General features: G+C 38.4%; 1 protein-coding gene across 1 annotated transcript; it reads right to left on the bottom strand.

The window, feature by feature from the left end:
• Positions 1-5765: 5765 nt before the first annotated feature.
• lingo2 (leucine rich repeat and Ig domain containing 2) lies at positions 5766-88686 on the bottom strand. Its single transcript, XM_040118979.1, has 2 exons — positions 88642-88686; positions 5766-8541 (listed from the first exon to the last, which is right to left on the bottom strand). The coding sequence occupies exon 2, from the start codon at positions 8527-8529 to the stop codon at positions 6688-6690; it is 1842 nt and encodes a 613-aa protein (XP_039974913.1). The 5' UTR covers positions 8530-8541; positions 88642-88686; the 3' UTR covers positions 5766-6687.
• Between the last annotated feature and the right edge of the window lie 36426 nt (positions 88687-125112).

Here is a 125112-nt window from a genome sequence, read left to right as displayed (position 1 = left end):
ACAACACTCCAAAACGTCGGAGTGTCCTGCTGTAAGAAAGCAGCAGACAAAAATAGAACAAATGTAGCCGTAGGGGAGTGGATTGACACGATGTTAGATGCTAAAAAAAACTTCTTGCTGAAGCAAAGAAGAAGAAGAGTTAGACAGAAGGTGGTCAAGGGGATGTGGCAGTCATGCAGATACTAGAACAGAGAATATCATCCCATAGAGCAGGTGACAGCTACCAATACACAATACAAGTGCTGATTTGCTAACAGTGTGATGACATTAACACATTTTATCTCTATATCAGTATCATTAGCTTTTTCATTTTTTTTTTTTCATTAGCGTCTTTTTTTTTTTTTTAGTCCCCCCAATTCAATTTACTTGGTTTCTGAGACTTCAGAATACGAGCCTATGTGACATGGTGAAACACGAACACAGACGTTTTTAAGGCCACTTTTTAATTACCCTGGTTCCTCAGAGAGTGTCTGGCTGAATCAATGTTCTAATTAGATCACTGTGCAGGTATTCAAAGCATGAAATGCTTCTTCCTGGACCGGCCGTACCATAAGAACTAAAGCAAGGCCAATTATCTATATTGTACCTTCCTCTGAAAACCTCAGTAGATAAACGCTCATGTGACATTTAGAAGGACAAATGTGAGAGACAGTTTCTTGAGGGCTGAACCCCGAAAGAGTTCAATTCACACCTGAGAGATGACTGCCCACACCTCCAAATATGATCTCATCTATTCTACTTTAGCTTTCAGCCATGACTTTAAGGAATTCACATTGTTTAATAAATCATAAAAATACACTGCTGGTAATAAAAAGCTTTATATAAGTCTCTATACTTGGGGACAATGGTGCCACCTCAACAGAATAAATAATTATTTTATTTCACCGAACAGAAATATTGCTTTCACTTCTGGAGGGGATGAATGTAAAACTTTCCGTCTCTTTGCTCCAATTTATGGGTCCATTCATCATTAAACAATTACATAGGCAAAGAATTCAATTTCCGTCCTCTCATTTCTTCTTTCATGGCCGTGTTTCCCAGAAAGGGCAAAAACATAATTACAGAATGCAGCAACACACTAACAAAGAAATATCGACTGTTGGTTTACAGGAGAACGTTCAGTGTGAATTGTGAAGGGGTTTTTGTTGCTAATAATGTTTTCCCCTCCATTATCCTGCAGACGTTTTTCACTGCCGCCTTGCAGTGTGGGAGAGGTTCTTATTTAAAAAGAAGGGAATAAGTCTTTTTCGATCCCATAAGTCTACCTTTCTTTTGTGAGCAAAGACAAAAGCAGCTGCCTTAACTTGCAGATCAACAAGGATGCGATATGCAGGACACATTGTGTGTGGCTGCTTTTTAACATGTGCCAAATAATTTGAGCATTGTGTGTCGTCTTTCACTAGAAGCATTCGTTTTATTCCATGTCAGTGAATGATTTAATGTGCGTATAAAATGCATAGTAGCACATGCATGTCTTCCTCTTTTGCATCCAGCCACAGTTTTTGGACGCCGGGCTGGAACTGGAGTCGGCTCACATGGGAGCTCATTTGGCAGCCCAGCCTGTCACCGGGGAGTGTATGAAAGCTAAACCTAATGAAGGCACGCACAGCCAAAACCTGCCGGCTAACATCTGCCCCAGACTTCAGCTACAACCAGCTCCATTCTCTCGTCAAAGTAAAACCACACATCTCCCGTTTTTTCAGGCTCTCTTTTTCTCACTTGAGTTGCAGGTCTATATGATCTTTTATGTGTTGCATGAGCTCCACGGCCTGTGGGGCTTGGAAATCTATCAAAAATGCAGTGTGTAATTTCAAAACTGCAGGGATTTCCGTGAACAAATGTGGATTTTTTTTTTTTTCTCTATTCCTAGGAGTTGTTTTGCAGATGTGTCTATTTACGCAGAGTACAGAGATAAACATAAGCCCCCCTCATCCATAGCTGACAGTCCTTTCATGAGAATCAGCTTATTCATTCATTCACAGCCAATCTACCATATTCATGTGATTCTGTAGTGGAGAAGTGGGTGTGTGTTTGTAGGGGTGCGCTCTTCATTTTATATCCTTGATTCTTGCGATGCACTACAGTAGATGATGCTTCTGTCAGTATTCACGAAACTTCTACACCTACTACTGTTGTAGGAATACTGTGTTTGCAAGTTTTCGGTTTTTAGCCACGCTAGCGGCCTGGCTCTACAAATGCAAGGTGTTTGGTTGGTCCAGCACTGAAACAACAAACAATTATGGGAATAACTGGCATGAAATTTTTAGATATTCAAGGTCCTTGAGGTACCAGAGGGTGAATCCTAAATCTCTGACAATGCCCTGACTAGCTCCATCATGAGGTTGACATTTTGTTTGTGGCATTTCGTTAAGAATCACAATAAATACCAGTGATTCCCAAACTGCGAGGAAGTTCGTTCATCATGTTTGTTAGACCTCAAGGATACACACAGTGTGATTTGGTGAGAACGTAAATATAACTTTTGTTTGTTTACAAGAAAACTCCACAGGGGTCCTTTTATCAATCACTTCCACTTTCTGAGCCGGATCACAATGATCATGATGTATCTCTTTAGTTACTAGATGACAGAAATAACAATTACCTCATTAAATACAGGCCCTTTGCTTTGTGCTGTAGGGCCTTTGCTCTTAATGTTTAATACAAATAGAATTGTTTTTTCTAATGTTAGTAGGGATGGTTTTCATCTTAGGTGAAGCACCCACTGCGGGGAGCCCTGAAAAGGTTTCAAGATTATTGTGGAGTAACAACGGCTGGTTTCTAGGAAGAAATGGAAAAAAATACATGACCAGAAGACCCTTTTTTACTTGTATGTACTGAGACTTGGTTATTCATGGAATTTAAAAACGTTTTGAAGCGTCTGACCTTACAGAAACTGTATGTCATTTTCAATTTTAATGACTGAAGTAACTAGTCTATTTGATTGATTGAGAATGGTTATACAGCTAGCCAGTCTTTGAGATCTTTCCTGTACAGTGTGAGCCAACAACTGATCTATTTTAATACAAACTCCGTTAGGCATTTTAGGCTGAGAGACTCCCATCTGTTTTGCAAAATTATCCTCACTAATTACTCTGAAAAGAAGAGTGGTCAGATCAGTCAATAACTGATAAGAGGGGGACAAACAGCCACACGGCGGCAACAGCTTTTCAGAAGCAATCAAAATGCAGTCAACTGGTATAAAGAGGCCGGTATAACATGAAAGGATTATTCTGCATATCACCGTGGAAATGCCAAATTCAATAGTTTTGTACATACCTTGGTATCCAGGATAATGTCAGTCTATTCAAGCTGTCAGATTTCTTTTGAAACATGTCTGGGTTACTGTAGAAACATGTTGTTGATATAACCATCACTGGAAATTATTACTTGGCCTTGGTAAGTGTGCATGTAAACACAATCATTATATTTTTCTATTAATATTGATGCCAATTTTATAACTCTTTCCCATCATATAAAATGAAAGGCTGATATTTTTATCTCTTAAGAAGAAAACTTACCACATGGTGGGCAGAATATTTCTTTGAGTGCTATGTAGGACATACAATATAGAAAGGAGGTTGTACTTTAGAGGCCTCGTATGTACAGGAATGCAAAATTGTGCTTACCGGTTCGGCAAGGAAAACGCATTTTCATGTAATTTGACTAAATGAACACTCATCACTGGGCATCACTGTCCTACAAAGTTAACCTTGTTTCTTTTGTATTTTTGGAGGAGCTGTAGCATTTGGTGCTCTGATTTCTGCAGCAGCCCCAGGGACCTCGGGCTCAGAAAGCAAACATAGTCTGTGACTCTTAATGAGACGGCACAAATGAGGAGCAGCACAGAAGATACATGCTTTGGAAAAAAAGAAAAAAAAAAGTGACAGAGAAACCAATAATTTCTTTTGTGTCATACAAGTAGATTCAGTAGTTAATGTAAGAAGAAAGTAATTATTTGTATATTCTCACTACAGTCCTTTAGCAAGTATGTCTTAATGTAAAACACTATATCTTTGGATCGTAACATGTTGAACGGCAGTTGAAGCAGAGCACTGACATACACTGCAGTTTAAATACATTTCGATTCAGCTGGAGCACAGTTCATTTTTTCATTTGAATATCTTTAACAAAAAGATATTTTCTTAAAAATGTGTTTTTTCTTAGTGGTAGTCGCTCACAGAAAATCTCCATAAACTTCAGAGAATTATACTTTAAAAAATTTCCCATTCACTTTCCAAAAACTGGCATATGTGAAAATTTGCTCATTGAGTAACCTGAGAATGGACTGTTGAATGAAGTGCTCATTTCCAAGGTATCATCGGGTTTCTTTATGAAAAGCTTAATGATCAAACACGAAATATTGTTTTAAAGGTGAATGAGTCTTCGCCCACTAGCCAACACAAAGCTCAAATTGGTGCCTCGCCGGTAAAGACAACTGCCACCGCTGCCTCTTCTTACTCTGGAGTGAATGGAGTTGAGTGGTTTGATGCGGTTGCTTTGTCAGTCATGTTTTTGTTTTTTTTGTTGGGGAAGAAGTCCTCAAAAATCAGAATTCATGGCAAATTAGTCCAACATTCAAAAATGACTCAGCTTTGTACAGTAGACACATTTAGACATCGCCCGAAGTCTGACGTTTAGTTCAATCTAATCCCTAGGCACTATCTTTGCATATAAGACATAAACTATAATGTTCAAAAGCATTAAGGATAAAGTTAAAAGTTGCTCCAAGTACAGGTTTAGCTTTCTCTGTTGTTTCAAACAATATTTTAGAGAACATACAGTACTGTTTATGCATAACTAAACTGGGCCAAACTAAACTGTAATAACACTAAACAGAAGTAACTTTCTACTATAAAGTTTTTGTGTGTGTGTGTGCGTAACAGAAATTAGTAATGACAAAAGGAAAGAGACTGAAGGGTGTCTGGCAGTGGGTTGTTTGAGGCCTACCTCGAGTCGGCATCTGTCAAAATGCTTTTTATCGTAGAAGTTTTTGTCCAATTTGTTGTTGGTCCAGGAGGAAACAATCTGGAAGTAGTCGCCTTACAGTTTTCAGCACAAGACACGGAGGAGAAATTGGTGTAGGCTCTCATTCAAACAGCAACTAAACAAAGTCAAGACTCAATGCAGCTACGCATAAACACTTAATACACCTGGATCTCTAAATCAATTGTTAAGGCCTGCCAACTACCAGCCAGCCAAAAAGAAAGAAGCAAAGTGATAATGTGAGCCTGATAACATGAGCCTACAACTCAGCCTAAAAATTAGGAAAGGATATAATATTTTTACAGTCACTTACATTCAACTGGCCATCGAGAAATTAATATCAGCATATAAAAATCTGATCTGTATCAATGTACCCACTGTGTAAGTTGGTATGGGTGGTGGTTTCGCAGAGTTTGTGTGAGGTCATTACTGATTTAATTGTCAAAACTTACAATTTCTCTGATAACTAATACATTCCCACTTGGGAAATATGCAGTTTTAATGGGGCTGTAACCTAGGCTTCGTATATTCATGGTAACTGAAGTGAAATGTAATAACAGGGATAATAAATCATAAGAAGACTGTGATGTGATCAGTGAGGCTGAAGAGAAACATTTTTCATTATGTAATAACCACTTATGTCTGACTCATTGGTACAAATACATCTTCATTTATTTCACATACATTTTTTTTACTTTTACTTTTGAAGTTTTCACAATCTAAATGATTCAACAACAAAATGAGGAACTACCACAACAAAGTCCAAATTACCTACTGGGGAAAATGATGCAAATGTCACTGTAGTAAACTTGACACATGTAGTTTGCCAACCTGCAAAGGTACAGTTAAAGGAATAAAAAGACAAAAATAGGAACAAAAGGTGGTTCATGTAGGTACTTTTTACCAATACCGGGTCATATTTATGATGATCCAAGTATTATGTTGGATCCTGAACAGTGTTTGAGGACTTATTTTTGTAAAATGTTCAAGATTTTTAATAAATATTTTTTAGGAGTCAATTAGGGAGCAGACACAGATAATCACCCATAGAAGCCCTTCCTGAATCCATGGAAACTTTAAAAGTCCGAAGAGTGTTCTTGCTGAACAAGTGGAGTTATATCAATTTTGGCTAATGCATATTGCTATGAATATTTCTTTTGAATGAATATGTACATACATGTACATAATGAATAATTAGGTACACATATGCAAAATACTGAACATAGGAAATTATGGTCTGTTTCATTGATTTGTTCAGTGAATAAGCATGGCGCAAGACTAAACAAAGTAGGTTAATAGCTTAGATACAAATTTGTACTGTACATGGTTCAGCAGAGTCTGTAGATCCAACCCAAAACCCGCTTTTTGGGCATATAAATTTCAAAAAGCTGATAAATGACACCTGTTCCCTTCCCGTCCCCTTGGCGGCAACAGTTTTCATTCCTCATCCATGTCGAAGAAGTTGCCCGTTGGCAATTATGTAAGAGGATGTCCTTCTAAGCTTTTCGGTATTTGAAACACAGTATCCAAGCATTTTGTCAAGATCCAATGATTTAAGATACTGCTCATTTTGTTATGATGCACCAAAACCTTTTCGCTACCACTCTCCTGGCAGCATTGGGAAGTTCAGTAGTCCTGTTTGCAAAAAAATACATTGTACTTTGGGCATTTCCACAATCCAGAATCTTGGATCTATAAAAGAAGTCACATCATTTTCATGTTAAAACGACGAGGACCAGCTTGTCCCTCTGCCGAGTCAATGTTAGTGCCATTAGACTTTGACCGAGGCACATATTCAACATCTATGTTGTTTTTATGTTTTCCTTTCCCTCTGCTCCAAACAAAAAGGAGAAGGAAACAAAACAAGACCACTCCCAGGAACGTAAAACAACCCATAGCAGTTGACACTAGAATAGTCTTTAGGTCCAAACCGAGGGTCACACCGGCCGTCCCATTGGCAGTGGTATTGCTGGGATCTGTGTAGTACTGGGTCCTGTTAGCATACAGCGATCCCAGACTTTTCACAGCCAATGAAGTCATCAGGGTGTCATTCCCAGCAGTGTTTGATGCAAGGCACAGGTACACTCCGCTGTCTTGTACCTCTGCTGACTTGATCTCCAGTGTACCATTGTTGTGGACGGTCACTCTACCATGGCTCCTACTTGTCAGAACTCGTCGGCGTGGGGACAACCAGGACACAATGGGTCTTGGTGTCCCCTCAGCACTGCAGCGCAACATTGCCTGCTGGCCTTCATCCACAGTGATTGTTTGTGTTTTGTTCTCACGAATTTTTGGTTTGGTGCAGGTCACGTAATAAGACAGAAGAGTCTCCTTAAACTCCTTAAAAGGCCTGCCTCGGATACCCTCAGGTGTGCTGCACTCCGGCTGCGAATCTCCAAAGAAGATGGAATGCCTTTTCTGTAGGATCCACATGAGACGACAGTCGCACACTAAGGGGTTGTTGTCAATCAGAAGAACCTCCAGATTTTCAGGGGACTGGAAAACACCCTTCTCCAGTGTATCCAGTCGGTTGTGAGAGACATTGAGGACTTTAAGCCCCCGCAGGCCCTGGAAAGCATACGGTTCAATGGTGGTTAACTGAGCACCAACCAGATGGAGCTCTTGCAGCCTAACCAGCTCCATTAGCATCCCCCCTTCAATGTGCCTGATGCGGTTGTAGGACAGGTTGAGATGTGTCAGGTAGGTCAGATGCTTCAGGGCTTGATAAGGGAAGGAGGACAAGTTGGTATTGGTTATAAATAGCATCGTCAGGTTGAGGCCATGCAGGGTATTGGCTGGCACATGGTCTAGCAAAGGCCAATTATCAATTTCTAATAGCCGCAGCCGGAACAGCTTTTTGAATGAGTAAGGATGCAAAGTGTTGATGCTGAGGTATCGTAGATGGAGGCTGACAAGGTTATGCAGGTGGGAAAGGGCCTCAGCGGGCACAATTGTAAGGTTACATCTTTCTAGGGTTAGTATCTCCAGGCTCAAAAGTCCACTGAATGCACGGTGAGAAATGTAAACAAGATCGTTGTCACCCACTTCCAAAAACTTTAGATTGTGCAAGTCCTGAAACATATAATCCAGGAGAATGACAATCTTATTGTCACTTATATCCAGTCGGGTAAGATTTGTTAAACCTGCAAAGACGCCAAGAGGAATTAGCTTGATACGATTGCTCTTGAGACTGAGCGAGTGCATGTTAAACAGGGCGTTGAAAGCTCCGGGCTCCACATAACTGATAATATTTCCACTGAGGTCAAGTTCCTCAAGCCCAGGAAAGGCAACAAAGTCATCAGGGTTGATCATTGTCAGCTTGTTCTTACTCAGGTCCAGGATCCTGGTCTCTGTTGGGATGCCGTCCGGGATGCCGGGCATTCGCTTGCGGTGACAGACAACTGCCTTGCTCTGCGCTGAGCACTCGCAGCGCGAGGGACATCCCAGGGTAGAACCAACAAAGACAGCCACAAGGGCCAGTCCCAGGAATGGTTGCCAGCATGAGACGACCGTGTGCAGCATGACTTTGCTCATACAGTCGACCATTCTGTCACGGTTCTGGAGGAAAAAGCGAGAACAAAGACAAAGAAAGAGGTTAGTTAAACACTCAGGATAATGTGTTCATGTAGAATTAGTTAATATTATAAATTACACGGCAGGACTCAGTGTGTTGTGGAGAAAAATGGCTGCACATGCCTTTACTAGCATCTGACAACAGATTGGATGGATTATGCTGCACACAGATGTCTCTGAATTTTGGATGGGCATCTCCTAGTGTTTGAATTAAATCACTGCTTTCTGTCTTGCTTTTTCTAGCACCAGTTGAATCTGTCTGCTGTCTTTGTTTTCCTTTCATCCATGGGATTCTGATCAAGGCACAACAGTGCTGGTTAAAATTCTTGCCTGGTGAGCACTGTAGGTTATTTTGATTTTTACCAACAACAAATTAACTCTTAAATGAACATAGCGTAACCTTTGTAGCACTTTGAATCACTGAAAGAGCTCTGATAGTGTTTACTGCAAATCTGAGCCTGCAACAAACCTGTTGCATCGGTACTAGGCTATTTGTATTTTTTTTTTCACACATATTCTCCTTCTCTTTCTGATTCTTGTAAATAATAATATTCAAAATATATCATCCACCTTATCAATTGGAAGACACAACTCCAAATAGGTTACAGAGGCAGAATGAAAAAAATCAGTCATGAAAAAATGCTTGGTGGTGGTTTACGCAGTTCATGGACAAGTGCAATTACAGGAAGGCATCTTTTTATGTTGAGAGAACATTAGGATTTAGATTATAAGCATTACCATAAAGGTGGCCTTTGTGGTACTGGTTTATTGGCTTTTTTGGCAATAGCCACAAAAACTTGTCTAAAAACTTGTCTGTCTTACTATCTTTGTTCAGGGCTGACGCACTACACAGTGCGAACCATAACCTCGCTACCCATTTATGTGTTAAAAAATAGGTTAGCAAACACCACTATACAGCAAAAAAGGAGTAAAAGGGGAGTTCTTATTTCTGCTCCCTGTACTTCTGTGGTCAAAACGATTGTGACTAACCCACTTCACTTTTAAGTGAACTTCTTTGATGTGTAAATACATAAATAACATGACAGAAATGTCATGCAGCCTCTGCAAAAAGTTAAAACACAACCTGATTCATTTTTAATCTATTTATGTATGCTGGTTTTTCATCCATAGGCCTATTCATATACCGTATATCACATAAGCACATAGAGATGAACATATATGAGCATATATATGAACTGAATGCACTGCTTGCCACAAACAGACTAGGTGACAGGTTGCAAAGACTGCAAACCACCCCTGCCTCATTTGGTGTGTCATGGGCTGTGCTAAATGTAAACGGTGAGAGGAATAATCTGAATTTCTCTCCAGGCCCTTAATATGCCAGCAGATAAGATAATGTGATGGCATAACCATAATGGCATAAAAAAAAAAAAAAAATCACAGTAGTAGTTACATGTATGCATCAAGTTAGAGTATCAAAATTTAAGAATTCACAAACATTCAAACAGTGGAACACTGTGCACAGTAAAAGTATTCATTTTCACATATTTACAGTTCAAAATTTGAAACTGTTTTTTACCATAGTGCCACCACATTGATCTTATTTGATCTTATTAAACCAAACGTAGCCAATGGAAGTGGCTTAAACACGTAACTGGTTATTTACAATTATTCCTATCTCTGTTATACATAATGTAGATGATAGGTTATGCACATATTTTCTCCACGATTTATGTGTCATTGGCTTACATTTAAAAAAAATGAAATCTGTAAATATTTGTACATACTTTGTACAGAATATTTGTAAGTACAAAGAGAATATGTGTGGAAAAAAAAACACAAATAGCCTAGTACCGATGCAACAGGTTTGCTCAGAACACAAGAAATCACTCTGATCTCTGTTGCAGGCTCAGATTTGCAGTAAACACTATCAGAGCTCTTTCAGTGATTCAAAGTGCTACAAAGGTTACGCTATGTTCATTTAAGAGTTAATTTGTTGTTGGTAAAAATCAAAATAACCTACAGTGCTCACCAGGCAAGAATTTTAACCAGCACTGTTGTGCCTTGATCTGAATCCCAATGGATGAAAGGAAAACAAACACAGCAGACAGATGGAGCATTTATATTCACCAGTTATAGATTTTCGTTGATTTTCCTGATTTTGTGTCTTTATCTTCGCTTTTCACCAGTTTGCTATAAAGCTTTACTGCTATAGTAAGTGGGCACCATATGGTTGGCTCTCCATTGCTGCCTACTTGTAAAACATTGCCAAATGTGGATGGGGTTGTTTACGCGTTCAGCACTTTTCTAATACATTTTATTTGGAATGTAACGCTAAATGCTCAACATTTGTGCTAACACGCTAATCGCCTGAGCCTGACTTCATGAAGCACCTGTGCTATTGCATCCATCATACTTGGCTATTTGCGTTGCATGTTGTGAAGCAATATGTGAAGCAATATGAGAAGCAATGGGCACATTATTGGAATTTTTCGCTTTGTTTTTTCGGGATCGTTCTGCTTTATACTCAGAAGGGCTTGGCCAATATATTTTCAGTTGACACAGAAGTCTTGGTCTGTTTCTTAGATACTGTTCTATTGGCTGATTGATGATTTTGTTTTTTTATTTAGGCACTATGTCTCCTATACAACTGTTAGTGTTAAGCCATAATTTAACATGCTTATGCTCAGCATGGTCAGAAATTGAAAAAATATTGCTTCTGATAAGGATGCGATCTGATATGGCATCAAATCTGAAAAATGTAAACAATACCTAATCCTTTGTAGTTCCTTGTACAACAGTCAATAAATTAAGATGATAAGTTAGTTTATTTAACGCAGGGTTTCAATAAAACATTCCTAGATACACATGGCTAATGTGATCGTGACACACATACAGCCTGCACACACATCTCAGTACAGAGGATTTTTTTCCTGTCCCTGCGTTTCTGCAGATTCTTCCCACATAATAACCGCCTTATGTGCACACATGCTTTCCACATGAATTGCAGCACCATTTGATTCGTTGGATTACTGAGAGGGTGTCTAATCAGGATAATGATTGGATGTCTTTGTAACAGTGTGTAATCAGAGTAAGAGTGAGCCTGTGATGTGACCCCCTCACCTGGGCACTGCTGAATGAGAGAGCCATAATGCAAGTGAATCATCTGTAGCAAAAGCTGAAGTGCGTCCTGTGCAGTAGCAAATGCTGCATAGAATTAGGCAGATGCCCTGGGGCAGCATCCGCAAATAAAATCCCAGCTATCTGCTCATGTAGAGTGGATTTCTGTGTGTGTATGTTTATCTCGCTGCTGGGTGCACTGCTTATTTTTCTCATTTCCTTATAATTTCCCAGATAATTTAATGCTGAACAACACTTTATTAATGTGCCCTATGTTTTATGACTGTGTGCTGCTTGAGCCGCTCAAGGAGTTTTTCTGAAGAAAAAATATAGGACGGTAAGTTTTGGGACCTATAATATTCCATACTTACAGAAAAAAAAACACATTTGAATTTCACCTTCGTTTTTTTGCAGCCGTGAAAGAAAAATCTATCCCAACAATCTTAGAAAGTAGTTTTTTTCTGACTGACCCATGATTTCAAGCTTTTTGCAGTTTGCCCATCGTTGTCTCTCCCCCTGTCGGGCAGAGTGGATGCCCACCGCCCATTTTTGATTTCAAATTATTTACCAACTAATTAGCCCTACAGCTCCAATATGAAGTGAATACAATTATGCAAAATTATACTATATTAAACCACTCATCGGTACCCCTCAGTGTATAGGAGGCCGACGTGTTAGACAGCAACGTGATCTTGGCAAGGGAGAGTTTAAAGTCTGACGGTGACGAGTCTCATCCGATGCAAACATATTGAGTGTATCTTGTTTTAGCAGTGTAGCCTGCATTTCTGATTAATATGGAAAATTGGTACTATGTTAATGTGACATCAAGATAATAGTTCTTCACTGGCTTTTTTCTAGATTCACCATTTTTTCTGTGTGATTACACCAGCCACTTAACCGAGGCAAAAACAACCAATATCTCCACAAAAAGAGATGCTGGTACAGTGGTGTACAGTATTTTGTACAATTTTGAGTTGCTTCCATTTCTCTATTTTCCTACTTTATACTACTACTCCACTGTTGTGCTTTTTGAAAATACTGTCCAATATATTTTATTCCACCAAATTTATCTGACAGTCGTAGCTACTAGTTACTTTGGAGATTAAGATTTTTCATGAAAAAAAAAAACCATACAATAACCTTATAAAATACAACAAAATTGTTAAAGATTAAAACAGTGGTTCCCAACCCCTGGCTATCAGTTCCACCAAAGAATGATTTCGGTTCTAGCTTCTTTGATGGTTTGTTTAAATAATTGTTTGAGGCGCAAAAAATGATCCAACATTTAACATAAAAAGCAAAGAGCATAGAAAAGTCCAAAATATCAATATAAAAATTTGTGGATTGGAACGTTTTTTTATGTTTCCTACCCCATTAATCATGTCGTGACACTAAAAATGCTGCTTACCAATTGATGCATCAGTAACAATTTAATAATGTAACATAATAATATATCAGTCAAAGGGGCCATTTTTCTGCAAAACCAATACTTTTACTTTTGATCCTTGAGGTCCATTTTGCTGATAATACTTCTGTTAATACTTCTTAAGTGGGGTCTTTTATATTGGACTTGAAGTATTTTCAGATTGTTGTATTCCTTTTTTTTTTTTTTCAAGAATCTAAGTACTTGTTCCACCACTGTCTTAGTGCACAGTACATTCATTGCAGCCACAACATAAAATGAGAAATCTTTCTACTTCACTACTATTGCTCTCCCTTAACTGAGTAAATATTAACTTTAAACAGTCAAATGCAAGGATTTCTGGGCTTTGTTAAAACAGTCTTTGGATTACAATAACAATAAGGAATTAATCCGAGGGTATTTTAGGGTAAATTTTATTTTTTATTCCGTTTTTTCCCAACATTTCCATTTTATCTCAATATTCTTGAAATTTCCAGTGACATTCAGTAACAGTCCTGTAACGGCAGAAATCCAGCAATGCACAGTGAGATAAGACGGCACAGTGAAGGTGTTTGTATAATGTGGCCCCTGACCCACATTAGCGCAGGGTTGAATCCTGAGAGGGGGATGATAACAGCTAATGGTATCTGACTCAGCATAAGTCAGTGAACAGCCATTTTGCAGGGGTGCTGAGGTCGCCTGTGCAGTGCCATCATCGTGAGCATACTGTATGTACACAAGTGGCCCAACGAGAAGCTCCAAATTGCGTAATACTTTTCCTGAATTTATGATTTTCTCCTCCACTATGACAAATCCAGTATATGAGAACGCATTTGTCTTAGCCCTTTTTTAATACCCATACCGTTTTCTATTCCCATCACAAATTAATTTCCATATGAATCACTGAAAACATGTGGGGCTCTTCCATCCCATGATGCTGCTCTTTGCTTTTCAACACAGCCCGGGGATAACTAGTAAGGGGATGAGTAGGGATTTGTAGGGGTGAGTGGCAAAAAACACGGTTCTGCACGTGCTGTTAGTCATGATTCCGCTAACATGTCTTCCTCATCTCTCTGAAACGCTTCGCGTGTATAGGAAATGGCTTATGGTTCTTCATCTTCAGCTCCACTATTATATATAATTACACTAAACACAAGCTAATTTGCTACGTCTCCTGTCAGACCGATACAGCTCTGTGTAGCTTTGACTGCTGTGCTCTTGACTTGGTGTGTAGGTGAGTCAACGCTACAGGAGGTTTTATCAGACTGAAATCTAGAAGTGAGAGTGGAGGTACTGTAGACAGGAGATTGCAATCGCTCTGCAGGCAGTCGGGAGACATCTTCCCTGGGTCATTGCCGAATTTCTATCTGTATCTTTCTCTCACTGCGACTCTTTCACTTTTTTTACCCACTCTCTATGTACCTTTTCCATATGCACTATTTTATCACTGTTTATTGATTTTTTTGTGCTACTATTTTGTGTAACACTGTTGCTCAGACTCTATCTATTATAATTATTATTATTAATTTTCTGGTTTGTCGGAGTTTCCAAACTGAAAACACAGACTAAGTGAGTTCTAAAGTACATACACATGGTGGTGATAGTGTGTAACCAACAAATGGATGTGCGTCTTAAAAAGTAAGTCAATGACATTTCAGTTTAAAAGCGGTAAATTACAATGCTTATGGCTACTTAACTGTGTAATGTTTCACTAAAACTATGGGTGTACAAAAAGTACAGAAAGGAAACGATTAATACAGTAAAATAATACAGTAAATACGATGATTGTTAAAAAGTAATTATTTGCAGTGGTCATTTGGTAACAATGGCAATGGCAGTAAGTGTTTAAGATGATGGGATTTTCTTTAAAAAACTACACTACACTAAACTACAGGGTGAACAGACAAATAAATTAACATTTATAGTGTGGTAATTTTCTTGGGTATTCGTATATTTACAGTTATTTTGTCTCATAATGTTGTGAAAATGCAGTCCAGGAAAAATTATATCCTGAAAGAGCCTGCAGTCGGGACATTTAACTTGTTTCATTTGAAGTATGAGGGGATGTTAGAATGAAAGACAGACATTTATGTGTTTAATCATTAATTCTCTTTTAATGGAAAGATCCACAATAAAGATCTCAGGTTTTAGTTTATGTTCTGCTGTGTTATTTTTCTTTACTGCATTGTATTCGTGCATTCATCCACACAAAATAAAGGCAATATAAATAAATATATGTATGCTAATTTAAGATACAGCACACGCAGACTACAGCCGGGTCCTAAGTATATGCCTTCCTGTAAGCTCCTCTGACTCACAAGAGCCAGAGACTCCACAGTAACGTGGTGGTTGATTTTGTTTTAATTGGAGCAAATTGAATCAAGCAATCATGGGTCAGTTTGCTCATCAGTGTCTCTTCCCCTGCCGGGCAGAGTGGACACCCACTACCCACGTTTGATTTCAAATTATTTACCAACTAATTAGCCCTACAGCTCCAATATGAAGTGAATGTAATTATGCAAAATGATAAATTAAATCACTCAATGGTAGACCTCAGCGTATAGGAGGCCGGCATGTTAGACAGCAACGTGATCTTGGCAAAGTCTGACTTAATTAGATCTGATTCAAAAATATTGCGTGTATCTTGAAAAAAACAGTTTAGTTGTACATAACTTCTTTGTATTCCTTAAATACTTGTTAAAAAATCATGTTTTGAATTTTTTTTGGATTTGAATGCAGGCTGTAAGAGCATGGAAACTGTTCATCCGTTAAAGGATTATATAAACCGTCAGTTCAAGTGAAAACATGAAATTCAAAGTTGGCATAATACGGTTTTTCCACACTAGCAATGACACTGTATGTCACTGGTCGACTTTGTGCACACCACATCCTGTTTACACTTGGTCTCTTAAGCCGTAATCCTGGCAAACTATTGGTTGTAAACATTTTGCTTCGGCTTTCATCTGAGTGGTAAGTTTGCACACCCTGAACTCTCACAAGGCACTTCTTATTTTGCCCAAGTAGTTTGAGGATTTAGATAAAAACTTGGCCTCGGTGCAATCAACCAATAAAAAGCCACTTGTGAAATTGGCCTGCCTCTATCTCCTCTGGAAACATTTTCATACTGTGTTTGATGTGGCCCCCAGGCACTGATCATCGACCATAATGTGATTCCCCTTCACACAGAAAAACCTCCCTGCCTTTATGGTGGATGGCGGGAGACAGTTGCTTTCCTTACCCGGAAATTATCAACACCCCTTAAAAAGCATAATCAAAGCATCAAATTTTGATATTTTGACTTGGAAGACTGCTCCGGAGGAAGAGCCACTTTGAAAGGCGGGAAACGGAGGAAAATTAACACTTAGCTGGAGCAAAGAAAAATGAATGGGGCTGTGTGGGGTATAAAGCAATCACAAAGGCAGCATTATGTGTAATCATGCAGGGAGAGAATGTGTTACACACTGGGTGCAGCAGTTTACAGCAAGCTCTTTTGTACATTAGCATCTGACATGGCTGCCCCCACGTCAGTGGATCACACATTACACATCACATTACATTCCTCAAATCCATTGAAGATAGAGATAAAACCATGCCACCACTTTGACATATGCATGGACTACTGCATGGACTAGTGTAAGCACTACGCAGAGTCACCGGTATTCCCGCTGGGTCATTAAAGTTTCTGTGGTCAAGCGATAGTTAATTTTTGCCTTCTGAAAAGAGCAGAGTACATAAAAAAAGCACAGTGTTTGAAGTCTTAATTTCGCAGACAACTAAAAAAATAATAGTACATCCCCACAAGGGTCATTGTAAGGGAAGGTTATTAAATCATTATTTTATTTTAATGAGGCTTATATCTCATAATGATGCTACCTTGAAGGAAAGATGTTATTAACTTGCAGGTATGTTCGTAGTCATAGCTCGCAATTAACCCACATTTTCAAAAAAGAGCATTGGCGAGTAATCAAATTGGATCATAATGAGAGGGAAGAGACTGCAGTGCTCTTTACCCTATCCATTATTGAGAGGATTGTTGTAAAGGGCAGCGAGGCTTTAAGGTTAGCCTGCCAACATGCAAAATTAAGACTGTAGTCCTTTAATAGACCCCCGTCAATCTGACTTCTCGTGTAACAGAATGCCTCCTCAGGATATGACCTGGATCACATCAGATTTTCCAAACACAAATAATTAAGAGGAGAAGACAGCAGCATTTCTAAATGCAGAATGAGTAGAATAAGAAAAACAAAACAACGAGAGTAGCAGCAACCTTGATCCTTCTTAATGCACACAGATGGCAGTGAAAAATCTAAAAACCCTTGTCTGTAATTGTTCCATTTTCTGCAAACTGTATAATTTATTAACACACACACTGCAAGAGCAACATCATCATAGTCACATGACTGTTCTGGGACCTAACAGTAGGATCAACAGCCTTGGGGCAATAATAGGCTTCCATGCACAAAGTGCCCTTCTGCTTGGCTTGCAGAGCAAAGTCAAAGCTCAATTAATCCGTGTTAATTAGAGATAAACTTGGTAGATTGAGTCAGTTGCTCTTTTCTGTGTCTGATAACCCTTGGTTCGGGAAAGAGTCAAAATGACTGCATCAAACAGTCGGATCTTGATTCATCCTGTTGGAAAAGCCTCTCAGAGAAGAGAGATAATCCTATGTTTAATAGCTATTAAAAATTCTCAATTTTGGAGACAGGAATCAGATTGTAAAAGGTAAAAAAACGTGGTAATTAAATGTGTGAGGATAAAAATACAATGGCAACATTATGAGAGGACTTAATACAGGGGCACAGAGCATTGTCATTTCATTTCATTTAAAAAGTGACAAGTGAAAAAGAAAAATCAACCAATTTGTGAGTCCATTAGAGAGCAATGTGTTATGTATTAAGAGTTTTATCGCAGCATATTTTTCTGATTTAAAATGACACCCACTCACCACTCCCATTGGACTCATACAATATAAACAGTAATGCACCTTTATATTGATATTGAGGTGATGTTATCGTGCTTTATAGTACCACAGGTCAGAATGGTCTTTAGAGAAAAGTCTCGGTTCTTTCACTATGGCTAGGACATTCAGGACATTAACAGGGGCAAATACTCTAAATAGGTGCAAATTGCCCAAAGGATATATTGCAGATGTGTTTTCTAAAAGCTGTGGAAAATTGGATTGCTTCTGATTTGAAGACAAAAAAAAAAAAAAAAATCTACAGCCAGATACGTCCAGATGGTGGAAAGGCTGCCACCAACACCTCCCTATTTACTTTTAGTTAATGTAAGGTGTTTTACATTTGTTTTTTTGTTTTTTTCAAAACTGGCAAATATTATTAGATATTTGATTTGTCAAATATTTGGATTGGATTTTTTTTTTGGCGGAAGAAACAGTATCTCCATTTAATCAGTAAATAAATGAAACAAGTTTTTAAAGAAAGTGAAATAAAAAATGCATTTTCCAAATTCTAAGCCTGTGTCCCCGTGTCAATTGTTCAGTTGTATCAAAGATATGTCATTTTTTCGAGTGTTTTTGTTTCAAAATCCTTCTCATTCTTCCTCCTGTAAAATATTACAATATTTCTAATGCCTCATCTTGAACTTGGGGGATAGATATCAATTTATCCTAGCTCACCTTGCTCATTAATTAAAACTGCACCTGACCGTTGGCTTGTTGTTGTCATTTGTTAGGAGGAAGAAGAACCCAAAGGTCCTCTAAAGCTCCGTAGCGCAGTGACTTTCCAGTAACTTTAATAACTCAGTTGAAAGGACTCTTCTCCAAAACAGTTCCTTTATTTAATATTTTTATGTGATGAAATGAATATTGGCCGATAATTATCAGATGTTTTAACTCTTGAGTATTACTATCAGTATTGGCCTCAAAAGTCCAGCGTTGGTCGGGCTCTAAAAACGTTAAAGATTCTACTACCATTGGGGCTGCTGAAGTAAAAATGATATTCAATGTTATAATTTACAACCAATGATATAAACCGTACACATTCACCTGCAACTATCTTGATTGCTTCCACATAGCCACCTCTATTATATGTAACAGGACATGCAGCTGATAAACATCTCTGTTGTTTTATATACCCAGAACCTATTAATATTCCACTTCAGTAAGAAAAGCAAAACCCTACGCTCATTACTCATGAAAAATAGCAACATTTTCAGACAATGAAAACAGATTTTTCACCATCTGCACCCGGATCACCCCTTAGACTGATGATGTATACCACATACGTGCTATGTAACATATACTCCATTGCATGAACAGTAAATCTAGCTCACTAAACTACACTGGCTACACTGAGTGGAAAATCAGTTGCTGCATCAGATACCAGAATCCCTGTCATATAAGCATTATGCAGTCATTTATATGGATGAGTGCAAGTCCATTATTGATTAATTTTAATAACAAACCACCCATGATTGGGAATCAACTAGAATATAAGTATATGATGTCAACACTTTACAAATTAACACAAAACACGACTCTGGTTTGACATTTTTCATTTCACATTTCAGGCAATGCTACTGCGATAAGTCAGGGACGCCTAGAGGGATTTTATTTTTTTCCACCTGGTGCCCCCACAGAGAGATTAGCCCACAACAGCAACACTGAAGCTGTGAGGGATGGTGTGTCTTGCTCATGGGTACAGCTAGAAGTGTGTGTACACGCTCGGCGACAAAGACTTGGACCTGGGAGCAGCAGGTGTTGAAGAACTTCTCCCTCAATCAAGCCTGACTGCTGCCAGTAACAGGTATAGAAAGGATAAGGGTGAATCTTCTCTTTCCTTTAATGACTTAATCATAAACTTGCATAACCAGCAAGACTGCCTGAATTTTTGTCACTGACCTAGACTGTATACTGTACCTATTCAGCCTCACGTCTAAAGATCATTTTCAAAAGGGTAAGCAGAACCTCGGGCGAATTTCTTCCTTCTCTAGCATTGAACCGAAAAGCCTTGTGAGATAAATTGTGTGGAAAGATTAAAATGCATCTGCAGCAGCTGTTAACACATTGTGTGGGCTCCTGAGAGCCCTCGTGGATTTGCTTCTTGCCCCCTCCCCCCCCAACTCTTCCATGTCTCGACAGCCTACATCAGGTCTGAGTCAGGGGGTGTTTCATCGGTGCTATGACTCAACCACAGGTACAGTTAAAGGTGGTTGGCAAACCCCTTTACCCCTCCACCCACATACCTCGCTGTGGCCTATATTTACATCTAGATGCATTCAAAAACTAAATATACCGTACAGCATATACAGCCTGAAACAAAAGACAGAATATACTTCATGGTAAAAAACAAAACAAAAGCAGAACAACTATATCAACAATCAGCGATAATCAAGGAAGACATGTACTGCTGACTCCATAAATGCCTGTAGCAAAAATTCAGAAAACAACAAACAGTATTACTGCAGCATAATGAAAGCATCACGCTTCCCATTGCCAAAAGTGCATCAGCTTAGACCAAGTACTGCGCTGAGAGGATGCTTTTCACCGTGGCAATGAGACACTGCAAACATCTCATTGCCATACTAATGAAAACAAGTCCATATTCATTTAAAGCACGATATTGTAACATTTTGCACAAGCTGTAGGAATTTGTCAAAGCAACCAGTGCTGTCGTTTGTACATTAAGCATCATTCTGCACACATTGTCTACAGCAAAACTATGAGAGATCACCCGGCAAAAAGCATTTTATGCCCAAAGTAACAGACACACAAACACTGGGCTAAAATGTTAAGCATTTTTTTGCAAGGGAAATTATTCATGACATTAGCTACAAGGAACACATGCAGTTCTAACATACCCATGCATCTCCGCGATGTCCCAGCAGTGTTTTGGTATACTTGGCAGGAAATCTTGTATAAATGTCTGCAAGACATCTCTCCATCCCGTCCTCTAAGCCAAAATGGATTCACAACTTCCTGTTTTAAATCTCATTCTCGTGTGCTATTATTTTCTGTGCGTGCAATGCTTGTTCCTCTGTTTCTCTCTCTTTGTCTTCCCCTATCTCCCTCCTCTTTGGTTTTCTCTCTCCTCACTCAATCAAGAGATCTGGCCTCTGACCCTTGCAGCTCAATGCCAGTACACTCCTTTCCATTGTGCAGCTTTTAGCGCCTCAGAAAAGACAATGTAGCCTTATGCAGTCCTTAATATCAGCCCTTGATATCTGCTTGTATGTTTTGCTCTCTCATATAGTGTGAGTCATCTGCTGGTGTGAGGTGTTTGGTGAGAAGGAAAAAAATTGAGGGTTAACAGATACATTTATGATTATGTAGTTTTACAATGGTATTTCAGACAGTCTGGGGAAAGGTAATGGCGTATTGATTGACTGCAATGGATCTATTGTAGTATGTTCAAACCGACAATCCATGCATTTATATTTTTAACCATTTAATTAATTTCAGCACAGTTTTTTATATATTTTGTGCACTTTGTTCACTGTCAATCGGATCTGTTCATTGTGTATATACAATATCTATTACAAGTTGTAGCCATACTGGAAGACAGATCCCTTCTTTGTTGCTCTTCCCGACTTGCTTTGATTTTCTTCATTCAAATCGAGGATCCAAGGATAAGAGGTACTGTACTGTATGTTTTACGTATTGTAAAGCCTGTTGAGGCAAATATGGGCTACACAAATAAAATTTACAGACTTTTGGATTCAAATCTGGAAAACAGTCTTGTATTCAGTCCAGTCTACCGCCTACTCAGTTTAGGGTCATTTCCTAAAATTTACAATAATAAATCAGAATTGTTTATAACGCAGAAAAATTTTATGTGGCAAAACCTAAATGCTACATTACTGCTGATTCAAGTAAAACACTGCATATAGAGAAACATGGGCGGCATTGATTCAAGACCTCACACTATGATCACTTCCCAGGGGAATTCACCCGGGGGGCTAATCTACCTGCAGTTATGGCTGAAGACAGAGGGTTTATAAAGGGTTAATGAACTCTCGGGGGACAAATCAAAGGCGGCGTTTGAGTGATTTGACTGTTTTTATAGCTTGCTGTTATCAGCCATCCAATATGGTTCTCCCATGGGATTACGGTCCATGCAAGGATCACAAAGCGTTATTGGATATTGATCAGGTCACATGATTCAGTTGTTGAAGAAAAACAGCAACAAAATAAAATAAAAGCTACAGCAGGTGGCAAAAGAGAATGTCCAAAATGACCGTCCTGCTGCTTCTTGTCTGGAATGTCTCAGACAATATTGCATTTCTGGCGTTTCATGCTGTTCATTTTCACCTCAAACACTGTGGGAGAGGTTTCCTCAAGCTCTCATCATGTTTAGAATATCAGTGAAATTGTCATTATCACTGCTACTGACCTGATTGTTCCTATTTTTTGTTTTGTCACCTTTTTTGTATTTTGTCTAGTCCACTGTTACATTGTGATTAAAACTGACCAATAAATCTGCAAGGTTGATACTGTCATTGCATAATTTTACCACCAGAAAGTTTAATTTTCAACTCAACTGTCCCCGCAGTACACATCTCTTGGAAAAACAATTTTAAGGGTGTTTATGTAAAAAATGTAAACCAGCCTGTTTACTGTTTGTTTTTTGTTTTTTTAACTACTCATATTGGAATCAATGTCAATACTCCCCTGTTGGTTGGGCTATAAATGTGACTTAGTCTGAGACAAAATTCATAAAAAAATCATACAAAAAAATCAATAAATTTACTATTGTAGTCTACCAAACAGTTGACTTATATGCTGAGGAAGGATTTTGTATATGAGAGAGGGAAAAAAAAGGTTTACATTTGAGCTGAAACATGTAATTAATAAATTTAATCAGCAACAATTTTAATGATCACTTCTTAAATGTGAGGATTTGCTTCTATAGTTCATTGGTAAATTAACTATAGACTTCAGACTTGACCATTGGTTGGACAAAAGAAGAAAACTCACCTTGAATGGTTAATTATAATGGTAATTATTATGGACTTATTTGACTGTTTTCCAAAATCATTAATTGAGTAGGTAATCAGCAGGTTAATCAATAATGAAAAGAATTGTTATTTGTCGAGTTTAGATAGTCGTTTTGTGGTTGGATTTCTGCTGGATCCCAAACCTTCTTGGCAACCCTAGTGCCGTGGTTCCTTTAGTTCAATGTGAACTTGGTTTTGGAAAATTATTACATAATGTGTGGCAGCTTAAACCAACTAAATAGTCCTTTTTTAAGTAATGATTAACAGTAGACACTGTAATCATATATATTCCCAAAACAATAAGAACAACCAGCAAACTATATCTATATCATTATTCATGAAAAGCTTCCATGCTCTGATTTTCTCTTGATTCACATGTTAATCAATCTCTGCAAGCTGCATTCAAGCAGTGACATAAAGTCTGTAGTATGTACAGTATGTCCCATACTAAGTCATGCTCTCTACAGCACAATAACGAATGACGCCGTTTATTTCTCCCTCAGCTCTGACACAAGTTTCATGTATTTGCCTTCAAGAAAAAAGCCAAACATGAGCATCAAAACATACCCTTCATCTATATTTAGTTATATGATAAATTATCCTACCGATACTGATACTTTCCCATCTCATACTTTTAAATAATTAATGAGGAGAGTCCTGGGTGGTCTCCCCGTATCTTTCATCCGCAGCAATGTGGGGAAGGCAAGTAGAGGGAGTAAAATGAAAGAAAACAAGACAAAATCGGGATCTTTGAATTTGAATACTGATGTGCCAGAGCTGCTTGGCATCGTTCAGTCAAATGTGCAAATGTGCATGAACAGGATAGTATTTGCATAGCCCGTGGTGCTCAGGTAATGTCGCTGCTTAAACAACGTTCACTTGTGACAACAGTACAAAACAATGTAGCCGGAATTTAATCAAAATAAACACGTTCAAGTTTAATTAAATTGCTTTCTCCAATGCAGATTGCCTCCAGTACCAACACTGGAATAAGATTTCCAGACAAAGCTCAAGCAACTTTGGAAATATTCAAAGTGGCGAGGTTTGTAAAAGTGCACTACTATAAAAATGTTAGCTGTATTAAATTACTTCTGTTTCAAAGTAGCTAAACTCAAGGCTGACATCGTCATGGCAAACTGAAACACATTTCCTGCTCCACTGGCTCCCTTGGGTGTTGGGGGACTGAGGCAGGGGAACACCCTCAGTACTTATCACTGAACCACACGCACCCCTGTGGGATCTCACGAGTGTTTTTGAGTATAGCGGCCGAAATGACTGAATTTCCAGCAGTTTTTCTTAAATAAAATTTGAAATCTGCGCCATTTTTTTGGTATTGTGCAATAAAAATGTTTAATAATTGCGAATCAGCTGTAAAAAAAAACTTGAGATTGTATTAAGGTGCCAATGATTATCATAACAAGTAATAATCTCAGTGGGAGTAAAATTATCTTCAGTTTTTTAGCACAGCAGGTGCTCTTTAAATAACTACAATAATGTGCAACAAAAACTTAAACAGCTACTTCTACTTCTGCAGTTATGTATAAACAGTCCAAAATGGCCTCTGCTTTCTATCACTCCCTCCTTTCATTCACTTTGTTCTTTTTCATGTCTCCTCGAAGATGCTGGCTTAGTGAAGGAGGAGCAGTGAGGGAGCATTTGGATCCACCCAGGGACTCTGTAACTCACTATACACCAGCAGTTTAGCTAACAATAGCCCTGGGTGATTAGTTTAAGCACTAGGAAAGGGGTGGTGTGGGAAGCTAATATTTTAACAGTAGGTCTACGGTGCATTGTGTTCTAGGTAGCTACAGTGACTGGAATATTTGATGTGTACCTCAAAGCGTCAGTATTTAATTTACTGTAGATCCAATCAACCCATTACAAACATTCAGTAAATATGAATCAAACAGACATAACTTGAACAAGACATGTTGAGAATCAATAGTTGTCATCATTTGATGCAAGGTCAGCCAGAACAATATTCACTTTCTGACACAAAACAAAGAACTGAATTGAATTGAGCCACAGAGTCAGAAAAAACTACTATTTACCCTTGATGTGAAGTCTATAGCTTGTTTACTGTGAGAGACAATTTGACATTTTTTGTTTTCGTTTGGTCTGTAGAACAAGATAAACAAAAAACATGCTTCTTTCTCCATTTTGGTGTAGAATTTATCACGCACCAGAATTTCTTCTACTGAAGGAGCTAGTACACCATGAACTAAAAGTAGAAAATATAGTATATTATATATAGTAAGTGAAACAGCATTACAAATGCATTTTATCTGCCTTTTAATAGAATTACGTTGTTACAAATAAAAGCTACTTAAGTTAAATACCATCAAACCAGTTCTGACGGTACTTGCAGCTTGATATGAGGCGAGCGCTTTGGTGACTTCCCCTCTGTAGCTGCAATGTTTGTAAATCCAGCAGAATCGGGTAGGATGTCACCCTATGTGTTTACAAGAGCTCCATCAAATAATTCTAATAACGGTGTCAAATGCCAGCATCACTGTAAACACACTTGTATTTTACTCTCAGTAACACGCTGGCCTGGAACAGCCTAGCTAAATGACATTATGTGAAAGTTTTATTCTATTAGATCAGATATAAGAGCTTATTGTACTTGAGTGAGGGTACGTTTTTCTGACGTAAAAAATAATTAAACTGTACATTTTTCAAGTTAAGTAGTAACTTCCGAGCAATTTCAGCACTCAATCAACATGACAGGGAATGTGATTTACATCATCCACCAAGGAGCATGTTATTGGTAAAGTCTAAGAAACAGATCTGGACCGATAAATCAACCAATCCTAGCTAATTGTAGAAATCCTTAGTGATTTACTGTGTGTGTGGGCTGATAACTAACAAGAAAATGCGATACAGAAATGCCAAACTAGGTTTGAGGTAATCCTCTGCATTGCATTGTTGTCCAACAGAGAGCACAGACAGGTTTATTTGTCGACTATAAAATGTCTCGCTCAGTGTGTATCTTGGTCACACAATGTAAAAAAAACAAATGTAGGCTGTCTAGGGGGGTTATGTAAAAAAAAAAATAATTTACAATTGACTGATTTTTTGGCAAAGGAAAAAGCTTTGGATTCACACACCTCAGCAGCCCTGTCTTTATACAGTAGTTGCATTGTGGATTTTTTTTTTTTTTTTTTTGGCTTCTCAGAACCAATTCCTCACTTTAAAAGTTTGTTGCCACCTGGAGACCTGGGGCAGGTTACATCAAGGGCCTGTTTATTGAAGATAAGCCCCAAACTGACTCTACCGCAGACAGACCTTCTTGCAGTGAAATCATTAACACGGCCATTTCTCATGGCACTTCACCAATTCTCCCATCGTTTTCAGCATCCTGAACACTGACATTGTCTACTTCACTTAATGACTTTCTCGACTGCTTCCAGGTAAGTGATTGGGAAGTGTATAATCCTTTAAGAGGCTGAAAGGTAACGCTTAGAGGAGGGAACGGCTAATAATGTTTTATTATGAAAACAGATTAAATTAATCTTTGGATTAATCAGTTGCTCTATGGACTGCCCCTTGAAAATCTTATTATACTCCTCGCACAACTCTAAAATATTTCTAAGACACTTTCTCAAACTGCTGTCCACACTGCATTCCCTAAACCACTGCCATTTATTATATTTGTCCAGAATGATTATTCATGTTTAGGTTTGTATGTCATTTACTGTATTTGTGGTTAAGGAATGTTTTAGAAACATTTATGTCAACCACATGGATGCATTGGAAATTAAAGGATGCAGTATTCAAAGTGTAAAGAGCTACTGAGGAGGGATATGGATCCTAAATTCTGAGTTTATCTTCCATGGCAGCTGTTTTATAAGGAAACCACACCTTAGAGCTCTGTCTGGCCAAACCCTTACTAAACCTCACAATCCATCTGCTGGTGTCTGCTGACAATATCAGTGTTCCCCATAGACACACTATTTATTTACGCCTGTTTATTCGCATAACATAATGGATTCAAACAGATTCTGAATAATAGTGACACAGACCGATTTACACTTGAGATATTCTGCCAACCTCTTACACTCTGGCCAAGTTTGCATTGCAAGCAACTTCAAATACTGACCTATGAACAAATCTTGCAGGGGCTCCAAAATGCTCAGGAATATGTCACTGACCAAATATAGAGATGAATGGACTCTGTAATTTCAGGGCCAAGTTCTGAGGGCAAATATTCCTGAGATACAGAAAAATTCCCTCTTAGGCTGTGTATCAAAAGTATATCTTTCCCACAAAATACTGCAGAAAATATTTTACAAATTTCGTCACATTTTTTAACCTCTAGTATCTTAGCTTTTTTTAATAATCTCGATGAACATTGCAAATAAAAAAATTATAAAATATACGCAAGGAATAGACGTAACTGTACTGGGAGTGACTAATTTTTCATTGCTAGATGGCCCAGACCTTAATCATTTAAGATGCCTCGCAGGCCCCATCATGAGGTGAGAACCTGGAATGAACCTATAATCAGCTTGCAAACTCTAAGGCCCCCAGTCTAACTAATGCTAGCAGTAGCTGATACAACAACCACACAACAATAGTGATAATGTAATGACAGGACACAGCATATTTAAAAACAACAGTATAATTGGAATGAGGCAGTAAATTGTGACAAAGTCATGGATGAAACATAAAGACATTAATAAGATAGTATCATTGTGTCCAGTTGTACAGCAACACAGCTCTACCATATAAGTAAAAAACGGCTATTGAGGCAAGTTATTTCATCCGAGTCCCCGCTACAGTGAGAGCTTTGTCACCCTTTGTTTTTAATCTGGATTTTGAGGCAGCAAAATGAACTAAAATGGCAGACCCAACAGGGGTCTAAGGACAGTAGGAAGGTAAAAGGCCACTAATACATTCAGGAGCAAGCATGTAAGTAATAAGTGCTATCATAAAATAAAGTAATGATAATTGGCCACCACTTAAAAAGAAAGCCAGGGTCAGGTTGTTGTGGGAAAACACCTGGGGTGCAGAGTTGTGCACAATTTGAGGCTCATGTAACTGGTATTGTTGGTTTTAAACTAGTAATGTAATGGGACTGGATTTCATGCATACATCGCAGTTTGTGCCTCTTCTTTAACCAGTACACCCAAATCATATACTTCTAGCGACGCATAATTGCATAATCTTGAATGGCAATTGGTGTTATTATTGACCCCTTTTCAACCATTTTCATTAAGGTTTCAGTGCGAGTGGACACAAAAACTGCAGCACTGCAATGCTCTACTTGTTCCAAGGTGCCCCTTAGGGTTACTTCCAAGGATGCTGTGTCATGACGGTGGAAAAGTTCAGGGGAAAAGGTTATTGCTTCCAATCTGGCCGGGGCTGGGGTGTAAATGATGACTCTCAGCTAGAGGGCACTACTGTGGCCTAATTACAGTCCAGATGGTCTGAATAGGTAGGACTTCCAAAAATTAATTACTGAATGTCCATGTGGTACACATGGCCCGCATCCCCCCAAAGGGTGAGCAAACATATCCTCAGTTGTTATTACATGGAATAATTGAGATTGAATGTTTTTGTCCAGAAAATTATGATTAAGATTTTAAAGAGATTATGGTTTATATATGTCAGGGATACCTTGATGTTTACATCTTAAATGCAGCGTCATAGCCTCTGTCACACGTGATTTTGGTTTGCAAAACAAATCCTCTTTAGGGAAATTCCCTGACATTTTATTACTTTGGTCAGAGCAACCGTTTGTCTACCTTTTATCTCAACCCTGTTACAGATGTTTCTGGGATGACATGAAGAAACATAACCTCTTCCATTGACCATGACCACACTGCACCAATGTCAAGGTGCATATGCCTAACTGATTGTGCTCCAGTATTTAGGGGATTTATGTGTTTCAGCGGAGAAAATGAGTGCGTTCAAGGGAAATTTAAAGGTGATTTAGAATGAGGGTTACAGTCAATTTCTGGCACCCTATTTGCAAAAACAAGGTGGTTCAGAAAAGGACAGAAAAAAAACACTCTGCTTTTCCAAACAGACGTCTGACTGGTCAAATGGCAGTGGTTTTATCTTTCACTTCAGACAGTTGGACAAGTTTCTTTCCCAGCAATATGAAGATGATGTGTGGGTTTGTCTTGGCCACTGGACACCATTTTTTCCATGTGACAATTAATTTGATATATATCATGTATGACAAAGCCCATGGGGCCCATTATAGGATCCACGATATCCAAAGGGTCTCATGAAGACACTTCAAACCTATCTTCTTTCGACAGATACAGTACACTCCGTTCTGCTTTAATAGGAGTAGAGAGCTGCCTGTGTCTTTCCATACAGAAGTCTATTTTTACTAGTTGGTTGCATGCTTCACGTTGGTGAATGTTGGGTGCACATTTTAGAAGGGTATGGAGTGCGATGGCGCGAGAGAAAGTGAGGGGGCATTATGGAAATTAGTTGTAATTAAAGAGGACCGAGTCAAAACAGCACAATCACGGAGCTTGTGTGATCATAAAGTCAGAAGTGCGAGATAGGACAACCATCTGTAGATATAACAAAGACGAAAACATAAAGGGATTTTACAGTTCAGTGGTGAGCGTAACTTGCTTTGATGTGGTACATTTTGTGCAGGGGGCGTGTTAGAGTTATGGTAATGCCTCATCAGAAGTACAAAGGACTGTTAAGCAGTGTCTCCTGTTGTTGCAGACCCGTGGAAGACTTGGACATTTGGTCTGGTATAACAGAGGTTGTTTTCATTCCTCAAAAAAAAAGCTTTCAAAGGGATGCATTACATATGTTTAACATCCGTGTTATGGATACTGTGTTAATGCCACTGATGGGCAGAAAAATGTGACATCAGTCTGAGGCGTCAAGTAACCTTGTATACTATACGAGTTAACCGGACAATTTAGCATAAAATATACATGAGTATTTGAATTACTTTTATACCTTGTTAGTCAATAGCTTTACAAACAAAATCTCATCTGTTAGCTTTGCTAAGACAACACATATCAGCAGTAACAATATCAGGTTACCCCTCTATGTGAAGATGATACTTATTAAAATTGCATTTGACGTGAATAAAAGATTAACCCAGAAAAAGACAAAAAAAATTGTGAGCTGTGGCTTCAGATGTGCAATGCAATACCTTGTAAGAGCTGTTATCACAGTTGATGGTAAATGTGAGCCGGGTGTGTATCGCTTTTAGAAACTCAAAAACCATCAATTAACTGCAGGCCCAGGCATTTTTTTTCCCCTCTCATTAATGCATATGAGGGCAATTATGTGAACAAAATTTAGGAATCCTTATGTCTAAAGGTTTAAAGCTTGCTCACACCCCATGGCCTTCACTTTTGTGTTTCCACAGTGATGCTGTGATAATCCAATTTCGCTACAAGAGCTCCTTTTTTGCTCAGTCACTCAAACAAAAGTCTTGACTTGACTCATCAGATTCTCAAGGTGCGGCCGAAAGCAATTACAGAGCCTCTCGGTAGAAGAGCTATAGCCAAGGCCTTTTTCTTCCTCTGCCCCTAATAAAGGCTCGCTTTACAAACAAGATGAATCATGCTCCTCTTTTCCTTAAGTCTCAGCACTTTGGTGAAACCTCTCAGACTAGCACTGTATGCTCATTACATGTACACCTCACTGCTGAAGACAATAATGGCTCAGATTTCCACACCATCTGAGCAGAGGAAGACTAAACCTGAAGTATGGCCCTGTCAGAAGCAATGTGTGTAAGATGCCCCTGCAAAGCTCTTTGTTTTGCTGTGGGGTCAGATTTTTATTTATTTTTTGTTTGTTTCATAAGGCACGTAGCTCCTATCTGTAGCTTTTTCTTTAAGTGCATGAGAGTGAAATGGTAACAAGTGTGAGTTTGACACGATAGTAACACAAGGATTGCAGGTGACAGGTTATGTATTCATGTTATTTTGGGGGATTATGTAGAAATGACACATTCATCACTCAGTTTACCATTCTCCAATGCTGCAACATCCTATTACTCATTTTCTCATGTGGAGCAGATGAGTAATAGGATAATAGGCCAGGCCGTATGCACAAAAGTTCTATTGTAAGATGGATGTAGCGCAGTAAGGCAAGTCAGAAAGATGCAAGCTGTTCTGATTTTCCACAAAGGGCAACTGGCATCACGATAGTTCTGTAAAGTTTCGTGGAGCTGGTGCTGATTTTATGGGATGACATGGATTTACTCCAATCTGTGTCAGAGTCGAAAATAATAATTTGTCTGAAGGCAGAGGCACTCTCGGTGTGACACAGATAAACTATTCCAGGCAGCAAGGGGAGAAAAAAATCCCAAATCCTACTTTAAGTTTTTCAGATTATAAAAGCTATAGAATATATTTCACAAGTTATATGAAAAATATAAACCAGAAATGACACAACCCCAAGCATCTAAATTAGGCCTTCTAAATGTTTGTACCAACTGACTGAATGCAGACATGTGCACACTCATCATACGAAAAATTAAAAAATAAATAAATTGAGTTGACTAAATTAAAGAGGATTACACTGAAATAAATACAGATATGACTCCCTCTGCCTCCCCTTTTCCCTTTTCCAGTTGGAGATTATCAATTCACAAATTAATCCATGCTAGGTATTCTTCTGAGATGAACAATTCCGCAATATGAATATCTAACAAAAATAGTGCTGACATAAATTAACCTTAATAATCCTGACAGATTTGAGACATGTGTTTAATGATCCATTTTCAATACAGATTTCAAGTAAAGGTGTCTTACCAGTCATTCAGAGAGTAGCCTACCGATACTGCTGTGCTGCAGAAAAAGGAGAACCAAGCCAAAAGGCAATCCCTTAAAAAACAGAATCTTCATCTTCATCCTGTGTGTTTGCCTCTATCTCAGACAACAAATCAGAGCAACGCAGCTGCAGGAAACTACAGCGCTACTACCGACTGGCTGGACATTCTTCATGCACAGAGGAAAAATTACTTTTTCTTAGTTTTAGTTTTTTATGCATTTTCAAGGCAAAATCTGTTGAACTTTGTGAAAATTATCTCATACGAGCAGAACACAGACAAAGAAGATTCAATAGGTCTGTTTGTCTGCTAATGCAATCGGAGGCTCCTAGCTAGTTACCTAGTCTGTTTAATTAACCCCCAGAGGTTTGGAGAGAGCAGAGGCTGCAATCTCGATAGGCCTACTGGGCTCAATCAAGACCACAAACTGAACATTGTATATAGCATAAAAGTGTTGTAGTAAACACATTCTCTTCCCTCTGCCAAACCCTGGGGAGCTCTTAATCAAACCACAGCGCACACATGATGGTGCCTCCGCACAAAATGAAGAGAACAGGAATGGAGAGAAAAGACAGAAAACTGTGTGAACTCACAGGCCTGTGGCCTTTAATCTTAGCTCCTCTGTGACATTTTAGCGCTGCTGATCTCTGTGGGGACTGTTTTGCCAAATGATGGGAAGAAATCCCAATATATTGCAGGGAATTATGCTTTGTCTTTAAGTATGTGCGTCACCTTGTATGGTTTTGTTTCTCACAGAGAAGTGAGTTGGCATAATGCAACTAGAGTAATTTCATCGATCTATGTTTTGTCATTCAACACAGAATGTGCTCATTAGCAATCTGTTGTAATGTAAATGTTCTCCCATTTCAATCTAATGTTACAGACATTAGTATAATTTGTTTAAATAGCGATTTTCTTCTCATGTGATGAGCAGGGATGTCACTGTTGTTGCTGAAAAAAAATAGTTTTTTTTCTTTTTTCTTTTTTAATTCAGATTCATGAATGGAAGATTAACTTAGTGTGTGTTCAGAGACCATAGGCAATTGTAGGACAGCTGGGCAATTTAAACCAGGTTAAGTGTTTCAAAAATTCAAAATTAGACTTTATTCCTGAAAGTGTATTTGTTTCAGATTCATGCTTGTACTGCACCTGTTAGGAAAACTTGATTATTCAGGAAGGAGGTCAGACTATGAAACTAAATAATGAAAAAAACCTGTTCTTTAAAAGCCATCTCGATGGCGTCTTGCTCCTGTAATTTGATATGTATCTGCTTCAAAATAGGTTTTGTGGTGAGACATACAGTAACATGGCAGGAGGTTGGGTAATTCAAATTCAAATTCATCTTTAAAATGCATCACCTGTACTGGTGTATAAGGAAGAGAGCACTAAAAATACCCAGAAAGATTTTTTTTTTTTTTTTTTTTTGCGAAACTGGTAACTGGTGGTAAACTAAAAAAGAACAGACAGGTGGAGGAAGACAGTAAAGGTTCCAATCATATCACCAGGACAGAACATTTATCATCCATAGAGGCCTTCTTGTAAATTACCACAAGGTCTTGCACCCAAATTACCCAGGACACAGCCAGAAAATAAATAATTAAAAGCCCATTTTCTGGTGTGAAGATCTGAATGATAAATGATGAGGCTTGGATGGGGAGCGCAAGGAGCCAAGTTCTCATGTCCTTCAATGGAGGTGGTGTGGGTACATGGATTGCAGAATTATACAAGCTAACTGACAAACTGGAAGACAAATGATCTCCAAACAAGTGTAAATAAGTTATGCATTATGTTATATTATGCCATGGTCACATTAAGTTTCTGATTGACACCTAAAACATAGTTCCGGTGTAAAACAGTTGTTACAAATAACTTTAGAAAGTAAACTCAATCTAATCAAGCTATATAAAGTTTGGTTAAATTTGGAGTTAGGGAAACATTGTGAATGGAATTAAAATGACTACTTTAAGGTCAGGGGACTCTTGTTGTCATGATTAAGATAATACACTCGGTTACTGTCAGGAGACAATTGTGCTCATGGTTAAGTGGCTGCATTTATATAGGACATTTATTCAAAGGGTTACAGTTTGCCACTCATTTAAACATTCACTCACACACACACACACACACACACACACACACACACACACACACACACACACACACACACACACACACACACACACACACACACACACACACACACACACACAAAGACAAAGATAACAGTGATCTGCCATGCAACGTGCGGGTCTGACCATTAGGAACAATTTGGGTTTCGGTGTTTTGCCCAAGGAAACTTCAACCTGTGGACAGTAGGAGCTTGGAAACGAACCGCAAACCAACCTGGGATTAGTGGACGACCCGCTGTACCTCCTGAGCCACAGCCACAGTCAACGCTGGTTAAAAAAATCCTCCTTTGCTTCTGACAGACAACAGTCATAATGCCTTCAGATGCTCGAGGGCTTTGTCAATTGAACTTAAACATATGTAGTTTTCAGGTAATTGCTGAGAAGACTGATTCGGTCATTTTTCTTAGGAGAACAGTCGGAAAATATATCTACATTTATGGGTTAGATGTGGCTATACTTGACATTCAATCCCAGGCAATCAAGTGGATGAAAAATCAAAACCCTTTGTTACAGACAAAATCTGTAGCCTAGAAATGAAAAAATGAATTTGAACTTAAAATTTATTTTTTTTTAGAAACAGAACTTACTTGTACTTGATTTATGATTGTATGTTTTTTCCTGAGAGATGTGAACATGTCCAGGCTGTGAAAACAATTTTCCCCCCTGGGACAATAAAAACTTTCTAGTATGTATCTATGCACTACAGTATAATACTAATAGGTATAGTATATTACACCAACAGGACATTATCTACAATACACATGTAACATGTCTGTGACGATTCTCAGTCATCCAGACTTGTTTGAAGTTCTTCAAGAAGATTTGCCTCTCATCCGAAAGGCTTCGTCAGACTATAACCAACACAAGTCTACCAGGTATTCTGTGAGTTGCCTTTTTTTACTGTGCCAAAATCCAGAACAATAACCGATGGAAATGCCTCCCAGAGGATCTGAGAAAAGAAAGCTCAAAATTGATTTTTTTTGGCCTGGCAGTATTTATACTTTCATCATTTATTGTTCAAGTGTTTCTTTTGATTATTATTCATACTTTAAAGTTACTGAACATTTCATTTTCACTCCATTTGTTTATGTGGATATCATTTTCTGCTTTGTATTTCTATATGATGGTGATAGTTCTGCTGTTATTATCTTTTTTTACTTCAGTTCTGAAGAAGCCTTTCGGATGAGAGGCGAAACTTCTTCTAAAACTTCAAGCAAGTCCAGTTGCCTTCGCATAGCACTTACCGAATACAAATATATTTTGTATCTGAAAGCTTCAGCAGACTGTTTATCAGACCATCCCATGTTTTATATCAGATAAGCCTCACTGTGAATCATATCAGATATTAGATTAGTCATCTCTTATTTTGAGGGCAATGGCAGCTATGTCTGGTTTTTATATATCAAGAGCTGGCCCAGAAATTATCCACCTATCTCACATCTAGAAAAAAAAAAAGATAATAACAGCAGAACTATCATCATCATATAGAAATACAAAGCAGAAAATGATATCCACATAAAAGGATGGAGCGAAAATGAAAATGTTAAGTAACTTTAAAGTATGAATAATAATCACAAGAAACACTTGAACAATAAATGATGAAAGTATAAATACTGCCAGGCCAAAAAGATCAATTTTGAGCTTTTCTCAGATCCTCTGGGAGGCATTTCCATCGATTATTGTTCTGGATTTTGGCACAGTAAAAAAAGGCAACTCACAGAATACCTGGTAGACTTATGCTGGTTATAGTCAGTAAACTGTTCTCACAATTTCCACAGAACAATTTCCCTAATTTGCCCACTGGCATTCAGCTAGTGACGTTAGAAGAATCTAAGAACAGATTAGCCACATGAAAAGTTATTCTTCAGTCATGTATTAAGAATTAGACTCCTTTCAGCACCCAGAGAAAACTGAGGAAAGCCTTTATTACAAAGCAAAGGGATGTTCTGTAACTGTTAGTCTAAATATCCAGTGGAGATGGAAAAAAGAGAAGTGACATTTGGTACAGTGGAATCAAAATCACAACACCTTCATAGGGTATTTCAAATCCAAACCCAAAATGTCTTAAATAATGCTGCAGGAAGTTTATATTCTGTGCAGGTGCTCAGTTGACATTTTTCAACTTTGCCACCCCCACTCCTCCCGCGGTTCACTGCAGATTTTATAGACCCCAAAAGTTGTTGTGGAACAACATGTCTTCATCTCCATTACGTGTGACACTCGGAGACTAATATCAGATGCCAATATCACCTTGATATACAATATGGGCTCACATACGCACATACTGACAGACACACAAATGCTGGCATATAAGTGTGCAGCCTAGGCAAAACATGCTTCAGGGCTCAGTCTTCAGCCCCCTCCTATTTTCACTTTGCAATACTGTGCCTTAGTTATCATGTCTCACACGGTCAGTTTCAAGAACGCATCTCTGCATGCCTAACTGACATCTCCAGGTAGATGTTCTCCAACAAGCTAGAGGTGAAAATGACTTCCTTCCTCCCCGTGACTTCCTGTCCTGTATAAGGATGCAACTACAGTAACACCCTTCCAATCTGTGATTTTCAACAACCTACCATCATACAAGATAGTAGCCACTGTCCTGGCCACTTTCCCTAATCAGCTCCTAGTCCATGCTCTTGTCAGCTCCAGGCTAGACCCCTGTTCTCATTATTCGCGTATTTGCGTTGACCTTTTGACCCTTACAGCTCATCCAGAATGCTTCAGTCCACTGACCATCTGTTTTTTTTTTCCTTCCTAGAAACCCCTCAGACTTGATGGTCCCAACACATCCTCCTTCCAGTCAGAAAAGAAAATTCCCTCACAATTTTGTGAAAGCAAGAACAGCAGATTCTTGTGACACATGCCATAACTGACAAAAATCACATCATTCCAAGTCCATCTTGACCCTTAATCTTCTGCCCTTCACCATGCCCCAACTCCTTACCAAATCAGGGTTTATATCGCTCGCAAATACACTGGTGAGCTAATTAAATCCCCTGGTCCCCCTTGGTAAAAGAAATCTTGGGTATTTCTCTATAACCTTAGATATGCGTGACTAAATATGCAACAATCAAAGACAGAATTTGGAAAATAAACACCTTAGGTATCATTTTATGATTTTAACATTTAAAACTCAACTAATCTGCTTCATCAGACCTGTGTGGGTGCAGTTTGATCATTAAGTCATTTTTTTCCCCAACTAAACACTGTCTGCTTCAAATCAGTAATAAAAGCATAGATAAAACACAAAAAATCCCTCATGTGAAATAGGCACAACTGTTGTAATTTTAGCAGAAAATTTGGTTTTCATGGACCCACTGATTATAGCAAATTGGTGAATGAGAAAATAGGTTTTCAGGGCCTTTAATGTCACGCCATTAAACTGCTAAAAGAGGTTTCAGACTGTAGTTTACTCTTTAAAATTATTTTAAAGCACTTTTTCTTTTCATATCACAGAACTCTTTGATTTAAGTGCTAATGCAACCATTGTTAAAAGTGCTTTAGATCTGCTATTTATTAAAAATGTAAAGTATAAGTGTAATGTAAAGAGTTCTTTCTGCATTGGCACATACAAAAATATGCGCCTCACCATTTTTTTTTTTATTGTGCACCTAGACCTTGCACTTTTAAAGACTTTCCAGCACTCTAAACATTAAGCAGTGGATGCAGTGGATCTCGTTTCCCCCTGACAGCTTTGGGATCATAACATATTGTAATATAAACCCAGACAAAATGAGCCTCAATTTGCCTGTCTTAGTGGCCCTGCTGAATGTGATTCCATCAGCTGTGGCAGGGAAAATTGTGCAATATTCACTCCTAGAGATGAGATTAGGTCAGAAGTGAAAGATGTAATCAATATGTCACTGTGACACGGAGGAAACTCAAAAACCTTCAAATGTTAAGGAGTTCTGTTGTGAAAGTTTGTCCCGAAAAGCTTTCTCATCATAGTAGTATAAGAGAATTCTAAGGTAGGGTGTGGTGTTTTTTTCTCCACATTGAGGTGAACTGCATGAAGACTTGATGTCCAGTTAGCCAAGAAATGATGGTTCCGACTGAACTGCAGAATGGTAGGGCTACACATTTTGAGCCTCTGCATGAATTGACAAGAGGGAAAGTTTTTGTCTTCCACTTAAGAGTAAAACAAATATATGCACAGACAAAGATTTCTAAACTAGACTGCCAACTGTAGGATCAATATTACCCACTGTAAGGAGATAAAGGTATGAGCCAAATACTTTACATCAAAATGCAAATGTAGTATGCCATGTGAAATGATCAGTAGTGCTTTATCACAGTCAGTGTAACAGCACCCTGGATAATGTAAATGAGCTAACAGTAAACATTATTTCAGACTTGACAGTGATTGATTGAACTATAGATTGTATGCATAGTTATACGATAATCTATCATAAAGTACCCCCAAAATGCATTTGATTGAGACGTCAATTCCTTGTTAACCTATGCATGAAGCGGCTATAAATGTTTGCATTCCTTGTGTTTCATCTATATAAATTGAAAAGTTACTAAGGGCTGAGACTGAACTGCAGCAGATGCTCTCAGAAGCAACTGTCAGAGGTACGTCCTATTGCACGTTCACTCCTGCTGTAACTAGGGTAAAGAGCCAAACAATTTCGGATCTGTATTATTTTCAGTTTAGTTCCCTGTAGCAATAATGCAATACCGAAAATGACGAATGTTCATAATTGTTGAGTTTCATGAGTTGTCCTCTTGTACTGGAGAGTCAACAGAAAGTTTTTTTTTTTTTTTTCCAAAAGACGAAATTAATTTTATTTAATAAACAAAACGAAAGCAGGCATCTTAAGTCCAGGGCTGACTTTATGATCTAATTTAAATGTTGGATCATATATATTTCATATAATGTAATACTGCACACATGATATATAGATCCATCGTAGAAAAATCACCTTTTCCTTTTAGCGAGCACTGTGCTTTCTCATTAAATCAGCAAGTCTGATTAGGTATTTTATGACCGATTGTAGAAGTACAACAAATCAACAAAATATTACCAACTGAGATTAGAAAATATTATGAAAAAATCATTTTCAGGTGCTGTCGGCACTCGGTGGCATTTATGTGATTAGTAGAGGTTGAAATTATAGGCTCTGGCCACTGCCTGAGAGCCGCGCCCTGCCTTAAAGATCTTTCCCATTCAATTTAACGGGATGTTGCCCTCGTCCTCCTTAACTATTTGCCTGTGCTGTTCCGAGACAGTGCATCACTTCTGCTTTTTCATTGGACAGGACACTCCACAATTCTAGCTGAAGATGGGTGACCATTACCTCCCACCCAACTCTGCCGCTTCACTTGGCTCTGATTTAATTTACTTCAACCAGCCTTACTGCTGGAGTGATGGCTGCAGAGGTCCGCCCATTGGGGGTTTCTGATCAGGCAGTGGACAGGAATACAAACTAGGACTTCAAGTTGAAGAAAAACAGAATCACAAGCTGGCGATTGTGATGCCACAGCTTTTGAAACGCATAGAAAGCAACAGTAGGATTATGTTCTGTGCTATGGGCCAAAGCTTTCACCTCCACACCCCAGCCTTTATTCTGCTTATATCCCTCCCTCCTCCCAGCTCCCTCTCTGATTTTCACCTTGTGCTTAATTAGGCCCTACAGTTAAACAATGCTCTCAACTTCTGAGGGTCTTACTTTACCAGCATTGAGAGAGAGAGCAGGAGAGAAGAGGGGGGAGATTCATATTCAACTCACATAAAACTAAGAAAAAACTCTGCTGACACGCCATAATTCACCCCTGGCACTGTGGCTCCCCTTGTGGGTGGAAACCAGCTAACACACACACACACACACACACACACACACACACACACACGCACTGGGGCTGATAATACATATAATATGTTCTATGTGGTTCAACATAGGTCGTCCGATGCTCTATTTAAAGGCATGTGAGAGTGGCATCTCCATTTAAAATGACTCCGCCTGTCTATTCTGGCCTACGTTCTTCCTGGATACCAAGTGATCCATGAGGACTCCTCCACAACAGTGTCAGCAGTGCTTGACAAATGTGCTAGCCCTGCAAAATGCTTGTACAAGCACAAACATATCTGGACTATTTATCTTCCTGGTGGAAAATGTATCAGAATATGAAAGCATATCAAGCGCATCCATTTTGTTTGGAATTAAATCTGACAATAACAGGCAGACATTGGGCAGATGATAGATGGCAAAATGCAGAAGAAAACAGACAATAGCTATTTTACACCAAAATTATTTCATGTTCAAAATCCAGTTGGTTTCCTTCCAGCTATTCACATTTCAGTTGTGAAGAAGCAATTCTGAAGTTTGATGTGCCTTGAAACAGCTGTGGTTCCGAGATACATCATTGACTAAAATTAAGTATAAAATATTTTGCCCTATGGATCACCTTCTGTTAGACCTCAAATTTATCAGCTGTATCGTGCACACATACCGAAAATTCTCTAATGTTTTTTGTACGGGCAGCTGTAAATGTAGGTGAGTTTCCAGTTTTCCATCCATGAAATGTGAGCTTGTCGGCCTATTTGTGGTTGTTCCGAGGCTGACTTGCCCTTGTCCTGAACTGCTGCCCTGCTTATCCAGTATTTGGTGGGAGATGTCCCTGGTCTTTGTGACTCTGAACAGGTATAAGGAAGTATGGAAAAAATAAATTAATTAATGAGTAAAAGTAGTGAGTGTGCTGTAATCATTTAGTGACAATAAAGGAAAAAATTGTGATGTTTAATCCTAATATTGAAAAATTGTTATTGTTAATATGATTATGAACTGCCATGTGTCATGACATGACTATAAGATATTGTATCTCTGGAGTATCTCTAAACACTTTCTTGCTGAAAGTTAGATGAGAGGATTAATAACACTCACCCTATTGTTTATGAAGTAAATATGAAGATGGGACTAGCAGCCGATAGCTTAGCACAAAGAGCCAGGTTAGCTGTTTCCCATTTTCAGCCTTTGTTCTAAGCTAAGTCAGTAAGTGAAAATGTCAAACTATTCCTTTATGACAAGTATTGATAAGTATTACCCTAGGTTTTGAGAGAACTGCCTTTCACCTTGATAGTTAATACTGTGTTGGAAAGGGTCTAGGTTATGAATGTAGATTTCAGAGCATGCACAAATTCATAATTGTGTCCTTTTGTGACCTACTAATTTACTTGATCACTTGTAACTTCAACTGTTCCCCCTTATTTGAGTAAAAATGTGCAGGTAGCAATTATCCAACTTGATTAATATGTTTCATTACTTCACAGTTCTGCTCATTGTGCTTAATCTCACCTTGGCATCAACTGTGGTACCTCTATTGCCCTTAACACAGAGCTGATGTCTGAATGACAAAAGAAACAGGATTCCTACCGGAGCCGTTCCAACATTTACTGTCACTGTATCACTGTACTGTACTGAGTCAATGGCACATTGTTCACTCTGTCTGCTCTCTGTGAGCAGCTTGAAGCCTTGCTGAGCACATTAATCCTTGGGGATGGGGCCCTTTAGAGTCATTTATTCACAGTCGGGGGTAAAGCGCAGAGGAGTCAAAGGTCAGTACTTGGCCATTCGTATCACCATAACCCTGGGGCTTTTCCACCAATGTACACTCTCTATTTGGGTGAGAGACCACAAAGGTCGGGGCAAACATTGTTGGGAGGGGTACTTTCTGTAATTTTCTGGTCACTGGTATCTCAAGCAATGTTTTTGCAGTTGGATTTGAAAATGCCATCTGGTGCATATTTTCATATATATATATATATATATATTTTTATATTAAAGCTTAATTCAGTTCTTGGATAACTTCATCATATAAAGGTAAGTAAAGTCAATATATGGCAGTCACTTTATACTCCCAATAACTGTAGCAATAGATACAAATAAACACAAAAGACATAACCACACTTTAGGAGGTAAATTTAAAAAAAAAAAGTATATTTAAAAATGGCTCCAATAGCAGGTGTATGAGTCATTCAAGTAAACACCAATGGCCTTCAGCAACAGCCAAAATTCCATAGGCATTCGATCATATTTATTCTACGGGTCAAGCGCTGTGGTACACAATAACTCTAAGGCTAAACTCTCATTGGGTATTCATTGCCAGGAAACGTCCTATTCATAAACAGGAAAACAATAAGAGAATGACACAGTTGCCGGATATTTAAATAGCCTGAAGAATAATTCACATGATTTCACATAATTACAATCCCTGGATGTCTATTCAGCACAGGAGCAATTAACCGGTCTTGACAGAACATCAGAGGGAAATTAAATGTTGAGTTTTTCGTTATATAGACTGGATTTTAGGTGGCACAAATCCATTTTGCACAACCGTAGCTTACTAATATATTGCACCTTTTTCCACCACTCTTTGTAAAGTTTGTAAAGTTGCTGATGTAACATTCTCGCATTATTTATAGATACAAAGAATGCCGTTTTAATTAACATTAGGTCATGCTATTAATTTGTGTCAAATGCTGCAAAGTGATCCAAAGTCGCATCTCTGTAAAACTCCTGAGGGGTCCTGATGGAGAGATTGATAGGGAGAAAGAGAGTTCGGCACAGTGCTTGGAGGACCTAGTTAGGCCCCCTGTCATTCTGTGGTTTCCCATGTAAAAAACTTTCATTGCGAGTTGAAATGCACTCCTCAGCACTCCTGTCAAACCAACAAAGTCAGTGGTCCTTTCGTGAATTCTGTCCTCTTTTCACCCAGCTCTGTGGTGCATCATCACATTGGCAGTTTTGTTTCCACCCATCTTTCATCTTTGGCACTGTTTGTGCTTTCATTACAACAGCTCATCTTCATGTACTCTCAGTAATTTGCCATTTGTGGTCGCCTATAGGGCCATAAAGCAGAAACAATGATGGAAATAGACAATGATAATTATGGCTGGGATTCTATCTTGGTCCACAGCATTGTGCACTGAGGCACATACAAGGATACGTTTATTCCTTAGAGCTATTCTGACTGAAACTGTGCTTAAAAACAAGTGCACGATTCTTATATTTAACTTCATTCCTATTGAGTGGACATAACTAATTTGTTAATGTTTTTTTTCTAAAATTTTCTTTTAAAGTTTCTTTTATGAATATTTGCATTTAGTAAAGGGATGAAAGTAGAAAATGAAAGAGAAACGGAATTTGCATGTGACAAGCATCTTGGGGTGGATTTAAGCTGAGACTGGCTCACTTAATCATCAGGATTCCCAAGTCTTTATGTTCCCTTTAAAGATGGGTCATGAAATCAGAAATTGAAGACCTCAGATACTGCTTAGTGTGGAATACAGGGAGTCCTCAAGGCAGACACAGCCACAGGTGCTTTTCCCACACACATTACCAATCTGGTGGCTGACTGAAACCGAACTGCAAGTTAATCTTCAAGAGGCTGCATAGAAAAAAGAGCTCAGTGCTTGTACCAAACATTGGGACCAAAGCAACATGTACTATAGTGAAGTATATTAACCACCTAATTCATCAGAGCTATAGCGAGAGAGGCAGAAGAAACTACAGTGCACTAAAGGTTGTGATTCTTAAGTGCCATGATGAGCACTGTATTCCCAATGTCTTGACCCCGAGTTACAACATAAAAAGGTCTCTCTGGAGGTGTAATGCACTTGAATTATGTCCTCAAGTGTAGAACTAATGCTTTATAGAACACCCCATCACATCCTCAGAGGTCAGACCTCTGGAGAATGCAGACTTTTTCAGAAAAGTTTTTTTTTTTCTCTGCCATTGCATTACACCTCAGGCAACATCCTCACTCTTGCTCTATCTCATTGTAGTACAAACTTTAAGTGCCGAGCGACTCTTAAGGAAAACCTTAAAAGCACCCATGCTTGCCTTTGTCTCCATGTCACTTGCCTTCTCCCTTTTATATAATCTAAGAACCTTCATAATTCTACTCAAATGAAAAACAAAACAAAAGGAAAAACTGGAATTGTTTTAACTCAATCCACTCAGCATTTCAGTATCATAAAGAATCAAAAGCTAATATTTCTAACACAGTTATTACCATGGTACAACTGAGAGGTCGGTGTGGGTAAGCAAAGATGAATGTACTCATTCAGCACTCCACCCTACCGTTCAATTCAGTGGAAGTGTCCTTGTATGTGTAGCCACTGTTGAAGGATATGCTCGTCTGAGTTCTGAGGCTACGCACTGAAGAAACAGGCAGCCACCAGACAATCACAGAGGAGCTGAGTGCATCCATTAAGGCTGTCAGTTAGCAGAGGCCTTGATTAATTGCACACTGCATAGTGGCAAATTAAGGCAGGTCTCAAGCCCCCCCCCAAAAAATAATTAGGTAAGAATAGATTGCCTGAGAGAGGAGGGTGAATACTGGTTGCCTGGCATCACTCAGTCTGTCTTACATGTAATAAAAGGTCTCACATTGTGTAAGCATGGGCAATAAGTGTGTGTGTGTGTGGATGTATGTGGGTGTTTAGTAAATTTGCATGCATGACTCTGGCTTGTGTGAGTAACTGAGGAAGTAATGATGGTGCTGATGGTGCATACATTTACGTTTGCCCTCACTGGCACTTGCCTGTAAGCTTGTATGTGCACAGTGTAAGGTATGTGCATGGAATGTGTACGACTTACTGTGGAAGACTTTGATTGCTTGTGTATGTGTATGATTTGTACGTAGTATGTTTAAAAGGGGAATGCAAATATAGCAGTGCATCACAGCGGGCAGTTTTCCCATGCACCCCTGCAACCAACAGTGGCTTTTCCTGGGACTTAACCAGCTACCTTTTTATGTAACATCACTGCAACTGCGGTCACACCTGTCTTTTCAATGTGAATTTTATCATCTGATCATGCCGGGATAAATTAACTGACAGCTCTAACTGCTGCCGGGAAGGATTTTTAAATCCAGTGAGCCAAGCCACATCCTGAATTCCACAACACTGGACTCTGGGGAAAGGTGAACACAGTTTAAGCACAATCGAGACATTCTTGTTGTGTCAGCAAAGCTATACCCTACGGTCAGGTCAGTCCAAACAAATTGCAATAATTCCCCAGTGGAGACACAATCCCACCAGCTATGGCCTTGATCTCAGACCCACACTCTCCTTTCGCACTTCAGTGTTACTAAAAAACTGTGGTGCTGTCAACCTATAGTGGACAGGTTGAAAGAATCGCTGCTAGGTTTCACAACAGTTATTTATGCCTAAAAGCTTTTAAAGATAAGATCCGTTACCCTAACTCCCTCTCTACATTTGACACTTTTCCACCACAATTTTTCAGTCCTCTGTCTCCCGTTCATCTGATTGAACTAAGGCAGTTCAGTTTTAATTAATGCAGCTCTCTACACTAGCCACAAAACAACTCACGCTTCACTCACATTTATGCGTGTTAACTCCAACCCAAATCATATTTGTAGGATTTAAGTTTACTCTGTTGTACTCTAAATCACATTCTTAAGCAACTACAGTGCATTGTGTATTGGGCTGTAAGCATTTAAAATGCTGAGTATTGTAGACACTGACAGGCCACTACGGCTGCTGCTGTTTTGCAGCTGACATGTTGTTTTCAGTCCAGACAAGGTGTTAGAGTTGCTGAATAACATTGTATTTTCTTTGCATGTGGCGCTCCGCTGCAAAAACACTAGATAGGTAGGTAGATGTATACAATATATCATATATAACAGTTCTTGTATCTGCTTTTCCTTTGTTCAGTCCTTGCCTGTGATTCTACTTATATGACTTGACTGTAAATACCCATCTCTATATGTGGGTAACCAAACAGAAGTAGAAATCATTATGCCCCAGAAGGATGTTTTGTATGTCAGCATTTTACAGCACACCATGTAGCCACACAAATTACACAGCATGATGGGAAAAAAGGTTGAATACTGTACAGATGTATACAACGTCCAGCACATATGTTAGAACTGGTGAGAGAAACAACACTGCTGCATATTCTATGCTGTCTGGTCAGTGTCATTGGCTGTACATTTTGTTCAACAGTGAAATGGCCCCAGGGAAGATGACTTCTTTTATGTGTTCCACTGTAGGGAAGGACAGTAAAGGCTTAATCTTTTTACAGACAGACCGTGTGGAGTCCATTAAAAATAGTCTCTCTCTTTTCTAACAGGCAATTTCTTAAACTTTAACCACTGACCGCTGATGATTTTTTAAACTGTTGCACAGCTTCTCCAGGTGGGTTTTTTCAGTGTGTTAGAACAATGAAAAAAGACAAAACCAAAAACAGACCATAACAAATATATGAATAAAAAGAATAAGTATATACTGTTCTACAAAATAGCGGAGAACAAGGGCCATGGTGCTCTGTAACCCCTCTATATTGTTTCTGAGTAGGGCTGGCATCTCAGAAGAGCAGTGGTAATTTTCATAATCAAATAAACACCCTCAAATTCGAATTTTTACTCCCTCTCCCTTGTAAAAAAGGGAACTGACTTGTAATCTCAAACAATAAAGAAACAGTGGTTACTTATTGTAACTCAAGCTCAATGAAAATGGACTTAGCACTCCTTGATTCTAATAACCCCATTGCACTAATAAAGCTTTCAGGAGCTATTGAAGCATCAGGAAGCTTGGACTGTATTCAGAGAAGGTTGCTAGAACATTTTCAGAACATTCACACAGTCCTCAGAAGACAGCTCACTTAACGTGCCGACCACCAATATTGAAAAGTCTATCTCACTGACAACTAGGGTAGGAGGAGGAAGAAGTCAATTCTGTATTCTGTAGCCAGGATACAGCAGATGACAAAGTCTAACTATCATTACCCAGCAGCTAGTCTCAGTTCAGTGATTGGTGAGATACGGGGGCAAAGGAGCAGGTCTTAGAAAAGCCACCACCACTGTCCTCTTCCATGACAGGCTCCATAGGAGAAATGCTTTGAAAATACTATGACCTGACACGTCCCAGTGGTAAAAGGGCAAAAGGGGCAGCGTCTGACAGAGTTCTTTGACAAAGCCACTTGTAGTTGTAATATTTGTCTGTGCTCAAGAAAAGTGAGGGGGGGTAACCGCTTGCCTTTTATAGGAACAAACCACTGTGGAGTTGAAGAGCTGATTCTTACTAAGCAAGTCCATGTAAATTTTTAGTGTGAAAAGATGCAAAGAAGATGGGTCTAGCCATGCCGCATTGGAGGGTAAAGCATGGTGATTTTCCCAGAGCTTAAACACAGGGTTAAGTATCAATATTGAGATCTCTTCAGCAAACTCCTTAGATTGTTGATTTGATGTCAAGCAAATTCAGTAATCATGTCCTTATGCAACCTTCTCACAGTGAAGTTGCTTTACATTCAACATCAAATATAATTGAGTTATGTGCCTGGGTCTGAATCTTTTACTTAGAAGGCACATAATATTTTGATGCACTCATTCCTAACGCCTGAAACATGATTCTCTGGGTTGTAGGTAGGCAGAAGACTTTCAGAGGCGTTCATGTAACTGTTTCTTTTACACTTTTACGGATTTTGAGAATAACGTTTATGTTTTTTCTTCTCATTTTCAAGCCCACCTCACAACAGGAATTGGATCAACCTCTCAGTTCTCTGCGTAGGTTCTCCAAGGTGTTAATGACTAACTTCACAGAAGCATAATTCTAGCTTAAGTCGGAATTTGTAGTTAACTGGAAAGCAACAAAATTAATGGAAAAAACAAAATACATAGCTGCAATTTTTGCTTTTTTTAAGACTGGATTTGAAAGTTTCCTATCCTATTTAAGAGATTAGATGACTGGTAAGTGTTATTTGATTTATAAGGCACATTATTTGCTGTATAACATAGGAAATCCACGGGACTGCCCCTGACCAAAAATTTTCCTTGGTTTTGTTTTTCCTGCGACCAACTGACCAATCAAAACTTTGACTCTTCTCACTGACCAACATTACTTTGGTCGACTATTAAGGGGCAGTCCTAGAAATCAATGTGATTACATCAGTAATTATTAAAAAAAAAAAAAAAGAAAAAAAGAACAAGATTTTGAACAAACTTTGTATACAGTAAAATGGGACTCCTAATGATAAATTATATGTTTGTCATATGGTTTGTATCCAAACAGTAAAATGGAGGTCTGATAATTATAGAGATTTGCTACAGCAACGACAAGACAAAGGGAAACTGTAGTGTTTGCAACAAAGCTGGGGAGACTATTTTATAGTAAAAAGGCCTGGCTCTGTATCAAATATTTAGTACAGTGACCACCCTTAAAGAGTTCACTGATAAGAGTCAGACCTGCCACACGTTATGGGTTATTGAAGTGGGCCTGTCTGTGCCACTTTCCCATCTGTCTTTTATTTTCTCATAAAACAAAAAGCTATTTACTACGCAGCCAGAGTGTAAACATCATTGTCAACAGATCTCAGCGTGTGTCTTTCAAACACTTACCGAATGGGTTTTGAAATGTGGATTCCCTAGGAAGTGCCCATTGTTTTTTGTTATCCAATTTAAGCAGTGGGTGTAATATACCTCAGCATAAAACTGGAATTATCAATGTCACCAGGAAAAAAAAAACAAATCTCATATTGTGCTATAGATACAGTGTTTGATGGAGAATAGGCTGAAAGTGATGTAGTGTGACAGAACAAATACAGAAGATATGCCACAAGGGAGCACTATAATAAAAGAACTGCTAAGGGGGAGAATATGGTTTAGCCTGAGCATACTACAGTAAGATGGCTGTGTGTAAGAGTGTGTGTGTGTGTGTGTTACTATGTTTCATGCTTGCCTGGGTGAGCCCAGTGTGTGCACTCACATGTGTTGTGTGCTGCTTACAAGGCCTGAGCCAACGAAGATGCAGCTTTATATGTTGTTGCTCGATCAAAGTCCCTGGAGTAATCTCTCATAAGAACAGAGCAGGGAAAAGAAGGAGGATGCCCATTTCATTCTGAAGTGTATTAAACCCCTACACTCACAAACCAGTATACCCCAGCGTGACAATGTAATTTTGGAAGGGATGTGGGCACAAGTGAAAAAGAAGAAAAAAAAAAAAAAGTATTCATAAGGCTGGTGTTGACATTAAACCAAGATTGGAATGAAGAATCAAGGCTGGCAACACACCTCAGTGATTGGCCAGTGGAGGAACTCCCCTATGTCTGAGTAGATATGTCTCTCCTTCTCATCATGGCGGGGCAATTTTGTCCCGGTTATAGCTCCTCCATCTTCTCCCAAGCTACTCCTTATTTCAGCATTTCAATTTCCTCCCTTGTGCAAGCGCTGAGTGTTAACCTACTTCAGACTTTCTCTCAGACGAGAGAGAAGCAGAAAAGATGAGAGAAAGGGAGGGAAGTGATGAAAAACTGCTGGGCTCTTAGTCCAGTCCTGCTTCCGGTTTCCCCCAAGGTGTGAAAATATGCACGAAGGTGATGCTGTGGTTAAGATCCCTGTCTCGTATTTCCTCTAGACACATGGCAGTGAAGCATTTTGCATAATGGCACCTATCTAATAAGATACTGCTACAACGATACCAATTTATACCCAAAAGATCTGAATTGTCATTAATAATTATTTCCTAGACTATATGTCAATTTTATTGCCCTGAAAAGATAAGGTAGTCCAACCCTACTTTGCACATCATCAGATAAATTAAAACCAATCTGCTGTCAGTGTAATTGAACATGCTGACATCAACAGTCCACCTTTGCTGCTGTCTGCAATTGCATTGTTGTGTGATCAGATAATGCCACAGTGGAAATATCCCTGACGTAGATACAGTAAGCATCCTGAATCCCTGAGCATGAGGGAACTCTCCTTTCTCTGTGTATTTATACCCCTAAGTGTTAGTTGTGTACATTAATCATTTTCATTTTCATTCATCTCCCCTTCCACAATATGCTTGTCACTGTCGCTATAATCCCTGCCCTTCCGCCTGTGTTGGTTTCATGTTTGATTGTTGTCACTTCTGCGCCCACCTCCATACTATCTTTGCATCAGCCTCTCTCTATTTCTATTTTTCTCTGACTGTATGCAGTGCATCACATCCTCTTTCACCTCATCTCTTTCACCCACCCAATGCCCTCCCTTCCAATTCGACACCCAGGAAAATCTTTTTCCCTGTTGCCCAATGGCAAAGAAACATTTATCCACTTCTCAGATGCCCCCCTTGGTCCCCGAGAAATTGTCCTTCAAAGGCTTCTGCACAAGCTCTCTGCACTGCCTAGTGTGTCCCCTAAATAACAAGTAATGTAAGAATGGAGGCAAATTTGAAAACAGATACAATCTACAGCGGATTTGAGTGTGTAATACCAGTGAGAAATGAACTGCTATCAGTTTGTGCTATTACCCGCATATTAAAACAGCTAATCATCTAAATATGCTAACAATTTCCGTTACACTGGCTTAACTTTCTGTCAACTTGCAGGAGACAGATGAGAGCTGTAAAGCATGCATCTGGGATATATGCCTTCATTTATGTTGCTAAACATTAAAGATACTGAACCCAACTTGTGGAATGCCCCTCAACTACAGGTGTCCGATAGCAGTTATAAATTAAATCTGATCTTCATATGAGGGATATAGACAAATTGCGCTAGTTAGCTATTGTCAGCTATGATATATTGTACAACAATATATAGTAGAAAAACTAAACCACCCAACAGTTTAATTTAAAATGAATGCAAATCATAATTAACAAAATACGCTCATTCATTAGCGATAGTCTGTATGGCTTTGTGTGCACTCTTGCTGTCCGCCTTTGCTGTATGAGTAGCACAATGCAAGGTCACTGCCAGCACTTTGCATTGTGGGCCGAACGCCCCTTGGATTTTTACACCTAGCCTACATTACTTCCCGAATATGATGCAAGAGACGGAAGAAGTAAGATGAAGACCACTTCTCCGCATCAACAAAACCATTTGGGACTATCGGTGTCCTCATACCTCCTACCACAGCCTCCGAGTGGTGCCTGAAGTGACGTGAAGGTACTCTCCCCCTTTTCTAAAAGTGGGACATAGCTTTTCCCCGGAGAATGTAAGCTCCCAGCAAGTGCCTGCTTCTTTTCCTGAGCTGTAGTGTCTCTCAAAGTGTGCCCGACATTTAAAGGATTTGGGCCTTCGACTATCAAAGGGTGGCATAGCTGGGACTGTGGGAGACCCTCGGCTTCAGCCCTGAGTTTGATCTAGCCCAGGGCAGTACGGGTCAGCCGCCCAGATTAGGCCTACTTTAGGGAGACATTGCTTCAGATAAACCCACAGAAAATTCAGGTATAACAAATAAGTCCTTCTAGCAGTTTCTTGGCCTAGATAGACAGCTATGGGGCAGGGGTCTGAATTCATTACCGGCTAACAGATGCTTTCTGCTAGTGTTATTCTCACTGTGGGTGTAAGCACCGATGCCGAAATTGTAAACTTGATCTCCTTCCCTCATTTCTGTCTTGAGGTCATTTTGTTCTACATGCAATGCATTTTGAAAATAAATGCAATGCATGTGGAACACAGGCTTTTCTCCTACTGAGCAAGTACAGCATGTGAAGTCCATTTCTAAAGAATATCTAAAAAATACTCCTATGCTGAATGATAAAAAGTACCATATATAGGAGGAAACTGCCAGATAAAAAATATGAACCGGGTGAAGAAAGGGCACAATGGTATCGGTGTTGATGTTTGAAAAGCCTGGTCTCAACCCCGGCTTACATATTCACTCCAACATCGAACTTTTGCTCTGGAACACACTGGAACATGCTGCAGCCTCCCAAATCAAAATTGTGTGGAATCCTAATGACCTCTCTGAGCTGTAATACTCTGAATCCCACTGAAACTACACTACAGCACTCGCCTAAGTTACAAGTGAGTCAACCCTTTCCTCAGACTCTCTGCTCCTCACTAGTCTCATCCTTTAGGAATTCAGTGTCTTTCCACATCATCACACTGATTTTTATAACTTTAAACCGGGTGTGTTAGACTTTCCATGCAGACTAACAGGAATTCCACTTGTATATCATTTATCTTCTATGGGGTCAAGCATGCCAAGATAGCAAAATCACTATTATTGCCTCTATTAAAACCATGTAACACTCAATCGAAACTGAATCTCTGCTTCCCTTTAACAGAGGGATCCGCATCCATTATTTACTTATTAATTAACCCACTCATACAAAAAAAAAAAAAACAAGGTATCAGAGCTGTTGGGCATCTAAATACTGACTTCGACTGCACTTGGAACAAATACAACAGTCTCCATGGCAACAGAGGAACAAAGTTGGTCCTCTCAGCCTGCCAAATAGCGGTGAACCACAGAGGAAGCACGAAGAATGAAGTTCTTTCATTAAGGTTTAACTAAGATGCCATTGACATCTGACACATAGTCCACGCCCATATTCACTGCACGGTATACTGAAACACATACTGTATTGAAATGTTGAGCAGAACTTGCTTTCCTTGTCTAAGGATAGAATATGTTCCATTAATACAAAGGGTACGGAAAAGGAGACAGAGCAGCGATAATTAGTATAACAATCGATTAACAGAAAATAAATTGACAACTTTTAAACAAATCATTTTAGTAACTTTTTAAGCATAAATTGGAACATCTTTTGATTTGATCAAATGCAGGAATTTAATGCTTTTTTGTGCAATATAAGATAGTAAATGTAATACCTTTGGATTTTGGAGTTTTGACTGGAAAAAATAAGACATCTGAGGACGTCGCCTTGCATGTCAATTGCCATTTTTCAATATATTCTCAAATTTATATAGAGTAAATGATTGATCAAGTAATCAACAAAATAACTGCCAGTTTAATAGACAAAAAAATAATCATTAGTCGCAGTCCTATAGGGAGGTAATTATGGCACGTTTGTGAACTATCATGGCTGAAAATATATATATAATAAATATATAGTAAATAAAATTTTCTCTATAATTTCTCTCGTTGTTTGAAAATCATACATGCAATCAGAAGCATATCGTTTTTTTTTTGTGGTTTTTTAACTGCATTAGGTCCTGACCAAAGGCCGCATCTCTAGTAATAAGAAAAAGTTATCAAAAGAATGTCTGAAAGTTTTTTCTTCTGTCAGTCTTTTTTCTCCAATTTTTTGCTTCCTCTTTGCCAAAAGCAATTTGGATGAAATGGAGTGGACAAATACACAGGTATATAGAGCAGCATGAATAGTGGGAAAACAAAAACACTTACCTACATCAAGGGCAGCAGAAGTGAGAGAAAAATAGAGAGAGATTAACATTATGGCCTCTGGGAAAATGTTAAAAACACAATAGATATACTGCATATTACTCTTACTTTTAGTTAACAAACTGCACTATTTTTACTTGTTAATTCATGCCACTACACCACAGGGAAAACACATTGTTTTCGCATCACAAAATTAACACAGAATGACCACAGAGGCACTTAGGTACCATTATCACTTATCCATTATCACTTTGTGAGTTTACTCTTCATGGAACAGTACAAAAAAGTAGCATGAGCATCAAGGTTTTGTCAGTGATGCCATTTCAGTAAATTTAATATATGAAGTTCTGGTAAACCATTAAACATTCTTATGGGAACTGACTCCTAATTGTACACTGTTGATGGACTGCTGATTGACCACACCCATTTGAAACTGTAAAGAATATCTTATGGGATTGGATGTACACCGGATTTTCAAGACAAACACCACAACCAAATGCTGTCAAAGCCAACCCCGCCCCCGCCCACAAAAAAAAAAGCCTAGGCAGTAGGAAGTGATACATCATGTGGATTTACTCTCAACTATTAAAAATATAGATGCCGGGGATCACATTTTACAGTGTGATGGGATCCCCAGCCGAGTCAGCCCAGCCAGGCATCCAGCAACCAACTTGGAGAGTGAAAAGTGAGTGAATAGGGTGAAAAATTACATCCGCATACCTGTTCTCACCAATATATCATTTGGAGGGCAGTTTTTTGATGGAGTGTGAAAAAAGGGAATGGAGACATTGGATGAAGTTGGTGTGAAGGTGTGTATGTGGGTCGGTGGATTGGTGAGGGTCTGCACTGTGCCTCCTGTGAAGAACTAGGACCTTGCATGAGCTACTGTGCTGATATTCACTTTTCCAGGACGAGACTGGATTACGATTCATTATTGGCAATATTGAATTTTCTTAGCTACTTTTCCTAAAACTCAGAGTCAGGCAGCACGGCACAGAACTTTACCTTCAAAGGTCATAAAGATAAGCCTGAGTAATAATTTTGTGGGTTCCTGGGTGATAAACAGCTTGCATGTGACTCAAGAAGCAAATTAAATTGAACCATTCACATGATAATATAACAATAAAAAATAATTATTCACGAGAGTTATTTTGTATACATATGATGTGGCAGCAATCAGAAATTGTGTGCTGGACCTGCATCTTAATAACGATGAATAGTACTGGGGCTGATTGAATAAACATCCACATAACAACAACACCAAAAACAAAAATTGTTTAGTGAAAAATCAACAGTCCTTTGGTGCAACCTATTATTATCGCTTTGACCCAGTTCACCTCATAATGCCCTGGGATATTTGGACATTCTCTGAATTTAAATAAAATAATAAAATAATTTGAAATAGACTTCAGTCTATGATCATTCTTACAATTATATTTTCTCTCTAAATTAGTAAATGCTTCTATTTCAATTAAATCATTTCCTCCTGATGTGGTGGACTTTACGGTGCCTCTCCATTAAATAAAGGCAATAAAATACATGCTACTCAGAGAGGAATATACACAATTCATTATAGCCCTATGAAGAAAACAATAATTATAAAATGATGGCAAGTGATATGGCCTCTTTTCCCACTTGTAAAACAACTTTGGCAAAAACTGAAACATAGGGTACATGTTAAGTTGTTGAGAGATACATTTTTTTGCTTGGACTGACTATGTGATCAGAGAGTAAGAGGAGGCTGCAGTGATTGCCAGCTATACAGCATCAACTCAACTGAGAAATCGCCTTCCATAAAAAGCCTCCTGTGGTCTCAGGGAGAACACGACAGAGCTTTAATTACCCTGGCAACACTGGAGAACAAGGTAAAAGGCGTGTTAATGAAATACTAATAAGGTTCCAATTTGAGTCCTTCGGCTTTGCCATCCTCTAAAGTGATCTCAAGGTCTTCAGTTCCTTCCGTAGCTGATCCCTGTTATTGCTAATTACCATGGCTCACATGACAGAAGGCAGTTTAGAAACCATTATTTCTGGGGAATGAATCCTTCGTGTGTTTTCCTTTGATGGAGGACACCAAGGCTGGTTTACTGGATGTCAGAATTGAGGGACCGGGAACATTCCTAAAACCCTTAAAACTCCGAAAGAGAGAAGGAGCTTATTGTCTGCCAGACATTTTGCCTTCTCCACTTTGTCATTTAACAAATGGGGAAAACCTAGTTTGGGTTCTCAAAAGGGATAATGTTTATGTTAGTCTTTGTAATGTTCTAATTTAGCTACTTTCTACAGCTGCACTATTTAGTTAGAAAGTTGAGTCAAGTAATCACATGTCCAGTTTCCTTACAACTAAAGAAGATACTCGAGTAGAGTTAGTGTTGTTGGGTTTTCAGAGTTGTCTGGTGACTGTAAATCTAAAGTTAGGATCTACAAGAAAGGTAATGAAATTTCCACTATGGGCATCCTGCAGGACCAAACAGCCATTTCACAAGACTGTGCACTGCACTGAACCACAAACTGATAACATAAGTCAAAAAGAAAGTCTTCCAAGTGCTGGCGAGCAGCAAGTAGAGGAAAAGCAGACAGGGATGGGAGATATTCTCAAAGACATTTGAAGATACAGCAATTTCTCTGAGGCAATCGTTTGATGCTCTCATTTCTTGATGGCTGAGTGTCACTACTTTTGCGCTCCCATCACTCAAGTGCATCCAGCACTCCAAGAAATTGATTGTTGGAGGATAGGACTGGAATAGTGCGCACATACAAAAGTACACATCTTGCCTGGAATAAAAGTGTTCCTTTCAGCACTCAAAGCCATCTTTGCAACTCTGTCTGGAAATGGATTTCTTGTTGATGGTTTTACTATTAGCTCAACGGTGCAAATACAGTAAGTTTATCTTATCAACACTTGATAAAGTTGGAATAAACTGCTAGTGACTTGATGTCACATTGAATGCATCAAAACATAGCTAAAGGAGGAGAGAAAAAACTGTTTAAAGCACAGTATAAAGATACATTTGATGAAGAAAATTCAGATGCTTAATAAGCTCTTATTGAATTCAACTGAATTGCAAAATTTTGCAGAATATGTGTGCACATTTCTTTGTTTACATTTTGCTTTACTAAAGTCCTACATATAAACTGAAAGCATTTATCTTGTTTCTTTAGACAGACTCAAAGATTAAGTTATTGATTTACTGTATATGTGCGTTTTCTCAAGTCTGCACACTCTTAATAGCTGTGATAGTATCTGCTCATATTACACAGGAGCTGAGAACCTCTCGTCAAGTACAACTCACTCATATCAGATATAGAAACGGATTAGTTCAGCAGATTATTTGCCTCCTATTGTCATTGCAGGCACCAATGTAGGTTTTATTTTTTGTGATCTTACACGAAACGTTCAAGGCCTCACTCTGTATTGAAATGATTGAAGGTCAGTAGAGGTTGCGTGTTAATGAACATCTTTCAGTTATTACTGTTCCTATCATAAAAGGGCTTCAAACAGATTAATTCCTCTAGAGTATCACATGAAAAGGGTATTAGCATTCAGACTCAAACAGCAAGTCCAGAACCAGTACAAACTCTAATAATTGCTAAATGTCATAATCAATGCCTGCATGTCCCAATATTAGAATATTCTACTGATTTTGTTTCAAAAACAAAAGACTAAAGCCTGAGACTCTGAGGCTCCGAAAGAAACATGTACTCCAGTAAGATGTAGCATATAGTAAAAGACCCTTTCTTCACTTCCGTCTTTGTGGCAGGTTCTGTTTGGAGACCCTGCGCTGTTTTTTTGCATCGCTTGTGTTCTTCTCCCCATCAGATCAAATGGCAAACTCAGTGTCTCCATATGATTGTATCCGAAGTGGTAGGCAGGTGTTGATGACTGCAAAATCCTTCCTATGAACATTCTTAAAAACTTACAGTGTTTTCACAAAGAAATGTAGCTTTAGAAACCTTTAGAAATGATAGTGGATAATCAAGGTCCTCCTGTTCATTTTGCTATTTTTGTAGCTCATAGTTGTATTACTAACTGGTATTTAAAGTGGCTAAGACAGATTTACCATATCTTAGATACAGTAAATGTAAACAATGTCACATCTCCGTATGTCACATGTGAATTATCTGTCATATGTGAAATGAAAACAGCTTGTGAAATTATGCTTGGGATGTGTAAAACTACTTCTGTTTTTGGCAGTATTTTTTTCATTGTAGGACCCTGACCAGAATGGGGACTGTACAACTCTCCAGACAAAGTAAAAAAAAAAGCACCTCTCTTTCCTGAAAAGCTAACACAAGGCTTTTTAGTTCAGTGACACACCATTACTGTGCTTGCTTTTTCTTCTTAAATCGTTGCTGAACCATTGGACATTTGAGACAAGCCTCTGTTTTTGTTTTGAGGAATGGCAATGTACAGGGAAAGCATTGTGGATTATTGAAGTGATGCTGCCTAAATTGTTTGTCAAGCCAGAGGGTATTTTGTTGGTTTGCTCTCTGAAACAATTCTCTTGTGCTCTACCAACATGATATCTACACCATACTTTGCTGCATGATACTGGACTTGCAGGATTTAAACTTTTGCAAAATCTCCTTCAGGCTGGAGTGGAGAAAGGGTCTTTCGTGTGTTCAGGATAGCCCCATCTCACAAGTAATAAACACAAGACTATTTGACCAAAAGAACGAAAGGGCATATATTCAGCGATATGGATTATCTGATTTACCATCTATAATTAAACCAAATTTACAGCTTCATATTACTATAAGTTGCAGTGCAGTGACCATATACTACCCTTGAGACAGACACTCAGAGAAAAAGGTAAATGCTGTTGTGCTATGAAATATTTGTGCTATAGGCTACATCTTGCAAACTCATTTTAACTCCAAGAGCTCTTTAGAAATTGCATGAGAACTGCTACCGCGTCCTAATGTAGCATCTATGCATTTTTTTTTTTTTTTTTCCTAGAGAGTTGGGAAGGAAGAGATGGGCATCCGCTTCATTTGCATTCTGCACGGGATGGACAATTCAGGGCCTGTCAGGCAAGAGCTGTCTTCCTCTGAGGTGCCTTTGAGAGCTTGGGAGAAAGAGATGCATGCGAAGATTTCTGTCGGAGGGTGAACTTCAAACTCGCCTAATCTCTGCTCTGGATCTGTCTGTCGTTCAGCGGAAGCACAAGCTAGTGGACCTGGCACTAATTCAATCACTGATTCTTGATTGGCAGGGGAGTGCGCTGTAGCTGTGGGGAAATGAAAAAAAAAAAGTCGCTTTGGTCCTTAGAGAAAGACGGAGGGGAGAAAGGCTGTATCTGTTTAGACTGTACCAGACCAGTGACTGCCATCTGTTGGAGCTAGAGCTCAAAAGGCTAAAGGAAGAGCGAGACTGTAGTTGCCAAAATATTAAAAATGGAAAAGAATTTACATACAGCTATTCTTTTATGCCCTCGTGATATAACTGCAGTCTTTATATTTTTGTTATTTATCTTTAGAGTGTCCTCCATCTTCAAAGTTTTATATGCAACTCAATGCTTTTCCATTCTCTATTTATATATAACAGCTGAAGAGCACATTATTTAAGCATTAGAAATAGGGTTCATCTTACAAGATGTTCCCAGTTCAATCAAGAGAAGGCTTCTAGAAATCATGTTTATATAAACCATTTTTTTTTGCCAACTACCCCGTAGTGACTGGGACCTTTATCGCCCTCAACTGCAGAAGGTAACAGGTCTTTATTTGAAGCAGGCTTGTATTAGAGGCAGGCCTTTATTTCTAATTCCCTGTGTTTGATCAGTGGAAGTGCTCATATTTTAGTACAAAGCCTCTTTTTGATCTGCTGCTGTTTGCCCTGTTAAAGTTACTGCACTACGTTGCTAATACAAACCCAACACTTCCTTTAACTGTCTCAAATTAAAAGCCCCCTAACTACAAACACTTGGCTCAGACACAAACACACATACACCCACAGTGACTGAAATGGGACAATAATACTTTAGATGAGTAATCCAGAGCAACACAACGTTGAAAATAACATGATTATATTGTTGAAATGTAAATTATGCTTAACTGTCATGCAAATAATACGACAGGCACCAGGAGCTGATCCATCCTTGTTTTTTCCGCAGCCTGTATTTTATTGTTCGTCTCGACCATGCCCCCGGCCATTATCACGGACCCAGCTTTTAATTGACTACCGGTTTTCTGATGGACTCTTGATTGCTGCATGGATTATACTGGCGGGAAATGTTTATTTATTTATTTATTTATTTTTTCAGTCAAGGAAGTGCTACATTATGGTACCACACAGAAGTTGTACAAAGGTGGTTGGGTGGATGGTAGGTGTTCAAAATGCAAGACTTTGACTGGTGTTCAGTTGCTGCTAGCAGATATTGTAGGGAAAACAAAGAATCAGTTGTTAGTGAACATTTTTCAGATACATGCAGTGTGGACATTTTGTGATTTTGCATTTTTTCATTAAAGATGTTTCCTCATTATTTTGTCAAAAAACCCCTGATAGCATTACATTCCTTTTAAAGTGTATCTGCTTTTATAAATTATTAGTTATTATAAAAATAATTTCTAGGAGACAGGTTTGAATAAAAAAAAGGAACTGGTTGCTGTGTAGTATTGTAAACAATTTCAGGGATCAGTTACAATACTACACAAAATAGTGACAAGTTAGCAAACTAGAAGTACCGCCTCACGTTTGAATGCGTCCGCCAACCAGTCAAGTTGCAGTTTACATCCATGTCTGTCCAGACTCATATAATGTATGTCGGGAAGTTTGTAGGAATTTAATAAAAGGTGTTAAGTATATTTTAATCATATTTAGTGTATGAATTCTTCAGTTATGGCCAAAAATGTGTTGTGAGGTCACAGTGACCTAGACATTTGACCTCTGACCTCCAAAATCAAATAGGTAAATCCTTGAGTCCAAGTGAACACTTGCAACAAATTTGAAGACATTCCCACAAGGCGTTCTTGAGATATTGCGTTCATAAGAATGGGGTTGGACGGATGGATGGACAACCTGAAAACTTAATGCATCCAGCCACAGACATCCAGACATGTTATTTCAAACTGTGACACTGAACACTGGCCAAATTTCAAGAGAGAATTGAAAAAGAATATGCTTCTGCTCAAGAGCATAATTAACTTTCAGGTCTGCTTTTAAGTTACTTGTTAAGGCAGGCGTGCTTTCAGCATTTTATATTACTGTTCGTCTCCTTTAAAGTCCTGCAAAACGCAGTCTCCAGTATAACAGAAAATGGTGATAACATACTTTACACTCATCCATTTTCTACAAGTACATAGTTACTACAACAAGTGATATGGCTAAAGAAAACAACACTTAAATGCCAACACATGAATAAAAAGATAAATGCAAAAATACCCATACAAAATTTAGAAAATGCCCCTCACGCCCAACCATGTTAGACCATTACAAACATTGAGACATAAAATAAAACCAGATCCTCTAAATACTTACAGACACGGAATTAAGCCAAATGGTTATCCCTTACTCCACTATTAAATTTGAATGACGCTTCTCCAGAGAGTGACAATATTATGAGAGGAATAATTCCATCTGTATGAATAATTAAAAATAAAGTTATCAAACTTTTTCCCTCTCTCCTGTCTTTAATCTCACAAAATCTGAATTATAAATCAGAGAAGCTGTCAAACTGCTTATATGCATACTGTGCTGTCTTTATCGTTTGTCTGAAATACTTCATTAGGCTATTCCTTATATAGTATTACCATTAACCCTTTTAGCAATATGGTCAATTTTTTCTAAATTAAAACCTGTCTGACACGCAGAAGTACATCAAGCATAAAACATTTCCATTAAAAATTAACGTCATTATCAAAATTCATGAAGAGATACATCAAGCATTAGGGTGAAATGTAGGCGTTTGAGCTGGAAATTTAAGTAGACGGGAGATGCGTCTGAGGGTAGGTGTCAGAGTGTAAATTTCTGCACAGCACACTACTAGGGAAAAACTAAATTATGGTATACTGCTTAAAGTTAAAGAGTACATGTTACACACAGTACAGCCACAATATCTAATACTGCAGGTTATCTGTGCTCAACATAAAGTTTTCTACAATCCACACAATTAAAAACACGTATACCCAACATACCTATGGATGCCACAGATATAAGCCTTAGCAAAACAGTGTTAACAAATAAACTATTACGTTTATTTTAAACTATTTGCAGTATTTGTGGCTGAGTGCTGTTTGAAGCTGTTTGAGGTATTGATGCCATGTCTTTCTTGACACCACAGATCCATATCCAGGAGGTGTTATATACAGTGTGGTTCAGTGAACACACACACACACACACACACACACACACACACACACACACACACACACACACACACACACACACACACACACACACACACACACATTATGTCTGATGAATTATGACGTCATGATAAGATGTAATCCACTCCACAGAAGTCGAAGTAGATATTCGACCCCTGCTGTTTTATTTCACTCGTTTCGTTGTGACTTGATGGAAATTTAATGAAGATCTACTTTTCTGGGGTCTTTTATTATTGTTCCTAAGACAACAATACTTCTTGGGCACAGAACATTCTGTTTCCTGGCGGTGCCTTCAAACAAATTAGAGTTGCTCTTTAACAGTAGAGACTGCTGGAACACCAACTGGTGAAATAAAACTGTTTTAGTGAAAGAAACAAGTCATCTGTTTGTAAAGTAAGCAAAAGAAAATTCAAGATTCAAGATTCAGTCATTTATTGCCATATCAACCAAGCAGTTGATTGGAGTTTGTTTTGGTGCAAACTTATAATCACACCGTACGCTCAACAGCGACCACACAAACACATAGTACACACAAGAAGTCACCACAAAAAACAGTCATAGTTACAATACAATAAATACACTTAGTGTAACCCTATGGCCCATGCCTCTAAAGTGCCAGATTAAAGTACATTTACTTGTTTATGCAAGTGAAGCATTTAAGATGCAGAAGCATTTAAGATGCAGATTACTTCAGGGTAAATGCTACTGCGTAAGCAAGATGTTCTGGTCTGGTCAATAAAGAAATACTATAAGATTCTTCCCCTTCTATTTTATTTTGGGGACAAGTGAATGGGAAGTGAAAAAAAAAAAAAAAAATTTTTTTTTTGCAGCAGAGTGTCACCATCATCATGGGATGATAATAAGCAGCCTCCTCCTGGCCCCCCCCAGGGCCCCAGGATAACAAACAAAATAACATCAAATAATAATGACCTTACCAGATGAGAGAGAAGAAAAAAGACTGATGAAGATTCACGGCAGTGGAAGCTAGCCATTTCAGGTTTTTGTCATTAACACTAGTTGCAATTAAATCTTTTTCTGTGGGTGCTCTGATAGAGTCAAAGCCAGAGTAATTTATCTGCTGGATCCTACTAGTATTTTAATTGTCTCTCCATACTATTGTTTCATTATGTAGCAGTTAATCTGGTTTCTTAAAGTCTTTAAACCGAGGCTGTGACTAATTAAGGAATATAGTCTTGTTTTTTTAGGGTGTTACATTTTGGGAGATAGCAGCTTTTAGAATATAAATTAAAATACAGGACATAACCATTTAGTTCAGTGAGAGCTGTTTTTCCAGAAAATTACCAAATTTCTTTCAGCACAGTTAAATGGCATAGCAAAATTTTCTTGTAACAAACTAATGCTGAACACTAATCCCTAAGCACTATGTCCACTCCTAATCCACCAGTCACCAGCTATTACAACCCACATCACCTATTTCATGTTCAAAAGCTAAAACGGGTGATACTAAGACCAGAGCAGCTACATTTAACTGTGTAGACCCATCAGCTTGTTGCTAAAAAAGGCGATCCTCTGAGCACTTTCACTTCTGTGACAAAGGAGGTTAGCACAACTCGCTTGACTCACTTGCACCAACAAGGGTACACCCTAATCAGTATTCTCAATGAGACTCCCTTGCAGGACAGAGCATGCTGTCCTCCTTAAATGGGTTGAGAAAGCTGACCTAGAGCCACTAGGTGGACACTGAACACACAACCGGTCCACTGTGCACTATAGCATTTTAAGTCAAATTTCCTTCCTCACATAATCATTTACAGCAATATATCTGGGCTTTAAATGTTAAATTCCCAATGTGCTACATACAGAGATTAAAAACGTTTTCTGGAAATATTTAAGTTTTAGATTCCATTTTAAATCTATACAGGACAGCCTGTTACTTTTGTTTGGAAGCAAATACCCGGAAAAGAGAATAAATGAAATTTCAGATTCCCAAATATGTACTCAACCCCTGGATTTATGCAGAATGTATTGCAAGTGTTGCATAATGCATGGTGCTTGCATAGTTTGAGAAATACAAATCCCCAACAAGTTGATGGAATCCATTCAAATTAATGGAATCCTTCCATAGGCATGGCTATGAAATATTTGTGATTCTTAAAATGTTATTGATGCAAGTAAAGTAAGAGAATGAGAGATATAGATAGATACAGGTAGGGAGGGAGAGAGAGAGCAGAAAGGAGGAGGGGGGTGACACAAAAGAGGTGAATTAGTATAAAGTTTGCCTTGTAGAATATGTCACCAGCTGTTACTGTCTTTCTCTCCCACTGTTACTAAACAAGGGATGAAAGATGTTGTGTATCACCATGTGTACACTTCTAAATGAGCTAAAAGAAGCCATTTTTGCAAGGTAATACCCCATTCATGCAGGGTACCATTCTGAAGTATTTTAGAAGCATGTGTTTTTTGTAACAAAATGCCCAGTCATACAAAATAAAAATAATCCTATCTAAGCACTTGTTGGCTTTCAAAGCCCTCTAGCTGTTAGTGCAGTTTTGAACGCTTGGTGGAATACTTTAATCCCCGTCTTGATATACCGGACTGAGAGCAATTTGTGAGCTCTTTAATAGGCAGAAAGTGTTAGTATTACTGTATATGCTTTGTTTTTTGCTCAAGCGGATATTTGACAACTACCTCAGAACCATCCAAACTGCTGTTCAGTGCCTGTTGTGACATATATATAAATCAAAGTGCCACTGCCTTCCATGGCTCCACTGATCTTCTTATGTTAGAAACTATCACGACTCTTTATCGATCAGAAGCCATAATCCATCATAGGCTATTTGGCATTGTCCGATTTCTCCAAGGGGTGCAGAGGCTCACTTGTTATTTCAGTCGATAACTTTTATAACAGGTAGTGAGCGTCAAGTTGTATTTGTATCAATATTTGTTGAAAAACATTATACAGTACATTGTTTAGAAATCAATAGCTTTAAACCTTTATCCTGAGCCATACAACTCACAATACTGAGACTGTGCCGACCTGTGTTGTTGCCAGTAGCTGAGCTCTTATGTGGATAATGTTATAAAAAATATTCTATTATATATTATGGTAAAGAGCTGAAGTATAATGGAGAAATGTGAGGTAGAAAATAGTGTATTTTCCTCAGCAACCCCTGAAAGATGTGCTTAATATGTTGATAATTACTTGACAATTTCGGGAGAATCCTCACAATGTTTCACGTTTTGAATTTCCTCTAACTGGACCATCGGAGAAGGATGACAGGATGCGACACACATCACTTTGAATTAAGACCGAATGACAGTTCCTTCCTTTGAAGCTCAGCCTGAGCGCCTCCTAGACTTTAACCTCCTGAAGAAAAAGGTTCAAAGAACTGAATCGATAGCAATTTAGGGCAACGTTCTTGTCACTTCCTCCTTCTTCTTCTTCATCTCCGACCACCTGTACTGCATCCTAGGAGACAATTTACTGTGTGACATTGCTCTGATAGGAAAACAAAGAAGGCCCAGGACAAATTGCTCTTGGAGGGAATTGATGGAACTCTGATCAGACAGGTCCACTGATAAACATATCTCATACCACTATGTCTTTACCAAAACTATAATAGATGGCATGCACAGACAGAGAGAGTAAGCAAGTCTCAAGGAAATAAAAAAGGACTTTCCATATTTGTATCATTGATGATTTTTAAATGTATCCAACTATTACAGTAGCCGTCATGCCTAAGGCACACAAAAAGAAAGCCTAATTTTTGATAATGTATAAACCATTACAGAGATGTAAAACTGCAGGCAACTGAAAAGTGTTTTCCATTTTGGAATTGAAATACAAAGGCTTTCAAGTATCAGCTTTCCAAACCTGACACACTCATCACAATCTAATGTGGTTGGACATTTGAAATTAAGCATAAAACCTTAGGTTATTACTGGACCTCTTGGAGGTTTTTACGTTTTTATGGAAGTCAATATTTTTAGTGTTCTTTGCCCCTCTTTTTATTAAGAAACTTTTTTACGAGCACTTTTCTACTCTCTGTTCTGTATTTCCCACCTGTTCCTTCATCCATCCAATATTATCAGACCTAAAAAAAAACAAAACCCATCTTCAGTTCATACATTTCAACTGTCACCGTGTCGAACCACCATGTCGAACCGATCCAACTTTCCTTCTGCAGTAGTCCTGTGGATACTGATATTTAAATATCATTGTTGAACTTGCCATTCTATCTTACAAAGCACAAATTGCATGGCTCACCTCCTAATCCATCACCACCATGTCCTGCAAGAATAAACTGAGAATTAGGTTCCATCATTCACCTGCCGTCTCTCTGCCATCACCACAATCTACACTCCAGGGGGGATCCTGTATGAACTCTTCTACGATCATAATGGGCCTTCATTCCACAGTATCACAAAAGCTTTTTCTAAATTACTAGTTCATAATAAATATTGTATTCATGTTAAAGTATTTATTCTGATTTGAATCTCTGAATACATGTCTGTCACTTTTGATCAATGGATCAGCTGATTATGGCATCCAAAGGTCATAGCTCAGTGACCGGAAAACTGTGTTTGCTGTAGGATAAAACCAAACAGCCTGCACATTGCTATGTATTTCATGTGATTGTATGACATCTTGACAACAGTATCAGGGGTATCTCAAAAAAAAAAAAAATTAAAAATAAATAAAATAAAAAAATAGGCCTCGACAGATTTCTTGTGACGCTGATGCCTCTTGTGATGGCTCACCATCACCACTTTCAAGGAGATAATCATAAAATGGATTTCTGTTTTGAACTGCAGAACTTAAATCTCAGTTCACTCTGTGGTTACTGAAAGAGCGGCTCTGCAGGCTGAAAATGTTGTAAAATTGTGGCCCCAGTGTCTTGTGGACTGGCGTGTTGAGAGCTAATTGAAAGCTACTACCTTTTGCAAACAGGACATTATTTATCTCCACAGTCTGAGTGGCCATTTTCTGAAAAGCCTTAAAGGTCAGCCAAATGATCTAAGCTGTCACCTTGAGTTTTCACTACTTCAGATGATCAGCTAATGTTAAAGTGTGGAGAGACAACAAGGAAACACCGTCTCTGCTTTAAACATGTAGTATTTAAGATAAAAAAAAAAATACAAACTGTCAGTTGGGCATTAATTTCCCGGAAAGCAGTGAGAGTAAGAGTACTTTGGTTTGTTGGGGATTTCTTCAATCTTCCTGATATAATGTAATGTAATGGATGTATGGAGTAAGTAAATTACACTTCTCTTGTACTAATTTTAATTTAAATTGAATCTTTTAATAGCTGTGCAGAATTCCAGTTTTACTTAAACTTACACTAAGCAAGATTTTAGACCTTAGATCACAATATAGGCTGGGATGTGTGTCCCATTACTCTCAACTGAGGCCCTACAGATTTCCATTATTGTCCAAATAAAATCCTGCCACTGGGTGCATACACATTTTCATCCACAGGAAATAACACATTAAAAGTTTGAAACTGAATCCAATCAGTCTACTACTTCCAAGACAAAGAGCTCTGTCCAGAGAAAGATTAACTCACCACCATAACATCCTTTGGTTCAAAGTATCCGACGGTAAAGGTTGGTAATCATGAGAACGCTGTGATTACTTTACCTGTCTGCTGGATCCTGAACTGTTCATACCTATCATGGGAGCAGGTAATGTACGAAGCTGACTAGTGCAGCTTTAAAATATTTACGTAATGGCTCAAAATAAGAAAAAGTAATAATGTCATAAAATATACACTAGCTTATGCATTTTGTAGCATTTCAAGTTGAAGTTTTTTCTTGTAATTAAATTAATCATAACGATTAAAGCAACTTTCAGAGATTGCTGTAACTTCTCTGATGACATAACACAAATCCATTTGAGCATAATAGATCTATAACACAGTTAAAAACATCGACATAGTTCAGCATGGGGTCTCTATAGGCTTATTTTTGAACTACAAATATGAGGATTTAATCTAAAGAGAATTAAAAGAGGAGGAAGCCGAGGAAGAAAAAGGCAATCAAATATTGAAGACTCTCTTGGGCACTGGCACGCAACAGCCATGTGAACCTGACCCAACTCTTTGGCTGTCGCCAAATGCAGCTCCACTGTACTGAAATATTAACTGCCTGCAATCTGTGACACACACGGGTACCGAGAAGCCTTGACGGGGCCTCACAATTATGGAAATAAAGACATCCATGTGGCAAAACATGTGGCCTTTGCTTGCAGTACACATGCATTCAGTGTATATAATATGGTACATTTACAAATATGGTATAAAAATACACGGTATACTATATATGCATACTGTGAACCATATGCACAAAAGGCAATATTGGATGTAGTTTTTTCATACATACATATATTATAACTCGTGTATAATATTCACATTAATTTAGTCTTCAGACTGCATTATTCTTTGGAGGATTTTGTGATCTATGGCACTGAATGTTTTAAGAGGTCAATATGGAAGCCTCTCCCTTTCATTGTGGAACAGTTTTCCTCTTTTACTAAAACACACTTAAATGAACGTACAATCAAAATTTACAGTTAAAACAAATTAGCTCCATAGCTACATGAAAAAACATGATCCTGAAGTTTCCCGGGCAGTAAATTCCATTGTGTGCTGTATTGAAATAAAGAAATAAAGATTGGTCACGCTTCAGCTTCCCCTTTGGCCAAAACAATGTGTTTCTGCTGAACATAGGCTTATTTTCCTAGTGATGACAGTCTCCATGGAGTCCTTTCATCAATCGTTTCTCATCGCAGAGAGACAATACCCAGGTCAAAGATACCTGTCAAACACTATCAACTTCTCCGATGTATTAAAGTAAATAGGACATTAATCCATTATTAAACTTACTTGGAACATTGAGAGTAAAGTAAATTTCAAAACTGAGTAATAAATACCCTCCATATTATGTAGAGAAGGTTAGTAGTCTATTTTTGTTTTATTTTTTCCTTAAAAGAGATAGAAACAATGTTTTGGAGAAAATGTCAGGATATTTAAATTGTAATATACTGGACAAAAAGCATTATGCTTCGGTACAAGTGTTTCAACACTACAGTTTATACTGTAGTAATTCTGGGTTACTAAAGCAGTGCTTCTCTGTCTCCGTAACCCTGTTCATGCTTCGGTAACAGCTAAGGCTCTGGGCTAAACAGATGATGAAGTTGTTGTTGTCATCCGATCATTGCGCTGCTTTCACAGTTGACGTAAATCAAATTTTTCTTTCATTTAGTCCTTTTACTTATACGGCCATTATAGACATTTTCACTAGAAATCCTCCATATTGGCCAGAGTGCAACTGTATCTCTGTTCGCGCATGTAAGCAATCACAAGCATCTTCATACGTATCATTATATTTTCTAAAGTAAAGTAAATGACTGTGTATGAATTAAAATAAGTTATAAACTGAAGCAGGATAATTTGTCATTTCAGTTAACGCTGATGGCTTCACTTCATCTTGGGACAGGAAATTATTGTGGAGCCTCCAGGTGATTTAATGGAGAGGAAAATGTCCAGACTAGGACATGGAGAAGACTTCCTGTGCAGCAGTTTTTTTTTTAAATACTTGCCCTGAGCAAGGCTGACAAGATGAAACTAGACTGGACTCCGAACAACAAGGGCTCCTGTTAGGGGACTGCTCTCTGACTCATGCTCTGCAGCTTTAACAAGCCGTCTGCAAAGGGCCATGTCTTTCTCCTAAGCAAGGAAGCATTCACTGTCTTTTTCTCTCCTCTCTGCTCTTTGTCTCTCATCCATGCTCACACACATGTTTAAACCAAAGATGCACATAAAGAACACACATACATGTGAATAACACGATATTCTGTAGACTACTCTTGTTTCCTGCCTCTCTCTCTGTCACTGTACCCTTAATATATATGTGTCATTTTTCAGGCCTCTTCTTCTCTCTAAGAAACACTTACTGTCTACAGTTGTGTCTATTTTGATCCAAACCAACTATTTGCAGAAGAGAACAGAACAGAAAAACAAACATTATAAATACAGTATGTAACATTTTTGCTAACTATTATATCTTAGAAAATACCTAATGCTCGCATTGATGTCTGTCACAATTAAAGCATAATAATTGTTGCGATTTTGATATGAATCCTTAGTTTAAAATGACTAATTTATTGGTGGGAGAACTTTATTTAATTCATTGCTAGCTTGGCGTTACTTTGCTTCTCGCTGTGGTATGGCCAGCACCCCTAGTCAGCCACAGTCACTGGTAATCTGTAAGGGTTTCACACTTCCATTTTTGGAAGTGTGAAACATTATCACAGTTTGCATTCATAGCTGGTCCATGTGGATGCCTGATAATCCTGTAAACAATGCATTCAATCCTGCCGAATACACAAAGATAAACAACAAGCGGTCGCAATGACACAGCACGAGGTCAAGTCGGGCTTCTTTCCTCATTTTCCATTTTTTTTTCTTTCCCGTAAATACAGTTAGTGACACTGAGATGCGTTGCCAAAAGCCTTCATTTTATGGGCAGGGGATTTCACTCGACAGTGCCAAAAAGCCTGTCCCCAGAACTCATTATCTTGTCCTTTTTGTCACAAGGAGCAAAAAGCCAAATTTGTGAGCATTGTTTAATGTCTTACTAGAGGTCAGGTTTTACTAACAGGTCAGTCATACAAGGAGGAACAAGCACACTACAGTTATGCAAATGGGACAGAGTAATTATTGCATACACAAGTTTCTGATGGTTCCCTGTGCAGCTGAGAGAGAGAGATTGTTGAGTAACTGGCGAACATTGATTATTTTCAAATAAATCACTGTTTAATGACAGAGTGATGAGGGTCAGAATTTAATCAACTGCAATGCATAAGGAACAAACAGCGGCCGAGATAAATTGATGTTGCCATCAAAATAACTGAGCAAGTTAATTTATGTCAAACTGTTTGGTATCTGCTTTTTATAAAAAAAACAAAAAAACATTCTCACTGGTTGGTTTTAATTTAATTCTTCGGGATGAATAAAGTACTATCTATCTATCCATCCATCGTCGCTACAGAAGATGTGTGTCAATTCAGATAAGAGCAGGTCAAGTTCTGCACAGAACTAGAAATGTCTGTTATCAATGACACCAAAACCAATCCAGACTTTGCTGAATTGTTTAATGCACTTGAAATGTTTTGTGTCAGGCTAGTGGCTTTCTTAGACAATGACAATCTGTTTGGAAACAAATAATTATTCTTGAGTCAATGCAGCAGGACATGAAACATGTTTGTGTTTTATCCTTTCTTTTTTCTAACTTTCAGTGTGATAGGATTTCTCTTTACAATGAATGGAAATGTCTGGCTTGGAACATTCCCCAGCACTTTACAACTCGTTTCTCCCCATATCAATGTATGCTATGGCTTGGGCTGTCACAGGGGTAATGAATAGCGGCAATGAATAGCAGGAGAAGTAAGATAAATAAAATAAAATATTGCTTTGTCACTGGCTTCGTTCAAACTACTTTAACTGGCACACACGTCTTCCTGCTGTCAGCACAATATCTGAGCAGGGAGAGCAGCTAGGCTGCATTATCAAGACATTAATCATCAGGTTGGACGTTAAAGCATGTTGGAGACCCTCAATCTTCATTCAGCTCTGCTTGCCTGTTAGAATTCCCTGGATACTTATCTGTTTATGTTAAAATCCTATTTCTCTTTGTTTTGTTATTACTTTCACCCAGTGCAATTGCTTGCAACCCCCTCCTGTAATCAATTAAATGCAATTCCAGCAAAAACACATTGCCATATCATCAACATTATCCCTCTTTATTATGTCCGAGTCCCATAAAAACATGCTTCACCAGCTAGAATGTTTTATGGAGTGCTTACATGTGAAACTGAGACGCCTCAGTCTTAACAAGGTTTTCCTTAAAATTTCACGAGTAAAAAAGGCCTATCTGTTCAGTCAGTTCTGTTGGACCCAAAATACTGCAACCAATATTTTTGAATATTGTAATTCTCTAATAGTTCAAACTGTATGACCATATCTTGTTGTATAATTGCGCAGGAAACAGGTTTGGCTAGGGGGGGTGAGATACGGAAAGCCATTGGGTTTGACACATTTTGACCGACTTTTAACTGAGGTAGGCCCACAAGACCTCCAGGGGCCGATCTCATAAACCTAAATTATGGTTGTATTTACTAAGTAAGCCCTCGTAAATCTGAAACACAGGTCGAAGTTAAAGGGTTTATCCTGAGTTCATGTCAGTTCAGTTTTCCAGCTAACACAGCATGATTTCCTTTGGGGTTCTACAGTTGAAGAGCAACTCAGTGGTGTGTTGTTCTCTGAACAACAGCTGAGTTGATCTGCATCATAATTAATAACTGTCGCATCAATTCATATGAAAATCCTGTGCAATTTTAATATTTAAACAAGAAACAGTAATTTGAACTGCCACATGTCTGGCGTCCCACCAACACAAATGACAACTTCTACCAGTTGCAAAGACATCGTTTGGCATTGTGTCTCTACCAGTGTAGTGTCTGGTGACATTTGGATTAAAATTGCATGTTCTACCTGTTTTGATGTGAGTTTCATTCAGAAGTTCTGGATTCCTCCCACATCAAAAAGAAGATGCTGGGATAAACTTTCATAGCAATGGCAGATCTAATTCTCAGAAAAGGAGCTGGTAGTGTAGTTAGTTTCTAGTAGTATGTTTTTTAAATCTCTACCAAACAAATGGGTCCAGACAACAAATCTAATCAATTTAGACTTACTATGATAGAGATCTACTGAGTAAAGCAACAAGATTCTGTGTACCAATGACTTTTACTTCAAAGCAGATTTGAGCTCTAATTAGTTTAGAGTTTGAAGGTCTTGTCCTCTTTAAGTTTATCTGCAGCATTACTTGACTAACTGAACTGTAGCTGTAAAACTGCTTCTAAATGTTACCATTCAAGATTCAAGATTTTTATTTGTCACATGCCTGTGCAATATATGCAGTGAAATGCAGCAGGGCATACTTAAGGCTGTGCCGAAAAGGCTAGTGTGCAATAAGGGGTAACAATTAGAATAAGAGTAAAAAAGGAATTACTAAAGGAGAGAAATTATGTGATAATACATTATTAATATACGTTGTATAAGTAAGTAAAATGATGGTTGTAGGTGGGCTTTGCATTTTTTTCAGATAATGTAAAATGTACATATTGTATGTTGTAGCTGTGATGCAAACTATATGATACAATTTTGCACACACTCAAATGCAAAGAGGCAAATGTGCAGGTTGTGTGTTAAGGATTCACGGAGAACAATGTGCTAGACAAAGCTGAGGATATACAGAGGTCAGAGGACACAGTTCACCATCACTTTTTACGAGTTTCTCTGTGTTGGACTTGTGGAGGAAAAAAAAAAAGGGAGAAACAGCACGCAGGTATAAAATTTTTAAACAAAACAGAAGTGTCCTGGCTAGTAGACTGAGATCATATTGAGTGCAAAGTATGTAAAATTTCTTTATGGTAAAGATTTAAAACTGTCAACATGCTTAGTGTACACCAGCCAACTGTTAAGCAGCCAAATAAAAACCACTGAGCTGGACAAGATCTTTCATGACAGCCACTTCTTTGCTCAAAGTGATGTGTTATGCATGTTTTCTTGGTATTTAAACTTACTCAAGCTTGCTAATTACATGCAATCTTCGAGCTTAATCGGACCATTTATCCCCTGCAACACAGAACAAAGTATCTGGGCGAGAAAAGCAAAATTTCATTTGTAAAAGAGGAATTATTAGTCTGAGGGGTGCAGGGTAAAGCTGACAAGTTAATTATGACCTTTACAATATTGTTTTAAAGTATTTTTGTCAGCTAAGTCAAACAAGGGTAAACCTGCTGCTTCATAAACACATTTTAGCCAATGAGTCACCTTAAAACATTGCCAATGCCAACAAGTTTGCATGATGTTTGACCCGGACACAGTATGAGCAACCTAAGCACCCCAGCAGGGAAACAGGAAAGTCTTGGCAGCCTTTGAGCATAAAAAAAAAAACAAAACAGTTCTGCACACAACGGCTCAGGCACCGGCCAGGCATGCAGCTCCTCCCCAGAGGTGCAGAGAACTTTTAATCTAATTAAAACAAGACTGGGAAAGACAACTTGAAAGATAAGGGTGCCATAGAGAGTAGGCTGCCTGGCACCACTGCAATTGATCCTTCTCAGTAGCGACTAAAGCTAGTTAATATGTCCTTGAGGGTGACAAGGGTGCAGTCAGGAATGGTTCACCAAGTGACAGCATTAAATAGCAGCGTGGTTTGACAGCTGCAGTCTTGTTGAGATTTACAGCACAATCACAACAGTGGGACTGACAAAAACAGGCAGGGACAATTTGTCTTTTGGGTATCTACTTTTTCCTGAAGTAGGAGAGTGGACAATGACACCATCTACTAAGGATCAGTGATACTGGTGAGGTGAGGTGCCTGTGCTGAGCCCAAAGGATACTAAAAGAGAATACCCACCGCAGCCATAGCCTGTTCATCCTGCTGCTGTCTGGCAAGTGACACACAAGTATCCGCTGCCGTATCAACAGACCTCAGAGCAGTTTCTTTCCTCAAGCTGTGAGACTACTGAATTCATCCCCCACCCTCCACCATGAAAACTGTTTTATTTTTACGAGTTGATTATTTATCCATTCATTTATATAACTTTATATAACTTTTTTTGTGAGCAGCATAAAGGGACTGCATCTGTAATTTTGTTAAAACAATCTTGTGTTGCATAATGATAATTAAATTGAATCTTGAATCTTGAATAAAAACATAAACAACCAAAACTTGACAGACAATGCAGAGGGCGCGTATCTTCTAAAGATATTCCTGGGGCAAGTTTGAAATATAACAACAGTGGAAAATAAGAACTATTGGATGAAATAAAATTACGGTAAACAAATCTCAATTGTAACCAGATATTTTTTTCTGGCTTAAATATTGTCTAGGATCAACAATGTAATACTAATAAAAATACCTTCAACTTGGCCTAATTGGGAATTTGGTGTTTACAATTTATTATCAACAACTGTTTCTGTCTTTCCCTTCGCCCACTTGAAAATGTTTGCTGATGGTGAGTATACTGGGGTAGGTGAGAACTGCAGAGGGAGGTTTAAACTATATGGTCTTCCATTCTCTCCTGAATGTATATCTGTAAAAAACAAAAAACAAAAAACCAAAAACAAAACACACTGGTGCTATCAGTTTTTCTTGTGGCTCGGAAAATCTTTTTGAGTTATTTATGCCTGATGAGTCAACCAGGTCCATAATGACTCTTTAAAGTTTGTGATGGCCTGTTTTTATATGCTGCATGTAAGAAATATTTTTCCATTATTGGAAAGATGAATGTGTAAATACGACATTGTTAAAACTCCCCTGATTCCGACCCTAACGGTGCCTACATGACTAAACAAGAAACAACAAAAACTGCTGCACAAAGAAATATGTGAAGAAGGTGTTGTATTCTGTTAAACATTGGTGAGGGCACTGAGAGTTAATCACTGTGTATGGACTTAAAATTAATATAAGAAAAATAATGTAGTGTAATTAGTTATGGGCTGTCGGGCACTGTTTGTGGTCTAAACTACAGCCAAAAGTTTAGGCTGCAGCTTACTGACATGTGGCATATAGTAATGATTGTGGGTAACTGTCTTAATTAAGCTAGCAATGGTTGAATGAATGCATTAAAGATAGACCCTAATAAACAGAAAATATGGTTCAAATTAAGTTTGTTGCTGAGGATCTCTTAACTGGCAGTCACTGTTCTACTGAAGTAAAACATCAAAGTAAATTGATAATATCTTCAATCTGCTGCACTGACTTTCAAGTTCACTTAATTTTCCTGAGTGACATGACATAACTACTCTATTTTCCCCATGACAACATTTATGTATTTTAAAAAGATTAAAAAATGGCATGCTGCTAAAAGGAAGATGATTTGGATGTTTTCCTATGGGATGACACAGACTATGGCTCAGAGGCAGAACTTACAATGTACAACAATAGCTGGCAATACAAATTCAACAGACAAAAAACTCACCATTCGTTTTATTCCTCCAGACTCAAAGATAGTTCCAAGCTGTGAAAGAGGCTTTCATGTATTGTGTGCTGGGAGGATCATGCACAATTAGGGATGGGAATGGGAAGAACTGGTTCCATTTGAGAACTGATTCCAAATTCTCTGAACCATGGGAATTGTATGCTTCTGAACTTATCAATTCCTTTTGTCGATGCTGACATGTTTTCCTGACAAGTTGTGCATTACAAAAAAAATGATGTCAAACTTATGCATCTACGCTGCTGGAAACTTGCAACAAGAGGGAGTCATGGCAGAGCGGAAGATACGGTCCGATGCGTGGCTTCATTTCACCAAGAAAAATGAGAACAGTGCTAGTTATAATCTTCTCTGCCAAATGGTAGTTTTAAGTAAGGTGGAAACACCAGCAAGATGCTGAAACATCTTTCTATGCAAGATGGTCTTAAATTTCAGGAATGCCATGTTTTTGAAACTCTATGCACTAGTGCCACTGCTTCCCAACTGAGCCTTATGTTAGCAGCGGTTCCCGTACATGGCTCTACTTGGGCATCCTGCCCAGGTAGATTAAGACCTGCCCAGGTGGATAAAACCACTTGGTTTCACTTTAGGTAAATCTTACATTAAAATGCCTTATTTCCCTCTTTTCAAACAAATTTTTTGGCCACACACCTGTCTGAGTTGCCTTTGATGCAGTCACTGAGTGGGGACTAGATGCTTCTCTGTCGCCACTGCCCAGCTAGTGTCTAGCCTGCGCGCTGTACAAATATTCTCTCATTTCCCCTACATATAAATAAGCTTTCATGGTCACTTTCTGGAATGTCTTTAATCGTGATTTTTCATTACCATGCATGATTTGACTGCAGTCAAGCACTCACCATGTACTCCTTCATAAGAATTGAAATACGTGTATAGAGGCAATTAGGGTCTATCTCAAATCCGAGCACTGCAAACTTAATTAAGACAGCTACTGACAGCTGTGCCTACATGCCACGTGCAAGAAAGATGATACAAATTTAACCCCTTCAGCTGTGGCTTAGACCAGGAGCAGAGCACTTATTCCATAAATACTGATGTTGTACTACCCTCTCATGTTAATTATAAGTCTATACACAGTAATTAACTCGTAATGTCCTTCTGACCATAATTGAACAGTATGTATGAGAAATCCTAAAAACAGTATCTAGGGGAGTTTCTTTACCCTTTGACACCTCTCCTGCTGTTTACAGGCATTGGTGTCTTTATGATTTTGTTGCTACTGGTGATGATATTCTTTTTTTGGAAATTAGATAATAAGCATGGATTATCATTATCAGTTCCATGGCTTTTCATTTGAACCACTATTAGCTATAACATCCCAATTGCAGTTAATTAGTCTGCGGTTTGCAAGTTACAGAGTGACCTTATCCAAGCTGACAAATGGCCAATTTCTCACACTCCTCCACATCCCACCATGCCTTGCCTTTTCTTATTTACCGCCTATGTTCTAAATCCGAAATTTGTTCCTGTTTATTCCCAAACAGGCTTATTTTGTTTCATTTTTCCTTTTCATTGACGCTACTAGCTTAAAAGTACTGCAGATATGGCTAATTCAAAATGTCCATCAAAACTGTCTGTCTGTCTGTCTATCCATTAAAAACAAAAACAAATGAATTGCTCCTGGTGTATGCCTTTCAGGGCAGGTGAGGATAGATGCTTTTTGTGATTTGGAAGCGCTGTCCCTTTGAATATAAATGGCAAGTGACTCATAAACATAAATATAACATCTGTAAATATGGCAGGTGCCATGTAGTGGAACTAAGTATAGTTTAGGCCGAGTGCACTATATGATTTTTATGGTAGAGTAAACGATAATCACCTGTACCAACAAACTGATGATGGCCTCGGCCTGGCAGTGTTCCTAGCCCATCTCCTTGGGGTAATGACCCCTCAGAGCCACTGAAGTTGCTCTGTATGCTTATGCTACACTGCTTGGAGTTTTACCGCCCTTCCCGCACGCGCGAGAGAGGTCAGGTCCACCTTCAGTCAGGCGTTAAAATGAAGTCCACTCCCTCACCGAGCCCATCACTCAAGACCATTCCGACTCCCAATTGAACACATAATATGTAGTCTTATGAGTTAGCTGCATCGTATATTTCCCTGTAAATGGCTGAAGACTAACCCCATCTAAAAACGATGAGGATTCATGATGTTGAATAGAGTGGTGGAAGAGAGAGGTTCCTCCTCCAGTTTTAAAAATGCAAAATTACAATCTTCCAATATTATCTTATTTACCTACGCTGGATATGGTGCAGTATTGTGGGCAGTTGGGTACCTCAGTCCTTTCAAACACTGAAGAGTGAGTTTGCTTCTTTCACCACAATATATTCATCAATTCTGTCTTTGTTATAGTTCAAGGATCAATCTCTTTGCATAGCCTTCCCAGGTTATACATACAAATGGATATGCATTTCATCAGAGGGATCGGAGTGCAGTGCCCCCGGAGCAGTTGTGGGGTTCCAGTCACTTGCTCAAGGGCACTTGGTAGGTGATGGTAGATGTGATATCCTCCAGTTGCAAGCTTACAAATGCACCCTTCCGTCAGTGACAGGGATCAAACCAGCAATCCTCAGTCATTTGTTGGCCTGTCCTCTTCAGGCAAAAGTATTAGTCCATCAGTTTTAGGACCCCGCATACACTGATGATGCTGTTTGTTTAGCAGATTTGGTTGTAACAGTAACCTTTTGACTGTAGAAAAACACATGGTGTCTGTGCCATCACCCAAAGGAAACGCTCTCAAGTTTGTATTACAGCTGAAATGATTATTCGATTAATCGTTTAGTCAATCTGTGGAATATTTACCAGCAATTTTCAAAATTGTTTGATAATCATTCAAGCAAAAATGTCAAACATTTGATGGTGGAAGCTTCTTGAATGTGGGGATTTGTTGCTTTTCTTTTTCCTTCCTTTCTTACATTATAGTAAACTGAATATCTTTGGGTTTGGACTGTGGATCAGAAAAATATTAAAATAATCATGAGTTGCAGTCCTATTTTGGATTTCAGTTTAGTGCTTAACACAATTTTTGAGCCAGAATCTTTTTAAAAAAAATTGTAAGAAAGCTTGATTGAGGCAGAGATGGAATAAACAAACAACTACCAGGACTGAGCTTACAAGGATGAGATAACTATCACTTAAGTAAATGTGGTCCAAATCATATTTATCTTAATCTTCACAGTAATATATGGCTTATATATAAGGTGTGGTGAATCTGGAGGATTTACTCCTTGCTGAATTTGTGCTCTCCCCTTATTGTAAAAAGCATCCAAGGACAAACCTTGCGATGTAGATAATATGGTGATAATACGGTGGTGGCAATATGGTGAAAACGAAAAACTACTATTACTCCTACTATTATTAAAGACTCTTTTCATGAATGCTTCCATTTAAAAACCCAGTAGCATACACCCTCATCCAGGGTGTTTGTTATCCAGTTTCTGTTGGATACTGAGCAGCTCCAGTGAACCAGAGGTCCTTAAGTGCCTTCTCTCACCTTGTTGTGTTTGTGTGATTCTTGGCCAGGGGCCATAGGATATACCGTAAGAGACTAAAGGTTGATGGTCCAGTGCTCCTGCCTAGGAAACTGCCTTCCTCTCAATCACCTTATTCAAAGTGCTGTAAGCTTGTTAGGTGCAGCATTGCTCCTCTCAGACTAATTTCCTGCATGACATAGGCTTATTTGTTTCATTGTGTTTGCTCCACTGGCCAATTATCTATCAGCATTTTCTGCCAGTCATAGCGTATTCACCGACACTGGACTTCTTCACAAAAGAGTGACAGTAGGAATCTCTTTTGCCGGTGAAAACATAACATGAAACCACAGTCAACATCATGTCTATTCCTATAAATTTCCTATTTAAGATTAAAATTTTAAAAATGGAATGTTAAAATAAAATGTTTTTCTAGGTGCTGCTGTAAGTGTAAATCATTCACTTTAGTGTCAGCATTATATATGTTGACCAAGCATGGCCACTTTAATCTGCATTAATGCTTCACTCTTCCAGCTGAACACTCGACCTGCTCTGATGATTGGGTTTGGCTTGAGGTGTTCTAGGATCAACAACTGTATAACATGGATTGATTGTTGTGATACACTCAAAATAAAAATTAGTTAACTAAAATAACTATGTGGTAGTTTTTGGTTGTGGGTTCATAATAAATGTACTTTTTAAATTTTCTTAAACTGATCAAACAATGTTTGGGACTGTAAACTTTAAAAATGCTAAGAAAAACTGCCCCCCTATCCACCATAATAATATGTAGTCAGTACCATTTAAATTTGACTATGTGTTTTTGAAAGCAATATTTCTACTAGCATAGAGTTATTTTACTAATAATAATAATACATAATATGTTAGGAAAAACAAAGCATCCCAGATTCTCCTATCACCAAAAAGCAACTATTCTATATGCTCTTTTAAAACTAACCCTAAGTATTTAGCCAGTACCCTTGCTGTTACCCTATCTGTGCATAGCCAGATCCCTTACTACTATTGATCTGTATCCCGGCTCCTTTTCAACTGCGTTGTGAGAAAATGTTCCATGAAATATTTATTTTCCTTGCATTTCCCCCTTCTTCAAATCCAGGCTATCCTTCCCAGTCACACCTGCTGATCCAAGCCATTTTTTGAGGCATGGATTTAGCCCTCAGCTGGCTCTGCCTAGTGCATAATATTCAGCGGGTTAGAGCTGCTTTGCTGCACATTAACGGTTGAGGTGGAGGGAACATATTGTGAACATGGTCCTTGGCCATTGTAGGCAGAAGTTTCATGGGTGTTGTTATTCCATCCACCTGATCATCATCTGCTGCTGGTGATGATATAGTTTGTGGAGATAAGGTGTTAGAGGATGTGAGAGAGAAGGAGAGAGTTGCACAGCTGATTTGGTGTTGGCTTTCCTAAACGGGGACAAATTTGGTTTCGTCATTTAGAATTCGTTAGGTTGCCTTCAAAACAACATAACATGGTTTCTGTTTTACATTAGGTTAGGTATACAGAGGTTATGTGTACATTTAGGGTTATGATCCTGAGAATGAGCATATCAAACAAAATATCCTTATACTGTTGGTTAACTGTGTGCATGTTTTTGTATACCATATTGTATACTATATGTACATGTGAGAGGATTTCTGTGGGAATGTACTGTATATAGTAAAGGGAATGTATAATTCAGTGAGTCAGGATGGAAAAGGAGACAGGGTGACAGATGACTGTCAGGCAGCCCACATTTACATTGAGCCTACAATAATTCATGTGGCTATGCACTCCATACTGTGCTTCACATTTTATATTTCTTCTTTTTTTCTATGTCCCAAACTCACCAAAACCGAACAGACCCAAGTTTTCATAAAGCCCCATATACACATAGATCATGGCATCCATAAATAATAAGGTACATATAAATTAAACATCGAAGTTGAGTTTGCGATAGCCGCTCACTGTTGAGATGCCTTATTCTCCCCCTCCAAGTCTTAATTGGAAGCCTTGCATTTTCTGTACGGAAATCACAACAGAAAAAACAAACAAACAAACAGTGGTGAAGAAAAGCACGGGGAGGATACCTTCTGATTTCACACAATGCACTCTGTTATTACAGTTTGCAATAACAGTGGACTATGTGAGAGGACAAAGCATTGAACGGGATCATCTAATGAACACCTGGTTTCTGCCTTCCTTTACAAAAAAACCTAAACAAATAAACTTGCCTTGCCTTTTATTCACCTCTGCTGTCTTCAAAGGTTAATGCTCCCTATCATCTCCTTACAAGCCTCCAGTTTCTTAATGCATATCGGTTTGCATTTCTAGAGTCTGTGCAGATGCAGCAGAAAATTGCCTTTTAACCAAAGTCAGTGCCAACATGGAAGCCCAGTTGAGAGTTAGTTGTGTGCAAACAATGTCTAGATAAGTAAATAACCAGAGATGAAAAAGAGATATACATGAAAATATTATCTGTGATGTAGATGTAGGTCTGTTCGAATGATTATGTTAGGTACAATTCTGTAAGTGATTGATAGATTGATATTGATCTCTTATTTGGTCAGTCAAAATATTTATTTACTTAGTGATTAATCAAATCCAAGAAAGTATAATCTAAAAAAAATATACTAAAATGATAATCAAAATTGTACATTCATTTAAGAAAATAAAATAACTGATTAGCCGAGTCTTGCAACTAGGATACATAAGTAAAAGTGAGGGGTCATTTTTCGGACAATCATTTGAGAAACTGTTTACAAATAAAATATGTAAACTAATCTAGGTTACAGTTGTTAGAGCAAGCAGTAAATTGAAAGTATATACATTTTTTCACATTAAAACTTCTACTCCAATGCACAACAAGTTGAGTCAGCTCAGGCTTAATGATCATAGTGTTTCCCAAAGCATGCAGAAAGCACACAGCTGTTCAAGCTGTGCAGATGTAGCTGTGCTCAGACATATGACAATTAAGCCTCTTAAACACAAAACAAACATTTTCTGGAATACATATTAAGTGTTATGTACATGAATAATTGGAGGTTAAGGTTCCACATGCTATTTTTACGTATTTGCCATAAAAAAAGTTTACATACCAGTTACAGTATGGTTGTCAAGACAATGAAAAATAATTATTTTTGACTTTATAGCATAATTCATGTTCGTTGCATTCAAAAACATCATGTTCCTTTTTAATTGTTCCTTGTTAGTGTGATACTTGTCATGGAATTGCCCCACAAAAAATAAGAATCTGACATTTTGCATAGCCTTTTTAGGCTGGGCTCATTAGGTTTTGGTAATTCAATCTGTGATCGTCCTGATATGAGACAATCTATCTAAGCAGGACACAAAATTGCATGTCCTTCTGCTAGCTCATTCTTAAATATGGATTTTGGTGATATTGAGACTGACGTTTAAGATCCCTTCACATCTGTGTTTTTGTGAAAGACCTGAATGAGGCCCATCTGGTCTAAGTAGGGCACTGGGGATGACAGTGCTGCAGCATGTTAATATGTTCTCTCAGAGAAGAGGGGGCCGCTGTGTTACAGAGATGATGATGATGACACTCTCAGTCACGTTCACTCACTTAGCAGGCCTTGTCTCCTCTTGATCATTCTTGACAGTAACAAAAGGGGTGAATATTCTTTAATCAAGGCCAAAAATTCTGATCACTGCTGGCATGTCCCTAATCAGCCCATAATAGCATATTGAGGCAAGTGTCAGTGGATAATGGTGGGTTAGCCATACTAAACAATAAGATATGACGAGTTTCTTTCAAAAATGGCTAATCCACCCTCTGAAAGACGTGTTCTAAAAATACTGGTGGCACAAGATTAATTGACATTAGGGGAACTGGGGTGCTTGTAGTAATACCTGGGGGAGCCTAATGAGGACTGAGAAATTACTGCAAAGCAAGCCTCATCATATCCAGCTCAAAAAGTAACTCTAAAGAGTGATGCGTGAGGTTTATTTTCACGAGGGAGCTTGATAATCAAGTTCAAAGCTAGCATGTTGCTGTAGTGTTTTAGTGATTTAGTCTGCTACCAGTAGTGGTTTCATTTATACATGCAGCATTCTGCATGTATGAATTATTTTGCTACTTCAAAAGCAGTATATGTTAAAATGTAGTAGAAATTTCAGTTATTGGAGTTCATGAGAAGTTCAACCCTTTATGCATCAAAAAGCAACCTGTCTTGTCCATGTTTGATATAGAGGATTAATGTTATTTTGTACCTACACCCAAATTGTTTTAAATTAAAAAATTTTTAAAAAGTACTTAATGTAGTTCCACGCAACAACAGTATAGCATCATTGGCATTATTTGCAATGGAATTGCCAAAGACATGAGAAAATGATGATGAATCAATATACCTGGTGGGGATATAAGTCTATTACAAGGAATAATGGGGCATGTGGGCAGCGCAGAAATTATAATAGACAAGATGAATGGTATGTGTTCTTCATTCTCATGAATGCGTCTTACTAGAACTGGAAAAAATACATCCATGTCTAGTAGACCAACTGTACACCTTATTGTGAAGAAAAAAAGTTCAACATCTACTCAGAGACAAGAAATTTCACATTAATCATCATGAAATAAAATACAGCATGTATATAATTCCTATATGTGTATATTGTCCCTGCATCTTTGACTAAATTACAGTTGACCTAGAATGATGAGGGAGCCGTTGCCTTCAAGCTACAAGACAAGAAAAAAAAAAAGGAAAAAAAGAATCATATCCATAACAAATTATAACTAGGTACAGTACAATCCTTGCTGGTCTATTCCTGACTTCTATCTGTGAGCAGGCTTCCCTCTCCAAACCAGTCTTCTTACTGAGTTCTCACTTTGAAACAGCAGCAAGGCCTTCCATTAAGTCTCAGTGTGCTGTCAGAGCCTACCTCTTTCAGAGACATTATTTTTCCCTTTTATATCTGAAAGAGTGCAGCCAGATCTAATAATACCACATCCAATTGATGTTGGAGAAAATGTAGCACTTCATTGGAGAAAAAAAAACAAAAAACAAATCATGTCCTCCATCTGCAAATGTCAGCATCAGAATCTCTAATCCCTCTGGATAAACATGTGTATTTTTGCCTTACCCATGATTAAAAGCTCTGTCACAGTTTTCCTCTGGCACGTGGAATGAAGTGTGGTAGGTGAGAATTTGGAGGGGTAACCCACAGAATTTTCAAATGCACTGTACACGGACTATGGCTCACCTCTTCTCCCCACTGAGAAAATGGGAAGGTAGTGCGGAAATACAGGTCATTTCCTGCTGAGAGAGGATGTGGAAGAAGCATATCTCATTGTACTAAAATACAGGTGGTGCGTTTACTTTTGATCTCAAATTTTATGATGAAACTGAATATTTGCGAGACAGTAATACTTGAGAAAGGACTGGTTTAAGGAGGTGGGATGTGAGGAATGTTCAGATCAAAACAAAGTAAAGCTAAAGGGAAGCAATATGCCTTGACTGATGTAGTACGTTGAGAGAAATAATCACAATCCGTTACCTGGGGGAATGTTCACAGGGGGATGAATGGTTTGCAAATAGTACAAACAAATTCAATCCTGCATGGGAGCGGGTCAGTACAGCCTTAGCCATAAGAACAGTCAGTAGGACATTACAGTATCAGACTGGCGCAGGATAAATTAAAACTGTCAACGAGTAAATAAGTGCTCAGTGTCAAACTTCATTTTACTCTCGGATTTTATTTTTCCATTTGCCAATTATGGGCACTTTGTTCAGTATTAGTGATACAGAACCAACATACCGTCAGTCTTTTCTTCAGGGCAGTTTAAAGGTATTTTCCCTACCTATTAAAAGTCCTTTGAACGCAAAAGTGGATTTTCTACCTATTCTGTAATTTCTAGGATTATTACCAGTGTTTTAAATCTTGGGATCAGAGATCATGTAGTAATTATGGCCCTATCTCTATCCTTCCATGTTTTCCAATAATATGTGAAAGGTTTGTGTACAACAGAATGGTTAAGCACCTTCAAGACTAAAGTATTTTGTATGAACACCGGTATGGATTCAGAAAAAAGAGTCTTTCTACATTAGCTGTTATTCAGCTGGTTGATAAAATTCATAATGTTTTAAACAACGCTTAAAGTTTATTTTTGGACCTATCAAAAGTTGTCACATAATGGCCTTAATGGACTGATCTTAAAATGGCTCCCCCATTATATTACTAAATGGAAACTATTTGTAAATGTTAATGGATCCATTTTGGATAGGGCCCAAATTACATGTGTCCGACAAAGGTCCATTCTTGGAACCCTTTCAATCCGACTATACATTAATGATTTCATCACAGCATCTTCACCTAGCTCCCATTTATTTTCGCTGATGATACTTGTTTGAATAGAAACAAACATTTTTCAACACTTATTTCTGAGGCAAATTCTGAATTAAATAAATACCGAATGCTTCAAATTGACCAAACTTTCTTTAAATAATAATAAATCTAACATCATGATATTTACTGCTAAAAACAAAAAACACTAAATCCAATTCTTCTTGGTGTTTTACTTAAAAAAAAAAAAAAAGTTGGAAAAATCAAACTCATCTGGGTTGCAATATGATAACAATAAAGTGGTATTATCAATAAAATAAGTTGTTTGTTTCAAAAAAAATGTTTGCTAACTCTTAATTATAATTTTGTTTACACTTTCCTCATATATTACAATATTGTTTGGGCTGCTATTTATTCCACCAAGCTTTACTAAGATACTTTCTTTACATAAAAATTTGTCAGACTTGCTACATTTGATAGCCAGACCAAACCCTCAGCCCCACTTTTCCGTGAATTGAAACTCGTTTCTATTGCTAATATAAATGTATATTTTACAAGTATTTTTGTCCACAAATGTGTGTATCAGCCTAATTTGGTATCTCAATAATTCAACATTTTTTAGTCAAATTCAGTAATTCACACATACGTTTCCAGATGTGTTAATCACACACATCTTCCTAGATTTAGAAAAAAACTCACTGTCATTACTCTGTCAGATTCATGGGAGCACAGCTGTGGAATAAATACCATCATATTGCAACACAGCCCTCCTCTCTCACAAACTTTATATTCAGGCTTGAAGCTTTTTTGATGAGCCAGACTACTTGAATTTGGAATTCTGGTATCTTTTGTAGCAGTTGTAGAGTACTGGTTGACTGGTTTTAGTATTTGGCTTATGTAACTACCACAGTTTGAATACATAAAGAGAATCAATATTTGGTTACTATACCGTCAATGATATTATAAGTATTAGAAAAACACACACACACACACACACACACACACACACACACACACAAAGAATTACAAGTCTGGTGGTATTCACTGCCACAGAAACTCAGCCCCGATGATGCAACCTGCTGAAACTTCCACTCAGTGGTTGATAAGTTTACTACACTATCGGAAATTTAGTTTTCTCTTCCTTTTTAATTGATTAGAGATGTTACAGTTTATGAGCCAACTAAATTTGACAAGGCTTTGGTAGAAACAACAGCAGCTGGATAATCAACCTGTGCATCCAGACATATGTGAAGTTGAGAATAGACACATCAAACTTTGTCTCAATAAAGCCCTCTCTGAAGGAACAAGACATCTTGAATTATATGCAAAAGAAAATCGCATGCTCGGCTGGCTCCTCCCATGAGGGGCCAGGAGATTAAGATTTAATGGCATTGCGGAGGGAATGACACTATCTGTCTGCAGCCTCCCATCTCTTCACACAACATCACCTCTCTTGCTTTTCTATCACTTTCTCTCCCACAAACACAGATAGAGACGCACTTGCCTACACAGTCATGCGTACATTCTACTTTGGGCACACAAGTACACACAAACAAACACCCAACACCCACAGATGCCTGCACACGCACACACACTCTTTGCAATTTTACACACTCACATGTGCAATCTAAAATCCGACAAAAGCTTGGCTACTGGCAGATGAACTCAACTGGAGATTGACTTGTAAATTAAAACTCGTCAAGATGATCTTTTGGTTGCATGAATACCGGAATTGGCTTAAGAAAAGCTGGATCTGCACTCAAACATGCCTGAAGGGGATGTTCTACACTGTTTAACAGTGTAATGCACGGTGTGGATGTCATCAAAAGTGTTTTAATAACATAATATGTGACATTTAAAAACTGCAACCACTTGCCTTCACGCATATATTACCAGCTTCTACAGTATATCCTCTGTCGGTATATGCTGTCTGAACTGAATATCTCAATTTTAGTATATCCCTGTCTTGTAGTAACCAGACCATCTTTGGTGTGTCCTGACTTAAGGAGAAAGCTAAATTGTAGATCTGCAGGAAAACTGGATTGATGTTTATATTTTATAGTATAATGCAGTAAACATCACATCCACACAACAAAAAAACAAAAAAAACACATACTAACTGTACATCTATTCATTACTAAGAGCACTTTTAAAATATTCAGTTGAAACCGTCTTTGCAGAATCCATATCCTAATGTTATCAGGCTCTGAAATGTATCTGTAATGACTTCCTCCCTTCAACCGCTATACCTTATCCCTTGATATTTGAAAAGGCATTAAGAAATTAAATGAATGAGGGATCAGCTTTCACTTGGATTCCAACAAGTCCCCCAACTGAAACGACCATAAAGGTTACCTGTCCCTACCCTGTGATACAACCAACGGGAGCGTACCGGACCTTCGTCATCACGGTAACAATAATAAATGTGTTGTTAAGATTGTGGTACGGTTTCGGTTTAGTTAGGTCTAGGCACAAAATCTACTTGGGTAGGAAAAGATTGTCGTTTGGGTTAAAATACGGTTAGAAGACCTTCGTTGCCATGGTTACAATAATAAATGCGGTTAAGGTTGTGGAACAGTCATGGATAAAAGAACATTGACTATCGATTTCACACGGGAAAAAAAACAGTGGCCTATTGTGTGAAAGTCCTGTGTTTTGTCAACCTATCCCTCCACCCCAACCTTCTGCTAGCGTGGACATTGTCGCTTTTTATACTAAGTCAACTAACCCCCTCCTTTGCTCCCATCATAATTATTACCACTATGGTGTTTTCTCTTTAGAGGCTGTGAAGAGTTCATGGACGGCATTGTAAATTTAAAGGATGCTGCTGATGCGAATGAAAATCCGAGGTGACAATGTGAACCCTTTTTCTCAGATGGCACACATCCTTCTGTTTTGAACTGCTTGTCCTGGCTGCATTGATGATGCAGCATTGATGAGAGGCATTATTAAGAAATGATATGTGTGCCAGCGGTCAGAGAAGCTGCAACAGGGACACTGACTCAACAACGCAACTCAGTGACACGGACCACATAAAGCCAAAGAAGCAGGAAGACTTGAACAGGTCCAGTGCCACAGACCCAAAGGTGTTTATATCTGAATAAAAGTGGAGCCCAACAAAGCCCTTTAAATTAAGTTCCATTGGTTCATCTGGGAATGGCATGCATATGTGATTCTTATTCTTTGATTGGAGGACTCCGGTCAATTAAGTAATATTTAGACTCTTCTCACTGTCTGCAGTGACCACGAATGAAGAAAAAGAAGCATCAAATTGAGGTTCAGGATAGTAACAGGTAGTGAGTAACATAATCATGCCACGCTGACCTAACAGATCCCACAAAGAGTATCTTTTTACGCCTATGTTATTTGTCTGTTACTTATGTTTTATGTCCATTTCTCTATACCGTAAAGGCAACAGTATTGATGTTAAAGGAATGAAATCTTGCAAAATGAGCACACAAGGAACAACAACAGCTAAGACACTGTGAATGTCTGCTGCTTACCACTTTGAGAAATAATCATCCACTCAGCCATGGCCTATTCTTTTCTCTCCCCTTTTGCTGTGGTTGTCCCTATTTTCGGTATTTTATCTAGAATTAGAGAAGAGAGAAGAAGCAAAAATGAAAAGAAAAATTATGGGTAAGCTCATAAACCACAATTAGAATCAACACTTAAAATCACAATTTTAAAACATTTTGAAAACACACTGCTTAGAAATTTGATGGACATAGAAGAGACGAGGAATCAAGAGTAGAAACGGTGACAGCACATCAGCAAAATCTTCGCCTAATGCTGAGCTTTCAATCCACAATAAGTAAATCACATGATCTAGTCTATTTTAACATAAGCAAGACTCACACTGTCAGCTCTATGCTGAGTCCATGGTACGATTTTTTGGTAAAATATTTTTCGGCAGAACTTCCTGATCTGTTTCGAGTACCTTGCAAACTGTGTGGCCTACACAATGCGCACTGGCCTGTCTGCTACTTTCCCTACTATAATGAGTCCCCTTATCCAGACTGCAGAAAGAAACACAGAGGATGGCGATTATGCAAAAGGCGTGCCTGAGTTGGTATGCGATGATGAGAGAGAGAAATATAGAGGGAGACAGGGAGAGAGGGGAGACAGTTTTCTCTTCCAGTCCAAAGGCAGAGAGATTAAAAAAAAGTTTGACTCAGGACACTTGTTAAAATCACTCTTGACACCCTGCGCTATTAGTACGCCATTAAGAGTTCAAGGACAATAGCTGTTCTGTTTTTTGATCATTTATCCGTTGGATCCCCTGAACCCAGTTCTTCACAATGGCAACAGAGTATCAATGGGCCGAAAAGAGTGTTTTTTCTGAATTCATAATAATCCCCTTTTTATCTGTCTTTGATGTTCCAGATTGAAAAATTAATTTCTTGATGTTGACGTAGGCCTCCCAATAATCTTAATATGACAATATTAGACACAAATGATGCATACTAAAAGGTATCCATCTTCGCATGGATATTTAGCCACGCTAGCATTGCTAAATAGTGGATGGCAATACCAGGATGTACCGCCATGAAATTTTGTACAAGCATTAATTATTCCCAAAGAATGAATCGCAGTGACTTTGACGACCCCCTGACATGTCACTTAGCACCAACAGCAGGTCAAAGTTTTACCTTATCCAGTAAATTACCTCAACACCTATTAAATGCCTATTAAATACCTATTAAATGGATGCACAAAATTTTTTACATGCATTCACGGTAACTACATGTCTCCTAATGACTTTGGTGATCCCCTGACTTTGTTACTACCATCAAAAGGCTGACTTTTATTGGCTCTGAATGAAATATCTCCAACATTACTGGATGGATTTCCAAGCAATCTGGTACTACCGTTTTTGAGAAACCTGGCCTTTATCCAGTACTCCCTAATAATTACAGACCAATCACTAAATTACCCTTACTGAACCTGCTCTGAAAGTCACTAATGAAATTCTTATGAATGCAGCTTCTGGTCATCACTCCATTTTACTATTTTCTTGTCTGACTTCTCTGGTTCCACAAGGTTTTATCCTCGGCCCAATCTTATTCTGCTCGTATATGCTCCTCCTTGGTCATATCATTCAGCATATTAAGATTGTTGCGTATCATTGTTATGCAGATAACACCCAGTTTTATGTATCATTTAAATCTGACGAGCTTAAAATCAGGATAGTCTACACTGTTGCCTTACTGCTATCAAACACTGGACGTAGCTTAATTTTTTACAGTTGAATTTGGATCAAAGAGAAATTTTAGTCAATGGCCCAAACCAAGATTCAAAGAATATAAGTCCATACCTCAGACATTTAGCAGGGAATATAAGACCATCTGCTAGAAGTCTTGGCGTTGTGTCAGATCAAAATCTGACTTTTGACCATCACATTAAGAAATTGGTTCAGTCTTGTTTTTTTAAGCTCAGAAATACTGACAAAATCACTTCTTTATCACTTCCCACCTGGATTACTGTAACTGCTTATTTTCTTGTATAAGCAAGTCTGCAATTTCATGACTTCAATTGGTTCTGAGCACAGTAGCCAGGCCTTTGACAAACACTAAATGAAGACAACATATTTGCCCTTTCTGGCGCTGGCTTCCTGTACACTTCAGAATTCAGTTTAATTCAGATTAAGATCACATTCAAAACCGTCCATGACATGGCACCAAAGTTTGTAGCTTTGCATTTTCTACTGGTTTTATTTGTCTTTTAATTTTGTTTTATTTAATATGTTATTAATGAGTACTAATTTCCATTAAATGAAAAAAAAAAAAATACATATACATACGTACACATATACATACGTATACATATATATATATTGCTGTTTTCATGCTGTGTACTTTTATGCATTTCTATTATTAACTATGAAGTACTTTGTAACTGCTGTTTTGAAAAGTACTCTATAATAAAATCTTGAACTTGAAAGATGATACCTTTATTTCTCATCCAGCTCCATCATCAGGTTACAATTTTAATGTGTCCAGTACTTTATTTTATAACCAAATAGCTCTGAAACTAAGGATATTCCCATCAGCTTCAGCTGTACTTTTGATTTTAGAGTTAATTAGCAAATGTTAGCATGCTGACAAGCTAAAGTCAGATGCTGAACATGGTAAACATACCTACTAAACAGCATGTCAGTAATGTCATTGTCAGGATGTTAGCATGGTGACATTCGCATTTAGCTCAAAGCACTGCGGTGCGTAAGTATAGCCTCACAAAGCTGGTAATGTAAGACTCTTAAACTTGTTACATTATATTCTTATGGACATATTCACCTTCCCCCTGCAATGTGTGAGGTCCCTTTGTTTGTTTCAATGTTGTATATGTCTCTAGTGCCGCCATGAAAAATGTCTGTATATTTATTGTGCTTGCAAGTAAAGTGATCCCGATTAAGATTGTCACTACAGTATATCAATGCATATAAGGTGATTTAATAATCTTTCAATCTGTCTCATAAAAATTGTTCCCTGGGCTGCCAGAAGCTTGGCCTTGATTCATAAGGATGCATTAGCATGCCATTTGCCAACTGGAATCAAGATGCACACCAATCAAGACAATAGTGTCTCTCCTTAATGATGTGACCATAAAGTGTCTTAATATGCAAAAACACCTGGATGCTTTTATAGACATCAAAGCTTCATCAGCATTTGTCCTTAACTACCACAGGCCAAACCCAGATAATTGGTGCTTTATTTTGTAGTATGGAGAATGGTGAGGGACAGATTGGGATATGGGATGTTTTTTTTTTTTTCCTTCCCATTTAACTGATCAGCTGAAAGTGAGAAAAAATAAAGGTTTTCATCAGCAGCAGGATTCATTCTTGAAGGAGAATCCTTGAAGGAGAACACTGGTATAGAATTCAGTTTTAGTTGCATAATTGTGATACATTTAAAATTATTATGTTTTTACTGTAGTATTTGGTTTTATTGCTCAATGATAATATTTTATATACATATATTTCTATTTAAGTGTGATTATGTGATGCCAGTCTTCCTAGATGATAACATTCAAAAGTGAAGTTGTTATCAGGTGCTCTTGCATACTGAGTGAAATCTGATTTTAATAATGTTACACAGTGAGTCACTCTTAGTAAGGTCCAAAACCCACTGTTTTTGAATGAACCTTTCAATGTCAATGTTTTACATAATTTTACTGCCAGTTTGGTACAACAGCGACTACAACCTATTTGAGAAATCCGCACCTAAATCTTTCCTGATATTGTTGCACTACAGAGGGCAATGCAGGACTTTTATGTCCCGTACTGAAATCCTACTGAAAGACGCCGCACGGCTTCCATATTTTAATCTCATCACAGCAGAAATAAGTACACTTCCATACAATACGATGTTAAGTACTGCAGCTAGTGATATGTTTTATTTTACTGTTTAGCCAAAAATGAGATAAATATACCACATGCCAAAATAACAAATTCTCCTGATCAAAATGTCTTCCTTCTAACTAATGATACACAGCTAATAAAGCAGAACCAATTACTTAGCACAGCTGGGCATCTTTTTATGTTCGGTTCGATCTTGAGCATTTGATTACTTGTAAATACACGCCTGATTTATACTTCTTTACAGTGTTAAACTCAATGGGCCCAATGACAAGAAAGCAATTAATCACATTATTATGCCAATTAAGATGTTGGTCCGCTCTACTGAAGGTACAAAAAAAGCGAGGGAATTGAAGATGTGAGTGTTTCCCCTCAGGAAGTTAATGTGATCCATTAAATTACATCCATCACTCCCACTCCTTCACATAGACAAGGTTTCCCATGTTATTACTATGTGCTTTATATATAAAGATTTAAATCCATTGGCCTCTTGTTACTTAACCCTTTTATTTTTCGCTGATCTGCATTCAGTGTGTAAGGGCTTGGATACTTATCACTGTCAAACATACTATTAATAACTATGGGTGTTGTTAAGATAATTTGATATTCTTCTGTTTTACCAAAGCTCCAACGGTGAGCATTAGAAAGGAGTTCCCATGGTAAAAAATAAAGAAATACATTCTAACTGGAAATGCTGTATACGTGTCAGTGTAGGTAAGGAATGAGTAACTGTGCCATTGCATAATAAATGTGCTGTATGTTTCAGCCTACATTAAATTAGGTAATTCGACATAGAAGAACCTCAATGTGACAATAGGGACTAATCTGAGAATTCAATACCTGCATATATAGTCTCAGATCTAGTGACTTTAGACTTGACATGACAGAATCATTACGATTTGATCAACTTTGACTTTAACATAATTGAGCCATGACTTAACTTGGACTTCGGCCCTTTCACTTGAAATGACTTGAGATTTTCTTCAAACCCAAAGGTAAAAAAATCTCAAGTGTGAGTGACAATATTGTGGCAAGAGAGTTTTATTTTCGATTGGTGTTTTGTCACCACTGGAGTATGTTGTAAATGGCATGCAAGCTAAACAGAACTGCTGTTTTCTGAAGTATGAAACTACCAACTACCTGCATCCACCTTTTGAGCCTACAGGGTGTGAGGAAAAAGCTGGACTTTTGAGTCTTGCTGTAATATAACAAGGAGCTAAGTATCTTTGCTTACATAAAATCAATGAACCCTCAACACAGTCAATCCGGTGTGGGAATCTTTGCATCCAAGGTTTCGTAGCCTAAATGTTGTCTTGCAAAATCAATAACCAATCAGCAATGTCTAACACTAACCATCTCTTATTGATGGAAGGTAGCCTGGCGTCACTGTTGTTTCTAAAACCACTGAGATAGGTTAATGTAATGGTAATGTTTCTGTCTTTCTGTTTCCCCTTCTCATTCTCTCTGCTTTTTGACAATAGACCTTTTTTGTGTTTGTAAACAGCAACGATGTGTTTTGTGGGGCTGAACTGGTAGCAGAAAGTGACATTTAGTGGTGTCAGGTGTCAATTTACAACATAGGAATATGGATCAATCGAACGCTTTCTCCACTTATTTGAATCGTTTACCAGCAGAAGACAGGTTAAATAAGTTAATAAGCGAACAATGAGGGAACAAAATCTGGGCTTTCTGGATCCATGGATGGCTCCCCTGTGAGACGTCTTCAGTCATTATGTTTAATGATTTTATGTCTGTCCCATGGCTTAGCTACGTTTGTACTCAGTTACGGTGTTAAGTAAATGTCATATCACAGATATAATATGACCGTGCGCCCCATTTATTCATTAAATGCTGCCCTTACCAATTTATCGTTATTAACTACATGATTGATTTTGCCTTTGTGTGAGATAAACAGATGAGATTTCATCAGTCCAGTCTATCCATTTAATAGCTTGTAACCATAAGCGTTTGCGTCAAAGGGCGTCTTTGATGACGGTATTCTATAAAAATGAAGGTCATCCTATTTTGCAATCCTATTCTGACATCCAACGGCACAACGAGACATTTTTTTTTTCCTTATTCCGGGGATCTCACCCATTTACCTCCATTTGTTTCCACTGTTTTTTTGCCACCACAACGCGCATGCGCACTGGTGTTAAACTCTTAAAATTAATTTAAAACCTAAATATCAAATGCAAAATTTAATACATGAACTTGACTAGGAAGCTGAACTAGGAAGAAAATGCCACAACTCCCCAGTCCGGGTTAGGAGGAGGTTGGGGTGGATGGATGGCTCAACAAAACATAGGAAGGACTTTGACATGGGAGACCTGTTCATTTCCTGTTTGAAACCGATGGTGATCATTTTTTCTTTTAACCATATCTGTTCCACAACCTTAACCACGTGTTGATTATTGTAACCATGTAACCATGTAACCATGATGACCAACATCCTCTAACCTCAAGAAAGTACTTACGTTTCGTAACCTTAACCTTAACCTTTGTGCCCAAACCCAACAGAACCATATCTGTTACATAAAATTACAATACAGCAATAAACTGCGTGTTACCATGATGACAAAGATCTGGTGCACCTGCTGCATCAAGACACCACTGCAGGAGATGCTCCTATGGCGTGTGTCAGAGGGTAGGGACAAACAATCTCTATGGTCGCTCAGGGTAGAGGACTTCACATAGATTTTTGATGGGTAGTTTCAAGGAGTTGGGATTTTTCGAGGCCAGTTATGTACCACCTGGCATCAAAAATTGTAGAAATGAGTCAACACAAGCAGCAATTCAAAGTGTTAAAATCTAAAATATGAGATAAATTTGCACTAACATGACCCGCTCTATTTAAGAAATAAGAAAGAAGTGCTGTTGCTCATTTACTAACGTTTTTGCATGTTAGCATTCATAAAAGTAAAATAAAGTGAAGAAGCCTTCAGGCTGAAGCAAAAAAAAAAACCAAACACTCCTCTGCTTCATCTACAGCAGATGAAAAAATACCCTAGAAAGTATATAAGCAAAATTAAAAAAAAAAGAGTATCAAATGGACTTATATGAGTGAAATGTGAAAATAATTGCTCAATTATATATCGTTAAAGAAGTGCATTTTTTGGTGTGTTTTTTTTGTGTTGAAAATATGGGTCCCTAGTGCGTGCCAGAGAGCAGCACTACTAGTGAAGTAATGTAACAAAAGGCTCTACAGTAAAGTAAATAAGGAAATGTACAACACAGTTGATATTAGTATGAAAACTAGGAAAATAAGTCCCAGGTTATAGCTGTCATCAGCACATCAGAGTGATCTATATGCATATATGTATGAGTATTCATGAACTAACAGCTACTGACATTCTCATTTTTCATCAGAGAAATGTGCCTGTTTCATTTTCTTCCGTAGGATTTCAATTTATTGTAATAACAGTGCTTCATGTGTGTGTGTATTTGTCCATATTCTGGCATTTGTTTGATGGGATTCGCTACGTACATTTACACACACATAGATTGTATTCTGTTTTCAGTGTGTGTTCATTTTGACAGTGGGCTCCTTGAGGGTCTTCGCATCAAATGGAACCATTTTGACTGGCCTCGGCTCCAGGGTCCTCAGCATGACTCCTGAGAGGAAGAGACAGAGCCAAGTGGCTGCGGTTGTGGTGAAGGAAACTACACCACCACATGCTCCCTATCTGTTCCTCTTAGCCGGCTCAGTGGCCCATACCTCGCCTTAATGAGATGCGGCAACACACACTGACACATGTAGCATGTCCGCTCTAATTAAACAGGAAAGCTCTGCCATCTCCTGCACCCCCTGGTGGCATCATGCAATTCATTCCAAAGGGGTTATTTTGAAAAGAGTAAAAAAAAAAAAAAAGAAAAAAAAATTCTGTCATGTACGATGGCAGCTATAACAGAAAAGAAGTTAACAGCACCACATCACACAGCAGAAACGGCAGGTTAAAGAGCAGCACTTTGTACTATAAGTTACTGTAATTCTAAATTCCGGTGGCTTAACAGAAAATTCCTCGGGAGACAGACACACTTTGCATCTCTCTTTATCTGCATCCTACACGGCATTCTGAGCATTTGTCTGATACTTTCATTGTAGGGGGCTAGATTAAATTCGAGCATCATAAATTTTAGATGGGAGAGAGGAGTTGTGAGGAGTAATGTCTTAAAGCTACAGTATAAAATTTAGACAAAATATCTCAGTACCCACGGCCCTCAAGGCTTGAAATAACTGCTCACAAAACTACAGTCCTGCCATTTGTAGCTAATGCACATAGCTGATTTACATCTAACACATTTCTCCTCTTGAATGGTAGTTAAATTGATGCCCATTGTCAATGTTGATTCATATAAAGCTTTAACATATATCATAGACACCTTGTTACAATGTAAAGTGCATTAGGATCGAAATATTGAGGCGTAGGAGTTCTGTTTTTCTTGGTTTGTGTTCACTTTACTTTACTAGTACTATATTACTGTATCTATGAGTACAGTAGATAGGCTATAAGATAGGATGGATAGGTATGGATGTCCTGTATGGAGCTTCTATCATGCCAACTTAATTATTATAGATTACTTCAGTCTTTAATTATTGTTGATTAAATTATAAATGCATAAAAATAATTAATACAGCAATTAAACACATTTACACTTAATGGCACAATTAAACTATTAATAAAACAATTTGCAAAATGTTAATTAGAACAGATTTATTATTCCATTTCATTATTCTATAATTTGTAAAATGCTTTTTAAAAAGGAATTCAAATTGGACTTTTTTCTTACACCATTTACTTTGTGTATGCATTTTCTTTTTCATTTCGCAAAAAACTGGTTTACTGCTCACCAGATTTTGACACTGCACTGGCTTTCTTGTATTTTGAGCACAGTATTGCCTTCTTGGCATCAAATGGACAGCCTGTAAGGTTGCCATTTTCCTACAGAATGGGCTCGACTTTGGTCTGGTACACTAGCTGCCTATCTTCAAATTACCAAGATAACTCTAGAGGTTAAGCATGGCCCCTATAGCTGCGTTGTGGGATGGGAAATGAATAGAAAAACACTAAAATGTTAGGCTAATTAGGCTGCTATACTAGAGCTTCCACAGTATTGCATTTCCAACATGTATTTTTCTGTTTTATGCGTTGTCCTAATTCCTTGTGGTTATTATGCTGCATATGCTAAACTTCTTGTGGCATACTGTGTTGCAACATTTGACTGATTGCTGATTAGTTACATCTTAGTTGACTTGCTTTCTGTACTACCCAAGGCGTTGTTTAGTGGTGAAGGGCTTTAAAAGTGGGTTCTAAGCCGGCTGATTTTTATACTGTACTAAACTCAGTTAAATAGATGATAGATTTGGATGTAAGGTATGAAAAAGAAGCTGTATATACAGTTTGCTTTGGGAAATGGTCAACTTCAATGTGATGTACACAAGATGTGTCAGAAACTGGATCACATGTGCAAAAAACACAGCTATGTTCATTTAAATTTGAGTCAAAGCAAGTGACAGCTCTTACACAGATCAGTGACAAAACAGTCATCATTTTGAAATGCAAAAATTCCCCACAAGAACACTCTGTTGCAAAACAATAGCATCCAGTGTCATTTCACAAGTACTTCAAACCAAGCTATAAATAGCCTACCAGGTACACAGCAGCCAAGGCACCTCCACCCCCCTTGGGGAAGCTCTCTACATTTATTCCACCCTCAAGCTACTGTACACCATTTCTACAATCTTCTACTGCAGAGCAATTGTCATCATGGGGGCTTCTTTTTCTCTTAAGATCAGTGCAGTTGTGAAATGACGTATGTCTTTTCAATATCTACTCCTTTCCCCCTACTCACGGATGTACATTTTTTGTGATAAAATGATGAAGGGCACGAATTAGTGTGGGATAAATATGGGCTTTTATGAAGTACATATCATCCTTCGACACTAGCCAACTGACAGTTTGGCATAAGCAGCCATAGTGCTCTCACTGCCTCCCCTAGAGCTATCCATAGTGGTGACTATGAAATATGGACAGCCGCAAATTGAGATTCATCAGGCACGCCTGCCTTGCTCACTGAAATCTATATTCAATTTTGGAGCATCTGTCATGGCAGTGGCAGGCTGAGGGATGCTGGGATTGAGAATCACTTAAGGGTTCTGAAATTGTACATAGTGGCAGAAAGCTCTGTGTCTTTCTCTCCGTGTGTCTGCCTGCCAGTCTGTCTCTCCTTCTTTCTCCGTATCTGCAGGTGAACTCACATAAAATAATTATTTTACTGCATGGCACTGCTGGCTTTCTATACAGATCTAATTAACATTTCTATTCACAAATGAATTTCAACCAACACTTTCTCAGCCAATACCACAGGAACCTATATAATTATTTTTTTAGTAAAATAATCAGTGCATTCTTCTGTGTTCATCGGTTTTAAGCGACTTTGTTACCAATGGCTGGTGCATCTCTAAACCCCTGAAAATGCGGCAGCTAGCTACGCTATGAAGACCATGGCAGAAGCCTAAAGCGACAATCTGCAGATACAAGGTAAGCTCAAGTAGCTATAGTGTTGCTGGTCAGGGGATACTTAAAGCTGAACAGTCTACAAATGCACTAAGTTTATATGTTATACAGTATGTTGCTTAACCTTTAGTCACATTTTTCCATGTTTACTTAATGGTATTACAAAAACAAAACAAAACACAATCTTCTTTATTTTGTCACACACAAATATCTAACAATCCAAACCATTGATTTTCCAGCGCATGTGACATTGAGGATACATGGACAGTTGGAAAGAGAATAAGAGAGCATGAAATCTTTGATCCTATGGCAACGGTTGGACTCAATTTTCCTTTTCCTCATGCTTATAAGAGTTTATGACGAGGAAGCAATTGGCTAATTATCTACTGAGGAAAGAAAAAGAGAGGTCAAGGTTTTATCTGCAGGGTTGGTTTCTGCTCTCTGTGGGTCAAAGTGAGGTAGAAATTCTCATTACAGACCATTACATTTATACTGAGAATCTGTCAGTGGCCATACAAGTAGGGCTCAGTGTCTCCCTCAAGGACACTGACATGAGATTAAACCTGCAGTTTTTCGGCTAAGGACCTTAACTCTTACCACCTGGCTCCCTTGATTCCACACACTCCTTGTTCTGATGATTCAGTAAATAGAGAGGCGGTGGAAGCTGTTGTGCTCATCTGCTGACTTTATGTGCTTGATTCAACACATCAAAACCTCAGCTCACTTCCCCCATGAAACTGCCATTTGTTAGTTATGGCCTTGATGTTGGTTGTAGATATTGTAGTAAGGGTCTACAGAGAACACACTTTAGGAAGAAAAAGTCAGATTCAAAGGGGGTATATAGAGATACAGTTTAAAAGAGTCGAAATATCAAAAAAACATCTTTAAGCTGTAGACTTGGCAACACGTAGAAACAATCTGTAATCCCATTATAACTTCAGCTGTGCAATTTTTATGACTTTTTTTTACAATGACATCAAACTGTAGTACACCAGACATACAAAGGATTAATGTTACACACAAACATAATACGTTCCACTCTGAATATGTATAAACCAAGAAATAATATACTTGTGGCAGGCCTGCTAGAAATATAAATGAAACCAAACATACATTATGATATCCAAGCTATCTGAAATAATATTACATGCAGGTTTATGTCTGCTGAGGCAATTCAGTGACTGGAGCTGTTATTGTTTAAATGTGAAATGGCTTCCATCTTTAAGGCTTGTCATCAGTCTGTCACTAGAAACAGAGAATGCATAATGGCACCAGTAAAGCTCTTTATTAGTCCATGCTGAACAATGAGCCGTGTCCGCTGATAGAGGAAGGGCCCCCCCCCAAACCCCCCTTTCGCAAACTGAGGAATCCAAGGAAGTGAATCAATAGAAATGCTTCATTTGGTTTATGTGTTCCACTGAACCCACCCTGGCAGAAATACATTAGTTTTGCTCCCTTTTATTTTAACACATTTCCATCCACAGAAGTGCCACTTATTGTCTCTACAGGCTTGTTATTTAAGCCAGATCCAAACGATTAAAAAACATTATTAAATGCATACGTATTGATTTGCATATTTCATATTATTCCTAAATCAATTTCCACAGGACATTCTTCAAACAACTGATTAATGCAACTGATTAGGATTAATTCTCATGACAAAAGTCAGATGATAAGCATGCTCATACAGCATATTTCATATTTCAAATACTCAAGCTTGCAGGTTTTACAGAACTTTAATTGCAGTGTGTCAGTCAAAAGACAAGCATGGCAGTGACAGATGTTACACTGATGTTTGTTTTTACGCCAACAGCTTATTTTAACAAATGACACAACTGTAGTTCACAACGGTTCTTATCAGTGCCAGAGATGTCATGCCACATCCAATCTCAAAAACACACCTTGCAGTCTCTGTCACTCATCTCTCCATCAAAGTGCCTACCCTACATGGTTGAAATGTCTGAAGACTGAAAAATAGAAACAATGAGTGTTCTTTGGAAAAATGTAGAAGGAGGGCAAGGGACTGGGGAGGACAGTCATTCTAAAGACGGATGTAAAAATTGTAATGAAAGACAATGTAAAATAGAAAGAAAGAAAACTAAATCTACCTGCTATTATTCATTATTAATCTGTCTTTAACTGAATTTGCTGTTAGTGTTCCAGTTACTGCAATTTTTTTAGTATGTGTGTGAATCTGTCTGTGTGTGGGTGTGTGTGTCACACACAACCAAAAAAACCATAATCCCCTGCTTGTTGGCAAGTTCATGTTGGCGGGTAGTACCCATGGTGATCTTAGAAATCACTGTGTATGTGGAATTCATCTGTATGGACACAATTAAGTAATTAAACCGTCCATTTATGAACGCTGAAGAGATCAATGTCTTGACTGTTACGCTTGTTAATGCATGGGATAGGTCAAGGAATATGTCTGAAGCAATTATCCCTGAGGGGAGGGAAGATATTGTACCGCTTGCTGCTTTTTGTGTGGTGCCTTTGCAATTTGATGGACTAAGAACTGTAATCTTTCATTCCGTATGCATGCAGCGCATCAATTACAGCTGGAAGCATTTTTGTTCTAACTTATTTACGTCCTAAGCGACTTTGTGGGCTACAATATTTACAAGCTTCTATGTTACGCCGTGTGTTGATCTTTCAAATGATTTGCTACAGTGCTTGAGGCATTGCTCAAATTTGTCTTAATCGGCGTCAACAGGTAAGTTAAATCAAGGTCAGAGGTTTAAACCGGCTTCTGCTCCAAGAAGCAATACTGCAGATTTCAGATGGCAAGACTAAATACTTGATGACGAGGACTGACCATTAAGAAAGCTAACTTGGTTTGCTTATGTTTCCAGTCGTTTATGTTGCTTAAAGAAGAATATAGCGATAAACTATAATTCAAATTGCAACAGCTAAACTGTATCTTTTTTCTTACTTTGGTGTGGTATGATCTATTGAGAGCTACTGTCTACAACCTGTTCTACTGCTATTCTATGACCGTAAATAAAAGCAAAACATTATGCTGCTATCTCTTTACTGTTCACCTCTTACTCAAATGACTGCTCCGGGATCAGCGCAGTCCCTACGCAGAAGAAAACTGAAAAAGGTCACAACAGGGCAATGAGGGAATGGTACAAGCTAGAGAAGCTAAATTTCTTAATTTAGCTGTCTGCTTAGAGCTTAAGTTACAAGGGTACATTACTGTCTCCCACAGCTACCCTGGTCATTGGGTTTATTTCACCAAATCCGGCTGAAAATGGCTTTTTTTGATGCAAAAACAGCAAGGATATGCCACCTTGGTCTCCAAGAACACAACACACAGCCTCACACAGGAAAATGATTTACCAGGAATGTGGTATGTTCTATAAAGTATACAACTGTCTGGTTTTTACGGCTAGTTCTGTCTGTAATGGAGACAAAAACCCGAGAGGCAGGTGTATGCAGGAAACACTAACGTCTGCAGTACACTGACTTCATGGCTGTAGATTCCAATCCAAGGCAAGAATTACCTCTGGGTTTTCATTAGCCTGCATTAAATAAGATCCTTAAATGGCATTCTCTGCTGTCAAGTAGCACCAGTTCACTGTGCACTGCAAGTTCTTCATGGGGATGACTTGTAATTACAAATATGTGTGTTCAGAAAATGTGTGTGTTACAAGTTTAGGTTAAAATCCACAAGATCATAAAGCAAAAATAGAAATGCGAAAGAAATGTGATCAAGCTGCTGTCTTCCCAAAAAGGTAGAATAACTACAGATAACTGAATAGTCTATTTAAACACCTGGGTTTATGCACCTATCTTCCATTTTTGCTTATTATTTTGCAAGCTTATCAATACTTATAACTCTAGTGCGACTAGGAAAACACTGGTGGCTGGAAATTATTATAATTAAAATAATGTTACGTTAGTTTTCGTGAATGGGATGTTAAATCTTTCTGAGAACAGTTTTTTTTGGCCTGCCATGTATGACCAAACCTTCCAGTTTGCCAGATTTGCTGCAATAAATGGAGTCATTCGAGGTCTGCTGTATTTGCCATAATAATGTTTAGCTCATAGCAAAAAGCAGAAGATGAAGATACAGTATGTCTGCCATACAGATAGGCTGATCATTAGAATGAGAATTACACACTGTGTTCCTTTGAGCTGTATGTTACAGTGTGTCCTAACACTATTGTTTACTGTGATCTTTTCATTATTACAACCTAGAGCAGAGTATTACAGCAGTGTATGTAACAAAGAGATGTCCTCAAATTGCTGACGGGAATATCAATAAGAAATCTACATACCAAATGTCCATAGCCTATGTCAAAAAGTTCACTATTAATGGCTATCAAACATGAAAACAATATATCACAATAGTGGTTGCAAACCCATGCAACAGATAACAAGCCCACAACACAACACAGGGAGCTATGAGAAAGCATTGGCCCATACATACAAAACACACATGTAACTAGCAGCCTCAGGTCACATTTCTGTTACATAAATACAGTCTGCCAATTGGAAAGCCGTGTAGATTTAAATGTTTTCTGAGAAGCAGACATTACAGTGAGTGACTGACGTTTTAGATTGAACTCAGGCAACTTTTTTACATTTATAAGCAGGGCAAACACACAGATGTGCTTATAATGTGCTCTTTACACCCACCTCCGATTTTTACGATAAAGACAACATGGAGATGGCAGGGGGTGAAAAAAAAGCTCCATTCTAATTTCCCTCCTCTGCAACAGTGGTATTATTTGGAAGCAAATGGTGTCGTAAGGTTAATGTTGATTTAATAAGCAATTAACTCTAAGCTTCTGTCTCAGAATACAAGAGTGAAACATAATAAAAGATTAAAATCATATTCCATTGCACTTAACAGAGATGAGAAGCCGAAGTACACAGGGGCAAGGTAGTGGAAAGAGGAGTTTATTTGTTCACCGCATTGCCAGAAGTCAGGCAGCTGGTTAATTGTCTGAACATTCTCTTAAGCAATAAGCACTAAGAGCACTAATGATGTCAGTCTGGATCTCTACAAAGGTACATATGAGCACTGACAAATCAGAATCACTTAACAAGTGCAATAAATGTGCATTTCAGTGGTGTGTCTTCGTGGCAGCACTGCACCCATATTACAACTTACAGAACAAGCACTGAACAAACATGGTTCAAGGACAACAGGGCCACTTGCTGTGCAAAGGAACAATACAACGCATACTATGGCCTGTGTACAAGTCTAGTCTAGTGAAACTGTGACTACAGAGCATACGTTGTTTGCTGTTTCAAAAGGGTCAACTGACAGCAGAAAAGGCCCGTTTATTATCTACAGTAAGATTCAAAAAATGAATGGCAGAGACAGCTCACCCACCCATCATCAATTTCTCAGAAGAGTCTACGTCTATGGTAGCAACATGCTTAGCTTGGCCCACCACATCACTATCTTGATACCTGTCAATACACAGAGAGGGTCACACTGAACTACCATTACCAGACTTGATTTTTTTTTTTTTAATTCCACCAGTGTATTTACTTATTCATTGTATATCCTAACTTCGCCTGATAAGGGTTCGTTATAATGGCTATATTTGTTCCAACCTGTATTATCCTTCACAACTCGCTGTTTGTCATATTGTATCAATATTATTGCACATCATGGCTGGACTGCATCCTGTCTGGAAAGAGTCTAGATAACAATATGAATCTGACTGCCAAGATGTGATGCCAATGTGAGAAAAACTTTGTACTTAATTGTTGGACAGAAAAAACTGCACTTAGTTGTACTGAAAATATGTAGAATATTACTTCTTTAATCACATAAAGAATAGCTTTTTTTTAAAAAAACGTCACGATTTTGTATCATGGACACACACAAGGACACATTCTGCAGTTGGTGTCACGCTATTCCGCTGCTTGACCGCTGGTGTCAAGAAACATGTACATGAACAATGCAGGAATTGAAATATTTAAAAACTGGTATTGCAAATGTTTTACAAGTAAGGGAATGCATTCAACACGTTTGTTAGAACTCAAGGTTACAAAGAATGCATTTTGGTGAGAAACGCTGAAGGTAAACTAAACTTCTGTTTGTTTACAAGAAAACGTTGCAGGGCAAATTTAATTGATACCATGTCTAGTTAGTGTAACATTACAATTTGTTGACACACATTTGGTGACCCAGTATATCCTATTATATCAAACATGATCATAAAATTCCAGATTACAAAAAATATGTTATACAAGATAGAGCAAAGCATTGTCGAATCAATAAATAAAACAGTACCAAATATCAACAGGTTACTACCTCTTTTTCATCCACCGGCACATATGCTGTATCTGTCATACACTTATTTGCTTTATAGATTGAAACCAACTCCTGTGCTTATGGATTGCCACAAGTAAAAACTTTAGACATACTGAAAGTGCAGATCGGCACATCCAGGTCACTAAGTCCGGAGACTCCTGGTCAACATTAGAGAGTGGCTACTCAAATTGATACTCAGAAAAAAACCACAAGCTTTACAAAGAAAGAGTCTCAGGTCCTGAAACTCAGCTCTCCTTTCCAAACACAGGAGCAAACACACACAAACACACAGCAGATGAATCACACCAGATCAGATGACCTACCTGTCTCCCCCGTTAGTTTGACCTTGCTGTAACAGCTACTTTTGTTTGATGGGTCTTGAAGAAGCACCGTGCTAATTATGCTACCACTCGGGAGTTGTAGCTGCCACGTTACACTGTCTGGCTCCTTAAACCTTAAGCCTTCCCTAAATTGCTTAATAATCATCCCTAGAAATGGAGAGTGTCACAAATTGTGACAAACCAAACCTAAACAGGAACAAATCTGTTCAAAACCCATGAGCTAATCCAACATGCCATGTATCTTATTATGCTGCTCCTGAGGACTGAGGAAATATATTTATATTTTTCCATATAGGACATTAAGAGAGAATCAATTTGTCAGTGAGCAACAAAGAGGGGAAGGGGTGTCATGGATCATGGCATGAGAGTGGGGGTGGAGTGTTGCACTTTGGGTATCAGGTGTCTCCTGCACTTTTCTAGGGAGATAGTGATGCCAGTGTGTGGGGCCTGCGTGCAAATTAAATCGAGAGACAGAAAAATGCATTATTGATCAGGGTGATGCCAAAGTGTCTCGCTCACAGCACAGGATCAGGTTTAGGTGCGGGGTAATTAATCCATAGGCCTGAATAAAAGCAGAGGAAATGATCTGCACCCCCCCCCCTTCCCTGTCTCTCTCTGCCTCTCTCTTAGTTCAAATGTCTACTTCGTTCAACGCAGAGAAAAAAATAGGTCGCTAGCTTGTAGGCAAAACTGGTGCAAGGTATCACTGGGATAGCTAGAGCACAGAGCACAGAAAAAGTGCACACATACGCTGTGTCCCACGCAGATACACTCACTCACAGACACACACACACACACACACACACACACACACACACACACACACACACACACACACACACACACACACACAAACACACACAGAGAAAGAGAGAAAGGGGGGTGAGAGACAGAGAGAAAGAGAGACACAGAGCACCGGGCCATTTTCTTTCTGCCAAACTGAGCAGAGCAGGTGTGTGTTTGACTCTCTCTGAATCATGTATTGTAATCACACACGGCAACGTGTTAATGTTGTCATTACATGCATTTCATCCATGCACATTACATACAACCAACATATTTTTTGTAGATATTTTTTGTAGTTTAAGATAAAATGATTTGCCTTGACCTGAGTTAACCCACAACATTTTTATTTCATTTTTGCCACTCTCTTAAGTTGTTCTCTGAAGACAGTAAACAAGAATTCTCAGATATTTTAAGCTATTATTATCAAAATGTTTATATCAACAATGGATCAAACGACTACATGGATGTGAAATGTGTCACTCATAATGACAAACCCACTGCTATATTATCACCTGACTCTGGAGCTCCCCTTTGCTCTATGTAACGTTTTAGCTTCTTTCAGCTTATTGTATTGGTTTTACGCTCCACGACGTCACAGTTTTGATTCACTCTCATGGCCCTCATCGGTGTCCTTTCCAGCAGAAGAAAAAAACCTCTGGTAACCAGCTGTATGCTGCCTGCCCAGGATCAAACACAAGACAAAGGTAGCGACTAGCTGGTGAACATGGTGGAGCATTTAGGCAGCATCAAGAGCGAAATGTTTCCCTCAGGATTTGGTAGAGACACTGTTTGTTAACACATTCAACTGATCAACTTAAAAGGTGATATGCAAACCCCAAGGGACAAAATTACCAAGCACAAAATAACAAGACTTTAATTTAAAAATCTCTATCACACAGATTTCATGAAAGAGACAACGCAAACTGGCACATGAGAGGTACAAAGAAACAACAATGCAGTGCAGGTTTTAACCACAGGGGATATTTTGCACACCAACTGCGGGGAATCTCCATAAAGTGGGCTTTAGCACTGGCATGAGTGCACAGTCCAACACAATGATTCTGGTGCAGCCTTATTTTGAGAATTGTAAAAGGCAACAGAGTGTGTAATTTCTTTACTCTTCAAAAGCAGATCTGTACTAGAAAAGATCTGCAAAGCATATTCCACTTTAGTCAAAGCTCTTTATTAAAATGATGAAAGTAGAGATTTATTTTAAGGCCTAAATGGTAAAAAAAACCGAAAGCTTTCTTCCTATTGCGGACACACATTTTTTTTTAAACTTAATTTGGTGTATCTCTATACATTCTGGAGCTGGCTATTGAGAAAATGACTTTTAAATGTGCATAAATCCTATTCACCTGCTGTACCCAAGCAGGTAGGGTGCACCATAATCATAACTGTTTACCTTTTCAGTTAATCTCACTTTGACTAAACATTTAGAGGGGTATATTGTTGTTATGCCTGTAACATACATACATCTTTATATCAAAAATATGAATTGCAGTAGTCCTCCCATACTTCCGATGCAAAAATATGTTGCAATATGTTACTATAAATATTTAGTTGTGAGTAACCAGTGATAATATAAAAACATACATTGTTATCCATTAACCAAACAAAACTGTTGCTTTTTGCAGTTCAGTAAACATAGCGTATAAAGATTTTGTTCAGCTTTGTCATTCGTGAAACTGTTGAAAGTCTATTTATGCCAGCTGCCAAAGTTGGTCATTTGAATTCTACATCTGACAGCAAGTTTTAGTGTGAATGGATAAAAATAGCTCAACCAGTGTCACTGGGGAAGACATATCATCGTTAAAGTAATATTTGGCGCCTGAACAGAAGGTTTAACACTTCTCCTCAACATCTGCCGTGATAATGGCCTCACTCATGAAAATGGAAAAACATAATTATTCCTTCTTTATCTCCAAAACAATTGACTAGAGAAGCAGTTATGAATACGTATGGTCACAGTGATTTGCCATTTCAATTATTCTAAAACAAAATGAGCTGAAACAAATAAACACAAAACAAAAAAGAAGCCCCATTGTCTGAATTTCCTGTCGGATAGGAGCACCTGTATTACTGCATGATAGAGGGGCTGTATGACTTAAATGGGAAAACTGACTGATGTCTATTAAATGTGATTTCCAATAGTTGCAAATGATGGTTATAGGCTTTCTACACACAGCACTGCTTCATATTTGAACACAGGTGATACTTTGATAGTTAGAATACATTTACAACACATTACTTTCCTTGTAGATGCTGATATGGAGAACTTTGTGGCAGACGGACATCTTGATACACTTTGGGGTTATACTATGCACACGAGAATTTCCATTAGCTAGTTTGCTCCTCATCCAGCCATCACTACAATATGTATGGGCTCCTGCTCTGTTTCTGTCTCACCGAATGTTCAGAACCCACATCCAGCATTTCTGCCAAGCATGTTCTTGTATTCTAAGTCTCTAGTACCTTTCAAGTCAATTCAAGTCAAGTCAAGTCAAGTCAAAGTGTTTATTGTCATGTGCACAGTAAAAACAAGTTTCCCTGTACAATGAAATTCTCCTTTTGCCTTCCACTGTGAATGCCATTTATTAAAGAAACACAAGGTAGAGTGAAACTTCCTGTACAGTGAGGTGGGTTAGGTTGGGGGCAGGAGCAGTGGATTACATCTTTTCATCAGTTTGATGGCCTCTGGATAAAACCTGTAGCTCAGTCTAAAGGTCCTGCATTTCACACTTCTGTACCTCCTGCCAGAGGGCATAAGTGTGATAAACCTGTTTTGGGGGTAGGAGGAGTCTTTGATGATGCTACAGGCTCTTCTGTGGACTCTCCAGATGTCCTGCAGAGATGGTAAGGGCACCATGACGATCTTATCAGCAGTCTTTACCAGTCTCTGCAGGCATTTGCGACCCATGGCGATCCTGTGCCCATACTACACAGTAATGCAGCTGGTCAAGATGCTCTCCATGATGCAAATGTCAACGCTGAGAATCCTCTGTTACATGCCAAATTTCCCATGTCTCCTTAGAAAGTACAGCTGCTGTTCTGCTTTCTTGACCAGCTGGGTGATGTTACATGTCCAGGTGAGGTCATCAATGATGTGGGCACCCAGTAATATGAAGCTGCTGACCATCTCCACCTCAGACTCATGGATTGTCAGAGACTGATGAGGTCTCCTCTCACTTCTTCGTGTCCACTACCATCTCCCTGGTCTAATCTGTGCTGAGAGAGGTTGTTGTTGTCATGCCATGTCACCAGACTTGTCACCTATGTCCTGTATGCTGTTTCGTCCCATTCAGTGATCAGACCAGTGACTGTGGTTTCGTCAGTAAATTTCAGTATAGTGTTGTCCTTATGTGAAGAAACGCAGTCGTAGGTGAATAGGCTGTAGAGCATGGGGCTGAAGACACAATTTTTTTGGGGTGCCAGTATTCATCATCACATTATCTGAGGTTAGATTTCCAATTCTGTCAGACTGCAGGTCTACCAATGAGGAAATCTAACAGCCAGTCACAGAGTTTGGGGTCCAGGCCAAGGTTGTATGGTTTGTTTGTTAGTCTGTGGGGGAGGACTGTAATAAGGGCTGAGCTGCAATCTATGAGGATCATTCTGATGTAAGCATTTTTGATTTCCAGGTGGGAGAGGGCTGCAGAGATAATGTCCTCAGTGAATCTGTTGGGACGGTATGCATACTGGAGGGGGTTCAGTGACTCAGGTGTATTACTCTGGATGTGCGCCAGAACCACTCTCTCAAAGCAGTTCATTATGAATGGAGTGAGTGCAACTGGCCTTTAGTCATTCAGAGAAGTGACTGGGCCCCTTTTGGGATGATGGTGGTTGTTTTACAGCAGGTTGGGACTGTGGACTGTGCAAGGGACAGGTTAAAGATGGAGGTGGAAACATCGGCCAGTTCTGTAGCACATCTGCCTGGGGATGTTATCTGGACCTGCTGCCTTGCGAGGGCTAATTCTCCTCAGGACTTTAAGTACATCAGCTTATGAGACAGTCAGTGGGGGTTCTTGCATGTTCTTGGTGTGTGAGGGTGTGTTTCATTGTTGGAGGTCTTGAAACAGGAACTGAATTTATTAAACTGTTCACGTAGGGAGATGGTGGTGTTGGATATTTCCGTGGTGGTGCCTTTATAGTCTGTGATCTGCTGTAGACCTTGCCATATGCGCCTGGCATCAGGAGTAAAGTGGTAGGCGGCCACCTTTTTTTGCATATTTAAGCCATAGTACCACAAAAAAAAAAAAAAAGTTGATCTAATGGGCCTTATTAAAATAATCTCTCTCAAGCCTCCACTCTCTTTAACACACACACTGAGACACACACAAATTACACTAAACCATCTACCCAAGACACCGTGTTTATTTTTTCCAGGACAACTGATCCATCCATCTTTCAATATGTCATCCAATTAAAGCTTTTTGATGAAATGAACCAATTAAGCAGTGCACTTGTGCCTGGGAAGAGATGCATCTCTTAATGGTCGAGGTTCACTCACAACAATGCCATTACCGTATTGCCTCTCCACCTCATTATCATGCAGATATTAGCCATTGCACACATCAACTAGGGCTCACACCCACAACCAGCAAACAGGCATTCATCCATGTGCTTTGGTGAATCATAATGCACTAACACTTGAGTAACTGGAACATAACAGGAAACAATCTGCTACTCTCTGCAGATAGTCCCTCTATAAAATTGACAAGTGGTAGTTAAAATTAGATAGTATGGGTTCAAGAGCATAAAAGCTCATACTTGACCCTGGGAAAAGAAAAGTAAGAATGTGAAAGGCAACACTGAATCAGGTGTTTCTACAGTGAATAATATGCGTTTTTATTCTGCAACAATCCCACTTGAGTCATGGTTTCTCGTCTTGCAGATATTATATGATTCTATAACTCATGAGGATTCTTCTGAGTATCTCGTAGCATCACGCATGATAAGACTCCAAGGATAGGTAGAATAGTAATTATACAACAGGGTTTGATTTTGTTTTACCTGTCAGGAAGAGAATGTCTGTATTAACACAGTATAAAGACTGATGCCGATTATGACTGTGTGTGGTGTAATGGAAGCAAGCAATGATTGGGGTTTTACTCAAAATTGGGATTTCGTCTAAAACTTTTAAATCATCCAATATAAAGTTAGCCTAAAAAGTTTAATAATCTAAAATGTAAATGAATACTGGGGGAAACTTGAGATTCACGAGTGAATAGGAGACTTATAATGCAAAGTTCTTACAGTGCATTCACCATAACATAATGAGATGGACTGAAAATTAATTGGTGAGGAAAATATTGCAGCACATCAGATTCCAATAATTTGGCACAGAGACACTTTCAGTTCAGTTTCAGCTCAAGTAGCTTTGCCCAAATAAGCTGATACACATGAACAGAAAATGTCTTCTGTTGGAAGCTGAAACTCATCTGTCCTTTTTGAGAAAAAAGGGGACACAGGGACACTTCATGTTCTCAGCCTGCTATTTCCTCCCGATTTCCACTGCCGTCTCTGATTTCCACCTCTGCTACTGATCCCTCTGAAATCCTCTCTTTCTTTTTTGTCAGAATAATAATAAAAAAACCCCACACATTTCCTTAGTTCCTTATCACATTTTAAGTAGTTCTTGATCATTATTCTTGTAATACATGAGTGTGTCTTTACATCTATTGTCTGGAGTGTATGTAAAATAATACTAATGGCCTGTTTCTCACAATTGTGCACTTGAGTCCTGAGTTGTGATGACGCTGTTATGCAGGTGACATCAAGGAAACTTCAAGTGACTGCTAATATCAACACCTGTTAATTACTTTGACATAAGAAAAATGAAGTGGAGATCAAAGCATTTCCATTTGGTCATGTTTCTAAAATATTCAGAGAATGTGCATTCTCAAACTCATATTGAAACTGTTTACATTTGTTTACTCACTGTCTTGACCACAGAAGCACGAAATTATCCATAATTTGCACAGTATGCATGATTGCCTGATAAATATTTAATTAGTGAGTGTTGAATCATGGCCTTAGGATTTATAATGCACAGCATTATGCAGTATTTATCGTTGTATTCTAGTGCAGTATAAGACAGCACAATAAAAGTACCTATTAAAACTGTTTAAAAAAACAAAAAACAAATCTACAGTCACCGTGTCAATTTTTCGGTGGCAATTAACAGGTATTGCTCTTAGCACTCATTTGGAGTTTCCTCAAATCACTGACATACCATGGCAGTGATATCGCAAATTATGACTCCACTGTAAGATTTTGTTAAACACATCAGCAAATTAACTTTAGCTTGTAAATTTGTAAATCTCATCCACTTGCAGGCCTTAGTGATTGACATTTCTGCTCTACAACCTGCAATGGAATAAAAAGAAAAAAATCTGGCAGCTGACGTCCTCTGTCTCATGCCTGCTTTATCTCTTTATGGTTTGAAAATAGACCGTCTCTCTCTCTCTGTGAAATCGGAGCCTGCATGGCTAAGATTAGCAGACCCCCTCTCAGGTCCTTGTATCTGACCCCCTGGATGTCGCTCCAGGGGGCTGTAGCTACTGTAGCCTCTGACAATGCGGAAAAAAAGACATGAAGGGAGCCAAGGGTACCTGAGATGAGCCTGCCTCTCCACTCTTCTTTCATTGATTCCTCAACATAAAAAAAAAAAACAATGCCTCGACAGGGGCGGTGTCGACGCTGAGATAAATCTTACATCTGTACTTAGACTCTTTTTACCTCTTTCAGAAAATCCTGCAAATTAAAAAAAAAACCCACTTTGTTCTTCAGAGATAAATCCTACTCATTTATGATTGAACGGTATGGTTTCCATCTAGTTGGCAGCTGACATTGGTTCGCCAGAATAAGAATACCCCCACAGCTTCCCCTGTTTTCTCCATTTTTCTATCTAGTCCCTTTCTCTCCACAGGCCACATGCAGCTCAGAGGACTGTTTTGTGAAGGGTTCCTTCCTTTTTTTTTTCTTCCCACAAAATAAATGGTTGCATGCCTTTTAGTTCTCATTTCATTTTCCCGCCAGATGGCAGGTTGGAGGCAGACACTTTACACGGAGTACATGGGGACGTGCTCATCAATCCATTGGGCTCATTTCAATGTTAATGGGCAAAGTATCGCTTAATTTGTCTCTGATAAGGACGTACTTAAAACGCTGACATTGTAAAAATGTTCTCATTATATCATTCAAGAGCCACGGGCGTAGGTCACAAAATAATGCATCTTGAGAATAATACCAGAAATTTGGTCTCATTTTTTGGCATCAATCATTTTGGAGACTAAGGCTGTATTGAAAAAAAATGTCTTATTATTGTGTCAACCAGGAGAGGCATTTGAGAAAGATGCCTTTGCCTCAACAAGGAGAGCATGGAAAGGAGACTAGGAAACAAGCTGCATTAATGTCATTTCCACACTCATGACACATCTATACATACTGCTTTAAATGAATAGATCACACTGACTCTTCATACACTGAAAATAGCATATGCCTGTGAAATAATCACTGCTTCAGTCGCCCATTTCAAAAACTATTCTCCCTTTCAGCCATCACTTTCATATTTCACATAAACACTGCTGCGTGCATACGTTTGTGCGTCAGTGGCTATAATTATATATCTATTACATTTTAACAGAATGTAATGTAAGCGCAATGCATATGCAGAGAGGATGTCGAATAAATCGATTATTTTTTCTCTCACTATGGTGCCATGCACCACATGAATCGAAAAGCTATGATTGTTTTTCCGAAGCATTTCAGTTCACTTCAATCACAATACCAAAACAGGGTAATTTTACAGTTCTTTCTTCCCTCCAAAACACAAATGTACACATTTCAACGGAGAAGTCAGCGCACACAGTCTCTTCGAAACGGAACAACTTGAGCCAGACATGATTCAGTCTTTTGCTCAAGGGCGTTTCACTAGAGATGGCTATATTTTGGATCAAACGTGTGACATTCCAATCAGGAGATGGTTCTGCTAAGCACCCTGAGTGATTAATCAAAATATCTGACATATACAGGTTATTCGATTATCTCTCATGCCAGTGAGCAGGGGAAGTTTCCAAGACCCCTTGGGCAGAGAAGTTCTTGCTTCAAGGATTCAGAAGCAGCCAGAAGTGCAGTTAAATAGGCCAGCACAACAGCTGGCTCTTCTAAGCAGAGATCTGAATAAATATTTAATGATGGCATAGTCTCTGGGATAACACACACATACTTTGGCAGTATTTTATTCCATCACATTTGCTATTGTGTAAGTCAAAAAAAGATGCACACACATTAGCACATATCTTGGTAGAGATGGTGAGGCTCGGAAATGCTTTTGAATGGGGTGCGGGCTGTCTGCTGCAAAAGCACACCCCAGTGCATCTGGGCTCTAACATCTGGACATGGTTCTGTTGAAATTGGGCGGCAAACGTTAAATGTTTCCACCTGAATTAACAAAGTGATCCATTTAGTGGCCGTGAAAGCATAAGGTGGATACTGCGTTCCACATGTTGGCTTGAAAACGGCTTTGGAGCTCTGAGACCAGTGCAAAACAAAATTAGCATATGGTCCTCAATGGATGTTTCAATTTAAAGAACCTTACAGCCCCTTTAAGTGCAAATTTTTGTTACATGGTTGACCTCTGCAGTAAATCAACCCCTAATTCCCACCTATTGAGTTACACGGGATGACAATTTGTAGCCTAATTTCTTGCATCAGTGAGTTACAGAGTCTCTGCATTTAGTAATCTGTCTTTGTTTCTTTCAAGAAGTCTGTTTTCTGATTGATGAGGTGCTGCATTAGTGGCCGTCATCAGGCTCTATCTCTGTGTGTGTATAAAATGAATACTATTGAAGATTTAGAGTTTGACAATGGGTTGCTCATGTATCTCTTTCTGGTACCATAAAAGGGTATACCCAATACTTTATGAATGGGTGCTGTGGCTGCTCATGGCCTTTAAAGTATATTGTATTTAAGGTAAAACAACGATTAACATATGTAGATTATATTTGTAGCATAATGTGATCTAATACACATGTATATATTATTAAGTTAATTTTGTAACACTATTTCATGAGTTCCATTAATCATGACCGCTTATTTAATCTCCATCATTAATTTGTTTGTAAAATTGAAATTTGTTTGGTTCTCAGCCCTCTAAATGAGCAAAGACTAATCTGTAAACCAGCTGATTATGACAGACAACCTTTGTTTTGTGCTGCAGTACAATCCTTGCTACAGTGAAATTAATTTTAATCATCTCATTAATGTACAGTAAGTCTCGCTTTGGTGCTAGTTTCAATCAAAATTTGTAAAATAAATACATAAACAAACAAACAATAAATAAGGATCTTATTAAGGTAGCAAAAGTTTCAATCATCAGTTTCTTGAAGCCAAGTAACATGTTGACATGATGAATATTCATATCACATCAAAATGTTTACCTTGTTGTGTAAACATAATTGGTAAGATAGACCACTATATGTCATCATCTGTCCTCAAAATCAGTTAAAATTTTCACACAAGAAGAAAAAACAGCAGCTTTTTCTACTAATCTTCCCATTCTTACCTCATCTTTATGTCTTGGGGGTTTGTCCTGACTTCAAATAACAAATTACTCTACCGTAGCTTTCTGTAAGGTATAGAATACTGCAGTGGTCTAACAGTAAAACAAACGTTCAGGCAGCATCAACTGAGAGATACGATCTTGAAATAATCAGCTGTTTAACTGAAATCTTCTAACTGTTTGTATTTAAAATAAAACATTTTATATATGCTGACAAATGATTGTTGATGCTCACTTTATATAACATATTATGAGCTTGATTTAAGAGCCAGGGTATCTCTAGTTCTCCCATGTCTGTAGCAGGAATTCATGCTCTTTTGTAATGATGGATGCAATAGACTGCGAACTGCCTCCATTGCCATTTAATGGTTTGTAATCAAAAATGTCGAGCTGCAACTTTATCATCCGCAACAGTGAGGGAGTGCCTCACCTGTTGTATTTCTCTCTCATTACTCATGTAAATATACATAATGATTACAAATGAATAGTGACACAATGTTTCCCGGTTAATTGGATGTAGAAGTAGAAACCATTATGGCCTCTTTTTTCTTGCTCCTTTTTAAAAGGGGTTCACTGTGAGATATGCGCACGCAATGTGGGGGCTAAAGCTGTTATGCATTTATCCACACCCTTCAGATTATTTGAAAAAGAGGCAGATGAGTCATCGTTGGGTAATGCTGTTTTACACACTAGGATGCCAAAAGAATTGTTATGGATGTGCCCACTGCTTGTTTTTCTTTGAGGTGAGGTCACAAGCCCTGATTGTTCCAGACCTCCTGCGTTGCACCACATGACGTCCCTTTTACTGAGTGCTAGGAGGAAAAAAAAAAAAAAAAACTATGCAGGAACTGTCTTTCTTCAAACAACATACTGGACTGCTACTGGTTTTAGCTCCAGTACAGTCCTCCAAACTGTTAATTATTAGAGTGACTTTGCAAGTGGCAGATAAACGATAACCGTTTGATCCAATGTTAGTGGAAGGAGCTACTACCCATCTGGTGCTGGTGTAATAACTGATATAATTTTTTTTTTTTTTAATTTTTTGATGTATTTATGTAAAAAACGTGACATTTTTAATTAATCATACAATATCTTATCTAATCATTGGTTAAAATAAATATATTCTTGAAAACAGAATGTTATGTGTTGATTGGAAGTAGCTCAAATTTGGGATTAAAAACTAAAACTCTCAAAGCGGCACAGTTTAACATCAGCTACTGAATCATAGTCCCTCAGAGAGTAGTCAAAACGCCTTTAATCCAGATGTTTCAGCTAGAATGCTGTTGAACCTGCTTCGACAGGAAATTACCTACATGCTTGTTCAAATAATTCTTGTGGAAGTACAAACTCCTTTTGTTAGGTGCAGAGTGGTACAATTGATCTGTGAAACAACCCTTTCTACATTTATCTCACATTGCTGTATCTAAAGGGGTGATTGACAGAGCCATGTGTTTTACATTTTTAGATGAGTTGTAATTCCAAAGAAAATAAGAAACCTGTGTAGCAGGTTTGTTTGAGGATACTGTAGACTGGAAAACAATGGTTGAAAAAAATATTCATATTCATACAAAACCGTTTCCCCTCACACGACCATGATGTTTTTTGCTGTGCTACTTTCACTGAATTTGGATTTCAAATCAGACCTCAGTTATATGGACACACAGCTGCTAGATAGAAAAAAAAAATCAAAGGGATCCATCACTGACCCCGATTTTCCAGGGCTACTTCATAATTCAGTTTGATCTGAATATATACTTCTTGCCTTTCAAGGCAAACCCCGTTCATTTGCTACAGAATCACAGTCAGTATTAATTAGAAGTGGAAGACTCAAAATCCTTCAAAGTCTTACCACACAATATAAAAGATAGTTTTACCAGGCTATTTTTTGCAGGGTATTTCTTCATGCTAAACTGCCTTTAAATGTATGACCCACACAGAAAAAGTAATTTCTGTAAGTAAGTAATTTTGCCTCCGAAAAAACTTTCAGAAAAGTTCAGCATCTGAAGCGTAATGAAGGTCCTTTCAAATGCTTCACAGATGCTTTATGAGAAATATGCCATGCAGAGGTTAGCAACAGGGGTTGTGCAATATTTGGCTAAGCTCATGATGTATGGACGAACTGTTTCACCTTTTGTTATTTACTGTTTGAATTAACTCATGAATATTTCACAAAGGATCTATGAAGAAGCAGGACCAACATAATAAATAAATAATTTCACTATGCCAGGCCTTCGGGTATGGGGATCTAGCAAATTGTGATTTTTCTGTTCTGTTTTTCACAGAATCATGACAGCACTGGGCTAAGTCAGACAGAGACTCAAATTGGTGCATGCTGTCTCTCCCTCTCTGTCTCAATGCATTTTGCCAAGAGTGAGTTGGAGGCTAAAGGTGTGCAGAAATGATCATTACTATCTAGCAAGTTCTGCCTGCAAAACCATGGCAACGGAAGGCAAATTTGACCATGAGATGTGTTTCAGTAGCTGGCAAACTCAAAAGCACAGCCCTTCAAGGACTTGGAGTAAACAGACACATTTGCCCAATGTAGTGGAGCAGATAGGTGTTCCATGTTCAGGGTTTATCTCATTTGAATGTACTTTCACATTTTTCCCCTCTTTTTGGCAAATCAATGCCAATCTACAGTCTCCAGTTGACATACTGTTCTAAAGAGTTATCTGAGCTGAAATTCCCATCCAAAATAAAAAAGGAAGAACTTTCTCTGATATTAGGACACTGCAAAACTGATGGAAGATATTTTTATCCGGACAGGAGTACATGCAATTTTTCAACAGTCTATGGCCTGGGAGAGTGAATTTCTTTTATCCATTGAATGATAGAGGTTATTGAAATACACATGCATTGAAGGCAACCCAATCAGACATCTATGAAAAGAACGCAATGACTTTGTTGTTAAGTGGTTCTATTTAAAAAAGAACAGCCTTGCAACAAATCTAGCGACTTTTCTTTGGTAGACATCAGGGTGCATACAGACAGGCAGCCACAAAGAGACAAAAAGCAGTGGGATATCAGTTATTTCTGAACAAGAAGGAACTAGCATCAGAGGTATACAGATGCAAAGTGACAACAAGCTGCTCAAAAACTGCAAAAAGAAAAGTGTAGCTTTATACAAGTGTCCTACAGCATGTGGAAATGAAACAAAAACACTTGAGTTGATTTCCACAGAGAGCACAACAAAGATCAGGTTACAGATACCAAATCGGCCAGTTGAAGCTGATTATGGAACTTGTACAGTGAACTACTACAGTGCATTCACAAAGTATTCAGACCCCTGTGCATTTTTTTCAATTCAATTCAATTTCCCTAATCAATCTACACTCAATACCCCTTAATGACAAAGCAAAAAGAGAATTTTAGTAATCTTTGCAAATTTATTAAAAATGAAAAAACTGAAATATCACATTGACATAAGTATGCATACCCTTTTCTATGACACTTGAAATTTAGTTCAGGGGCCTCCCATTTCTCTTGATATTCTTTGAGATGTTTCTACACCTTGATTGGAGTCCACCTGTGGTAAATTCAATTGATTGGACATGATTTGGAAAGGCACACACCGGTCTATATAAGGTCTCGCAGCTGACAATGCACAAGATTGAAGGAACTGCCAGCAGAGCTCAGAGAGAGAATTGTGTTGAGGCACAGATCTGGGGAAGGCCACAAAAAACTTTCTGCTGAACTGAAGGTTCCCAAGAGCACAGTGGCAATAATTCCTCAGTGGAAGAAGTTTGGAAAAAACAGAACTCTTCCTAGAGCTGGCTGCCTGGCTTGAAAAATCAGGGGAGGAGGGCATTGGTAAGAGAGGTGGCCAAGAACCCGATGGGCACTCCAGTTGAGCGCCAGAGATCCTGCGTAGAGATGGTAGAAACTTCCAGGAGGACAACCATCACTGCAGAACTCAACTGATCTGGGCTTTATGGCAGAGTGGCCAGACGGAAGCCTTTCTTCAGTGAAAGACAAGTTAAAGCCCACTTGGAGTTTGCAAAAAGCACCTAATGGACTCTCAGACTGTGAGAAACAAGATTGGACTGTTTGGCCTCAATTCTAAGAGTCATGTCTGGAGGAAACCAGGCACTGCTCATCACCTGCCCAATACCATCCCAACAGTGAAGTGCGGTGGTGGCAGCATCATACTGTTGGGTTGTTTTTAAGAGGTGCAGGGACAGAGAGACTGGTCAGTGTTGATGGAGAGCTGAACTGAGCAAAGTACAGGGATCCTTATTGAAAACCTGGTCCGGAGCGCTCAAGACCTCAGACTGGGGTCAAATTTCACCTTCCAACAGGACGATGACCCTAAGCACAAAGTCAAGACACCACAGGAGTGGCTTCAGGTCAACTCTGTGAATGTCCCTGACTGGCCCAGCCAAAGCCCTGACTTAAAGTCAATCAAACTTCTCTGGAGAGACCTGAAAATAGCTGTCCAGCAATGGTCCCCTTCCAACCTGACAGTGCTTAAGAGGATCTGCAGGTGAGACTGGCAGAAAATCCCCAAACCCAAGAAGACCCGAGGCTGTAATCACCGCCAAAGGTGCTTTAACTAAGTACTGAGTAAAGGGTCTGAATACTTACATCAACTTGATATATATATATATATATATATATATATATATATATATATATATATATTAACTTCTGTCTTAGCTTTGTCTCTATGGGGTACTTAGTGTAGATTATGTGAGGGGGAAAAAATGAAGTTAAAATAATTTTAACATAAGGCTGCAACATAAGAAAATGAGAAAAGTTAAGTAAATACTTTCTGAATGCACTGTATGTTAACAAAGCAGGCTCAAAACTGAACATAAATTGACTTTTTATTCATGATTTAGAAAGTAAATTTGTCAAATTATATTTCACTTAAGTTATAATCATGTTTCAGTAGAAATGTAAACACAAACCTATGTCAGCCTTTGTAAAGAATCTTGTGTCAGCCTCAGAGCAAAGAGGGTTAATACAGGCAAAGTCAACCTTCATATGAATCAAAATGAAATACTCTTTACTGTACTCAATTAGTAGATACTTGGAGCTAATGACTAGGTAATGTATTTCAATGCTGTTGGAAGACTGGATTTCCTATCCATTATATTTTAATGGGATTTTGCCAAAACCATGTAGCTTGTCTTCCATGTATGAATCGTGTGATGAGTTGTTTTGACATGTACCGGCACACTGCATGACAGAAATGTCAAGGCAGGACCTCAACGAGGACATGTAGACATGACTGTCAGGGAGCACTGATTTGGTATTTTGCATATCAGAATAGAAAAAGGATTGGATACTCAAATCAGTAAAATGAATTGAAAAATGTTTTAGTTATTACTTTTCTAAATATTACCTTCAGCAAATATTTTAATTGATAATCTGTCTACTGAGACACCTGTGAAAATGTTAAGCATTTTAATCATGCTGATTATATAATTTATATCTTCTGGTTCTTATTCTAAAATTTGATTAATTCCACTTGATGACTTTTCAAAGCTGTAGCGTGAACTTGGACGTCCTCCCACAGGTAGAGATCTCTGCTGACTCTATTGCCTCCTTTTGCTGAAGGGCAGCAAGGTTAAGCAGGTTCAACAGAGCAAATAAATAATGCATTCAATAAGGGTAATTAAGAAATCACATCAGATGAGCGGCATACGACCTCACAGCCCCACACAAGGACCAGACTTAAAACCCTTGTGCAAGCCTTTTCTTTTTTTAAACTACAGCCTCATGTCTCCTGTTATGACTCGAATTTTTAATCGTTTTCAGAATTTATAAAATATACAGAACCTAATTATCTTAGTTATTTAACATCTTGGTGAGGCAAGCTGCAGTTATGTGTCAATATTAGTCATTCTTGTCAAATGAGCATTGCAAGTTGTTGATGTTGACACTGGAGGTGAACACTTGTCACTGTTTTACAACCATGTCGTGTCAGTGAAAGGCTTAATAGTCTTCCCATGGGTCTTTTTGTATTGATTCAGTTGATGAAGCATGCTATAAGCAAGATTTTAAAGTACACCAAAAAGACAGATAATCCCTAAATAACAATGCCAAAAGCATAATGACTGATGCAAATGACTAAATCCATTTCATCAAGGCTGTGGCAGCTTTACTTCGATAATTGATCCCTTAGCATCTACAAAGCTTTATGCTAGAGTATTTTCCATTTAAATGAAGTAACATAATTTACTGTAAACAACATGCAATAATCACCCACCAGGTTACACAGATATTTTTCAAACATGACCCACTGATTTTGTCTGTCATAAATTAGTTTTATGAATCGACACCAATTAAAATAATAAAAATATATATATCTTTGTAATGTGATGGGGATACATTCACTAAACCATTACATTACATTCTATGTAGAGTATACTTGGTATGTGGAGTATCCTTGTTACAGCACATTGGAACATTGCCAATATATCACCAACAGGAGTCTTGTTGAATGCTGGTTTAGGGAACTAAACAGTGGATTTTAGTAGACTTGACCGACTAACTTGTTAAACTTTCATACTAGTGTGAAAATGTACAGCACCAAAATTGCATCAAGTCACTGAATATTTTTAATTGAAGCAGCATATTTTTAATTGGTATGCAGACAGCAGTACATTAGCACACCTGATGTGTCTCTACATAGAACTTATGTCTCAAAGCTTAAAGTCACACCTTACATTGCCACTGTGCAGAGTCATACATTACAAGCCAGCTCACTCTTGGCTTACAGTTGATGGAGGGTGGTTTCGGCAGTGTTAAGGCCCTTTGTTGCTGATTCCAATTGTAATTAACTAAATGACAATTAGATCTGGTTAACTGCACTGGTTGCCATTAATCTCCAGAAGGCTACAGATTAAAAATCTCTCTATTTACAACTGCTGTATACATGCTGCCCCAAATGCAGCAAGAAGCTCTGGCTCATTATCTGATCCTACTGCATGTTTGATGTTACGTGCATATGTGTGCATGTGAAAGATAACAAATGAGAGGGACAGAGAAAGAGAGAAACAAAAAAGATAGGGAGATAAAAGACAAAGAAAATATATACTATGTTCATGTACGTCAGTGCCTCAGAAACCGGATGCAAGTGGATATCTTCGGTGATAGACAGCCACGATAGATAAAGTAGCTACGGTAGATAGGTTACTTCATAAGTAGGTCAGTATGTAGGTTGATTTCATCAGTTCCCCTGAGGGACATCTGCATATGATGGAGTACATATTTCGTGTCAAACAGACGTATCGCTCATGACAGCAACCCCATGGGTCTCTTCAGCGCTTGTGTTTTGGTAGATTACAATGATGTCCATCAGTAGTTTCAGTAGTAGCTTCGGCTGTGTCACGTTCTGCTGACTTCCAGATTAGTAGGTCCAATTAGAACTAAGAAGCAACTATTTGAGAAATTTCAAAACAAGCACCCACAGACGCGATGCGAACAATGTCAGTAACCAGTACGCGGCACACTTAAACAACTTTGTCCACTGATTTCTTTACACCGAAGAATGAGACAATAAATGTGATACTCATATTTAAGTTTTTAATTTAGTAATTTCCTGCAGAAAGAAATATTTTTGGCCAGTTCCAATATCGAACAGTGGAAGTCCATACAGAAGATACAGAAAGGGATACAGAAAATGTATAGAGTCCCAATTAGTGGGAGGGCAGAGCTCTTTACAAACCCACTTCTAATTTTGACCTAGAAGAGGTACCACCTAGCTAAATTTTGATTCAACCTCAGTAGGCATAGAACATGATTACTGAGAGCTCAGGCTTGAGGACAATGGGATTGATTTGTCTGTTTAAATTCTATGTACTGTGTATGTGTGTGTGTGTATATATATATATATATATATATATATATATATATATATATAAAGTGACTGAGCTCGAATCATATAGACAGACCACATTCAGTGTTGTACATGCTTTATTTATATGAAATTATGTAAAACTGGCCTATATTGATGGTTTTCACCATGGAACATCAAGTACTTCTTCTCAGCAAGTAGTGGATTGCCATGACTGTGTATGCTGAAGTGTGTCGTAGTGTTTGGGGGTCTCTCCTCAAGTCAACTGTGTATGACATGCCTCCCAGGGGAAAGTCACGCAAAAATGAATGAAGCAGGTTCCTGGGGAGGTAAGGTCTCTTTGGTGTATTGCTCGATGCCTCTTGGGGCCCCTGAGAGTGGAACAGACACTAAAAAGTAAGATAAGACCGAATTCAAAGAACAAAAAAAAAGCATAGATGCCACAGTGCTTTTGTCAAGATGATGTAGAGAGTAGTTATTTTTGACGATGTTAAAAGGATTGTGGGAATTCTGTGAAAAGCCACAGTTAAGGTGTAAAGAAAAAGTTAAATTTTCACGATACGTTTTTTTCCCCTCATACATCATTTAATTATTCAAATACACCAAAACAAATATGACGCCTTTTCAAAGAGGTCCTATTCTCAACTGCTTCAAGTCTTTTGGAAGCCACAGGGGAAAAGGAGTGAAGTCTCTGACAAAACTGGCTCACTTAAGTTGACTCTGGACAGAAAGAGAGAGAAACATTTCTGTGCATAATATTTATGTTCGACTCTGGCTCATGCGCTCTCACAGCCATTTAGTGTTTCCACTTCTTTTATGTTTCCAAGTCTTCCAAATTGCAAGAATCCCAATGATCACTGTATTATTATTAATTAGAATAGCCTGACAGCTAAATAAAAACATCATCATAAAGCCAACTGATTACAATAACATACAGAAAATGCAGTAGGGTAAAAGAGGCACAATATAAACAGCATGTCTTGTTTTGACTGATGCTCAGTAAGATAGAGTATAGTATATAGTATTCAATAAGTACAGCGATGAGTATAATAAAAAAAAAAAAAAAATCTTTACAGTTGACATGAAGTCAATGACACAAAGCATTTTTGTTCAGGATCCAGATATTACATCAATACACTGCCTCAATGTATTCCACTTACTGCTGGGATATGTCAATGCCTCTATTTGCATAGGCCTGATAAAGACATCACAAGCAGACTCACCTTGCACACAGATCTCTCCCACTCCTTGCAATATATTTCCACACTCGTGTGTTGACTCCGCTTGGCAGCAGTGATCAAATAATTTTTCATTGGAGAGGGG

Source organism: Xiphias gladius, chromosome 23 (assembly GCF_016859285.1).
Source record: "Xiphias gladius isolate SHS-SW01 ecotype Sanya breed wild chromosome 23, ASM1685928v1, whole genome shotgun sequence".
Taxonomy (NCBI): domain Eukaryota; kingdom Metazoa; phylum Chordata; class Actinopteri; order Istiophoriformes; family Xiphiidae; genus Xiphias; species Xiphias gladius.
This window is presented reverse-complemented; position numbering and strand designations above follow the sequence as displayed.

Bases quoted from the DNA above. Each gene is read 5' to 3' on its own strand.
- lingo2 (XM_040118979.1), bottom strand. From the start codon at position 8,529: ATGGTCGACTGTATGAGCAAAGTCATGCTGCACACGGTCGTCTCATGC.